Genomic DNA, 141,157 nt, shown 5'->3' with positions numbered 1-141,157 from the left:
ACTATCTGCTCAGCCCTCTTTTAGCACTGTGATAAGAAGTACCTTTGGAACAACGTCCTGCCTACTTGGCTCTGCTTTTGTAATTTTATTTTAGCTCTGCTGACAGCCAATGCAGAGCAACATGAAGGGTGAAGCTCCAGCCTGGGGACCAGCAGAACTGACCTCTCCTTCAGTTCTGGCCATGCTGAGCACAAGAAACCAGTTTCCCTGATGCTTGTGTTCCTTGCACCTCTGGCGTGATCAGCTGTGGACAACCTCTCCTCACCTCAGGTGAACTCAAAACCCGTTACCTTGTGTAAAATTGGTTAAACAACTTAGTCTCTTCTTACAGACATTAATGATAAATTACACTGGTGATTGGCAGCCTTTCAACAGTGCAAGAGTGCTGGCTGAGGGTCTGAAAATCTGGGTGCACTCCCAGCACTTATCTCTCTCTCTGACTCACTTGCACGTATTTTCCCCTCTTCTTGGTGCTTTCCCATGCAGGCTCTTACCTCCTGAATCTGCAGCTGTGCTCATGGCAGGTTTGTTTAATTCCCTGTGAGCAGGTGAGGTAAAAGCATGAGAGTGTCTGAGCAGAAAGCTTTGAGCTACAATGTCACTCAGGTCACTACCATACAGCCAGTGCTAACCAATGGGACTAAATCCCATGGGAATTACACAGCTGTAAATGCTGGAAATTGTGCTTCACACTTTGAATGCTGATTCTCTTGCAATACCCTGCAATGAACGCTACAGAAACAGCAAATAAAGAAATAAACATTATTCAGACTCTCCCCTCCAACACTTCTACACCAAGGAGTGTCTCACTTGCTCGTGGCCACAAGGCACCCACTGCCTCTGATCTCGGCAAGTGTGAGCAAGTGGCTCCACAATGACCCTGAGGCTGAATGTCCCCCTTGTAGCAGGAACATGCTTTGGCACTGACAAGAAGGGAGGCAAGCTGCATTCTCTGGTGGATTTACTTAGGTACTCAGTAACAAGGTTATTTAGTTAGGCTTCAATTCCATGGTATTTTATATGCACATAAGTTTCATCCATAGGCTTAAAACACAGTTTCAAAAATCCCCCCAGTTGATGAGGAAGGTCTGTTAGCACTTTCCAGTTCAGATACTTTAAAATGTAGTGTTAGAAGAGAGACTGAAATTTAAAGAGGTGGTGCTTGCTCAGTCTCTCCAAACAGGCATTTAACACAAAAAATTGACTTCTGGTTGAGTGTGATGCATAGCTGCTGTAGAAAATGTACAAGACTGATGTAGTGTAGTGACATAGCCAGTGTCCTGCATTAACTTACATGCAGCCCAACAGCAAAGCTGCTTCTTGAATGTCAGAAGTGTGTGAACGTTTGTCTGTTCACAAAACCTGGATTCACATAAAATTTGTAAGGATAAATTACATTGGTGATATCCCATTCCCTCACCCCTGTTCCTGTGGCGGTGGGAAATGGCATGAAGTCTCTGAAAACCAGAAATAAGAAAGTGTATTTCCTGGTCTTTTCGAGTCCCTTAACATCTTTAATGCTTCCCAGGAGTCCTGCACACATTTGGAATCTCCTGTATGACTAACAAAGTCTTCATGCAAAATCGAGCAGCAGTATTACCTTTACAGGGTACTCAACATACCTTCACACTGTAGACCTGGAGTGGAGCCTGTGGGGGACTCGGAGGGCAGAGGGAAGCTCGGGGTGACTCAGAAGCCAAGCTCTGCCTGCTCAGGTCGAATGTCAGGCTCTACCCACTCCCGTCTGCACAGTAACACGAAGCACCAAGCTTTTGAAGACAGAAATAAATCCTTTGGAGAGGAGGGGTTAGCCACAAGCATCACATCCACAGCTCGTTCCTTGCTCCTTAGTCTTTTATGTGCCCGCAACTGCCGCTGACCCCGCGAGCGGGGTCGGGTTCCAGCCCCAGCGCGGCCGCTGCGCCGGGCCGGGAGCGCGAGGGGCCGAACGGGGCTGTCCCAGCGCCGCGCACGGAGCGGCACAGCCGGAGCAAGCGCTGGCCGCGCCCGAGGAGGCGCCGGGCAGCGGTGTCTGAGGGCAGGGGGAGCTGCAGCGAGGGGGACGCAGGCGAGCCAGGAGTCCTGAAGTCAGATCTTGCAATGCTGAGCACTGAGGGGGTCAGTCTGTCCTGGGGATAACAGGGACTCCCGCCGATAGTCATGCTGTCTACTGGGAACAACGAAACATTTGCAGTCAAACCGCGGGTGGACCTTCTCAGAGCACACAGTTGTGCACTGGTGTCACTAGGAAAGGCCAAATGAGCTTCATCCCAAGCTCTGAACACTTCAGATGTGACCTGCAGCGTGGGGAAAGTGCCTACGCTGTGCTTGCTATCATGTCTGCTGGCCCAGGCTGATAGAGTGGCAGAGCTGCTCACCGTGGGGCTGCTCCTACATGGGACTGTGTGGCATCCTTCAGACACTCTGCCTTACTGGGGATGCCCTTACAGACCACTTAGGTGATGCTACATTGTGTGGTGCTTACATATCCCACACACCAATGTATGGGGCATTGTTAATTTTTCATTCATGAGGTTGATCACTTGCCTTAGGCTGCTGTGGTACCACAGGGCCTCACTGAAGGCTACAGTCCAAACCTGCTGGAAAGGTCTTGCTGTGCAGCAGGCCATCGGTGGAGATAGACAGCACATCTGACCTCCAGTCAAGTGTGCTGTACAAAGGTAAATGTGGGCTCTGCAGCAGCAGCTGCAGCACAACTCCCATGCACAGCATCACAGGGGACTGCATCCATCAATGCTTTTCAGCAAATGCTTTTCTCCCTGAGTAAGAGTGATCATTTCCATTTCTACAGTGAATGGTCTCCTTAGAAAAAAGCAGGAATAGTCTAAGATGCCAGCACTGCTTCAACAGAGAAATCACCTGTATTGTAATATGCCTTTGAGAAACAATTCAATAGATATCTGAGTTTTCTTTCTTTTCCCCTGCCAAAATAGTAAATATCTTATGGTTTTGTCCATAGGCAGTTAAAAATCTAGCTCTTACAAAGCAAAGTTTGGAACTGCCCACTCAGACTGCCATGAATGTATTCACCAGAGCTGTGGAAGATGATCAGATCTCTTCTCCACCTTGGCAGGGTCGAAACCCTTGTTGAAGGGGTGTAATCTACTGAACAGGCTATTCCAAATTGTGAATATTCTGGGTCCCTTTGAATCCACTCCATTTTGTGTAGATACTGTGTACTAAAGAGCCAGAAGAGAAAATTGAGAGCTGGCAGATGCCTGCAGGACACAGGCATTCATCAACACTGACCAAGTACAGATGAAGAAACACAATCAGAGATTTGTATACTATGGATTTACTGTGGGAGAGGCCACTGTCATGATCCCAGTTTGACTGAACATTGGAAATTCTTCTGTCTTTCCAGCTCTTTCCTTCTCTTGACTCTCCAGTTCTTTCACATCTTTTCTGAAGTCTGTAGCAGCCAAACGGGGAGGCATAACTCAAAGCAAAGACTTTTAGGAGTGATGATTAGAACCACAAGCTTGCTTTAGATTGTTTACTGTGGCAGCATTTCAGATCTCTTCAGGATTTTTTTAGTAGTGCATAATAGTGTGTAATGAACCAGCAAGACTCAGGAATGTGCTAATTCTCAAGATCTCCTGCAACTCTCTCAGCAGGACAAGTAAAGAAAAGTAGGAAATTTCTTTTGTGTCCTTTATGCACTAATTTGTTTGACTTGTTATACTTTCTATCACAGGAGCACCAAGAAAAAGAGGGATATTAAAGGCAGGTGGAATGAGTTTTTGTAACTCTAGAGAAATCATGGGAAATCACCAATCTTATTTGCCTCTCTGCTAATTTGCAGGAACTACTTTCCACAGATTTGATCTCTAGCTGGGTGAAAGCCAATGAGGCAACCTGCCACAGTTAGTCTGCAGTTTTCATAGCCTGCCTTCATTACAGCCACATCATTTACAGCCTTCCTACCTCCATTAGGATCACACTATTAGCAAGGAAGGAATGGCTCAGTTACTCATCAGCTTTGTGCTTCTAATTATTTTAGGTCAATGAGGTTTGTATGTATGGCCAAACTTCGTGAACGCAGATTTGGGCAGGGCTGTCCCCACGTGCCCTTCCAGCCTGCGCAGTGGATTTTAGGTGAGGCTCAGCATGCGCAGAACTGGCCCCACCGTTTCAGTCCTGAGGTTCATCTGCCACGGCCGAGCGAGCTTGGACAGTGCCAGGGAAGTCCTCAGGACCAGAACCTACAGCACCCGGCATTTCCCAGCAGGTCTCCCATCCAAGTACTAATCCGGGGCTGACCCTGCTGAGCTTCCGAGATCTGACGGGATCGGATGGCAGGGAGGCATTCAGGAAAGCGGCTTTACAGAGAACAGTGCCTGAGCAAGATCCACCTTTACTCTGCATCTTATACATCTAATTTTCCACCTGAAACATTTCCTGTCTGGCTCTAGAGACAAATAAGTAGCAGCAAGGGCCAGCTCTTCATCAGCTGTCATAAACACACTGGATGTGGCTCTGATCTGTTTGGAACATGAAGGACCCACATATACCTCACCATCCTCATTAGCAGAATGGCAACGACAATCTGAATACGCTTTTTAAAAAGAGTCCAGCATGGGAAGTGACACCCCCCTCCATGTGTGGGATTGGGAAGTGACACCCCCCTCCCTGTGTGGGATTGGGAAGTGACACCCCCCTCCCTGTGTGGGATTGGGAAGTGACACACCCCTCCATGTGTGGGATTGGGAAGTGACACCCCCCTCCATGTGTGGGATTGGGAGGAAGGAGCTGCTGCTGTGGGCACTGATAATGCACAGTGTGCCACCATAACAGCGTGAGTATTTGAGATGTTTACTGAACTGTGGAGAACAAGGCACCTTTGATGTAGAATCAGTCTCAGTGTTTACAAACACTCCCCTTGCTCTGGATCCCAGACAGGACTGCAAAAAGGTGTGCTTGCACTCAGGTGCTCACAGCTGCTGGGGTCTAACCTTGCAGCTGCTGCTCTGTGGAAGCCTATCTGACCTTTTAGAGATTTCTGAAAACTTCAGTGGAGCTGAGGGGCTCTTTGGTGCTCAGGGCATTCTCTGCAATGACGTCTCTGCTTACAGTGGCAGATCTCTCCTTGGAGGGGGCAAGTTGCAGAGTGCTATCCAGCTCAGCTCCCTGAAAGGTGCTGTTTTCTGGCAGAAGTGACAAATGCAGTGTCTCTGATTTCTTTTCTCCACTGCCCAGAACAGGAGCACAGGGTATGTTTTTGCCAGGAATATTTGGTGTCATCTGTGGCAGATGATTGTACTGACCCTTCACAGCTGAGGTGCAACAAAGAATCAGTTTATTAATGTCTGCACATGAGTATTTACACCCCTCTGTGGGGCAGTTACATTCGAATACATCGCGTTCTGTTCCAAGTCCATCCAGGGAGTGTGCAGTTGGTGACTGCTCTCAAAGCAGTTTCATTTTTGCCTCTGCAATGTGGTCTCTGCCTCCGACCGTGATGCAGATGCCTGGCAATCCCTTTACTGATTTAACCTCCCCTCCACATATCCCTCTTTTTTAATTGCAGGGTAAGAGCTGCATAGCAACACCCTAAATGAAACAATACAAACTAACGTTTTGTGAACTTTTATTCAAACTACCTGTTCTGCGAGTGAATAACTTTAACTGAACAACTAGCCTTAATCATTCACAGGCCTTTTAACCTTTATCTGAGGGTGACTGTATAATGAGGTAGAGTGAGGTATAAATGAGTTAGGGAGAGGGATCAAAATTGCTTTATTAATATATTATGTTTATGTTACCATAACATCAGAGGCAGTGAGTTTCATTGTGAATGTATATTCAGTCTCGTTTGTCTGTCCTGGCTTGGGTTGCTGCCTCTTCAGCCTCAATACAAATCACACCCAGCCTGCAGGGGGAACAGGAGAGAATAGCTATTTTGACCCTTTCACCTCCTTCTCATCCTTCAGACCTGCTACAACAGTCTTTGAGAATACTGAATTTCCTTTTGATGGTAAGGATGGCATAGTGTTGTTTTTAGTGGTTTTTTGTCTTGTCTATGCCATCTACACCATGCTTAGGGTTAGAAAAGGGCCTTCTAGGGAGTTTTTCTGGAGTCCTGCTCTGGGAGTTGATAATGCTGAGTGGCACCGAAGGTTGGAGAACATGGGCCAGTATTTGGACAGTTTCTCTTCTCCAATGATATGGAAATTCACCCCTGGAGAACTGCAGGAGCCTGACAAAATAATAAACTATGTGAAAGGAAGATGCTCTGGCAGTTCCAGAGATGTGCAGCTCACAGCAACCTGCTGGGCCCTGGCCACTGCCTACTGCACACTGCTTGGTGTGGTACAGCATCGTCAGGAGGAGGAGAAAAGGAGCAAATCCACAGGCACCATGTCCACCCAAACCACGGCTGAGCCAGAGGGAAAAAGAGATACATCAACCAGCACCATGTCCACCCAAACCATGGCTGAGCCAGAGGGAAAAAGAGATACATCAACCAGCACCATGTCCACCCAAACCACAGCTGAGCCAGAGAGGAAAAGAGATACATCAACCAGCACCATGTCCACCCAAACCATGGCTGAGCCAGAGGGAAAAAGAGATACATCAACCAGCACCATGTCCACCCAAACCATGGCTGAGCCAGAGGCAAAAAGAGATATGTGGTGGTGAAGTGTGTAAAGACACGGGGCACCAAATGTGGTTGTAGTTTCGTTGTGGCGGATGAAAAGGAGCACAGATTGCAGGTGTCACACACCAAAAAGAACATGAAGAAGGAAAAAGAAAGAAAATAGAAGACCACAAACACTCTCTAACTACAAGTTACACAATACATATTGTAAAATCCCACCCATGGTTAACTACCATAGGTTCAATCACAGTGTCCATAAACTTTATTACAGCTTCTAATTGGATGTTACTCACTGTCCAGATGTACCTTTAGTTCATGAGAAACTTATCTCCCCACATTCCATTCCCATGCTTGCTTCTCTCAAATCCTCCTTATCTCACTTTTTTTTAGTTAGCTTGCTAGTTTTCTCACAGGATTAATTAACTTGCACTGTTCCCATCTGGTACCAAGAGGTACCTCAGCCAAGCTTTAGGTCTAGAGAGCTGCCTACAACCCCAAAGCCCTCCTGATTCAAAAAACCTTTGTAATACTCACAGAGATACATCAACCAGCACCATGTCCACACAAACCATGGAGGAGCTGGAAGGACAACTGAAACTGACAGCAGTCACCCTACCCAGAAAAGGAGATCAAAGACCAAATCAGTTTGTATAGTGAATGATGAGGAAGAGGCAGGACCTTCACATCCAGCAGAAGAAATGGAGCCAGAAATAATTACCCGGTCCCTATCCCTGAGAGAGCTGCGTGAGCTCTGGAGGGAGTTCACACGACAGGCAAATGAGTCCATCTTGACCTGGCTGCTCTGAATCTGGGATGCTGCTGCCAATGATGCAGTTCTAGATGGGAGTGAGGCAAGGCAGCTGGGATCCCTGTCTCGAGATGTGGTCATTGATTGGGAAACTCTCAGCCTCTGGCGGCGACTGTTGTCAAGTGTGAGGGAGAGATATCTTTGTAAGGAGGACCTCCACGTACAGCAAGGACAGTGGAACACGATGGAACAAGGTATCCGGTACTTAAGGGAATTAGCCACACTGGAGATAATCTTTTCAGAGGATGAGAGATTCCCGAAAAGTCCAGATGGTGTCCAGTGCACATCCCAGATGTGGTTAAAATTTGCACGACTCGGGCCAGAAATGTATTCTCGCTACCTCGCAACGTTGCAGTGGAGAGAGGGAGAAGACAAGGTGGGTGCACTGGTCAGCAAACTCAGGATTTATGAAGACACTGTCACTGCTCCATTACGAGCCCACGTCTCAGCTGTAGAAACAAAACTGGCTGAACTGGAAGAGAAGATTAAGGAAGGACTCTTCCATATCTCCCCAGAACAAACGAGAGTCTCTGCCATCAGAAGCAGGCGTCTTCCAGCTAAGGAGAAAGGGTACACTCCACGCGGCAATCTGTGGTTTTACCTCCATGAGCATGGAGAAGATATGAGGAAGTGGGATGGGAAACCCACCCCTTCCTTAGCAGCTCGGGTACGTGAATTGCAAAGAGGCACAACTAACACAGGGAATTCTTCAAGGTTAAATGCTGCTCTGGTCTCTCGTGGGCAAGACTCCAGACAGTATAGGAATGATGATGTTATGCCCGATCCTCTTGAAGGAACCTCCCGGTCATATTCACAAGGAGAGCACAGTGAGTACCATGACCAGGACTAGGGGGGCCCTGCCTCTAGCCTGGTAGAGGAGAGGGACAGTTGGGTTTATTGGACTGTGTGGATTCGGTGGCCTGGCACATCAGACCCACAGAGATACAAGGCTTAAGCTGACACTGGCGCACAATGCACGTTGATGCCATCAGGATACGTCGGGGCAGAATCCATCTCTATTTCTGGGGTGACACCCCATTGTGACTGGTCCAGAAGCCCCATGTATCCTTGGCATAGACTACATGAGGAATGGGTATTTCAAAGACCCAAAGGGACTGCATTGGGCCTTTGGCATAGCTGCTGTGGAGACAGAGGAAATCAGACAGCTGAGCACCTTGCCTGGCCTCTCAGAGGACCCTTCTGCTGTGGGACTGCTGAAAGTTGAAGAACAATTGGTACCGCTGGCCACAGCCACAGTGCACCGTCGGCAATACCGCACTGACTGAGACTCTGTGACCCCCATACACAAGATGATTTGTGAGCAGGAGAGCCAAGGGATGGTCAGCAAGACTCACTCACCCTTTAATAGCCCCATATGGCCAGTACGAAAGTCCAGTGGAGAGTGGAGGCTGACGGTGGATTACCGTGGTCTCAATGAGGTCACACCCCCCTGAGTGCCGCTGTGCCGGACATGCTGGAGCTTCAGTATGAGCTGGAGTCCAAGGCAGCCAAGTGGTATGCCACCATCGACATTGCCAATGCCTTTTTCTCCATTCCGTTGGCAGCAGAGTGCAGGCCGCAGTTCGCTTTCACCTGGAAGGGGGTGCAGTACATCTGGAATCGACTGCCCCAGGGGTGGAAACACAGTCCCACCATTTGCCATGGACTGATCCAGACTGCACTGGAAAAGGGTGAGGCTCCAGAACATCTACAGTACATCGATGACATCATTGTATGGGGGAACACAGCAGGGGAAATTTTTGAGAAAGGGAAGAAGATAATCCAGATTCTCCTAAGAGCTGGTTTTGCCATTAAACAAAGTAAGGTCAAGGGACCTGCTCAGGAAATTCAGTTCCTAGGAGTGAAGTCGCAAGACGGGCAGATTAAACAGGAGATTACCCATGCAGTAGCCCTTGGGTCAGTCAGGACAGGAAGAATGTGCTCTACACTGCAGCCAGGGAAAATGGCCCATCCTGGAGCCTCTGGCAGAAAGTACCTGGGGAGACTTGAGGACGACCGCTGGGATGCTGGAGTCGGGGATACAAAGGATCTGAAGCCAGCTATGCCTCAACTGAGACAGAGATCCTGGCAGCTTATGAAGGAGTTCAAGCTGCCCCAGAAGTGATTGGCACTGAGGCACAGCTCATCCTGGCACCCCGACTACCAGTGCTGGTCTGGATGTTCAAAGGGAAAGCTCCTTCTACTCATCACGCCACTGATGCCACATGGAGTAAGTGGATCGCTCTGATCACGCAGCGAACCCGGATACGGAATCCTAATTGCCCTGGGATTTTGGAAATCATCACCAACTGGCCGGAAGGTGAGAGTTTCGGATTGTCCTCTGAAGAAGAAGAGGAGCAGGTGACACGAGCTGAGGAGGCCCCACCATATAACCAGCTACCAGAAGAGGAGAAGCGATATGCTCTCTTCACAGATGGCTCTTGCCGCATTGTAGGGACAAGCCGGAAATGGAAAGCAGCTGTATGGAGTCCTACACGTCGAGTTGCAGAAGCGACTGAAGGACAAGGTGGATCAAGTCAGGTCGCAGAGCTGAAAGCTGTTCAGCTGGCTTTGGATATCGCTGAACGAGAGAAGTGGCCAAGACTCTACCTTTATACTGACTCGTGGATGGTGGCCAATGCTCTGTGGGGATGGCTGGAGCGCTGGAGAAAGGCCGGCTGGCAGCGCAAAGGGAAACCCATCTGGGCGGCTGAGATGTGGCAGGACATCGCTGCCTGGGTAGAGAAGCTGAGTGTGAAGGTCCGTCACGTAGATGCTCATGTACCCAAGAGCCGGGCTAATGAGGAGCATCGTAACAACGAGCAGGTGGATCGAGCTGCCAGGATTAAAGTCTCTCAGGTAGATCTGGATTGGCAGCATAAAGGTGAATTGTTTCTAGCTCGATGGGCCCATGATGCCTCTGGTCATCAGGGCAGAGATGCGACATACAGATGGGCTCGGGACCGAGGGGTGGATCTAACCATGGACAGTGTCTCACAGGTTATCCATGACTGTGACACATGTGCTGCCATCAAGCAGGCCAAGCGGGTGAAGCCTCTATGGTATGGTGGATGGTGGTTGAAATACAGGTATGGGGAGGCCTGGCAAGTTGACTACATCACACTTCCCCAAACACGCCAAGGCAAGCGCTACGTGCTGACCATGGTAGAGGCAACCACTGGATGGCTGGAGACATACCCCGTATCTCACGCCACTGCCCGGAATACCATCCTGGGCCTTGAGAAACAAGTCCTGTGGAGACACGGCACCCCAGAGAGAATAGAGTCTGACAACGGCACCCACTTCAAGAACAGCCTCATAGACACCTGGGCCAGAGAGCACGGCATTGAGTGGGTGCATCATATCCCCTACCATGCTCCAACTGCCGGGAAAGTTGAGCGATGTAATGGACTGCTGAAAACCACCTTGAAGGCGTTGGGTGGGGGAACTTTCAAACACTGGGAGATGCATTTGGCAAAGGCCACCTGGTTGGTCAACACCCGAGGCTCCATCAGTCGAGCTGGCCCTGCCCAATCAGAACTCTTGAATACTGTAGATGGAGATAAAGTCCCTGTGGGCCATATGAGAGGCATGTTAGGAAAGACTGTTTGGGTTAGTCCCACCTCAAACAAAGGCAAACCCATCCAAGAGATTGTTTTTGATCAAGGACCTGGTTGCACTTGGTGGATAATGCAAAAAGATGAGGAAACACGTTGTGTACCACAAGGGGACCTAATTTTGAGTGAAAATAGTCTGTAATGTTTCATTGTATATATGTGTATATATAGATATATGTATATAGTTAAAAAGGGTATTAATTTGGGCATGACATACATGGTATAGAATAAGGGGTGGATAATGTCCTAGTTTAGCAAGCCAGGAGGAGTTTATCACTGTGTGGGTGTGACCAAAGCTGTGTATTCTAAACCCTGTATATCATTTCTCATGAACTGTTACCAATGGCCCATTGGCAGCAGCTGCCCAGGGCACACCTGACCCCTCAGGCTGGGAGCTGGCTGGGAAAGAAGCCTGGGAGATAAGAGCTGTGATTACTCCCCTCCAGGAAGTCGCTAGCACCTTCACACCCACCTGAAGGGTCATGTCTGCAAATGGGCCATCGAGGATTCCAAAATCCCCCCTGACTCCCAGAGTCAGATCTCCCATTGTGGAACTCCCCACCCTGGGGGACGGACTGGGGGCTCCCATCTGAAACAGAAGGTATATAATCTCAGGAGGGTTTGGGACTGGGAAACCACTTGTTGGATCCAGAGGAGAACCAAAACCTCGACAGGAGGAGACCACCACTCTCCACCAGACTGCAACATCATCTGCACTGAGGATTTTCCCTTCCTTTTACTTTGGACTCAGAGGAACCACGTGGGGGGGTCAGCACAGGGGCCAACAAACACTATTGTGTTTGTGCCCCGGGGTGCTGGGTTATACTTCTGGGGTTTGTGAGTTAAACCAAATTTCTCTTTGTGCCATTGCATTTATTGTAATATTGCTATTAAATTGTAACTCTGACTTATAATCTCTTTTGTGTAGGGTTCGTTTCTTCTACCGGTTTACCTTTAAACCAGCACATATATTTATTCCCGTGGTGTTCCAAAGTTGAGAACATTAGACTTGCAAGCAAAGTCTGAATGGCAATTCAAACACACTGGGCCAGAGAAAGACATACCCCCTCTTCTTCTTCAGGCTTTTTCACTGCTGGCCCCTGCAATCCTCCCCACTGACTGCAGAGCACCATAACATGTCTGTGAGTGTTATCTTTCTCCTCACATACCAGTGAGAGAGCCTGAGTCCTTCTCTGGAATGCAGGGGGAGAAAACATCAAAACTGCCTTTGAGAAAGTTGTTTCTTTTAAGCAGGAAAACTTTCTTAAGTGAATAATTCTGTCTCCATGTAGTGAAATCTTCCAGAAGAGTATTCTGTCCTCACATTCCACCCCGTCACTGGAAGGCTTTCCCACCAGGACCAGAAATATAGAATGTAGCAGTGTGAAAAGGCACATGGCAAAGCGTATAGGAAAGGGATAAACATGTAATGCTATGAGGTAAATGACCCAGTCCTTCTACTGTGATTTTAAACCATTCAGCCAGCAGAGCATCACCAGTGTGGTGCCTCAGTTGTTACATGGAGTTCTGCTGATGTCAAAATCTCTCTCAATGCAGCTGGTTCAGCAGTTACATGGAACCAGCACATGCCACCAGGCTAAAACAGCATGCATAGCATTGAGACAGAAGGCAGCATATCAGGATATGGATTGGGAGGGTTCTCAGGTGCAAATGCAACATGGGTGCTCCATATCTACTGCATGGAGGACAGAAATACAATAAAGGAATTCTTAAACTCAAGTATTTACACAATAATTCTACAGGGATGTACTCAGATCTGATAGTTCATGATGGGGTGACTGCCCATCCAGATTAGCGAGGCACAAACTTCTGTTGTACAACAGGGTATCAATTGGAGTGCAAGCCTGAAATCCAGAACACAAGTCCAGTGCTGCCCCTTTGGTAGAAGGCCTTTGTGGTGTGGAAAACAACTGAAACACAGTAACTTGAGAAGCTGATGCTTGCAGAGAATGCAGCAGAAGTACTCCTGACAGTATACTCATGGGCTGGGAACATCTATTGCCACCCCCTTGCTAGGGGTAGAGAGTTCAGTGCAGGTACCTGCCAGACAGCAAACCTATTGGACTCTCTTGTAATATCCACCAAGGTCTACGTAATCTCTTCCAGTACTGTTAAGTACAATTGGGCACATTCAATCAAGGCATTCTTGCAAGAGTTCAAAACTTTTTGTTGTTGTTTCACCCACTGTCAAACAGCTCTCGTCCTGGTCAGTTCTTGTAGGGAACCCTGTAATGCTGCCAGAGTGGAATGAAGGTTCCCCAGTGACCCAGGAAGATGTATAATTCATTAGGGCCCTGCATCCTCCCTGCATTAATTATCCAGTTTCAGTCTCGCATGGGGAGGTGAACTGTGTCCAAACAGTCACGAGCAACGGCCATTCCCCAAGCACAATATGATTTTGAACAGGCCAACTAGAGCCAGCAGAGACAGTCAAGATATCCTTAATCTCCCTGCAGTCCCTGGAGCTGCTATGGGCTGATGTGCACCCCACCTCCTTCTGGAATGCAGGACTGGCATATAACAATCCCCATAGCATTAGGACTTGAAACAAAGCCTGTAAGAGGGTAATGAACACTGGGAACACAAACAAAATGCTGCCTCTTAACACCAGAACAACCTGAGCCTGGGGAGTGGGAGTGTGGCTGCCCCTCCTCTGCTGGAAGCAGGGCAGGGCTGTGTTTCCTCACTGGTTCTGGCCTCTGCTCATGGCAAAACTTTTCAAATGTGGCAGCCCCACCCACTGCTTGCCAAAGCCATGCCATTATGCAGTCCCCAGGCTCCCACTGGTCTAAGAACTGTTTCAATTCCCTCAGAGTACCCATCTTGGAGATCTGCATCTCCCCACTTAGCAAAATTTGCTGCACCAGTGGTCAGGCCTGCCCTAGCCCAGCATCCACTGGGCTAGGCTTAAATTCTACTTTGGAGTCTCAAGACTCCATCAAAATACTTCTATTGCACCTCCCAGGACCCCCAGAGGGATCTGTGATAAGGCCCAAACCTGGAAGGCGAGACTGTACCTCACCCTGTTCCATCAGCTGCATACCAGCAATGTGGGAATCTGATCCACTGGAATCTGATAATCTATCTTGCCATTTGACTTCTTGTCACGTGAAAGGAAGGAGGGAGACAGAAATGCAAAGATTTCTAGTCTTAACTGTATTAATAAAAGTTATTAGCTGTAAGTGTCCTCGGAGTAACCAAAGCTTTATGAACCCAGCACTGCCTGCTGGACTCTGGACAGAACACAGACTGGAAAGATTTTTGACTCCCCTATGAGGACCACACTTAAGCCAGGGAGAAATTATTAGCAACGAGTTCTCCTAGACAATCCGATCCTTATGTCCCCAAAACTGTCTGTCGAACTGCTGGACAGCACACAGGTTGGAAGGGTTTTGACCTCTAATATGAAGCCACACATAAGCCAGAAAAGAACTTTCTCCACAACAACTCCCAAAATAACATTTATTAATACAAATATGTGACAGTTATTGTGGGTTCTGCTTTGCTGGTGAGAACGTTCAGCTGCAAAATTGTATTTAATTGATAATAAAAGACCCCCAAAGAAACCAGCACAAAACACATTCTACAGAGACAAACATACCAAACTCAAGTTACAATCATGACAGAAAGTAGCAACAAAGAACTACTAACTGAAAACACAGCCACTTAAAACACTTATCTAGACACTCTCTCAATAACATAGGACAATAAAATATCTTGCACGCCACTCTCTGTAACACAAAAGGAAATAGCAGAACTTCTTCTCATCAACACGCATGTTGTAAAAGAAACTGCACGTTGAAAGTAAAGCAAGTTACTGTAGTTGCAAAACAGCTGGTCTTAGAAAGTAAGAATAGCAAAAAACAATAACTAATATAAACTAGCAAAGTGTGAAGCAAGTTGCTGTAGTTAGTATTAAGGCAGCAAAACACAGTTAGTAAAGAAGATGCTTATAAAACAAGAATCAGAGTAGCTGTTAGCATAAGATGCAAGATAGAATGTATAAAGGAATAAGCTTTGCAAGAAAGTAAAGTTAAGAAAGTAAAGTATAGAAAAATAGAAAGCACATGGTCCTCTCACCCCTACATTGCTCCAGGAGGTAGGAGGAGATGGGACAAGCTGCAGCAGTTACCCTCAAAGAGACATGGCATTTCCCCCTCTCCTCTGGAGTTTAAACTCCACATACTTTTTACACCTTTTTTTTTTCATGTGGTTTTGTGAGGCTAAAAGTCATCTTTTGATGGAGTGATGCAGATACTTGAGGAGAGGTGGCTCCTAGAGTAGCTATAGAAAATATCACACAGTGGGGCCATGTCATTCCTCAAACAACACTCCACTCTATGCTAATCTTATCAATTTGAAAGCCTTTGTCCTCTGCTTGGAGCATCCCTGCAGGGGGCTGAGGCATCTCCCTCAACTCATCAAGGCTTATCAGCCCATCACCCCACACTCCTAAAACCTGAATTTCCTGGGCATGTCCCTTGACCTTATATATTTTTCTGGCAAAACTGGCTTTTAGGATCTGGATTATTTTCTCCTTTTTCTCAAAAACTTTCCTTGCTGTGTTGCTCCACACAATGATGTCATCTTTCCAGTGCAGTCTGAATCAGTGCATGGCAAACAGTGGGGCTGTGTTTCCATCCCTAGGGTGGTTGGTTTCAGGTGTACTGCACATCCCTCCAGGTGAAAGCAAATTGCCTGCATTCTGCTCCCAAAGGAATGTAATAAAATTGATTAACAATGTCAGTGGTGGCACCACTAGGCTGCCTTGGACTCCAGCTCATACTGAAGTTCCAGCAGGCCCGGCATGGCAACACCAGTGGTAGCGTGACTTTGTTCAGGCCACGATAGTCCACTGTCAGTCTCCACTCTCTACTGGACTTATGTACTAGCCATATGGGCTGTTAAAGGATACCAAGGATACATGGGGCCTCTGGACCAGTCACGATGGGGTGATTTTGCCATTTGTTCCCTGTCAGGCTCCCTTCAGCTTCCCGTACCATCAGCCATTGGGATCCCACTGTCTTCTCAGAAATAGAGATGGATTCTGACCCTACATATCTCAATGACATCAGGGTACATTGTGGGCTGGTGTCGACTAAAGCCTTAAACTCTTGTAGGTCTGATGTGCCATGGGATCCACACAGTTCAATAGATCTGAATGTCCCTTTCCTCCACCTGGCTGGAGGCTGGGACCCTCTAATTCTGGTCATGGTACTCATTGTTCACTTCTTGTAAATATGAACTGAAGGTCTGTTCAAGAGGATTGGAAATGACATCAACCCTTCTATTCTGTCTGGGGACTTGCCCACTGGAAACTGGAACATTTATCCTTGAAGAATTTCCTGTGGTGGTTTTTCATCCTCTCAACTCACATACCCATTCTGCTGGGGCAGAGACGGGTTTTCCATCCCACTTCCTCATGCTCTCTCTGTGGCCTTGCAGGTAAAACCACAGGTTACTTCATGGTGTGTTACCTCTCTGTCTTGGTTTGAGATAAGCAACTGCCAACCCCCCAAGCACAGAGAGAAAAGCCTCCCTCCTAACACCAGGGAAAGGGAGGAAAAGAGAGGGGAAAGAAAAAAAACACTTCAAACCACGTTTCTACTAAAACTATATATATTTTTCACAGAAAGAAAGAGACAATTAGAAGAGAGTACAAATATACACTCACACAAGTCTGCAACAACAAGTTCCCCACCTCAACTTCATAACGAACACACAAATTCTACTGTCTTAACTACACATTACTTAAGAAAAGACTTATTCCCCAGGGAGACAAACTCAAGCAGAAAGGAGAGACCCCGAACAACACATTTTACTTTCCTGAGATACCCTGTGAGCCAGTGGTGGGCCTGGTCCTCTCCATCCCCCCTGGGACACCATCGTGAGTCCTCCCAAGAGGAGGCTGAGAAGCGACTGCCTTAACCACTCCCACACTGGTTCCTGCTTCCCTGGAGATGATGTCATAATGTGGTATGGAATACAAAATTACTGGCTAGAAGAGGTCAGCTGTTAGCTCAGCCCAGCTCAAGTCAGCTGACAGCTTCGGCCTAGTCCACACTTCAGAGCCCAAATCTAGGCCCACCTGGGTGAACCCATAACACTCTCTCTCTCCCAAGGGGGCACTTGCTCCCAATAGCAGGCTCTGGTCCATACTGGTGGGGCATGGGACATTTCCTCTCTAGTTTGCACAAGCCTTTTGAGTCTGCCCACAGTCTTGGACAGTCTTTCCACAGCCAAGGCAAAGGTCAGTAGGAAGGTAAAAAGGTGATGTTATTGCCAGAGTTTGGTGGTCACCTGAAGCACCGTTTGTTCTCCTTTCATTGGCATCATTGGTAATGAGTTGTCAATGGTGCAGTCTGTACAAACTTCCTCCACATGGATTGTGTGCATTGGACATCATCCGGATTTACAGCAGACTGCTTGTCATTTGAATCCTTACAGAGTACCTCCAGCACGGCTAATTCTCTCAGGTACAGGACACCTTTCTCTATGGCATTCCATCTGTTTGGGTGCACTATTAGATCATCCTTGAGGGAAGACCTTTCCCTCATACTGGACTGGAGTTGTCTCCAGGGGCTGAGAGTTTCTGTCCTCTTCCCAATCCCCTTGTCAATGCCCACATTCCAGGACAGGGATCCCAGTTGCTTGGCTTCACTACCCTCTAGTTTCATATCATGGGCCACAATATCCCAGCACCAGAGCAGTCTTGGCACCAGAGGCTCGCTGGAGTGGGAACGGAAATCTTTTCACATATATCTCAGCTCACACAGAGATGGGGATCTGGTGGTTATCTCTGGCTCTGCTTCTTCCTCCTCTAGTGAGGGTCCTACTTCCTTTTCATCCATCACTATGCATATTGATTTGGCCTTGGATTTCTTCTTCTATGTAGGGACAACTGCCACTAGTTCCTCTGGTTGAGCTGCAGTTTGAGTGGTCATGGCACCTGTTGCTCAGTGGTTCTGACTCAATAATTACTGATCTAGTGTCTAACAGTACTGCACCCACATGAACAGACCAAGCAACAATATGACCAGCTGGCTCCTTACCTAATACACAAATGCATAGATTCAAAATTGTTTCCAACCCTTCATGCCCCATACTGGGCGTCAATTATGACTGTCATGGTTTAAGTCCACCCGGAGATTAAGCCCCACGAAACCACTCCCCTCACACGGTCTGGTGAGAGAGACAGACAAAAGGCAGAGATTTTGAGTTAAGAACAGTTTACTGGAAACTGTAATGAGATAAGAAAATGAACAGTAACACCAACAGGATTAATGACAAAAGCATAAAAAGGGTGATTTACACACAAAAACCTGCTCATTAACAGCCCCACCAATTGACTGTGAGGCTCCTGAGACAAAGAAGAAAATGCTCCCCAGGTGCTCCATGTGCACCTTGTTCTTTCTGACCACAAGCCACATTCCCTTCCTTCTCAGAATTGGCAGTCCCTCACTTCCAACTCCCACCCCAGCCATGATGTGGGTGGTACAGAATAACAACCTGAACATGCCCACATGGCTCTGGGCTCCACCCCCTCATGGTTACTGCAAGAAAATTCTGTCCTGGGTGAAACCACCACAAAAGGGTAGCAAGAAAGACCTGTGGAACTACAAACCAGCAAGCCTCACCTCTGTGCCTAGGAAGATAATGGAGCAGGTATTTATGGAAGCAATGCTAGGGCACATGCAAGACAAGGATTTGATCTGAGACAGCCAGCAGAGTTTCACCCAAGGCAAGTTGTGCCTGACCCATCTGGTGGCCTTCTATGATGCAGTTACTGCAACAGTTGACAAGGGAAGATGACTGATGTTACCTACCTAGACTTCTGTAAGGCCTGTGACATGGTCCCACATGGCACCCTTATCTCCAGGCTGGGGAGACATGGAGTTGAAGAGTGGACAATTTTGTGGTGTTGTGGTTTAGGAATGGTATTCTCCAATTCAGTACTTGTGCTGGTTTAAAGATAAACTGTCAGGAGAAAGGAACCTGACTCAAAAGAAATTACAAGTCAGAGCTACAATTTACTAAAAAGATTACAATAATAAAATGATACAGAGCAAAATACGTTTTAACCCAGAAAAACCAGAGGTATAACTCAGCACCTTGGGGCACAAACAGAATGGTGTTCCTTGGCCCCTGTGCTGAGTGCCACATGGTCCCCCCAGTACAAAGTAAAAGGAAAGGGAATCCTGTTGGTAAGGATGATGTCACAGTCTGGTTGAGAGTGGCGGTCACAGTCCTGTTGAGATTCTGGTCCTCCTCTCAATCCCTCGAGTGGTACCAGAAGTCCCAAAACTGAAGATTATCTATGCTCAGGTTCAGGTGGGAATGCCCAGTACCTTCCTGCGGGGCAGGGAGTTTCACAAGTGCTGATTTAACTCTGTGAGTCACGGGATACTTTTGGAATTGTTGATGGCCCATGAGCAGACATGATCCCTCAGGCTGGCTGTGAAGTTGCTGATGCCTCCCCGAAGGCAGTTTTCACACACTGGTGTGAAAACAAAGAAATACTCCCCTGTCTCCCAGGGTTCTGTTACAGCCCCGTTGTAGCCCGAGGTGTCAGGTGTGCCCTGGGCAGCTGCTGCAAATGATCCATTATTAGCAGTTCATGAGCTATGACATAGAGAGTGTAGAATACACAGTTTTGGTTACAATTTTCTACCTCCCACCAAAACCAGATTTCACTACTCTAGATTCATAAAGCACTCCAAGAGACACCCAGCAAAGCGAAAGAAAGAGAAAAACAATAAAATGTTTCTACTTCCCTAACTAAAATAAAATGCCAAGTAGCAGCAGCCGCAGCAAGGCCCAGCACAGCAGGACAGAGCAGTGTGTCCTGCCTGTACTGCAACCATGATGCCAACTGAAAGAACACTCCTACTCTACTGTATTTATATCTCAGGTTTGCATCATCTGGTATGAAATATTTCTTTGGTTACTTAAGTCAGGTGATACCTGTCTCTCCTAATCTATGTGGATTCTCTGAGCCTACTAAATTGAGGTCTAGCTAAAACTAAAGCCAAAACTACCACAATCTTAAAACATGAAAGCACAATTTTCAGTAAGAAATTGTGAGAAATTGTGAAAAATCAAGTGCTTGCTTCCCCCTCTAGTGGTTATGTTCAGAAGGAAGAAAGCTTCAGTAAATACAAGCTGGTCTCTGGAGGCTGGGGCTGTGTGCATGTCCTGTTAGCAGTGAATTCTAAGATCAAACACCCAAAATGTTGCCTTACATGTTTTTGCACATTGATCCTATTCAGATGGACAAGGAGTTGCAGTTATAGATGCCCATGTGCTCTTCCCCTTCTACTTGCACAGCTCCTTTCAGCCAGTCTTTTAAGAATGAAAGAAATCAAAGGTATCACAGAATCACAGAAAGGTATAGATAGGGCAAGACATTTTGTACTTTAAGTTGTTGCTTGGAACTAAGCTGGCTTCAAAGTTAGAAAAGGTTATTCAGCTGAATTTGATCCAGCTAAATTTGAAACTCTCCAAGGTTGGAAAGTAAGGATGAACCACTTCTCAGGAACCAGTGTCAGGGGTCTGTATGACAGCTTGGGAAAACACTTCAAGAAAACAAAGTCCTAGAAAATAAAACTGCTCCCAAGTCCTGCCAGAGAATGGGTGTGCAGCTTCCATTTTCTTGCACACTGTGATGGCTGCAGAGGAAGAGTTTCAGCATTTCAGCACTTAGGTTGTGCCAAACAGGCTCAAACTCAGAGGGTCTCCCAGCAATGCAGGGAGGTGAGTAAGATTTCTAAGTCTTTTAGTTCAGTCCCAGAATAGCCCTAATTACTGGCAGCTTAGCTCAGGTTTTCAGGCCCACACAGAGTTATGAGAACACTGATCCATGGCACTGATCCATGTCCTGGGCCAATGTGGCTGGGAGGGTCATAGCTCAGGAGCAGCACTAACATTGTAGGGAAATCAGATATGTGAACCTCAGACTATGGATGCTTCAAAGGCATTTCTTTGTGTTTGTAAATGCACTTAGTCATCCTTGCACACATGCACTTTGCTGGAAATGAGACACACTTGGAACAACCTGGCTTGCTTCCTCTGAGAGAAAACATCAGGAAGGTAATGATGACTCAGTGACCCTGCCATGGTGCTTTTAGCACTGTGCCCCAGGTCCTGTGTTTTGACATACCCCTTCAGCCCCTCATGGCAAGGAACCCTTTCATCTCTCTGCTCTCAGAGCCTTGTAAGCCTCCTTCTTGTTATCCCAGACCACCACCTAGTGGGTGCTGGAGATCCCACCATAGCCCAGGGAGAGGGCTATGCCAGGGCCTGGGGAGACCAGGCTGCTCTTCTGAGAGGCCCTTAAGTGATACCTGGATGAACAGAGCTGTGTGCCACCAGAGTCACTGGAACTCTGGAGTTTCACTCTGCTGGGCTGTTTGTTACATGCAAAGCAATTAACAGAAAGACCTTCCCCTTCATGTCAGTGGTGCCTTGCCTCATGCTGTTGTAGAGTCTGCGACTGAAATTGCATACAGTTCCTGGAAATGCTGAGTAAGCTTCCAAATATTCCCTTATTTTTATGAGCTAGATTCAGTTCTGCAGTGTGTTGAGCATGTGAGTACCTTCATTTATGAATCAATCCACTGACAGGACATATTGATCATTCCACCTTAGCAAGTATTTTATGGTGCAGATTTTCCCACTGAAGTAATTGTAAATCTTTGCAGATGAGTCAACTAGAAGGAACTGAATTGAATAACAGCCTAAAAATCTTCTGAAACTATACCAGACATCAGAGAAAAGACAGGGTGTAGGCTTGTAGTTGGTCGGTTCCTCAAGACTGTTCGGAGATGACCATTTTCCTTACAGATGGAGAAAGATTGATGGCTTTCCTTCCTTCCTTCAGTCCTCCTAAAGGGGGAAACAAATGTTTTATAAGAAATCCCTTGCTGAGAGAACCTCTGAAAACAGTAATGAAGGTGATAACCAATATCACTGTCACGTTGCTCAAGACCCTCACAATAGGTTGTGTGCAGCTAATAGTTTCCAGTTTCCAGCCTCTGCCTTCACACTGCACATTGCCTGAAATCAGGCAACAGATGTACCTTCTTTTTTGTTGCAATTTCCAGCAAGCTTTTGAAAATACGTGGCTTGGCCACTGCTCAGTAATCCATTGTCATTAATTCAGCAGTTTCTGTCTGAGGGCCACAGGAGGTGTTAGCTGCTACAAGAGGGATCAGGATTCTAACAAAATATTTTAAAGAGGATCTATAAGACCCATAGAAATGGTCTAGCAGCTGGGAAGGCCTGTGACATTGTTCAGTGTGACATAAACCCAGGGTGCTGTTGAAAAAGGAAGCCCTGTTCCTTCTAAGGTTGCTTGTCCTTGCCAGCTCTCTCATGCCATAAGGAATGTGTGTGTGTGTGGCTCGGATTCGCGAACGAAGATTTGGGCAGGGCTGTCCCCACGTGCCCTTCCAGCCTGCACAGTGGATTTCAGGTGAGGCTCAGCGTGCACAGAACTGGCCCCACCGTTTCAGTCCTGAGGTTCATCTGCCATGGCCGAGCGAGCTTGGACAGTGCCAGGGAAGTCCTCAGGACCAGAACCTACAGCACCCGGCATTGCCCAGGAGGTCTCCCATCCAAGTACTAATCTGGGGCTGACCCTGCTGAGCTTCCGAGATCTGACGGGATCGGATATAAGGAATGAATTCTCTGGGAAATAACCCTATCAGTGCAGAGACAAGTTAAAAAATCAGTTTCAGCTGGATCAATTCCAACAGAACCTCACTTATACAGAGTCCTGGATGTGTTTACCAATTAATAATGATTACTACACCATTGAAAATCATAGAGGTGTGGACAGAAGGGACCTCTGGAGGCCTCGGTACAACTTTCTGCTTGATCCAGGTCTGCCACCAGAAGCAGACAAGACTGACCTACATGGTGTGATGAGGTCCAGGTCACTGGTAGAGCAATAGAGCTGGAAATGAGATAGTGGTTGCCTGTGGTGCTGTCTTCATTCCAGAGTCTCTGGTTCTTTCCTTGCTGCTGAATAAGGCCAAGTGCAGGTCCTGCACTTTGGCCCCAACAACCCCCTGCAGCGCTCCAGGCTGGGCACAGAGTGGCTGGAGAGCAGCCAGGCAGAAAAGGACCTTGGAGTACTAATTGACAGGAAGCTCAACAGGAGCCAACAGTGTGCCCAGGTGGCCAAGAAGGCCAATGGGATCCTGTCCTGTATCAAAAATAGCGTGACCAGCTGGCCCAGGGCAGTGACCCTTCCCCTGGACTCTGCCTTGGGGAGGCCACACCTTGAGTGTTGTGTTCAGTTCTGGGCCCCTCAGTTCAGAAAGGATATTGAGGTGCTGGAGCGGGTCCAGAGAAGAGCAACGAGGCTGGAGAAGGGACTGGAGCACAAGTGCTGTGGGGAGAGGCTGAGGGAGCTGGGGGTGTTCAGCCTGGAGAAGAGGAGGCTCAGAGGTGACCTCAGCACTGTCTGGAACTGCCTGAAGGGAAGTTCTGGCCAGCTGGGGGTTGGTCTCTTCTCCCAGGCACTCAGCAATAGGACAAGGGGGGCTCAAGCTCTGCCAGGGGAAATTGAAGTTGGAGATCAGAAAAAAATTCTTTACAGAGAGAGTGCTCAGGCATTGGAATGGGCTGCCCAGAGAGGGGGTGGATTTCCCAACCCTGGAGGTTTTTCAGCTGAGCTTGGCCGTGGCACTGAGTGCCATGATCTGGTAAATGGAATAGAGTTGGACCAAGGGTTGGACTCGATGATCTTGGAGGTCTTTTCCAACCCAATCGATTCTATGATTCTGTGATTCTATGAATATAAAGGACAAAATGCCACTGTCATACTCTGGAAAAACACTCTCTGAATCCTTCAGGGTCTGAGCTCATCCAAATGACAAAGTCTCAGAAAGCCTTCAAACATGGTGGGTTGGTTTTGGTTGAGGATTTGTTTGGTTTGTGTTTGGTTTTGGGTGTGTTGTTTTGGGTGGTTTTGGGTGGATTTTTTTGTTTGTTTGGGGTTTATTGTTTGTTTATTTGGGTTTCTTGTAGGTTTTCCGGTGGGTTTTTTGAGAGAGCTCAGTCATGGAAAAATATTTAATTTGTCAAAGTCATAGTGACTTTTAGGCCATGTCCCTTTAGAAATGCTGACCTAACAATAGTACTAATCAGAAAGTATGGCATTTATAGTATCTTAATGGCATGCACCCAAAATAGATTCTAGTTATATCAGCAAGTTGACAAGTTCACAGGGTACAGATAACTCTTGTAATTAATTCCTAAAAGTCACAGGAACTGTAAAGTTGCTGTGGGTAGAGTTTACATTTTATTGAAATAATAAAGTGCTAGAATCACATTAACCCTGGTGTTATTACAGACATACTTGAAGGTAAATTAAATCAGAATCTGACTTTGCAAAACTGTTAGGATAAAACTGTTAATTTTCCTTTCTCATGCTAATGATTCTGAGAAGTATGGGCTCTAATTAGAACATGAATAGAGAACACTCTGTGACCTGCTGGTTCTTAAGGTCTAATGAGTGTAACTTTCTGAGGTACATTCTTTCTAAATCACTCCCCTTAAATAGGTCACATCACTGGCTTTGCTGGTACGATGCATTCATTAGAGAAGCACAAGACAGTAATTCCTATAATTAAAGTTGCCCAACATTTTCATGATAAAAGCATGTTCTTAATTTCTTATAGGTTTAATGGGCTCTAATACTCTGAAGTGAAATTTTCTGTAATGGATATCTGCATCAGAACAAGGACTTAAATTAAAAATGTAATTATTGTTTTTTAGATACTCACATAGTGGGTAATTACTCTCACACCTTTTCAGTATTAGTGTTTGGCTCAGTTTGTAGGACATGTCTGCTTTAGGGCAGGAACTTAATTCCATGAAGACTGAAGCTAAATCAGCCTCATTGTATATTCCTGAAAATTACAGTTCTTGTGTGAATAGAGACATGCTAATGCTTTTGGCTAAATTCTCTGCAAATTGTCTGCACCAAATATTCTTCAGGGAAGAGGCACAGACAAGGTCTAGACCTGTGCACACACTCAGGTTGCCACGTGGATTTCATGCAGCTGTCAGCACTAGTGCCCAGACCTGTGGACAGGCACAATATGAAAAAAATCTTACAAAGCTGTTCAAAGTCTCAGGTCACGATCAGAGGAAATGCCAAAATCAGCTTTAAGTCAGTTGGGATCAAAGAAAAGGTGTCGCAGCCTAATGACCAGAGTGCATTGCCTGGGGCTGATTTTGCTTTAGCGGTGTTGGGGCTCTCCCTTGCACTGTGACATCAGGCCACAGTGTGTGGAGCCCTGACCCCTGGCCTGCCTGCCAGCTCCCTTCTCCTTGCTTTCTGCCCTGCCCACTCTGATTCCAGTGCCTGCACTGCTGGGTGGGTGCTCTGAGGTGTCAGACTCCATATTCTCTTAGCTGTTCCCTGGATATTTTCTTGGCTGTTTTTAGTGGTCAAGAGTTGCATCCAATCTCTAAAAATCTGTATTAATCTCCAAGTGCAGCTGTGGCTTTACCCATTGTTATGGGTTCACCCAGGTGGGCCTAGATTTGGGCTCTGGAGTTTGGACTAGGCCGAAGCTGTCAGCTGACTTGAGCTGGGCTGAGCTAACAGCTGACCTCTTCTAGCCAGTAATTTTGTATTCCATACCACATTATGACATCATCTCCAGGGAAGGAGGAACCAGTGTGGGAGTGGTTAAGGCAGTCGCTTCTCAGCCTCCTCTTGGGAGGACTCACGATGCTGCCCCAGGGGGGATGGAGAGGACCAGGCCCACCACTGGCTCACAGGGTACCTCAGGAAAGTAAAATGTGCTGTTCTGGGTCTCTCCTTTCTGCTTGAGTTTGTCTCCCTGGGGAATAAGCTTCTCCTTAAGTAATGTGTAGTTAGGACAGTAGAATTTGTGTGTTTGTTAAGAAGTTGAGGTGGGGAACTTGTTGTTGCAGACTTGTGTGAGTGTATATTTGTACTCTCTTCTAATTGTCTCTTTCTTTCTGTGAAAAATATATGTAGATTTAGTATAAATGAAGTTTGAAGTGGTTTTTTTTCCTTTCCCCTCTCTTTTCCTCCCTTTCCCTGGTGTTAGGAGGGAGGCTTTTCTCTCTGTGCTTGGGGGGGTTGGCAGTTGCTTATCTCAAACCAAGACACCCATCAAGATGAAAATCTTGTTCCTGCATAAAAGAGCACTGCCCAAAATTTTACACAAAGGGTGTCCTGGGTTGAGCTGGCAAAACGTGAACTGTCCAAGACAGAGAAAAAGTGTTTCTCCCCCCGCCCCTCAACCAGCCAAGGGAAAAAGAAGAGGGAGAGAGGGAAAAAAACCCCTTCAAAACCAGGTTTATGCTGAAACTAACTACATGTCTTTATACAGAGAAGAGAAAACTAAGAGGAAAATACAATACAACACACACAAAACCACTGCAAAGGGCATTGAGGTTGTTAGGCTTTCACAGCTGCCTTGAGAACAGCATATTTGATAGACAGTGATGGTAGCCCAGTCCTCTCAAAGATTTTCCTCTTCAGGGAGCAAAAGGGATGGTGCTTGTGGGGGTCACCCTTTATTGGGGTAATGTAGATCAGCTCAGCAGTGGTCGAGGAGGCAGAGACAGTCGGGCTGCAGTGGGATCAGGAGGCTCACCATGTTACAAATATATTTGTAAATCTAACTGTGGAAGTCGTTATGCTAAGGTTTACGGGGTTCAACTGGGCCTGTGGTGGGGTAACTTGAAACAGTAGTGGGGGCCCAGAAACTATTGGGAATTTGCTAGGAACAGCTGTCCTAGTTCAGCAGGAGGGACCAGCTAACCCTGTGTGGGGGTGATCAAAGCTGTGTATTCTACCCCCTCTATTCATTCCCCAAGGACAATGGGCCATTAGCAGCAGCTGCCCAGGGAGCCATTATCACCTTCACACCCAGCCTGAGGGGGGCGGAGCTGCTAATGGGCCATCAACAGTTCAACACCCCCTGGCTCCCAGAGTTAATCACCCATTGTGTGAGTCCCCGCCCAGGGGGAGGGACTGGGTGCTCCCTGAGGGTACATAAGTGGTGGGTAAGAAGACCTCAGGAACTTCTCGTCGGATCCAGAGGAGCAGCAGGACCTTGATGGGAGGAGATCCCCGCTCTCGCCCAGACCACAGCCCTCGCCTGCACCAACAGGTTTTTCTTTTCCTTTTGCTCTGGACTTGGGGGAACCACAGGGGTCTCAGCACAAGGGCAAACAAACCCCCCTTGGGTTTGTGCCCCAGGACACTGGGTTATACTGCTGGGGTATTGTGAGTTGAAAGCAATTTCCCTTGTGTGTCAGTGTTGTTATTGTAATATTATTATTAAATTTTAGCTCTGACTTATAATCTCTCTCATGGTGAGTTCATTTCCCCTGCTGGTTCACCTTCAAACCAGCACAACAGCAGGACAATAATTAAAGGGATTAGTGAAGTAAATAGAACCTGAGGAAGAAAACAAACTGTTGCTTAAAGATAAGATTAGAATCAACATATGTAAGAGGTTTGGTGGTGGGTGCCTAATTAACCAGTATCCTGTGTTAGACGAGCGTGGTAGATTTTTAACCCTTGGAGACGGACATCAATTGTATACATATAACCTGTGTAACTGATTTATGGACGAGACCGTGTGTCTTTGTGCACGTACAACGCTGTAGAAAAGGTATAAAAGCTGTCTTCAAGAATGGCTCGTTGGAATCCTGGCTTAGGACAATAGTCCCCAGGTTTCCCGGGCCCAGCAAATAAAGCACCGCATAAACTGATACTCTGTCGGTTTGTGTTTCTGTGAACGGGCAACAACCAAAGACAAAAGACTTTTAGTAACAGCTTCACTTTTATCTACTCCTACATATAACATGCCAGTACACTGTTGGTCAGTAGTTCACCCCACATACATGGAAAGATTCTACTGGTTTCAAGGCATCACACTGTACAGGTGCCTCTCTGGTCCATAAGGATGCACTCACCAATCCCCTCAGAGCTTAAGAGATCCCCACACACACTGTCACCCCCACAGGTGCTCACTAAAGAGCTGACAGTTCAACCTCCCTCTTTAGCCTCCTTACACAGACTGTGTATCTGGCTTTGCATTCAAATACTTTGCATTTAGACTCTGCACCAAACTCAAAATATTTAATTAATATCAATAATTATTAATTTCCTTGAATAATTTTCTCTGCTGTGTTGTTGCAAAGGATGAAATGGACATCACACGACGATGAATATGGTCGAGTACCCGCCATCTATTCACTCACTCAAGCACCTCTTACATCCCAAAGCATCAGTCACACCCCCATTTCTTATGCAGATTGGCTAAATCAGTATGTTCACGTGACAAGATAACACTTCTTATTGGTTACACTGAAAATGCCCGTGCTATGATTTTGTTAAACCCCCAAAGCATTCAGGAGTCGTTTATTTTAATGCTGTTCTTTCCCATCACAAAGCACAGGTATCCTGCCTCAGCTTAGCTCTCCACAGCTTCAAAGAGTCCACACAGACACTGGATTGCTCACATGTCCATAACCTGTAAGAAATTCCTCTACACTGTGTCCCCTTTATTTTAAGTCTTGGATCCTTTCTGGAATTTAGATGGTCTAATCACTAGAGTTTCTCTAGATAAGCAGTAATTTTCCAAATCACTCAGCTCCAGAAAGGAGAGTCTCCTGCTCAGATGTACCTCAACCATGTCTATGTGTCCCCCAGGTATCTGTGGGTACCATGGCCAGAGCTTTACTCTCAGGGAAAACCAGGGATGACTTGCTCAGGACTATGTAGTTAATTGACTAGTAGCAAGTTTATTTAAGCCAGGGAAGAATGACAGGACTCATCCTGGGTGAAGAGCAATACTCTGAATAGTATTTTTCTTCTGCCTTGGCAGCTGAAGAGTAAGAGGTTAAAGAGAGTCTTCTGCTCTTTAAAGCACCCCCTTGAATGCAGACATGCCCTTCACTTGATCTCCCAGACCCCTTAATCTCCAGGACCCCTTAAAGATGATGGAATTTGTTCAGTAACATCAGCCAGCTTTCAGTCCCCTCCCACACAGCCAACTGGGCCCCATGGACTCATGTCCTGGGAGTTCTCAAGAGATTCATGAGTTGATCCTGTCTCTGAGCCCTGTCTCAGAGACCTGGGGGACTTCCTTGGTGTAGAGTGAGACCAAGATATCCCTTGCCAGCTTCAACTCTAGTTGAGCTTTGGCTTTCCCAATACCATTTCTGCACATTTAAGTATTTCTATAATCCAGTTGAGTAGTCTGGTCTTGCCTCCACCTCATGTCCCACCCCAGGCCAGCGCTGCGCAGGCACAGTCCCTGTGCAGATGTTGGAGCTCCGCTCCCTTCCTGCACGTGTGACATTCCTCAGCCCGTTGCTTTGCACAGTTGTGGGGTAAGGTGTGACTGACCCACCAGGGCAGGAGCGGGGCACGCACTGCCCGCCCCTCTCTCCCCGCCGGCGGTAATAAACAAACACCTGCTGCTAAACAGCAAAACTCTTGGAGCTCTTTATCGTCCGGGATTTACCGAGAATTTTGGCATCATTTCCACCTCAGGATATTCGAGGAGTCAATTTCAGGGCGGGGACAGGGAGGGGACAGGGAGGGGACAGAGGGGGGACAGGGAGGGAACAGAGCGGGGACAGGGAGGGGAGAGGGCGGGGACAGGGAGGGGAGAGGGCGGGGACAGGGAGGGGACAGAGGGGGGACAGGGAGGGGACAGGGAGGGGACACAAAGGGGACAGAAGGGACACAAAAAGGGCGGACAGAGCAGGGACAGGGCGGGGACAGAGCGGGGACAGGGAGGGGACACAAAGGGGACAGAAGGGACACAAAAGGGTCGGACAGAGCGGGGACAGGGCGGGCACAGAGGGGACACGAAAGGGCCGAACAGAGCGTGGACACAGAGGGGACAGAGCGGGGACAGAGAGGGGACACAAAGGGGACAGAAGGGACACAAAAGGGCCGGACAGGGCGGGGACAGAGCGGGGACAGGGAGGGGACAGAGCGGGGACAGGGAGGGGACACAAAGGGGACAGAAGGGACACAAAAGGGCCGGACAGGGAGGGGACAGGGCGAGGACAGAGCGGGGACAGGGAGGGGACACAAAAGGGCCGGACAGGGAGGGGACAGGGAGGGGACACAAAAGGGCCGGACAGGGAGGGGACAGGGAGGGGACAGGGCGGGGACAGGGAGGGGACAGGGCGGGGACAGGGAGGGGACAGGGCGGGGACAGGGCGGGGACAGGGAGGGGACAGAGCGGGGACAGGGCGGGGACAGGGCGGGGACAGGGAGGGGACACAAAAGGGCCGGACAGGGAGGGGACAGAGCGGGGACAGGGAGGGGACACAAAAGGGCCGGACAGGGAGGGGACAGAGCGGGGACAGGGAGGGGACAGAGCGGGGACAGGGCAGGGACAGGGAGGGGACAGAGCGGGGACAGGGAGGGGACAGAGCGGGGACAGGGCGGGGACAGAGCGGGGACAGGGCGGGGACACAAAAGGGCCGGACCTGACCCGGGGGGGGCGGGGCCCGCAGGAGGCCCCGCAGAGCGCCCGGGAGGGCCCCGCCCCCCGCGCATGCGCAGCGCCGCTCCGGAGCGCCCTTATGTCTGCGCGTGCGCGTGGCGCGCGGCCCGCGCTGTCGGCGCCGTCCGGCCGCGCGATGCATTGTGGGCGCGGCTGAGGAAGTAAAATGGCGGACCTGGCGAACGAAGGTAGGCGGGAGTTGTGGGCGCCGCTCCCGGCCCGCACCGGCCCCACCGGCCCCGCTCAGCTCCGTCGCCCGGGCCCGGCCCTGCAGGCCGCGCTCAGCGCCGCGCCTGGCCGCGGGCCCACGCTCGGGAGCGCTCCTGCTCCGCGGCCGCCTGGCCCGCCGCGGGATGAGCGGCCGGACAAAGGGAGCGCCCGGCCGGGCCGTCTCGCTGTCCGCGGGCCGGGCCGGGGCTGCCCCCGCAGGAACCTCCCACGGGGCTCCGGGGGGGCGGCCGGCGGCGGGTCGGGGCTCCCTGCGCGGGCCCGGGGGGGCTCCGAGCCGCTTTGTGCCCCGCCTTGTCCGGCTGCTTTTCGGAGTCATTGTTCACAACTTTCGCACCGCTCTACGTTTTTCCTTTGCTTATCCTCCTGTTAATGCTTTCTCCAGCCAGAGAATGATAGAAGTGCTTATTTAAAATGGGGTGAGCTATCATAATAGATGTACTGTTTTCTTGAGCTGAAAACATCAGAACTCCACTAGTTAAGTGGCTTCATTTTTTTTCTGAAGAGGATTGTGAGAACTTGCTCTGCACTACCGCAGGTTTGGGTGTTCTGCCCCAGGGTGTGTGCAGGGATGTTTTCAGTGGCGATGGGCATTGATCGTTTGCCTTTGGGGCTGACAAACGTCCCTCGGTGTTTCAGTTAAAGCCCGGCCGGGCTGTTTCTCTTCCCAGCCAATGGAAGAGGGAGGAGGAAATGCCTTGAGGGAGGTGAAGGAAAAGGTGTGAGGCCCCTTTTTCAAGATTGTTTCTTACATTTTAACTCTGTATTAGTGCCAGTTATGGTTCTGATATTAATGTTAAACATCAGGAAGGAAATATCTGTTGCAGGTGCAGCCTTTGAGGTTGAGGCCTGCAACAAGCTGAGAGTCCAACTGCACTCAAGTTCCTGGACAGATCCTGTGGGGCAGCAGTGGCTGTTGAATTCCAGACTCAGGATGAGCTGTCAGTGCCCAAGGAGCATGATAAGTGGTCTTAAGAATGGCAGTAGTTAAATCTGTAGTGACTGTTTATGAGAAAATTAATGACAGTATTTGTATACTGTCATTGTAATGACCTTATAATAAATTTGATGAGTTTTGTGTTCTTTTAGAGCCAGAGGCTTGGGAATGGCTCTTATGGCACACAAGCCCCTGCTTTACCTTCCCATTGTCCTGGGGAACTGGAGCTGGACAGTGAATTCCAGGTTTCCAGTGTTTAGTGCATCCTGTGCTGCTGACTGATGGATTCCTACCCCCCTCTGTGTTTCTGCTGGGTGTTGTCTGGAATGGCAGAGGGAATGTCATCCCATCCTCTTTCATCTGATCTTCTTTTCCCTTGTTTCCTTTTCAGACCCCTTTCTGCTCCCAGTGACTCCCCTCACCTTCTAATCTTTTTAGTTTATGTTTGCATCTTCTTCCTGAGTTCTCCTCCTCACCCTTTGCTGGTCTGTTCTGGCAATAGGAATGTGATACAATCTCTCCCAAGGTCAGGCAGGAGGAGCTTGCTTTGGAACTGGTGTCTGTGCTCTTTCTAACACCATTGGCTGTTGTTAGTTTTCTTTCTTCCACTTCCATTTTTGAGGCTTGTGTTCTTTGCAGAACAGTGGAAATAGATGCATTTGCTGGAATCTGCCTCTTTCTGCTGCAGCTCAGTGAGTTCTGTAGTCCTTCTGCTCTCCTTGTTTGCAGTCTGGTCTGGCAAGGCTCTTCTCAGGTGACTCTTTTCTCCTTTCTTAAACACTTCAGGATTTTTCCCCCATTCTTGTAGGGAAGTGCTTTCCTTGCTTCTGCCTGGGTGTGTTCATTTGAGTATTTGAAGGAACTATTTTGCTACTGATGGCAAAATATTGTGCTGAAATAGTCTCTGACCTTCTGCTTCATATTGGTCCTGTCATCTGAAGTATTTGATAACTAAATCAGAGGTGACCTCAGCACTGGCTGGAACTGCCTGAAGGGAAGTTCTGGCCAGGTGGGGGTTGGTCTCTTCTCCCAGGCACTCAGCAATAGGACAAGGGGGGCTCAAGCTCTGCCAGGGGAAATTGAAGTTGGAGATCAGAAGAAAATTCTTTGCAGAGAGAGTGCTCAGGGATTGGAATGGGCTGCCCAGAGAGGGGGTGGATTCCCCATCCCTGGAGGGTTTTCAGCTGAGCTTGGCCGTGGCACTGAGTGCCATGATCTGGTAAAGGGACTGGAGTTGGACCAAGGGTTGGACTTGATGAGCTCAGAGGTCTGTTCCAAGCCAAGTGAGAAGAGAAGAGCAACGAGGCTGGAGAAGGGACTGGAGCACAAGTGCTGTGGGGAGAGGCTGAGGGAGCTGGGGGTGTTTAGCCTGGAGAAGAGGAGGCTCAGAGGTGACCTCAGCACTGTCTGGAACTGCCTGAAGGGAAGTTCTGGCCAGCTGGGGGTTGGTCTCTTCTCCCAGGCACTCAGCAATAGGACAAGGGGGGCTCAAGCTCTGCCAGGGGAAATTGAAGTTGGAGATCAGAAAGAAATTCTTTGCAGACAGAGTGCTCAGGGATTGGAATGGGTGGATTCTCTGTCCCTGGAGGTGGCACTGAGTGAGAATCCACCACATCTTGATCCAACCCCACTGGGATCACCAGCCCAGGGCACGGAGTGCCAGAGTGATCCCAGTGGGGTTGGATCAGGGGTTGGATTGATGATCTCAGAGGTCTCTTCCAACCCAGCTGATTCTCTGATCCCTTCAGAACACTTTTCTGTCCTGTTTTCCCTGGCTGTTGGATGCACAAGCCACTGAAGCACCTTCAGAGGCCACTGACTGGGGCTCCTCTGCAGTGCTGAGTGGCAGATTTGGGTGTGGATGTTTCCAGAACTCTGCCTGTGACAGGCCTTGCTTGGCCACCCCCTGAGTGAAGGGAAGTTCTGGCCAGGTGGGGGTTGGTCTCTTCTCCCAGGCACTCAGCAATAGGACAAGGGGGGCTCAAGCTCTGCCAGGGGAAATTGAAGTTGGAGATCAGAAAGAAATTCTTTGCAGAGAGAGTGCTCAGGGATTGGAATGGGCTGCCCAGAGAGGGGGTGGATTCCCCATCCCTGGAGGGTTTGAACCTGAGCTTGGCCGTGGCACTGAGTGCCATGATCTGGTAAAGGGACTGGAGTTGGACCAAGGGTTGGACTTGATGATCTTGGAGGGCTTTTCCAACCCAATCCATTCTATGGATGTGGCACTGAGGGAGAATCCACCACCTCTTGATCCAACCCCACTGTGATCACCAGCCCAGGGCACTCTGTGATCACAGTGGGGTTGGATCAAGGGTTGGACTTGATGATCTCGGAGGTCTTTTCCAACCCAACCCAACCCATTCTGTGATTCTAAATGTTCACGTTCACAGACCAAGTGTGTTACAGCAAAGCTCTTTGTTCCTTAATTCCAACTGATGTGCACATCAGAGCTGTCTCACTGGTACCTCACTGGGGGGGTGAACCCAATTGTTCTTTGACACTAGACATGAGTACCTGGAAAGAGGTTTGAGCTGTTCTTGCAGACTGTGTGGCTCGTTTGAGCAGGAGCTGTTCTTGTCTGTTCCTGCATCTGAGACTCAGCATTTGGTTACTGCAGCAACCCTTTTTCTGCTCTTGAAAATTGCTGGGGTTTGTGCTGTGTCTCTTCTCATTTTACTAATGCAAAGCTTTTTTAACCTATTGCAATTACCATGACACCCTTTTGTTTCAATTGATTAATTGTTTTTTTCTGTTTCCATCAGTATATTAGTTATTTTTACCTTCTAAGTTCTGGTGTCTCTCTTAGACTGATGAGTGTCTTAAATCACTGTTGAGCTGTCAGTGCTGCCTCCAAGTAATCATTCTCCCAGTGTCTTTTGTAACTGTTATAGTTTGAGCTGCCAACTGCCTGGTACCCAGTCACAAAGTCCACTCCCAGAGCAGGAGAGTGAGGGAGAACAGCAGAAACGAGGCTTTAGACACAGGGAGGTTTTTGTATTTATACAGAGAAGAGGAGAGCTCAACACAGAGTATGAAATAGCACAGAGTGACAGGAAACAACAACAGGCTCACCCAGGTCACCCCAGCTAACAGGTGAAACTCCAAGCCAACCAAACCCCCTCCCCAAAGGAAACCTCCCAGCAAGAGGGAAAGAGGAATTGACAGGAATGTGCTCACGTCCCAGGCTAAACAGAGGCAGGAGGGAAAGAGGAATTAACAGGAATGTGCTCACGTCCCAGGGTGAACAGAGGCAGGAGGGAAAGAGGAATTAACAGGAATGTGCTCACGTCCCCGGGTAAACAGAGGCAGGAGGGAAAGAGGAATTAACAGGAATGTGCTCACGTCCCCGTGGGACCGGCAGCAGGGCCTGATATCAGCAGTCAGGGAGCGGGAACCTCCTGGTCAGAAGCAGGGACCGAAGAGAGCAGAGACTCCTCCCACCTTGCTTGTTACACTCCCTGACACTTCCTGATGATGTCAGATGATATGAAATACCTCTTTGGCTGCTTAAGTCAGATGATGCCTGTCCCCTCTAATCTGTGTCACAACCTTTGAGGCCTGCTAAAAACTGAGGCCTAAATGGGGACCTATGCTGACTAAAGCCAAAACTACTACAGAAACTTCAAACTATTTTAGTGGATGATCTTTCTGTGATAACTTTCCTCAAAGCTACAGGCATTTCCTTTAATATGCTCATGACCATTTCATTTTTTCATTCTCATTTGTAGTGGTTTTAGCTCGGCCATGGATCAAACCCATCACAGAATTGTTCCTTGAATTTTTTCCATTCACTTCTCTTTCCTTTTTCTCTGGTGAGTTGGTAAAACTGTTTCCCTACCTCTCTGTAGTGAAATGGTGCCCAGCTGTATCTTGACAGAAGGAGGTTGTTGAATTAGGAGGGATCCCCTACTGCAAAAAAAGGGGGGTTGAAAGATCCTGGTGCCACTTTCCATAGAAGTTTGTACTGTGAAGTTTGCCAGGAACAATCCAGGTCTTGGCATTGCCTGTGATGGTGAGAGGAGCTCAGCTGATAAGTGTGTGGAGCCAAGGAATGGGAGAGAGTGAATTCTCCCTAAACTGTGTGAAGTTTGATTAATGTCATTGCAAGGATTTAGTGACATTGTGATAAAGGCTTTGGGGATTGTCATTTTGAGGTTAATTATTGAAACCAGTATTTTGGAGTGTAGGCACAATTATTGTAGTGACCACTGTATAAAGTAGTTCCTGAGTGCTCTTAGAGACCTTTTCTAGAGTGTTTGGGTTGATGTTCTCTGGTGTTCCAGCTGGGTTGGGGATTCAAACTGACACTTGACACAGTGGCAGTGGAGTATCAAAGAGAAGGAGCAGCTTTGTGTCAGCCCTAGAGATTCAGGTGAACCTGAAAGCTTTTCTCATTAACTTGCCACTAACACACAACTGGTAGTTTTCTTGTCTCTAACTTGCTGCTGAAGCTGCACTTTGGACAGCAGAACCTCTTTGTATGGGAAATGAATTACTTTGTCTCTTCAGTGGCTGAAAGGTGATGCAAATTTAATGGGTGTTTTCAGATTTCCCTTTCAGGAGGTGCCTGCAACTTGCTTTGCTTTATGAAATTGTTAAATATGCAGTGCATGATCATAATGGGTTTACTTGTATGTGAAGGCTGGAGACCAAAGTGATGTGGGGGCCCTGGTCAATGGGAAGGTGAATATGAGCCAGCCAGGAGGGCCAGCCAGGGCCTGGCATTGCTGGCCAGGTGAGGGAGGGGACTGCCCTGTGCTGTTGTGGCAGAGCACATCTTGAGCCCTGGCAGCAGTTCTGGTCACCACAAGAGCAAAAGGACAGCAAGCTGTTAGAGAGCATCCAAAGGAGACCCCCAGGGTTGGTGAAGGGTCTGGAAGGGAAGCTGTGAGGAGTCACTTGTACCACTTGGTTTGTTGAGCCTGGAGAGGGTGAGTCTGAGGGGAGTCCTCACTGTGATCTTCATCTTCTTGAGGGGCTGCAGAAGGGCAGGCACCCATCTCTTCATCCTTGTGACCAGTGATAGGACTTGAGGAAATGGCTGGAGCTGAGTCAGGGGTGTTTGAGGCTCGATATCAGGAAAAGGTTTTCCACCCAGAGGGTGGCTGGGCACTGAACAGGCTCCTGGGGAAGTGGTCACAGCACCGACCCTGGCTGAGTTCAGGAAGCACTTGGACAATTCTCTGTCATGTGCAGTGATTGTTGGATGTCCTGCAGAGGGCCAGGAGTTGGACATGACCCTGAGGGCTTCCTTCCAACTCTGCATATTCCTTGGTTGCATGAAATGTGCAGAAGATGAGGGAACTGAAGCAGTTCCTTTCAGACTAATCAGTATCATTCTTTTGCCAGACTTGTATGATGCTTTTGGAGAAGGGAAGGTCTGTTGTTGCTTTGAGGGGAAAGGCAGCACTCACCACTTTCTCTGGTGTTTGTGAGGTCTACAAACAAGATCTTTTTTTCCCATGGTGACTTCAGATAGATCAGTGGGTGCAAAGTTAGACTGAATGACGTGTCCTAATTCACACCCAAACACCATAAAGAACTACTTAATAGAGCTGTCTAAATGCTTTAATTATTTTTGTTAATGCTTTTTTAGAGTTCTTTATAAATATTTTATCTGCATTGCAAAATTTTCTCAGGGTTTTCTTCTTCCTCTCATGTGAAAATAAGCTACTTTTTTCCATTTCAGACTCGAGACATTTACTTAATTTGAAGTTCCTGATCTAAAATTGTAAAATGACCTATTTTTGCAGAGGGTTGTTTTATTTCTCTTAATGCCACGGGGGCTTGGGAAATGAAATAACACACACTCTGCAAACACTGAATATTTGTGCTTTAAATGTGGTGTGGGAAGGTTTAGTTGAAGCTTGACTATTTAAGGCACTCTGCCTTCCCAGCCAGCTGTGGGAGTTGCCTGCTAAGACAAAAGAAGGGTTTGAAGATGAATGAGAACATCTGATGTTATACTTCATAAACAGCAACTTAGCAAAGTTTTGCCAATGAAGCAGAGCTGTATCTTTTCCCCTTGTCATTTGTGTTCACTGTGACATCACTTGTGAAGTGTCACCATGAATGATCCAGTCATGCTGCTTGTTCTTTCTAACCAACTGTGGTTGGTCTTTGCTTGTGGGGTCTTTTTGCAGATCAGCTCTTGGTGTGGTATCTTGGTCTTTGCTTTGTCTGTTTGTAGCTTTTGGAAGAGAATCTTGCTGTTATGAACACCTCTAGAATTTTATAATGTTGGAAATTGCCCATATATCTTAAGATGTTATACTTGCCATGGTTATTCTGGTCTTCATAATGTAAATAGAATAATTAAGGTAAAAAAATCCCAAGAACACATTTGTGGCCTGCACTGTTCCAATAAACATAATTAAACCTAACTTTGAATTTATATTTTCTTGACTCTCACCTGTTCAGGCTTATCAGGTGATAAATTACCACTCTTGAGTATTTCCAGTCAGTTAACACACTAATTGCTGTTCTCCTTTTTATCACTCATTTGTTGGTCACAACTTTGATACACTTTTTCTCTCAGGTGAGGTGTTATAATAAGTTAAAGCAGCAATTTTCAACTTGTATGTCCCTGGTGTTGAAGGTCCTTCTGAGATCCAGGCAAGGACTCACCTGCCACAAAGCTGCTGAGTCCTTTCCTTTTTTTCTGCTTCTCCTGTAGTTTTCCATGTAATTAGGCACTATTGCATTTCTAAATGTAACTTGGAGTAAATTTAAAGTATTTCAAGCATTGTAGTTCTTAGCCCTAGAAATAAATTCTCCTCTAAATGACCTGGCTACAGCAGGTCTGGTGAGGTGTTGAAAGTTGTTTTCATGGCATGAAGTCTGGGTTTCTTCTAAAATTTAAAGATTAATATGGATCACCAAGATGTTTGGTGGTCCTTTCAGGAGAGGCTGAAGGAACTGGACTTGTTCAGTGTAGAGAAAAGAAGGTTCAGAGAGGCACATTTGCAGCTTATCTTGGTCTGTGAGGAGGTTCTTAGGCAGACCAAGGCTCATCAGAGTGGTGTATGTTGGAAGGACCAAAAAAAGTGAGAGGTGGAACGAGATGTTTAGACTGGAAATAGGGGCAAGGTTGAGTTTTTGTGGGGGTAGTGGGGTCTTTTCACCATAAGGAGAGTCAAGCAGCAGAAGGGATTACTCTGGGAGGCTTCTCAGCCTCCTTCCTTGGATTTTAAGACCAGGCTGGATAACCTGATTAATTTGGCCTGACTTTATAACTAACTTGGAGCAGGAGGTTGGACTAAAGACCCCCAGTCTGAATTATCCTGTGCCCTTATGGCAGAGACACAGTGGTCTCAGTGGTGAAGATGACAACTGTCCTCTTGCCCTTTGTCACTGCTTTGCCATGGGATTTACTCTGTGAGCCTGAGAACTCTGCACAGAAACATACTCTCCTGCAGGGGTTTCTTTCCATAGAATCTTAAAGTGTTTGGGGTTGGAAGGGGCCTTTGAAGACTGTCTGGTTCCAACACCTCCCCCCACCACAATGTGCAGGGACACCTTCCCCTCAGTCAGGGTGCTCCAAGCCTTATCCAGTCTGGCCATGAATGTTGCCAGAGATGGCTCTATGAAGAAACCTGTGCCAGTGTCTCATCACCCTCACAGTCAAGAATTTCCTCCTAATATCTAGTATCTATTTGCCCTCTGGTCAGTTTGAAGTCATTCTCCCTTGTCCAAAGTCCCTCTCCAGTGTTTTTGGATCCCCTTGAGGCAGTGGAAGGGGATCTAACGTTTCCATGGAGCCTTCCCTTCCCCAGGCTGAACACACACACCTCTCCCATCCTGTCTCCAGAGCAAAGGGACTCCAGCCCTTGGAGCATCTCTGTGGCTTCCTCTGCATTTGTTCCAGCAGCTCCTGCATTTCTCTTTCTGATGTTGGTCCCCAAAGCTGGACACAGGATTCCAAGTGGGATCTCACATGAGTGGGTCAGAGGGTCAGAATGCCACCCTTACCTGCTGCCCCATGCTGTGGGATCAGCCCAGGACACAGGGGCCTTTTGGGCTTCTGGTGCATGTGGTCAGGTCATGTTGAGCTTCTTGTCTACCTGTATGCCCACATCCTTCTCCTCAGGGCTGTTCTCAATCCACTCTCCACTCAGCCTGTCCTTGTGCTTGGGATTGCCCTGACCTGGGTACAGGAGTTGCACTTGGCCTTGTAGGATTTCATAAAGTTTGCCTGACCTGCCTCTCCTGTCTTGGTCCCTCTGGATCCCCCATCCCTTCTGTCCAGTGCACTGGCTGCACCACCCAGCTCAGCCTGGCCTCCATCCCACTGTCCATGTCACTGCCAAAGATGTTAAATAGTGCTGGTCCCAGACTTGGTCTCCACTTAGACACTGAGCTCTTCACCCAAACTCTTGAGTGTGGCCATCCAGCTAGTTCCTTATCCAGGGAGTGATCCATCTGTCAGACTCAGGTCTTTCAAATTTAAAGACAAGGATCTCCTCCAGTACAGTCTCAAATGTTTTCCACAAGTCCATGTAGATGTTGTCTTTTTCCCTCATCCACCGACACCATCTCAGTCATAGAAGGCCCCCAGATTTGTCAGACATGGTTTGCTGTTAGTGAACCCACATTGGCTGTCACCAGTCACCCACTTGTTTTCTGTGTGCCTTAGCACAGTTTCCAGGAGGATCTGCTCCATCATCCTGCCAGGCACAGACTGGCCAGCCAGTTCCCCAGGTCTTCTTTTTTTCGTGTTTCCAAAATGGGGGTTATGTCTCCCCTTTTACAGTCAGTGGGAACTTTACCAGGTGGCCACAATGTCTCAGTGAATGAAGAGTGGCTTGGCCACTTCCTTTGCCAGTTCCCTCAGGCTCCATGGATCCATATCATCAGGTCCCATGGTCTTGTGCACTTTCAGGTACCTTAGATGGTCTCAACCTTGTTCTCCTGTAGCAGATGGTCCTTCATTCTGCCAGTCCCTGCCTTCACCTTCTGTAACTCAGGTGGTGTGTCTGGAGCACTTGGTGAAGACTGACTCAAAACCACCATTGACCGCCTCAGCCTTCTCCATGTCCCCAGTGACCAAGTCTCCCATTTCCTGCCAGAGAAGGTCCATATATTCCCTGGCCTTTCTCATACCACCAGTGCACCTGCAGAAGCTTCTCCTGTTCCCATTGACCCCTGGGATTTTTTCAGTAATGGGTCATTCCATGGTGCAGTGAAGGTCCAAGACCTTGTGGCTGATAGAGGTGCACCACCTGCTGTGGCTGCATTCATGTGAGTGGGTGTTTTGTGGGAAATGTGGTTGGTATGGGAGAGTTTGCTACAGTTCCCAATGCTCATGTTTCTAAGTTAAAGATCTCACATTAAACAGCATGTGTGAGTTGCAGGTGATACCTCTGCCTCAGCCACTGAGGTAATATTTTGTGTTTCTGTGTTTTTGTTTCAAGGGCTTTTGAAGGAAGCTGAGCAGGGTTAGTGGTACTTGTGTTTTTCTGTAGGGCATTTATTGGTAGTTAAGGACTTGACAGTAAAATATGTTAAAGAAATTTACCCTATGAAAGTCAGCTCTTGAGGTTTTTGTAGTTATTCATGCAGGTTGAAATATCTGTAATTTGGGAATAAATGGTAGGAAGGATTCTGTTCATTTTCAGATGGATTTGACAGCCTACTACCATTCAGGTTTGAACGAGTTCCAGATCTTCAGATTGGACAGGTACTGCTGCTGACATCAAGTACTGACAGTTTAGTTTCCTTCCTGCATGCTTGGACTTTCTCAGAGCACCTTTACTGAGACTGACTTGCTTAGAAAATTGACATTTTTAATTCAGATCCTTGTTTTGTCATGTTTCTGTCTCCTTGTCTGGAGAAGAATGAAATGTGTTCCTCATGTTTTAAGAACGATGTGCTCTGACTTTATCTCTTGGGTGACAATCTCATGTTCTCTTTTGTGTATTGTACCTGAAGTTTGAAGGTTGGGGGTTTTTTTCCTTCCCTTATCATGCTTTATTTTCTTTTTAAGTTGATGACAGTTTTGTGGACCTGGCAGATCCATCTTTTAGTGTCCCTCATCCTTCAGACACCTTGGTGGAACAGAAGTGCCCCTGAGGTTGGCCAGTACAATCAACAATGTGGTTCTTGTTTTGAAGCAGCACTTAAGGGGAAGAACTGAAGAACTCTCTGACATCTGCATTTCTGATCTACAAAAATAAAACCTGTGAGGGTGTTTCTTCAGTTCATAGGGAAATATGGTATGCATAGTTCCTTTTGTAGGAAAAACAAGTGCTAGAGAGCTCTATGTAAATGCATTTAAAAACATAACCAGGAATCAGAACCAAAACCTGAAGCAGGATATTTGAGTGGAAAATTTAGCATGAGAATTTTTTACCAGGTGAGGTAATGGATGATTGAGGGCAGTAATAATTTACTTTTAATGCCTTCAGTGGAAACGTTTCCCTGAAATTAAAATAAGGCTCAGAAAACTATGCAGTGTTTAGTGAAGGTGACCAGGTCAGACAATCTGGTGATCCATTCTCTGGGCTGAATTAGGGAAACGTTTCCAGCATTGTGATCTTGTTGCAGACTTCTGTGACACAGTGAAAAAAACGTTTCTTTGTGGAATAAGTGCCTGAGTAAACACTGGTGCAGTTGGTAGCTGAGTGCCTGCTGTTCCTGATGGGTTCCATCCTGTCGGGTTGGTCTCAGTTACCAAGAGTGATGCTGAGATTCCTGGAGCTTGAGGACAGAGCTCTGTGTCTCTTCTCTGCACAGCGACTCTGACGTTGTGCTGCTGTTCCTGTTTCCAGCTTCACTAACAGGCCTGGCCATAGTTTGCTTTACTGGGTATCTTTTCCAGTCTTGTTTGTCGTAGGTGGACACAATCTCAGATATTTGTTCTTTTCACTCTGTTTTGTTCTTTGTTTTTTCCATCTAATTTTTATTTTCTGTGAGCTTTCCTCATCCCTCTTTCCTGGCATCCCTCTTCTTTTTTTCTGGGTGCTCAGTTTTCAATCACCAGACTTCCATCTTGTATTTTGTGTTCTTTGCCTCAACATCCAGTCTTTTGCCAGCTGTCCCTTGTTTCCTCTGCCCTTTGCATTGTTGTTGGATCTTCTTTTCTTATCTGCTTTCTTCCCTCTCAGTACTTCTATCCGTTATTAAACACTGGATGAGTAGTTTCTTTGTTCTGTTCTCCTTGGTATCTGTGGGGTTTGGTACAGGAGTCTCTTGTGAGGTCTGCGTGACACAATCAGGTCCCACATTCTGGCAGATCTCCACATTGCCTGGTTTGGCAGAGGGCCTGCTGTAGCTGTAGCACTAATGAGGACTGAAATACAGCACACAGTGTAAAGAAATGAGTGTCACTTTGAAGTCGAGGGTTGGAAGCCTGGCCCGTGCCTGGGTGGAACCTCCCACAGGCAGGTTATGGTTATAGAGGCTGAGGGGATCCAAAGGGATCCCTGGTTTGTTTCAACACAGTCTGTTTTTTGGGACAAGTATTGCAGTTAAGGATCTGTTGATGACCTTCATTAGGTGGTAGATTGTTTTTCACTTTTGAAATGGATTGCCTGCATTACTTTTATTAAGCAGTTTTAAGTTTTGGTGGTATTTGATGGATAGAAGAACTTAGGAAATAAAGGGGAAAAAAGACTGGGCAAAAATGATGTGTAAGGATATTAATTTCTTGATTAATTTTACCTTTTGTAGAACAAGTTATGCCAGTCTTGCAAGATCAGCCTTACAGTGGTTTTCCACAGAAGAGCAGAAAGGTGTTTCTCCACCCTCACAAATAAATGCACAGTTCTTGTAACAATTTTCATAATTTTATGTGTATATCAGCAAAAGTTGCAGTGGACAATCTCACCCTCTTTTCCTTATATACTGATCCAATTGCTTTACTGATGCTGCAGCTGCTTTATGGAGGGTTTTGTAATACTGTCCTTTTTTTAAGTGCAAGGCAATTCCTCTTGATGGCTTTATGTTCCTTTTTTATGATAAGCCTTTCAAGTTCTGAAAGCTCTAAAAATTTTGATTAAATGTCTAGACTTGTTTGCAAGACTGGATAATTGCAAAAGTGGAACTTTTGCAAAGAAATGAGCCAAAATTCAGCTCTCTCTAAATCCCATTGGTTCACTGCAGTGTCACTCTGAGGACAGACTGAAATATTGTTCTCATCTCCAGCCCTAAAAACACGAGGGGCGATGACTGCAGAGTGTGTAAGGAACTTCCCTACAAATACCACTCATGCACAAGATGCACCAGTTTGTTAAACTCTCAGGAGAGCTCACACATGCTCTCCCCGTGTTCCTCTGTTATTCAGGACATTGAGACAGTTGTGAGATCATGAAGGACAATGGAAACATAAACTCATTCTAGAAATTAATTCTGTTCTTGCAAACGAAATGCCAACAGTGTTCTGCTAATATTTGATTCAGAGCTCTAAGTAGAAAGCAGATGTGCTCTTAAATTATGCAGAACAACTGGTCCCCCTGTAATAATATGCATGGAATATCTGGTTTAAATTTTAGACCTGCAGATGTTGATTTAGAACCTCTCTAAAGCTTTCAGTGACAATGAAATACAACTGTAATCAAGTGTCAGTCAGATGGCCTTGAAGGAAGGGATATGTGAAGGTGTCCAGCAAATTCCCTTTTCATGAATGTGTGATGATGGGGAAGCAAAAAGGATGTGCTCAGCCAGTGAGTTACTGCAACAAAGGGTCACTTCCTCCTGAGGTACCGACCTGTGGTACAAGGGCTAGTTGGAAGGACATCTGGAGGGGAAAGACAAAGAGCTTTCAGATACTGTCTCAGATAACACTTCATTTGAAAACACTTCTTTTGCCCTGTAAGTGTATATTGCTGGGAAGTGCTGGATACAATATGTGTAACTGCCATTTAACTGCTTTGAGGATGCATTGTTGGTAAAGGCATCACAGAACATAACATTTTCATATTAGTTACTAATGAATGTGGTTGGAGAAAAACCCAATGATTTCTCTTTTTACAGAAAAACCTGCCATTGCTCCACCTGTCTTTGTATTTCAGAAGGATAAAGCACAGAAGGTAAGGAGATGTTGATATGGTTTTTTATTTATTTTGTTCTTAGCCCTGACTCCTTCCGTGGCAATCAGCCCTTTGTCTATCTTGCTGTGAAGTTGAAGATGGATAGTAGGGCATTAACATAATTAATGAGCATAGGGCAGGAACGTATGGGAGGGCTTAAAGTGGGAGATGTGTGATGGTAGCACAATATAGGTGGCTCTTCAGACAGAAAATGGACCAGTCTGGGAGAAAAAGTGTCTGTGAAGGTGTATCTTGAGCGTGTATCAGAGGAATGCTGGCAGTTGAGTTGCATGAGAAGTCTGTAAAATTTCTGATAATCCTGTTAAGACTAAGCAAAGGAAACTGGTCTAGATTATAGTTTTTCACATGAATACATTTAAATGTCTCTCATATCTTTGGTTAGTAAGCTGTAAAGTGTGTAGTTATGTTGGGAAATGGGAATCCTGTTCCCTCATCTCAATTCACTACAGTATTTAATTCTGCCTGATTAGTAGTAAAAGCTATTAAGACTGGGGGGGTGGGGAAGATCATCAAGGTTCCCCTTGATTTAGTTGAAGGTGGTGTGAACCAAGAAAACTGTGTACACACGATACACTTTCTGTTGGATTACTGGGTTGTTACGTTTTCTGTGCAATCAGAAAATGCTTGAGTTGAAATACTGAACCATTTTTCAGTTGGTAGCTTTTCTTTAGTTTGGAACAAGTACCAGACTTGAGGTTCTCACAGGTTAGGTAGGTGTGTTCATCATCAGAGCTTGAAATCTTTTCTCAGTTTGGGAAGTATTTAAATCTAATTTCCTTATATTAACTAATCAAATTAAATTTACCTGAGAGTAAGTACTTTTGAGACATTCTTTCAATTAAATTTTTTACAGTGACTGTTTGCATGTACTTTGGAATGAAGGGAGTGTTAGTCTTTGCCCTCTCCATTTGGATCACTTTACTTTTAGGAAACAGCTCCAGTCACCTGCTGTTGCTTAGACTGTTGCTGAACTCCCTTCTGAGTTGCATCATGGTGAGTGTTCTCCCCAGGTGTCCTTTAAGCTGGCAGTGCTTCCATGGTTAGTCTGGAAGCAGGGATCATAGTGTGCAACCCAGGCAGAACAATGTGGTCCTTCCATGCCAAGATGACAGTTCTTGTGCTCTCAAGTTCCTTCAGGTTGTGCCTTTGCTGCTGCACAGCTCACACACCTCTGGTGGCCTGCGAGTCCGTGCCCTCAGTGCTGGGCTGTGCAAGCGTCTCCATCGGGCTGGGAGACAGAGCTGTTGCATTCTGAGATAGGTCTCAAGAAAATATTTGTAAAAAAATATTAATTAAAGGCTTAATGTATTTTTGGGCTGTCAGAGAAGATCCAGGGAGAGAAACAGATCTGTGATTGTCTTCCCAGCTGCTGAGAATGCTGAGGACTGTGGTGATGCTGAGCTGTGTTCAGGACAGCCCCTGCTCAGGCACATCCAGAAAGCCTGGCTGGGAGGTGGCAGGTCTGTGTGTCCAGGGCATTCCCAAGCATCTTGAAGGCACAGGGGTTAGAGATGAGTTAGAAATGGGTCTAAAAGCCAAGTGGTCTAAAAGTGGTGCTGTTGAGAGGGCGAGCCATGGTCACTCTGGACATGGAATAAGGTCTGGATTGGCTGGGGAATGAGGCTTGTTCCTTGAAACAGACAAGGCACTGTCTGACATCTCTCAGTTTGTAACTACTTTGAAAACTGGCAACTGACATAAAGCTTATGTTTAACTGTGTATTGTAGGGAGATGTAGGATTTTCTTAAAGGGGAAAGGAGAGTGATTAATAATTTTTATAGCTTCTATTGTGTGTATTTGACACTGGAGAGAAGGAGTGGTAGAAGCATCAGTGCTGTGGTTCTTGCGGTTGGAGTAAAGGCTCGTGCCAGTACAGTGCCAGTTTTTGTAGCACAGATGCAATAGTAGTATAGTCAGTGCTGTGAGCCAGAACTAACAGCCACTTCATCTGTGCTGTACATGTCAGAACCCAACATTCAGGCCACCTTTGATCAACTTGATCCAGGAAGGGTGCCTGAGGTTACACACTGGTTAAGACCTTTCACTGTATTTTCAGAAAGACACAATAGCGAAGTGTTCCCATTAACAGTTAACTCTGTTACTATTTCTGTAAAAGGTGCCTGGTTAAGGGCATTGCCTGCCACAAAAGATGATCCTTATTAAAGCTAACAGGGAAATTCTATGAACAGAGGGGTTTTTCATAGAGCAGTGGTTTGAGGAGAATGCAGAAGTAACTTCAATACAGCTGTCAAACAACACACTTCTTGAATATGTAATTTCTCTATGTAAGCTACAACTTTAGTAAAATGTCTGTCTAGTCAAGTAATTTTTTTTCTGTAAGCAGCAGTGTTCATGCAGGCTTTTCAGTGCTGACACAGCAGTCTGACAGTAAACCAAGGGTGAGGAAAAGCATTGCTTTGTGTGTTCATTTAACTGTCCATGATGGCTGCTCAGATATTTGCCTGGTGGTTTTCCACATGAACCAGGACATCCTGAGCAGAATTACTTTGTTGCAGAGTGTACAGACCCTCTCAGTATTACAGCTGGGTTGATATAATTCAGTGGTCTTATTGCCTTTACTGAAACTAAGTGTCTACGATTAAGTTAAACAACATTATTTTTCTAGAAATTGCCTCTTAAGTTTGTGCTTGTAAAGTATCAGGTATTTGGGTCACACCAATGCAGTGGAACGCTCCAGGCTTGGGGCAAAGTGACTGGAAAACTGTGGGACAGAGAAGAGCCTGGGGATGCTGGTTAGCACAGTTGAACATGAGCCCAGGTGGCTGAGAAGACCAAGGGCACCTGACTTGTACCAGCAATAGTGTGGCCAACAGGACCAGGGCAGTGGCTCTGCCCCTGTTCTGGGCACTGCTGAGGCCCCACCTCAAATCCTGGGGCCCGTTTTTGGCCCCTCCTGACAAGACATTGAAGGGCTGGAGCATGTCCAGAGAATGAAACGGAGCTGGGGAAGGGTCTGGAGCACCAAGAGTGTCTGGGAGTGCTCAGCCTGGAGAAGAGAAGGCTCAGGGGCGACCTTCTTGCTCCCAGAACTCGCTGACAGGAGAGTGGAGCCAAGGGAGAGCTGGGCTCTGCTCGCAGGGAACAAGGGTCAGGACAAGAGGAAATGATCTCAAGTTGTGTCAGGGTGGTTTAGGTTGATGTTAAGAAACATTTCTTCACTGAAAGGTTGTGCATCCCTGGCACAGACTGCCCAGGGCAGTGGTGGAGTCCCCATTTCTGGAGGAATTTAAAAGCCCTGTGGATGTGGCTTTTGGATACATGGTTAGTGGTGGCCTTGGCAGTGCTGGGTTGATGTTTGGACTTGATGATCTCAGAGATGTTTTCCAACCTGAATGAGTCTATGGTTCTGTGATCTGTTTCTCCATTAGAACTTGGAAAATATTTTCAGCATGTTGTAGGACAAAGTTCATACTAGTCTGAAAACTTAATTTTTTTACTTGCCTTCCAGCTAATATTTTATACACTTTAATAGACCATCAGAACCTGTGGTTTGTCGTGTTTATTTAGAGGGACAAAAAGTGCATGTTGTTCCTAATGCTGCCTCTAAATTTTATGTTCAGTAAGGAGGTTTGAGTTGCTTTCTTTTGTGGTTAAAGACAGGAAGAATCTATCTGTTCTAGTTTTCATTATAGATATCAATGGTGAATGTCAAATGGGCTCTTTTTATGTTTGAGTGAGTCTCCATTTTCATGATTTTTCATATCTCGTTAACTTGTTGAGAACAATTTTTACAATGTGTGAAATAGAGATAGTCCTGCAAATACCTGAATGGTAGCACTGCTGTCCATATTTCTGACAGGCAGAGTTTCTAGTGCTGACACGAGTTGGAAAATTGCATCACCTGAAGATGACTCAAACTGTTAAGATCTGAAAACAGCATTGTGCTGGTTTAAAGGTGAACCAGCAGGAGAAACAAACCCACCACAAGAGAGATTGTAGGTCAGAGTTACAATTTCATAACAATATTACAATAAATGCAATGGCACAAAGAGAAATTGGTTTTAACCCACAACCCCAGCAGTGCCACCCACCCCCTGGGGCACAAACACAGGGGGGTTTGGTGGCCCCTGTGCTGAGCCCCACGTGGTTCCTCCGAGTCCAAAGGCAAAGGAGGGGACAAACCTCTTGGTGCAGATGATGGCACAGTCTGGGGGAGAGTGGTGGCTCCTCCTGTCCAGGTTCTGCTCCTCCTCTGGATCCCACAAAGGGTCCCAGAAGTCCCAAACCCCCAAGATTCTCTCCCCTCAGGTGCAGGTGGGAGCCCCCAGTGCCTCCCCCAGGGCAGGGAGTTCCACCCTGGGGGATCTGACTCTGGCAGTCAGGGGGGATTTTGGAATCGTTGCTGGCCCATGGGCAGAGCTGAGCCCTCAGGTGGGTGTGGAGGTGCCAAGGAGTCCCTGCAGGGCAGTTCTCCCAGCTCCTCTGCCAGGCTTCTTTCCCAGCCAGCTCCCAGCCTGAGGGCTCAGCTGTGCCCTGGGCAGCTGCTGCCAATGGGCCATTGGGAACAGTTGCTGGGCAATGGCCCAGAGGGTTTAGAATGCCCAGCTTTGGTCACACCCACACAGGGATAAACTGGTCCCAGCTGCTGAACTGGGACAAGCATAAAGTCTGATCTTCGCTGTGTTAGGCATGGAGGATTTCTGTTATTCCATTGTCTATTCCAATAACTTATTCATGAGCCGTGCAGTGCTTTTCATAGCACTTTTTGAATTAAATATTTCAGTTGATGGATACAACTTATTCTGTGAGACACTTACTTGACTTGTGTTTCTGCTCTGAAACTAATTTTCGCTTCTGCCATAAAACTATTTCATGACAAGCTTCTGGCCATAGGTTACTTGAAGTTATTTTCTGAAGTTAACTTTTAACCTGCATTTCTGAGGTGAAAATATTCTGGATTTTTGGATTTACACATTTTTAAGCAGGTATAATAACTGAAACAAATTTAACACAGAGGTGATGTAAAGAAACACTTCATCCAAAAACGCTTTTGAAATATTGTCCTTTGTTCTGCAAGTGTGAACTGTGGTGATGATCTGGTCATTACTGATTCTCATCATGTTAGGATGATCATGACCTCCCTAGTCTCAAATACAAGAGGTAGATACTCAACTCTGATTTTAAGCTATTTTGCACTTGAAAACAAGTCATTGTCTCTGGTAAGGCTCGTTTGTGCCTTGTCATCTTCCCTCTGCCAGCCTGAATTGGTAGAATATAGAAAAGAATACTTTATATGAAAAAGAACAGCTTGTTGTATGACTAATATTGGTCAGTGTCCTGCTTTCTGTAGGTAAACTGATAGTGGTGAGCTTTTGAGGGTGACTTTGAGGGAAGATAAGTTACATGAAACATGTTCCATACTGAAGTGGTGCAAAGAGTTTAAGGGATAACTGGCATCTGGGTCCTAAAGGTAAAGGTTCTGGAGCAAGCAAGGGTTTCTGTCAGTAAGTTGTTGTAGCTGTCATCATGGCCTTAACTGGAGTTTTAAAAATAGGTGTGGAGTTGGAAGTGATTTAGGTGATTAGAAAGATGGCATTCACAGGTAGTCTGGAGAGCAAGATGATATGTCAAGTAGGAATTCGTTGAGGTCTTGGTTTAACATAGTGTTATTTGGAAATGCTTGGGGCGGTCCCGTGGTGTAATGGTGAGCACTCCGGACTCTGATCACAAGGTCGTGAGTTCAAGTCTCAGTGGAGACTGTACCAGGCAGTTCAATCCCTCCCTGCCATCCCATCCCGTCAGATCTGGGATGCTCAGCAGGGTCAGCCCTGGTCAGTACCAGGTGCTGTGACAGTCCCGAGGACTTCCCTGTCACTGTCCAAGCTCGCTTGGCCGTGGCAGGTGGACCTTGGGACTGAAACGGTGGGGCCAGTTCTGGGCACGCTGAGGCTCACCGAAAATCCACTGTGCAGGCTGGAAGGGCACGTGGGGAGAGCCCTTCCCAAATCTGCGTTCGTGAAGTTTGGCCATACATACATACATACATACATTTGGAAGTGCTTGATCTTGGTGGCTTGAGTAGGTGGATGACTAGAAAATGTAGTTCATGCTGTGGGCATGACTTGTTGGGGTTAGGATGGTGGCAGAGAACTGTGGATGAGGTAACTTGTGTATGGAGAAGCAAAGCATTCCCTTGACCAGGCTCTCTCAGCATCCTTAGCACAGCTACCCAGAGGCTTTGTTAGGGATACCTCTGTGAACTGTCTTGTAAGTCAGCTGTATACTTAAGGAGTTAAAATTGATTCCTGAGAGTTCATTAATTGTGAATACTTTGCTGCACTTAATGTAACGATCATGAATGTATTTGGAGAGACAATTGTAGAAGGTGAAACTTGGACACCTATAGAGAGGCTGATAACATCAGAGGCTGTTGAGCATACCATCAAGAGTCTTTGGCTCTAAGCAGGTAAAAAATGTGATAAGGTATACTGAGAGTAGTCTTTTTAGGCCATTGGACAGTGGTGTTAAGGTGGGGAAAGGAGTTGCAAATAGCACAGCTTAGAATTGGGAGAAAAGCTGATCCAAGAGTGCTTATGCCAGGCTTTATTGGAAAGGGGTATTTTTTGCTTGCCTGTATTTGGTGGTTGTTTAAATGCCTCCCTGATGGCCAATCCTGTCAGATCTCGGAAGCTGAGCAGGGTCAGGCCTGGTTGGTGCTTGGATGGGAGACCTCCTGGGAATACCTGGTTATACCATACCGGGGGCTGCAGGTTCCAGTCCTGAGGACTTCGCTGTCACCGTCCGGGCTCGCTCGGCCGTGCAGATGAACCTCAGGAGTTAAAGGGAGGGGCCAGTGTCACTCTGTGCCTCAATTAAAACATCCACCGAGCAGGCTCGAGGGACACACCCACGTGGGGAGAGCCCTGCCCAAATCTTCGTTTGCAAGGCCTGGCCATGAAGGTGATGATTTGGTGGTTGTACCATCACACTAAGTCTTCCTTCATGTCTCTCCTTATTTCCTGCAATGCAGAGGAAGCCAAATCTCCACATAGGCATCTATGTATTTCCTCTGTGTTATTTTTAGTTTTAATAAAATAGATTTTGTTTGATCTGGCTGAGCAAGGTGAGTTTGTGTGGGTGGCTTCCTAACATTTTTCATCTCCATGTTGATCTTTGCCTTAGTATTTAAGAGGCAGGAACAGATTTCTGCCAAGTTCTTCCTGGAACTGTACTTTAAAAGGAATGTTTCCGGTAGAGAAGAGGAGGCTCAAGGAAGGACCTACATCTCAGACAAAACATTACAGCGAGAAGGAAGAGAGTGAACTGTTTACCTGCTCCAAAGATCTTCAAGCAAGAACCTAGATCAGAATTCATGAAGTTAAGGAATTAGGAAACACTTTCAATAGTATGTATGACTGAAAACCGAAATAAAGTTTAGGAGTTTGGAGTTTCCCTTGGATGTGCCTGTCTGAGAACAGCTGTATAAACATCTGCCTGAAGCAGTTCTGGTTTGAAAAATCCTTAAGTCCTTTTTGGTTTAGTCTTCTATGACTTAAAACAACTAAATGCTTATTAAACACTATTCACAAAATTCTGAAACTTGCAGTTGTTTTTGTTTAATTTAATATATTTTTCTAATATAATTTTATCTATTGACCTGGCCATGAAATTCTCACCTTTGCCTTCAGATTTTTTTGCATAAAACTGGTGATTGGCAATAGTTGGGTTTTTTTTGTTTCCTTTGTTGGTCTTCAAGCACATATTCCAGTCTTGCTCAGGATAGAAATCAGATTTGTGTTTATTTCACTTTTATAATCAGTGGCAAGTATTTTACAGTTAGGAAAATCTGTTGGATGTTTACTTAGCCTACTTTAAGATATTCTAAACTGATATAAATTACTTGACAAATAATCTGTCATTTCCACTTTAAAGTGTCTGGCACAAACGCCTTCTTGCGTTAATAGCAATTTTCTGATGTGTAGCCAGAAGTCAGTGTAAATTTCTCTCTTTTTTTTTTCTTCTCATTTCTCCAGTTGCTTGGTGACTGTGTGTTGAGCTACTGGCACCCATGGGATCCTCTGACAGGCAGTTCAGCATGAGGGGTATCTTATCTCCTTTAGTTTTGTACAGGACTTCTTTTGAGACTGTAATAGCCAAAATTTAATGTGATCCTTCCAGCTCCTTCCTCTGTGGGTGTCACTGCACTGACATCTTATATGCCACTTATGATTTTGTAGTTATATGCCTGCTCCTTTTCACTCCAAATTCTGTGTGTTATTGCTGAAGAATAGTAAAGTATTTAGCTATTTTTATGTGCAAACTCTTCTGTACCCATTTTTCTAGGCATTATTTTGCCTCTCATGAGCACTGAATCTTTTGGTCATCTCCAGCCTCGTGCTGGCTGGCTGGAGTTTCCTGATCATTCCCTGCTGCCTCCAGACTTGTGGTAATGGTTGGCTCATCCTGAGATTCATTCTGGCTTACTTATAAGAAGCAAAACTTGTTTGTCAAATCCCTCGGATTCGTTCCCATTTCCTGGTACCCTTCTTGTTACAGCTTTCAGTGCTGTGGCTTTTAGAGTGCCCCCCTTCTCGAGTTCTTCATGGGCTGGGTGAGTTTATGGCAGGGTTGTCTCCAGGGCTGTCCCAGCTGGGCAGGGTGTGGCCTCTGTCAGTGCTTCAGGGGGCAGGGGGCAGTGCTTCTCAGCCTGCAGGGAGGTGAGTGGAGCACAGGTGGTTCTGCTGCAGGCTGGTTGATCCCCAGGCCCAAACGCTTGCTGAGTCTGGTGACAGAGTGATGGGGGTCTAAAGGTTGGAACTATTGCACATGTTTCTTGAAAACTATAAACCTGCCTGGCTCAGCAAGGTGAGAGTGAGCCTTGGGCCTGCAGGTGACCAGAGGGGGCTGGGCAGGATTGAGGAGCTGTGGGGGAAAGGGCTGTGTTGGAAGGTACATAGGGAAGATTTGGGGTAGCAGAGAGAGAACCAAAGGACACATGCAGGGGAAGCCATGAGAAATACCAGATCTTCAGAGCTGCTGTTTTATAATTGCTTTTATGGTTAGTGTGATGCAGGTAACTCATTACTTAATTCTTGTACTTTTTTTAATGACTGTCTCCCCTTGAAGGGGAAGAAGACAGTTTGAGTGGCCTTGATTTGAAGAGATCTGGCTATAGAAAGTACAGCACATTTTTTTTTACAGCCTGGCCATGGCCAGGGCCGTGCAGGGGGCCTGTGCCTCTGTGTCCACTGGGTATACAAAATTCAGCACTTTATGTGATTAGCTCTAAATATTATCTGTTACAGGACTCTTTGGATTTATGTCATGGAAATATGCATTCTGTTGTTTATGTCTTATGTTGTTTACTATAAGGATGTTTACTATTCTTCACCCCCCCTCTGTCCAGTTCTGCTCCTCCCCCCTTGCTGTGTTAGGAAGCATTTCTCATGTGCTCTGTGCAGCTTCCTCATTGAAGCAAGTCCTCCTACCTTGGTTGCACACACTCAGTTAGCTCTAGTTCTCTTTTTATCTTAACTGCCCACAGTTTGGGCAGGTCTCACTTGCAAACAGTTACATTTTGCAAACTCTCAGTAAACTTAAAAGCGAATAATAACACAGTGAAACTTTTAAGCCATATTTTGTCTTTGTTTCAGCCTGTGGAATGCCCTTGGCCTTCACAGTGAGGCTTAGTATATAAAAGGGATTGGGAGCAATGGGTATTAAGAATCAAGTGGAAGACTGAGGTATTTACCTCCTGTCCTTCTCTGTGACCAACATAGCTATGTTGTAAGTGCTGTGGCCAGCTCCAGATAGCCTTTTCCTGTTGTTCTGCCCAACCAAAGAGGTAAGGATAGTTTGCTAGAGTGCTGGACTTGATTAAATTTTTGGTGACAAACAAAATATTTCTTTAACTCTTGCCGTTCTTTGGGGCTTTAAGTTAATGTTTGGGTCTGTTAGTGACAGTCAGAAATTTTGGACAACAGGAAACCCCAGCATCCCCAGCCTTTACTTGACATAGTATTATCCCCAGTAAATGTATTTTGATTATTTTCAGCCTTAATTATGATACCAAAACTCTGGCCAGAAAGATGGTTCAGAGACGTCTTGTCTTTGAGTAGCAGGTATTTGTTTTTATCAGGTGGTGAGAATGTGGGGGGTAAACACGCTGCACTGGGCAGGGAGGTTTGTAACCCTTTTATGCCCAGTCTTAATTATCATCTTATTCAGTTTGTGGGGGGCTCCTTTTGGTTATGTGATGCTGGTTGGCTTCCACCTGTGCACTTTGGTTGCCTCCCTGACTTCATCCATAGTGGGTGTTTTTTTCAATGGTCTTCCTGGGGTTGAACTCCTCACCCTCCTCCTCACACGAGCTCCATTATGCTGTTCTTGTTGGGGGATCTCCCTTTCCCAGTTCTTGGCCAGCTCCTCAATGACTCTTAACTGCTTTGCTGCAAACTGATTGAACAACCTTAGTTAAGGTTTGGTTTGGGTCATTACTATGTGTTGTTCTTGGGCCAAAGGCCAGTACTCAGAGACAAAATATTCACTGTAAACCCAAACTTGACAGTTCATTTCCAAGCTGCCACGTTTTATAGGGAATAAAACCCCTCTAATCCAGTGAGGTTATAGAGAGGTGTGTTTGTTCTGGCCCAGAACACATGGGGGTCCTCCAAAAACATGCACACCTGGTTGAGTTAACAGTGGGTTTATATGCAAGTAAGTTGTACATATTTATTTTTCTTTCATGCATAAACGTTATTTTCTGAGAGAAGGCAGAGTTATTATAATGAGTCTCAAGAACTGATTGCCATTTTCTCTGCCTCATGTCACTCCTTCTTGCACCTGTGCTGTTCCTCCTGGTAATTCAGGGTAGTGTCTTTGGGGGTCTTTAGGGATAAAGTAGAGCATCTTCCTCTTGTGAACTTTTTACCTTTTGCTCAGAACTGGTTCAAACCAGTCTTGTTGGCAACTTTCTTTGGTCTAATTGGACTTATCTTGTTCTTTTGATGTTTTCTGATTTATCATGGGGTATCCTGCTGTTTTAATTGGCCTGGGCCCCTTGGTGTGACACCTTCAAGGACAGTGAGTGAGTTTTGCTACATGTTCCACAGTGAACTTCATATTATTAAGCAAATTCCATGATAAGTATAAAAGTATAAGTAAAATAAGAAAATAATAAGTATTATCATTAGTCCTGAGTAAATAAGCATAAACATAATAGGCATAAACAAAACAACTATAAGTAGAATAAGCATAAACAAAATAAGCATCATAAACCCTAAGTAAAATAAGCAAAGGCTCCCCCTTCCCCCCCATCAGCCAGCTACTGAATTTGAAGTCAGTGTATCACATAAATCTGAGTTTAATTACAATCCCAGACCGAGACTTTAGTGCCAACGGCCAATTATTAAATTAGAAAAGTCAACTTAACTGCATCAATTATAGTAATTTCTTGCAAGATAAAATTTTGTATTGCAGGCTTTTAGTAATTGTTTCTGTTAGGAGAACAGGCCAAATCTTGCTTCAAAAACTTGAGGCCTTTCAGATATGAATGCTGCTGTTTATTTTTAAGGCTTCAGTTCACTCTCTTGCATGGACTTGGCATTTTTAATCTCTCTTCATTCTACCAAGTGTTTTCTGTGAGCAAGCCAAGGTTGTGTGATTCTGAGTAGCATCTTTGCCTTACTGCTTGATTCTTCAGATACTTTACCATAAGACACTGGGAAGCTCAGCCCACAGGTCACAGCTGGGAGCACATCCTCGGTCTGCGTGTTATCCATGGACTGGAATTTGTAATTTCATCCTTAATCACAATACAGTTGTTTGAGCTCAAAGCCTGTAACATTTTTTTATTCTTCAGCTGTGTGCAGAATATGGTAATGCTTTAAATTTTGTTCTACAAGCAGGAATCTGCAGCATTAAATGATGTGAAGAAATGAAAAGTCTGTGTCAGTAGTTCAGAGAATACCCAACTGCTTTGGGCTGCAGTAGTTATCCTGTCATCCCCCTCGTTGAAATAGATACACAAACTTGTTAATTTATGAAAGAAAACATTCATGTTGCTTTTCAGATCATTCCCCATCACGTGAATGCGAAAGGATTGTGTGTCTTGTATGAATGTCAAAATAATTTCTGTAGGGAGTTCTGTAACCCACCTCACCTCCCTGAAACGTGAGCTGAAGAAGCAGTGAAGGGCCGTTATTTACAGCAATTGTCTGTTTAATTTGTATGTCTGAATCTGGGGGTACAAGCTCTCAGCTGTCCTTCAGTCTTCAAGAGGAGGAGGAGTTAAACCCCAGCCACCCTGTAGCTGGCAAAACGTTCTTTGCTGGGGTCACAGATGATTTTGGCTAACCTGGAATGAAGTGAATTTGCTCCAGCTGATGCTTTTTGTGGGGAGGGGAAGCTGATTCAGTCAGCAGGTTGTTACACAGTTCCTGTCTGTTTTAACTGGTGTCTAAGCAGCAAGAGCTCCTCCTGCCATACCGTGAAAACAGCGGAATTCAGAAATGAATTAGCAGATCCTCTCACTAGGACTTGTGCTCTCATGTTGGAGCCTTGCATTGAAGGGACGTTGTCTTTTCTGCTCACAGTCCCCTGCAGAGCAAAAAGCTTTGTCGGATTCAGGCGAGGACTCCCAGGGAGAGGTTGAGCCCCCCCACCATGGTCTGGGTCACACAGAACCAGCTGGTGAGCACGACTCTGAGCCCCCTGCTCCCACTGTGGCCGCAGTCAGTGCTACCCTGAGTCCCGCTTCTGAAGCCCAGCTTGCTCCTATTCAACAAGAACTGGCAGGGGTAAGTGTCAACCTACCAAGTACTTCTGCTGCTGAGGGGATTAGATGAAAAACGTCCCTTCCACTTGGTGGAATCGGTTACTGTTCACTGTAGGCAGTTTACTGTCTGTCTGCTTCTTTGATCTCAAGTGTTGGTCATCTCTAAGTCCTTGTTCCAGTTAGCAGAAATCAGATTTGCTTGGGTCTCTCTGGTAGGGTAACTGTAGAAGACATCTCAAGTATTTTAAAATTTAGTTTGTGAACTGTGTGTTTGCTCAGGATGAGAGCACTTCGAAATGAGTGAGAAAGTGTGTCTGTATCTGAGGGATCTGCTTTAAGCAGTTAGCAGAGAGCTGTTTGTTCCCTCTGAGCCAATGCTGCAGCTTGACCAAGTGAGCAGCTAACACTGTTTTCACTGGATATAAAAGGAACTTGTCATGCCAGCCTGTAAGGCACTTTTTAGGTCAAAAGCACCAAGAATCATATTAAAGCAGAATTTTGAATTTAACTATTTGGTGGGGGAGGAAGTCAGTACTAGTGGTAGGAAAAGGTGTCAGTGCTTGTAATTTAAGATTTTTCTACTGCTGGTGCAGAAAAATATTTTCTGAAAGATTAGATGACTGACTGCTGCCATACAGTCTTTCAGAGTGGTTTTAATCTTTCTGGTTGGTGGACCATATTTTCTTGGTGCAGGTGAGTATCACTGTGCATTGTGACACCACACCCTGGACATGTGCTGTTTGCTACATCCTTGCCTGTTAAGGCTGCTCCACCCAATACCTGCACCCTTTTCTTGCACTAGTTGGTTTGGGAGGTTTTTTATTCAAGAACAGGCCATTTCAAGTAAACCCAGTGCTGAATGGATTGTCATGGCAAGGTGCAAAGAGCTGTAGGTTAAGCACATTTTCATGTTCAGGCTGTTGCTTGGTGATCTGCTGCAGAAATCTTTTTTCCAGTTTCTTTTTTGAAGATTAATTTTGTCAAGGACTAATATTCTGAAATAGAACTGGTCAATACAGTCATAGACTTTTATCTCAGTTTTCTGTCGTTTGAAATTGCAGTGTTCCTAGAACTGTTAAGAGAACTGCATTAACCAGACCTTCAGGAAAACTGCAACAAGTGGTTGTTATCTTAGTCTTGTTCTTAGAGAGCAGAAAGTCTTACTTCAGTTAACTCAGTTCCAAAAGAAATTAAAAATCAAAACCTGCAGAAATTCATGACTACAGAACAGCCATTGCAGCATTCTTGACCTTGATTCCATTCAATTAAATTTAGGGAATTTCACAGTGCTCGGTAGTGTGAGAAAAATTCTCTATTTATTGAATTTTACAAGAATAACAAAGTCCGTGAAACAAAGGAAATTAACAAGCAGAAAGGTTTATTTACAAACACGTGTTTGGGTGCCATGGCCAAATCCAATCCCCAAAGCACACCTCCAAAATTAAATTTCCCTCTTTTAAAGGTTTCTAAATCCCACCCTGTCCAGGTAACAGAAAGGCCTTTCCCTGCCTCTGGTTATGTGGTGTTAAGAGGCAGGGTCTGGATTACAATGGCAGCCTCCATGGCTGCCACGTGGTGAGGGGTTTTACTTTATTTACTTTTATTTTGCAATACCTGATCTCCTACTGCACATCTCCCTGGTGCCTGCCCAGACGTGTTTCAGGAACATTACACCTTTGCCATACACCTATAGGTCAGTAAAAAAAGAAAAGCCCTTTAAAATGCATGCATTTCCCTTCTTTTTTGTCAGTAACCCTTGTTTATTTGCTTGAAAAACCCCGTTTATTTATTTTTCACAGTATGGCCTTCACATGCACTGGCAAGCACTCCTCAAATTATCCCAATCTCTTACAGTAAAACCATCTCTTATCTTGAAATATAGAGAGGACTGTTCATTTTCAGCGTACTTGCACTGGTTTGCTGGAGCAGAAGTTTTAGTTAAATCTTCCTGGGGCCTTGGGAAGGTGGATGAATTAAGACTGAAGAAGAGGCACTGCATTTTTCTTGTTTACTTGGTACTGTTTGTACAGTTATGAGAAATGTATCTTTTTCCTACATTTAGAAGATGGCAATAACCTATGAAACAAAGGAGATCCTAACAGGAAGGAAGGGTTTTATTTTGGGTGCACTCTGAGTGCCTCAGACTGCAGGGGGTCTGGAAGCACCTCGTGTTCAAACCTTGCACTGCTCGGAGTTTTACAGAGCCCGGCCTGTCTCATCAGATAATCCCTATTCATTAATACTCTGGTTTTGCTGAAAAAGGTGTCCTCTCTGAGGGGAGGAGGTGCCATCCTCTTCTTAATTGGCTGGTGAAGATTCCTTACACCGAGTAGAGGGTCTTCTTCGTTCAGAGCCTGCCACATGGAAAAAGAGGCTTTTGTCTCTTTCATTGTGTTTCAGATACTCTGTAGTTCCCCTCCCTGTTCTGTCGGGTCCAGACAGAACCTGGTACCTCACATTCTCCACGGTGTGCCTGTAAGTCCTCTGTGAAATCAAAACAATATAAAAGGAAACGCTAAATAAAGAAAAAAATCCTATTTAACTCACTAATCTTGCTTATAAGAAGACCGTGTTGTTTTATTTCACACACACACACATCTTTGCTAAGACTTGAACACAGTGTGGGCAGAGATACAGTCTGTCAAAGAGCTGATGGTCATGTCCTGCCTCTGGCTAACCCATGTCAGTGTTTTGTGGAATAAAACCCCTCTAATCCAGTGAGGTTACAAAGAGGTGTGTTTGTTCTGGCCCAGGACACATGGGGGAAGCTCCTCCAAAAACATGCACACCTGATTGAGTTAACAATGGGTTTATGTGCAAGTAAGTTGTACATATTTATTTTTCTTTCATGCATAAACATTATTTTCTTAGAGAAGGCAGAGTTATTATAATGAGTCTCAATAATTGGTTTCCATTTTCTCTGCCTCATGTCACTCCTTCTTGCACCTGTGCTGTTCCTCCTGGTAATTCAGGGTAGTGTCTTTGGGGGTCTTTAGGGATAAAGTAAAGCATCTTCCTCTTGTGAACTTTATACCTTTTGCTCAGAACTGGTTCAAACCAGTCTTGTTGGCAACTTTCTTTGGTCTAATTGGACTTACCTTGTTCTTTTGACATTTTTTCTGATTTATCAGGGGGTATCCTGCTGTTTTAATTGGCCTGAGCCTCTTGGTATTGCACCTTCAAGGATAGTAAGTAAGTTGCTACATATTACACAGTGAGCTAAGCCAATTCCATGATAAGTATAAAAGCATAAGTAAAATAAGAAAATAGTAAGTATTATCATTAGTCCTGGGTAAATAAGCACAAGTAAAATAGGCATAAACAAAACAACCATAAGTAGAATAAGCATAAACAAAATAAGCATCATAATCCCTAAGTAAAATAAACATAAGCTCCCCCTTCCCCTCCCCCCCATCATTAGCCTCCTGGACCATGTGGCTGTGCCAGCAGGACTCTGCCAGGTAAGAGGTTTTGAAACAGCTTTTAAGGAAGTCATGGCCATTCAATAAGGCTTGTGCATGTGCAGAGTGTCTGGACTGCAGATTTGCCATACCGTGCTCTGAAGTCCTTTATATATGACTTTTTGTATATTAAATACATTTTCAAAGCTAAACACTGTAAGTGTTCCTTGAATTACAGTGACTTTTTTTTGCTTTACCTGAATTCCCCCTTCCTGTCCCTGTTTCTGTTCATTTATTGAGTAAGCAAAAACTGACAAATTTGTTGAAATTTATGTTCTTCATCTTAGTGTGATGTAGCAACTGTGTGAGTCAGTAATGTTTGTATTCCAGTTCATTACTGTCACTTGCACTTTTCAAAAGTAGTTAGTAGCATTTATAAAGGTAATTTCCTTAATTAGAGATGTGTCAGAATTGTGGGAGCCTCTATTTAGAAATAATTGTAACTTCTCTGTAGCTGGATTTCCAAAAGCAGGGGGAGAAGGGAGTAAGTGAAAGGTGATTTCTGCTCTTAAATGAGAAAATTGTAGGTTGGATTTTTATGTTTCTGGTTTAAGTGTCTCTTCAGCATCTAATTCCAAAAAACTTGAGTAGAGAGAAGTTGTCACCTTGGTGGTCCCTTTCGTTTCCATTGGGTGGGGTCCTTGTGTAAAGCATCTGTTGCTGTGAAGTGGACTGAGTAGGCTGGGAAGTGGCCTAAAATGGAGAGGGGTATTAAGTGTGTAATAAAATGCTATTATTTTGGTCCATGTCTGGCCTTGCTGCCTGCTAAGTTATAGAAAAACACAAATGTAAAGAGAGTACTTTCAATTTAGATGATCAATAGAGCTTAGAGAAGTGAGAAAATAATCATATTAGGATGTGAAACCAGCAAGAGTATTATACAAAGTAACTGTAAAGTCCATTGTGCCTTTAGCAAGTTAACTGGATGTCCCCTACTATCAGGGCCTAGTTCCTCCTTGGCTTAGCTCCTCACTGCAAGATAGCTACAAATACCCTTGGAAACTGTAATGGTTTGCCCCATGGCTTCCTCAGTAACCATTGTATCTAAGGAAGTTACAAGTATTCCACACGTGTCTTCCATGTAGCAGGGAGGGGGTGTGGTTGTTGTTCCCGTTTTCCCTTCCTTGGTTGAAGAGTTGGTGGGAGGTTGTTGGAGTCTGGTCCCTCCGGTCCCTGGTGGTTCTCCTGTCCTGAGTGAGATTGTTTCATTCTTGTTCCCCTTCCTTGAGGTTTTTAATTGTGTTTGTTTTAATTCATTCAGTTTCTTTAGGTTGAGTTGGTGTCTTCCCTATTTTCCGGCTAATCAATCCCCTTTTCTCCCTTCCCCTCTCCCCTGGGGGGTGGGATCCTGTGTATTGTGTATGCAGTGTGGTTTGTAAATGTTAGTAAATATAATTTATTCTTTTTATTCAGTTCAGTTTCTTTAGAGTGCATTTCTTTCAGGTTTTTTTTCCTTTCCTTTGCTGGGAAGGTTCTGGGAGGGGGGAAGGGGAGCCAGTCCAGGGTTGGCAACATCCAGGCCAAACCTGCTACAGAAACACGATGGTAGAGTCATCCACAGGGGTGAGAAAGCTGATGGTAGGAGGGTTATGTGGGCAGGGGTCGTACAACCACTACCCAGCAGGCAAAGCTGTTGCCACTTATGCAATTAACAGGCAGTGCTTGGCTGCCTCCCAGACATCCCCTTATCCTGGCCCTACGTAGCACAATGGAGAGCCCATAAATAAGGACCCCGGGAGTGGGAGCTGAGTGACATCGCCCTCCCACCGAGCCCGCGCTGGCTCCGGGGGCACCGCTGAGCCCGGAGCTGTCCCGGTGCTGCCAGTGCTGGGCTGTCTGCTCGGGGGGGGGGCAACTGCTGCAGCATCTTTTTGTATCCTTTCATTCAGTATTTTATCTTTCTATTCTCTTTTGTATGAAGTATTTCATCCTTTTTATTCTCTTTTGATAGGTGGTATTGCAATAAAGGATGTTTGTAGTATTTTATAACGGATTCTCTTTATTCCGGACACATATCCAAAAACGAACTGATACAAGAGGCTGGAGTGCTGTCATTAACTGTAATTGGCTGTTTTCCAAATCTTCCTGGTTTGTGTTGCCTCTATTTCCTGATTTTTTCTAGTCTCCCCAGCTTCCTCTGATGCAGCACTGGTATGCAGTTTGGGCTGCAATGGTAACTTAGTTTGTTGTGTGGCTTCATACAAAAATGAAACTTGTACTGTACCTCTGTGTACTCACACTCACGTGGCATCTACGTGTTTGTCCAAAGGTGCATAGCTTTAATTTCCCCAAACTCTTGGACTAGAAAGTATGGAAATAATTTGGAGCAGATACTCTCTTTGCTTTGCCCTCAATAGGATGTTTTGGAGTTTGATGCCTCCTGCCCACTAAACATGGTGATGGCACATGAGTTGTGCTTGTGTTGATTAGTGAAATTATGATGGTGGGATGATCTGAGGCTTGTGCTATATAAGGTTTGGCTTTTTTTTTGTCTGTGTTAAACTCAAGCACTGAGAAGACAGCTGGTAACAGCTGAAGAAGTTTTTGATGTTCAGGTGAAACCCACTTGTTTATATTTAAGTTCTGCATATGGAGATCTGCAGTTCCATTCATGCAAATTTTTTGGCAACTATTTTCCTTTTGCTTTCAGGATTTTTGATAAAAGTTGAAACATGTTTCTGGTGTATGTGACAGCACTTTCCATGCAAAATAGAATTTTTTCTGAGTTCAGGTGCTGATTGCTGAAATATATATGACATGGTTTTCTACCTTAGTTTTCTAAAAGATAAGGCTAATGTGTGTTGGCAAGGGCAGTGGCTGATAAGACCATCTTCTAATACTTGATTGACTATGTAGGAAGAACTGTGGATGATCAAATGCAGTATAGGGATTGCATTCCAGAGCTGTCAGTAGCATCTCATTCTCTGTGCTAAAGGTTTGAGAAGGACTCAACTGGGATGCTTAGTGAGGTAACTGTACTCTTCTATTAATGTAAAACAAAGCAGAAAAGCCCTTAGTTGCATAGACATAGTACAGTGTATGTGGATTTTTATTAACATTTAGTGAAATACTGATAGTGCAGTACTGTCTGCATTCTAAATACATGCAGTGTTAAATAGGAAGTTTTGTACTTTCTGATATTCTTATACAGACTATTCCTCAGATGTCAGTCCTGAGCAGACTTACCCAGTCCTGTTGTGCCTGCCTGCTCTCGGTGCCCAAGGGGCTTGAGTCCAGGTGGGAAGGAGCTCTGAGGCTGCTGTAGGCTCTGCCTTTCCTCCTCACATCAGCCAAGCTCTGAAGTGAGACTGTGTGAAGCACAGATGTCTGTCTGCATTTCCTGGGGCAGGGGTGGGATGGAAGGGTAGTGTTGGACTAGGGAGAAGGTCCACTATGTCCAGGGCTCTCTGAAAGGAGTGTGTAGCCCAGTGTTGGTCTGTTCTTCCAGGTAACAAGTGACAGGACCAGAAGAAATGGCCTCAAGTTGCACCTCAGTTTGAAGGCTTAGATTGGATATTAGGAAATGCCTGTTCTCCAAAAGGGAACATGCAGGCCCATTGCAGTGGTGGAGTCATGGTCCCTGCAGGGGTTTGTAAGAGGTGTGAATGTGGCACTTGGGGACGTGGTTCACTGGGCATGGCAGTGCTGAGGGATCTGCTGGACTTGGTGATCTTAAAGGTCTTCGTTAACCTAAACATTCCTGTGATTCTAAGATGTTTTGTAATGAGATGAAGGTGCTAGTGCTGCCCTGGTCACCTTCCGTAGTGAAAAGAATCTATGATGGGATTACATTTTGCAGGAGTAAGGAGATTATATGAGCTGAACAGCTGGCAGAGCAAGTGGGAGGAAAGAGACCAGAAATCCTCAGAAAATATGTAAAATCTTTGCTCAGAGACTTTGAATGTTGTGATAGTTGGCAGCCTGTGACACTTTGTTTATTGTTCCTGGTGCTGTGAAAGATGTTAGGAGACTATCCATTGCTAATTCCAATGAAAATACTGTTGTACTGCTTTATAGAGTGTGCTTTCAAAGACATTCCTCCAGTGCTGTCATTTTTTTGAAGCAATTAATGTCACTTACTGTAATTAGGCAAGTGCTTTGGAATGAACTTCCAAATAATAGGTATGTTTATGTTGAGCTTGAAACTTCTATCATATTTTTTTAAATCAAACCAAATTTGAAAAGTGTCATTTTCAAATTTTCAGTATATAGAAAATGTAACTGTAATAATTGTTGCAGAGTCCCCTAAGGACATTAGTGCTTGGTTATGGATTTTCAAGAATCTTGTTTGTAAAAACAATATTTAGAATCAATTGTATTTAATACTATCTGAGTGAAACTCAATATGCCTACCTGTAAATCATAGAAATAATGCTTTGCCTTGACTGTATATCATTGACAGTAAATAAAAACCTTCCAAACTGATGATTAAATTATTTGGCTCAATCTGAAGAGACTGAAATGTTCAGTATGTGCTTTTTGTTTGACCCTTGTAATCTGATTTCAGAGATCAGCAGATGGATCAAGTCCAGAAGATGGAGATGGTAAGAGATTTTACTTTAAGATTAAAAGCCTCGAGTGTGGGATGTTGTGCATTTGCTCTCACTGCTTTTTTCTGCAGAGTCTGATCGAGAGGATGGAAACTACTGTCCACCTGTAAAACGTGAGAGAACTTCATCCCTAACTCAGTTCCCTCCTCAGTCAGGTAAATGTTGCTATGATATTATATATGAGGGGTGGGGTTCCTTCTTTGGCCTTTTCTTTTTCCAGTCATGTCACCAGTCTCATTGCTGCCTGCTGTGCTTTGGCTTAAGACCACAGCAACCACGTACTCTGTGTTTTTCTGTGGTCCATGTTAGCAAATTTGGTGAAGCCCAAAGAAATTGACAGATAGTTTTGAAAAATATTTTCTCTCTGTAAGTTTGTATGTGTTTGTATTTTCAGCTTTTAATCTTGTGCTGTTAAATTGAAGAATTAACCCGGAATCTTTTTGATTTGTTGTGATTAAGTTGCTTCTTAACAAATTTGTATTTCTTAGTTACTCTGCTGCCAGGGAAATCTTCCAAGTCTTGGCTTGTGCTTGTTCTAGTCCTTTCCTTTTTTCCCATCCCTTTTAAAATGAGGAAGTGCATCCCTGAAACACCTGCCAAACCCAAGAGAGAACAACCAAAGCCTGGATAAATTTGTGCAAAGGAACAGTCATGTTTGATATTTGTTCACCCACAGGAACACTCTCTAAGATTTGTGCCTTCTCCACAGCTAATATGAAGTTTTTCCTTTGGTTAAGGATTATTTTTGTTAACATATGTCAGTGTTTGAGGCAGATTTGGAGACTTTTCTGCTTTATTTCCACCATCTTAGTTGAAATAAAGGACATGAGAAAAACATCTCATCAAAAGGAGAGAACAGTAAAAAATATTCCTCTCACATGCAGCACATTTGGGAGATGTGACTAAAAGGTGGTTATTTTACTTTTAATTTGAAAGAAGTGACTATGAAATTGAAAATGTAGTTAATGATATTTCATGGGCACAGTATTATTTGTTGCACAGTGCTGGTCAGGTGAAGGACCCTTTTCTTTAAGATCCCAGTTTTTGGTGTGCAGCTCAGTGGGTCTGCAGGTGCCTTGTTGTGAATTGAGTGGCCCGTGTTGCTGCTGTCTGCTTGCCAACCACTCTTAGTAAAGGAATTGTCTGCTCAAAAATAACAAATAGGGGAGTTTGGGCTGTAGATTTGCTGTTAGAATAACAATGTGTGTTTAGCATGTTGGGAGCTTCCTTATTGGCTGGACCTTGTAGCCCAGTTTCCCTGTCATCGCTTCCATTCCACAACATCTTTATTTTATGAGATTAGAATCTCTATGCTAATGCTTAAGAAGTGGAGGAAAACAATTTATTAAGCTCTTTCATGGTTAAATACTGTATGTTGAAGGAGTCCAGCATGCTTTCTCAAGCATTTGCTTAGCTAATGTATTCTGACTGGGTATGGACATTGATTCCCTGACTCACTTGTTCTCTTCTGGTATGTGTTGTTGCCAAGAAGTGGCAACTTGGATTGGAATTGCAACTTCCATGAGGCCTCTTTGAATGTTATTGGCATTATTTGATTGCTTTGATTTCCTGAAAATCTTTTGCTTTCCCAGCTTCTTAATTTTTGTGGTTATGTTTCTCTCAGGAGTAGAGAAGTTTTACTTACATGAATCACGTGTCATGTTTGCACTTAAGGCAGACAATGAAATGAGAAAGTGGAATTAAAAGAAAGAAGCAAATATGAAAAAACCCCTGAGAGTTATAAAAGTCAAATGCTGTATATTTTAGTGCAACAGTGTTCAGAGATGAGATTCCTTCCTCTTTTCAACATACTTAAGCTTCTTCCACAGCCTTACAGAAGCTAAAAGAGCTGGTAGATACTGTTACACTTTTCCTCCTGCAAGATGATCTGTTGGTGACAAAAACTCCAACCTACTTTTGTTGCTTTTGTAGCTCTTAATGCAACTGTCTCCTCTCATGGTCCTCTATTTCATAAACTGGATTGTGGTTTTTGTGTAACAGTGAAAGTACATGAACTGCTGAACAGATCCTCAACCAAACTCCCTATTGCTTCTTCAGCTCCCAGCCAATGGTGGAAGAGAAACACTGACCTTTACCTGTTCCTTTCAAATGTTTTTCCCTTTTATTAACTGTTCTGCTGGTGAGGTGACATCTGCCAGTACTCTGATGTGCCCTCCTCTGTTTCTGTAGGAGTTTGGTCCTTGCAGGGCAGTTTAACCCGGAGTGACCTGGCTCCTGGTGCAGGCTGTGTATCCCTCAGAGCCCTGGTGTTTGGTCCTGCTCTTTGGCAGGCATTACCCACCTTTCTGTCCTCTCTGCAGGAGCCTTTTGAAATGTTACACCTATTTTGTAATGCTGTTATATATTCTAACATCACTTCTAATTCCTAGTTCAGATACAATTCAAATTGGGAATCCTGTATTTATCTTCCCTTCCAAAAAAATGAAGTTTGTTCTTTCTCTCTTTCAGAAGAAAATAGGGAGATTTAAGGACAATGACTTGTTTACTACTTTGGCTGGAATACTGTTTTAGTTGAGAAGAAATTAAAAAAATAGAACAAATTTTTATAAAAAATCTTTTCTATTTGAAGCCTTGATACATCTGGGAACAGGTTTATAATTAAAACCTACAGACATTACTTCCCTTTAATTTTTCTTTTTCCTTGACTGCAGTAACAAAAAACAATGTCTTTATGCCATCAAGTTTCTGTGAACCCTCTACAGGCAATTCTGACTCAGAACCAGGTGAGCTTCCTCATTTTTCTGCTTTTTGCTGAATCTGTTGTCAACTTGTCATGTTCCAAAGCACTCTGATAGTTCAGAAGTAAGACCCTGTCTGTGAGATTGGAAGTGGTGATGGCTCTGATCTTGGAGCTGTTATCTTGCTCACTTCACTGTTTGACTTCATCCCTGCTGGAGGGAATTAGTAAATAGCAAAATTGTTAAATGCTTTGGGAGTGATGGCAGAAGACTGTTAGCCTTGCAATAAAACTCAGGGGGAATCTTCATTTATCTGCTTTGGAACACTGTTCTTTTATACTGGAAAGCAAAACAAGCATAATCTGTGGTTATAATGGTGTTCAGCTGTGACCTGTGGGCTTTGTGTTGACAGAAGTGATGATTTTGTTAGTCCCAGTTCTGGTTCAGTTGTGTTGGTATTGCTGTATGCACCTCAGTGTCTCACACTTAACTGGCATGTGAATAACCAAGTACAGTGGGATTGGAAGGTGCTGGGTTGTCTTATTCTGAGCACAGACATTATGCTCCTAAAAGAAAAAAAGTATAATTATTCTTTGTAAGTTCTTAAGAATGCAGTTTTTAATACCTGTGGATTTCTGATTTTTTTTTTTGAGATTTTGATGTTTTATCTAAAAGGCCTAACTATAGTGAGTGCAAGCAAAGGAATTTCTTTTGCCTTCATACTATAAAAGCTAATGGAATTACAATAATTAAGTTTAACTTAATTTATCATAATTAGCAGTTGCTAGCACCTGTCATATTCAGTCATACTTCTGATTGTCCTTTCTTCTGTTTGATTCTCACCTGAAACCTCTGTTGTCTCTCTTAAGTCCTTCAAAGAAGGGGCTCCATTTCTCTTGTGAACATGGTCTTTTTCCTGTTCTCTTGAAAAAAAAAATCTGCATTTTTTGCTTGCAACAACCTGTGTTTGTCTGTAATGTGTATTTGCTGTGATGATCACTGGAAATTCAGATTTCTTTTGGAAGAAGCAAATTTGTTCTTTGAAAATCTCTGAAGACTTTGGATAAGTATAGAACTTGTGTGTTGTTACAGCAGGGAAAACATGAGGAATTTTGAGTGAACAGATGTTTGTAGTATGTTACAGCTTTGTCCTTGTAATTCTGTATTTTGCTTCCAGAGGAAAAGAGCAGTGGATTCCGGCTGAAGCCACCAATTCTTATCCACGGTCAGGCACCTAGTGCAGGTGAGTTTGCTGTTTTCTGCAAGAGTACACATCACTTTACTAAGTTGTTTTCTCAGCCTACTATTGTAACTGGAAGGTGGCAATACCTGTGTGTCTGCAGAAAACCCTTGCCTTCTCCAGAGTGGTTATGCCCATCTCCACTGTGTCTGTGTGTGGGCACACCCATGTTTTGCACTGGATTAGCTGTGCATGTCTAACCTGTGTCTCTGGCTATCTCTGCTTGGCATGCTTTTCTTCTGTGCCTGCAGCAGTCCTGAGGACTGTGTACTCAGTTCCTTTTGTAGGGAACTGGAACAAAAGTGGGGCTTCTGTTCCAGCCATTCTTGAGTCCTCAGTCTTGGGACCAGGCCAGGGCAGTCTGAGGGATCAGGCACTCCCTGGCTTTTGCTGTCTGCATGGATGGTGGGTCCTGGCTATGACTGAGCTTCCTGTTTCTGATGTACACCAGCCACTGTGGGAAAGACATTGCTATTACAGCTCCTTAGGAGTTTGAGGGGAAAAACCCCAGAACTATTTAGGTAATGGAAGTTATTCCTTATGGATATGACAACTATTTTGCTTGCAGAAAAAATTACAAATTTAAGGAAGGAACAAGATTTTTTGAACTGCCCTGTAAATGTTTGAACTTAGGATAGTTGCTGCATTCTGTTGTTGTCCTGCCCTTTGAATATGGGTAGCCTGAAAGGGAAATAGCCACTTTGAATGAGTTTTGTTACAGTATTATATTGGATCAAGAGTTCATCTTGACTTTGTTCAGTGAAGAAAACTGAACCTTCTGGGATTGCCATAACTTTTTAGAGTTGATGTTATGATGTTTGGGATTTTTTTTATTAGGTTGCTCAGGGTCAGTTGGCTTTTTGAGTCATAGCAGAATTACAGTGGTAGTGCTGTGCATCTTGCTATAGCAAAACAAAGAGGCTGGGTTAATTCAGAAAGCCATAAAGTCATTAAACAAAACATCTATTACACTACCAATACATTTGATTGTATGAAGAAAAAATATAAAATCTTTTACCAGTATCTGGAAATTACTTCATTAGTATGAGAAAAGAAGAGTTGGAATGTGTATTTGAATAATATGTCAGTGCATAAATAGGTTTAATGGTTGTCTGTTTATTTCTGTTACACTTTGGCTTTCATTTCTGAGTCAGTAGTAAACTCTCCTCTACTTTCCTGGGTAAAGCAGAGAATATATTTTAAAGTGTCCCTTAAACTAGGAAGTAACTTCTCTATTTGGGACTAACCCTATTTTGAGGCTGAGTGAAGGAGGGAAAAGAAGGGAGTGGAAGCTTTTCTGATGTCTGTTTTTTCATCGTATGTTCTGTTGGAAGCAGTTACAGGGAAGCTTAGATGAAGCTGAACTTTTCAACTGTTAAAGCTTTATAGTTCTTGAAACAACTTTGCCCTTGCAGGTGTCCCTAGCCAGAAACCGAAGGAACAGCAGCGAAGTGTGCTCCGTCCAGCAGTGTTACAGGCACCACAGCCAAAAGCTTTCTCACAGATGGGTAAATAATGCTTTTGCTTTCTAGAATACAGTGGAGAGAGAAAAAATTATTCAGTCTGCTTAGTGTAATGGTTTGGTTTTACTCAACATCCACCTAATTTTTCTAGATTTTTTTCTTTCAGGAGAGAAACATCTTAAATGTTAAGTATGTCTGTGTTACATAAGCAATAACATACTTCAACCTTCAGGTCTTTGTAAGAGGCATTGCCAGGCCTCTGACTTTGGTGTAGTCCATGCTTGGGTTTTGGAATAAAAAGACTCCTGAGGGTGTGGACTGGCAATCTCAAATGACAGCACTGACAGTGTTATAATAAGCTATCACTGATAACTGATCAGCAATAAAGTGCCTAAATTGCTGAGAGGTGCCTCTGGGCTTGGGGATCATTTTGGAGTTGGGACTTGAAGATAAAATTTTAATTCTGAATATAGAATTTTAATTCTTAAGTTTGATAATTCATGTGATGCTTATTGTATTGTTATGGAATTTGATATAGCTGATAGAAATAAACATGATTAAAGACTGGAAGTTAAAGAAAAAACCCTGAAGTGTCCATGTCTCCTAAATTTCATGTTTCCCCAGCATGGTGACTTTTGTTGTGTGGAAGTTGACTATAACTTCAGTTAATGCTGAGTCTGGCATAGAGCCATGCATTTCTTGATGTGCCTGCTGGCACAGATTGAACTCTACAGACAAGTTAATACTGGAGTACAGATTTTCAGTGGGAGTTCAGTATATCAGCAGGTAGATCAGTCCAAAGAGGAACCCTCTTCAGTACAGTATTAGACTGGAGCAGGATGGTTGCTTGAAGTTGTATGTGTTGAAGCCCTTGCAGCATTTGTATGATTAAAGGACTTGTTTTGCTGACTTGTTTTTCTGCATTTGGAATTTTGATTGTGCAGAGAATTGCTGAATGGTGGACCTTATGCATTTTGCAAAATATCGTAGGAACTCTCTAGTTTGCATTGCAATGTTTCGTGGATTTGAATCAGAAACCTGCATGCAATTTGCATTAGAAAACTTCAAGAGCAGTCTAAATATCTAGAGAATTTATGTAATTTTCTCTTTCCTTATTGCAGTTCTCAGCAGTGGCACTAATGGTGTAAATATCCTGCCAGATTCTGCAGCCACATCAGAATCACCAAGTGATGCAACACTGAAAAGTTCTGACTCTGAAGAGAAGGTGAGTTGGAGAAGGAGACTCAAGGTGACAGACTTGAATATTCTTTGAACAGTGTCAAAACCCAGTGTCAGCAAATGAATTTCCTGTGAGAAGTGAAGAGTGCAGGTAGTGAGTTTGAAAAACTTCAGCTACAGCAAAAGACATTAAGTGCATCAAAAATTGTTTGTTTGTCATCTTGAAAGAAAGTAATGAAATACTCCCTTCCAGTTCTGTGCAATGTGTCCAGTCCTTTTCTTCCCTGCAGGTTTTGACCTAACCATTGGCATCTGAAGGTCCTACCTGATAACATAGGGAGGGTGTTTGGGGATTTTGAGCATGGGTAGAGGTTTTTTAATAGCTTCATTAGGCATTTGGTTGCTTTTTGATGCCACATTGAGTGTACAGATAGAATTGTTTAGTGCAAGAGTATGGAACAACTTACTTGAAATCCAGTCTCAATCCTGGATATCCAAGCAGAAACACTTGCAGTGTGAATGGCTTTTTAAGGTTCAGTGTAAGACTACTTCTGTAACTGAGTAACAGTAAGTAAATTCCATGTATGGACCAGTATGAAAACTCTGTGGGACATGCTCACTACTCCTGTGTACATCATGAGGGAGAGCCTGTGTATGCTGTGAACATCCAAAAGTCCTCTTAACATTTTTAATCAGCTGTCCTGGCAGAAAGTTTCCTGGTAGAAGAAAGCTCTTAAATCTGGATGCTAAACATTTCTGAAGGCTCAGTATGAAATGGTAAAAAGCTTCATAACTGAATTGCAGTTTTACCAAGGAGTGTGGTGTGATATTATTCATTGTCGTGACATTTGTAGGCTTTATCTGCTTGAAGTTTTCTAGCACAGCTAGAAGTAATTTGAGTTCATGCAGTAGTTGTGTTAAATGCTGGAGTCTCTGCAGAATATTAGATTGTTTGATAAGAGTGAGAGATTACTTATGCAGTTTTTTCACATTGGTAATTTTATGTGTGGATCTGTGGCACAGATTTGATGTACCCCAGAGAGAAGGCTTCCTTATGAGGGCAAATATGTGGTATTTTTCAATATTACATGAGCATGGTCTGCCTTAGTTAGAGCAGATATGAGTCATGGTCTTATTTTACTGGCAGAAAAGATTTTTCTCTAGTGTCTCTGCCTTGTGCTTATACAAGGTAGAGTGGAAATAGTCTGGTGGTTGTCCTACTTTGAGCAACTCTGTGACAACCTGTACCTGTGTGTGGTCTCTGTCTTGAACATCCCTGGGAAACTACAGGAGCCTTAAGCAGCAAAGACCTTAGGTGGGTACAAGCTGCAGCCTTTGATCCAAGCTCCCTCAACTGGTAGGAGAGTCTGGTGGCTGAAATTCATCAGATGTGCAGAGAAGCTTGATAGACAGCTGGTCAAGCCCACCATGCAGGCCTCAGCCCTGTTGTTAGCCAGGGGCATGCCAGTCTGTATCCAGAAGTAGGAGAACCTGTTAAGGAGATTCTAGGCTAATGACTTTTCCTTTTGTTTACCCCACCTGGCATTCTGTGGTGGAGGGCTGCTCCCAGTGGTCAACACTGGCCCATTTCTGACTGCCAGCAGAAAAAGCATGTCTTTGAAATGCCAGAATTAGAATCTGAAGGCAAGTGGTATGGCTGGGTTATGCAAAGGTTGCATCCCTTAAAAGATAAAATGTGATTTGGGAAACTCTAGGGCCTAGTCTAGTCTAGAGTTGTCTTCCTACTGCCTTCTTTGCCTAATGTTATATGTGCAGGAAGTGCCATGGCTGGCAGCTGGAAGCAGCAACACCTGGCTTGAGAAACTAACAGGAGGAGATCTATGTGTAGTGAGAGTTGTGTAACCTCACTGGAATCATGGATGTTCACTTAGCACAGCTGGAGTACTGCCTTGGATACCTATGGGCTTAGGAAGTATAGCAGGAGAGACAGGGATGGGTTTCACTATGCTCTTAGAAGCTGCTTGAATGCAGAGACTTTGGTTTGGGCAAGGCACTGAGTTGGTCAAGGCTTTATAGGTTAAGATCACAGGCAAAGCCAACAAGAGGGAGATTAAAGTAACTTTAACTAGAATTGGACTAACCAAGTGGAGAAAGTAACTAAAGCCCTTGGAGAACTAGAAGCTTCACAATTACAGACCTTGGTTCTAAAGGAGAATTTAAAAGTACTTTGATACCTGGAAATGGAAACATGTCCTGGGAGAAATACTCCTGGCCATTTTAGGATTAAGTTAATGATAGTCTTTGCACATGCTGGGCAGGTTGACCAGGGAGGGACTCAGCTGAACCTGGTATTCACAGCAAAGAATTGATTAGAAATACAAAGGTTGAGAGTAGCTGTGATTGCAGCAGCTATGAGATGAAGTTTGAGATCCTGAGGGAATTGGGGAAGATAAGTAGCAGAACAAAGGTCCAAACTTGAGTAGAAAAGACTTCAGCTTGTTTGAGTTGGTTGGTAGAATACTGAAGGGCTGATGAGAGCTTGTTATCTTCATAGACAACTACCTCAGAGAATGAATAGTTTATCCCAGAGTGCATGAGATTGCACAAGTGTGGCAGGAGGGCAGCACAGATGAGCTTCTTAAATCCAGAAATGGAGTGCTCTCATAACTTGTGAAAGCAGTCAAGGTACCTGAGAAGTGTAAAAAAGGATGGCCTGGATGTGCAGGAGAACTGGGCAAGCCAAAGCTTAGCTGAAGTTGGAAATGACCAGGGATGAAAGGACTGCAAGCAAGGCTTCTACTGGTATTGACAGCAAAGGCAAGATGAAGGAAAATTGTAGGCCTGCTGCAAAATGTTGGAGGGAGTCAATGCCTTTGTCTGTCTACCAAACAATCTGCTATCAGGTCTACCCTTTTTATAGGGGAAGTTTAGGTGACTGAATTATTAAAGTAAATTTGCTTAAGAACCATTTTAGACAGTTCGACACATAGAGATCTGTGGGACCAGACAGGATCTATCCATGAGTGCTCAGGGAGAGTTGTGCTTTAACCCTGACTGGCAGCTAAGGGGCATGAAGCTGCTTGCCTGCTCCCTCCACCCAGAGGGATGGGGAGAAGATTCAGAAAAAAAAGTAGAACTAGTGGATTGAGATAAGAACAGTTTAATAATTGAAACAGTAAAGTATGATAATCATATTTATAATGAAAAGGGGAGAGAGATAGAAATAAAGCCCAAGTAAAACAAGTTATGCCCAGTACAGTTACTCCCTACCCTCTGACCTGTGCCCAGCCCATCCCTCATCAGCAATTGGTCCCTCCTGGTCAGCTCTCCCAGTTTATACACTGGGCAGGACATTCTGTGGCATAGAATATCCCTCTGACCAGTTCAGGTCACCTGTCCCAGCTGTGCTCTGCCCCCAGCTTCTTGTGCAGCTCCTCACTGGCAGAGCATGAAACTCTGAAAAGTCCTTGACTTGGGGGTGAGCACAACTGAGCAACATCCAGAACATCAGTATGTTAACATTATTCTCATTCTGAATCCAAAATACAGGGTTGTACCAGCCACTGGGAAGAAAATGAACTCAAAACAGGGTTGTTAGTGTGAGACCATGCCTGTCCTCAGAATATTGTGGTGCCTCTTATCATGGAAGAAGAAAATATGACACACACTGTCAAGAAGGGCAAGAAGTGGTTCCAAGAAAGTAGAGATTGCCCAGCCCTTTCCTCTGTCTTTGGTGAAGTAGTCCTAGGATATGAAGCACCTTAAAGGGATTGTGATCATCCAGTATGGATAAAGCTGAGACCTGATGGGTTTTTACCCTCTTAGGTGATTGGCTGTGTAGAGAGAAGTACTTGTTGATTTTGACTTTAGGCAATACCTTTTGATGGTCTGAAGTGTCATCATCATAGGCAAATTGGAGAGGGGTATATTGGTTGGGTGGAATTTGGGTGGGAAACTGGCTGAAGCAGAGAGCTTTGAGGGCAGCAAGCAGTGGTTGAAAGTCTGACAGGTGTCAGTCACCAGGGCACTCCTTAGGACTGTTCAGCATTTACATGAACAACCTGGCAAGGTGAAGTGAATCCTGTGAGGTTTGTGGGTGCCAGGACATTGGGGTAAGGGGAAATAGTATATTGGAAGACAGGAGCTGTTCAGCAGCATGTCAGCACACTGCAAAAATCAACCAAAAGAAACAAGCTGATTGTCAACAAATGCTAAATTCTGTACCTGGGATGAGAGAACCTGTGTGTCACAAGGACTGAAGAGAGACTGGCTAGAAAGCAGCTGTGCAGAGAAGTCTTGGAGGTCCTGGTATTGCATGAAGAATGTTGACACAAATTCTTTGGTACAGCATTTTAGCAGGTCTGTAGCTGATAGTATTACTTGTAAGTGACATTTTATTTTGGAGGAAGGGAAATAAAAAAGAAAACTTCACATTGGCCAGCCATGAAGACTAGTAAGGGGTTCCCTGCATAGGCATCTTGCCCCTGAGTGTCCTCTTGAGTGGAGCACATGGTGCCCACTGATACTCTTCCCATTGCAAGTATATAGTTTTCATCAGAATATGCTCAGACCTCCTACTCTTTTGGGTTTTCTGCATATGATGCTGTTCATGCTGATGGACAAGTACTTGCTGAGGGGCAGCTGCTGTGTGTGGGTCACTTGTGAGGCTTTGTGTGTGCATAATGGTGGGTATTCCCATGGATATCAAAACCTACAGGTTAGCAAATTGGGAGAAAAGGGGGAGGAGGTGATTTCCACAGTGGTTATAATGGCTTTCCACCACCACTCCAAGGGTTTGCAGGTGCAGGAACCTGAATACAATGAAATGAGAAGTATAGTGTGGGAATAATCAGGGAAAGTGTTGCCTCAGCTGCTGCAGTGAGAGGTAACAGAGCTGGTTGTGGAAAGCAGGTGGCAGAGGTGTGGAATAGAAACGAGGTCCTTAGCAGAACAAGAAGTTCAGGAACCTTCAGATGCTGTGTGCAGCAGCCACAAACAATAGGTTGAACAAGAACAAGCAGTGTGCACCCTTTTATTGATTAAGATGACTTACTGGGCTGCTTTACTAAGACTGTAGCCATTAAGTTAAGAAAAGTAGTAATTCCCTTTTCTTGCCACTGGTAGGGTGGCATCAGGAGTACCAGGCTTGTGTAGTTTGGGACTTACCAGTACATGAAAGGCACTTAAAAATCACCAAGGGGACTAGTGGCTGGAGCACAGGATGTGAAGTGAGTGAAAAAACTGAGCATGTTCTGCTTGGACTAGGGCAGGGGAACTGGATTGTTCCACTCAGCTGTCAAGTGGTGGGTTGTGGCAAGATAAAATGAAATTTGGAAGTGTCTACCAAACAAATGAGAAGCTACAGGTGTGGTGAAGGGGGATTCCAGATGGGTATCAGTACAGAACCATCATATTTAATGTGGTTGAACATGGAACAAGGCTAGCAAAATGTAAAGCTGCCATCTGTGGATTTTTTGAAACTTGACTGTAGGAGATCTCAAGGAGCCTAGTGTGAGTTTGAAGTTGATGCTGCTTTGAACACCATTTGGACCAAATAATTGCTAGAAATTTCTTTGCCTCGTAGCTCTGGAGATGTTACAGACTGACTGTAAATGAGTGTGTGACTCACCTTACCATAATGTGGTTTTATTTAAAGAAGCTCAGTTGCCTAGTCTACATTTTTCTGTTTCTTCAGGTGGGAGACTGTCTGAAAAAGAAGTCCAACAGTACTTCAGATGATGACAGCTCTGAGAAGGCTGAACTAAATGCACAGCAAGCTTTTGTATTTGGACAAAACTTGAGAGACAGAGTTAAGGTAAACACGTGTTTCTTCTCTTGACTAAGAGTTTATGAAGTACTTTGTCTACCAAATGGCAAGGTTAAAACCTCCATGTATGTAAAATAAAAAGTTGTGAACATAGTTGATTTGCCTGTTTAATAAACTAGTCTTAGAGACATTTTATTAAATGAATTCTGTTAAGTAGCATAAAAAGCTTTTTCATAAGTAAATGCATCTACTACAGTCATAAATAATATCTAAAGCTCAGTGCAATGTAGTGTTTTCTCTTGAGTCAGAATTAAGCTGAAATGCAGTCCTAAGATGCTCCCATGCAACCAAGAGTTCACAGAAAAGGTGAGAAAAGAAAAATAGGGCAGCCTGGGCTCAAACTTGTGCATGGAGTAACTGAGTTGGATTGTTAGTACCTCCTGTTAAAGGCAGCTTTGCACAGGTTTCCTAGCATAAAAAAGAAAGTGTGATATTGGGGCATAAGCTTATATTGTTTTATTGTAGAAAGCATTTCTGGATGGAACTTGGTCTTTAGATAGAATGAGTTGAAAAAATTGTTGTCAGTAATTAAAACTGTCAATGTATATTTCTTTTTCTAGCTAGGAGATGAAAGCAATGAAACTGCTGATGTGCAGGATGCTGGCCTTCCTACATCAGATACTCCTTCTGCAACTAACTATTTTCTGCAGTACATCAGTTCCAGGTGAGACTACAGGAAAACCTGTAGGAAAACTCCCCTGGCTCCTGAGTAAAAATTCTTTGTGATTCTGCTCTTTATTGGATGCAGGGTTTTGACTCAGTCAGTGGGAACCCAGATCTTCAGATCTGGGGCAATTCTCAGTCATCTGGTCAAGAGAGATGCTTTTGATACCATTTCCATGATCACATCCTCTCCAAAACCTCTTCAGAAAACTGCCAGGCATCAGATGAAAGAAGTCATCTCATGCTTAGAAAGAAACAATAATGGAATAAATTGGAGCTACCACTAGAATCTTACAGAGATCTGTAGTGTATTTGTGTTGGTGTCGTATGTGATGTTGATAAATGGAAGAATAGTTTAAAACAGTTATTTTTTCATCATAGTAAGCTTTTCAGAGCAGTGTAGAGGGCTTGTATGAATAAGCAGGAACCTAACTGGAAATTCTTTGAGAGAATTTCTGATCAGGCAAGAGGATCAGAAGAAATGTGATAGAGGCATAGGTAAAGTGAGGCAGCCAGGAGAAAACTGCTAATTCTGTCTGTGGTGATGAGCTCTTAGCTGACAGCCTTCACTTGAGGCTAAGGCAGTGATACAGCTCTGTGGAAATGCTGGCTTGGTAGTGGTCAAAAATAGCAAGTAATATACAGAAAGAGTAGAAAACAGAAAGATATCTTACCACACAGAGCTATGAATTCAGGTAGTAACTGGAAAAGCATGAAGGGAGGTCCTTCCAAGAGTGACGGAGTAGAGCAACATCTCTGCTCCTGGAGCAAGCTGAAATTCAGATTGCCTGAGGCCATGAAATAATTGTGGGAAGAGCACCAATACATGTTTGCTTTGTCCTTTTATTCTGTATTTTTAAGACCTGTTGTTCACCATGAAGGGGGCAGTAGGCAGTTTTGCAATCAATGAACTTTTGATGCTGAACTTCTCAGATGATGCACTGCAGAGGTAGGGAACACCTTTACTTCTGGATGCCAGGCCAGTGACTTTCCAAGAGACACAGATCTGTTTAATCAGATTTGGCAGACAATAACTACTAATGTGTGAGCTTCAAATACTAAAATATTTTTTCATTTTTTTCAACTCCTGTGACATCTACTGTCATATTTCATCTGAGTCTTCACTTTGGGAGGATTTATTCATGGTTGGGCAATTGCCAGAAACCTTGGTTTGGACTTATCCTAGAAAAATGTAATAGTGTCTGTAAGGGAAGTTGGCCCTGGTTTTCAGCTGAGAAGGCAAAACATTATGGTAATCAATTGATAAAAGGAAACTCCTCCCTTTGTGTAACACTGTCAGTCCTTTGAAAACTGTAAATGTACTGGATCACATGGCAGATAGTGGTAGGTCACATTGAGTTCCCTGTAAAAATTTGGAGCTCAGAACTGTGGTATTTAATTCCCATAGTAGGTAAAGCTGTCTTCCCCTGAGGATCTACTCTGTTCTATGACTCCTTATTCAGAAGTAGGAACTCTATATGTACAATTTAAAGGTTTGTTTGGTTTCACTTGAATCATGTAGTGACATACATGCCCCCTTTTTCCAAACTGTGTGAAATGCACATGGGCTTGATTTGAGTGGTCTGTATATTCACTTTGTGAGCATGTTGGTGTCTTAGAAAGGGATGCCTGATGGGAAGGCAGATGAACAGTGGCTTCTTAAGTCTTGGAGTCTGTAAAAGAGTAAAACTGTTGTCTTTCCTAAATGGGATTTAAAATCCGTTAATAAAAGTGACAATGGCAAGAGGATGCTTATTCTTGTAAGGAGGAAGTAAAGGCTGAGATTTGTTTGTGAAACTTCTTGAAGTGACTGTCCTGCAGCCAGTCTAATAAAAGGCATTACTTATCCTTGCTACCTTTGCTTCAGTTACTGTATTGGAAGTGCATTTGTTTCAGTTCTTTCCCTCTCTGAAAAAAATGACCTAAGAAGGGGTAGTAGTTCAAATTTGTGCATATAGAATACTGTTTTTAAAAAAGTATTTTATATGATTAAACAGTAAACACTCACTTAGCATTCAGCATTGTTTCATATGTAATTAGTTTCTAAAGGGAAAGATCTTAGCAGTGACAAAATCATTTGTCATCATTCTGAAAGAATTCTTGTTCTGTAAAACCAGTATGTGCTCTCATGTTACTGAGTTGAATTAGTTGTTACCTATGTTTGTGTCAACCACTGCTTTATTTTTTAAAGCCAGTGACAATCACTCACTTTGTGAGAAATTTTATTAGTAGAAGATAGATAACTTTCTACCTTATAAAACCTGTTTTATTTGTTGATTTTTTTTCAGTGTAGAGAACTCTGCAAACAGTGCAGATGCATCTAGCAACAAGTTTGTTTTTGGACAGAACATGAGTGAGCGAGTCCTAGTGAGTATCCACTGTGTATGGTGTGTTGTAATTTTGTGAGTAGTTTGGTATAGACTCTCTTAGGGATTTTGAGAGCCTTTAATTATACTTGTCACTTGATTTCAGTGGTTTCCCTTGTAGGTAACTTACTTGGAGTGCAGTGTGGGGAGTTCAATTTGAGCTATTGTCTGCTTAGTGCTCTCCAAGGACTTCCCTGCCAAGCTGTCTATGGAAGGAGATTCAGTGCCCTCTCTTGTGCATGTGGCTCTTGTGTCCAAGCACTTCATGGCACAGCTTGTTGCTTTAAATGGCTGTTTGAGTATAAGTATTGAGGGTGTTTTGTTTGTCCTTGAAATTGAGAGCCAGTCAGTTATGAGACTCATCCCAGGATTTCAAGTTTAGCAGTAAGACCACTGCCTCAGGACTGAGAAATTATTCAGGAAATGCTGTTTATTATGTACCAGCCTAAGGAATAATTTCTAGTCCCTCTCTGTTTCCTGTTGTTGTTTTTATTTCTATCCTGGAACTTAATGGAAACATTCAGTGCTCAGCATTCATACCTGTCTATCCAATGAGAGCAGGGAATTCAATCAGCTATGCCTGAGCTGAACTGTAACTGAAACAGGCTTGCTTTGTAAACATTGCTTCAGAATAAGGATTGAAATTTGATTTCAGTTCAAGGGAAAATAGTTTGAACTAGTTTTCAGATCATGTTCCTTTCAGTTCCTTGGGGGTGGTATAGGATGGCTTTTACTGTGAAATCATGTTGTCTGCAAGATTCTTCTTTTACCACATGGTTCATAAACACTGGGACTTCCCTCAGTAATTGATCACTAGTCCTGTTTGGCAATATTTAGTGTATGTTTTCTCTCTTTTGTTTATCTCCTCCTCTTTTTGTGATAGAGTCCACCAAAATCAAATGAAGGTAGTACAGAGAGTAATAAGGAGAATGCTACTACAGAGTCTGTGTCTGAATCATCTTCTCAGGAGGCCACACCAGAGAAAGGTGAAAAAATATTACTTTAGGAATGGTAGTTAATCCTTGTTAAAATTACTGTATTTTTCAATATGCTGTTACTTTTCAAAAATAGAGCATTTTTATGTTGCCTTTACTGTCTCCTGTAACCAAAGATACAGGCTGGTTGTGGGAGGTGTTGGGTTATAGATTCTCTAATATTAAGCACGTACTGTCTTTTTCATGGTCATTCTGTGGTATTGGGAGTATCTTCAGCAGAATGAAAGTAGAGGGAATTAACAGAACTGGTACTTGGACCTACAGAGTAGAAGAATTGTGGTAAACTTTTTTAACAAATCAGTTGTATTTCCAGTGACTGAAAGTCTGAGTCCAATGTGTATTGCATTGACGGGGCACACCATACATTGCCTGAACTCAAAACTGTGTGCTGGGTTCTAGACTTACGTGGCTTCAAATTGGCAAGATTTAATGGAAATTCTGGGAACTGTGGGTTTCCTTCAGCATGCTGCTTGCAAGCTCAAATACAGGTGGACAATGAGTTGTGCTGTCCCTGCACAGGCACAGATGTGTGGCTGGCAGCAGTACCAGCAGTGCTGGAGCACATACAGATACACAGGTGTCCATGCAAAGGTTTTGAAATATTTTGTGTAGGGACAAAACTTTTTGATAACTTAGCTCTTCTGTCCCTTGTGTCCTGTGCTTGTAAAACAAGTATTAAGAGACAAGCTTTAACTTCTGCTTAAAATTTCAATCCTTTTTCACATCTTCTGTTAAGGTCCGTCTTCTGTACTTTTCAAAATTTCTCAAAGTTCTGGTGTACTTGTGTGAGACCTTTATAAATCTTATAAAATTATATGCTAATCATTCTCAGACTCTCAAAATCTTGTTCAGCTAATAATATTTCAGAGTCACTGGCAGAGTCTGCAGCAGCCTATACTAAAGCAACAGCAAGGAAGTGTTTATTAGCGAAGGTAGAAGTGATTACTGGGGAGGAAGCTGAAAGTAACGTGTTACAGGTAAGAAACAGAGTGTGAAGGAGCTTTGAGTTCTCTGTATCTTTAATGTACTTTCTTGTGTTAAAATGCAAACTTTAGATATTTATTATCAGATCCTTACTTATTATCTTGTAATCCATTGTTTCTTAATTTTCTCTTTCTGAATAAACTTTAGTGTGTCAGCCATCCACATGAATCCTAAGCATGCTTTCCTGAATCAGTAACATGAAAGTTTGTCTTGCACCACACCACTATTTGAAGAAATTTTAAATGAATTAAATATTTTTAAATTTTTTAAATCATAGAATCAGTTGGGTTGGAAGAGACCTCTGAGATCATCAAGTCCAACCCTTGATCCAACCCCACTGTGATCACCAGATCATGGCATTAAGTGTCACGTCCAGTCTCACCTTAAAAACCTCCAGGTTTGGAGAATCCACCCCCACCATGGGCAGCCCATTCCAATGTCTGATTACTCTCTCTGGAAAGAACTTCTTCCTGATATCCAACCTAAACCTCCCCTGGCAGAGCTTAAGCCCATGCCCTCTTGTCCTACTGTTGGTTGCCTGAAAGAAGAGACCAATCCCCACCTGGCTACAACATCCTTTCAGGTAGTTGTAGAGAGTGCTGAGGTCACCTCTTGCCAAACTTCTGTTCTTTTTTCCTGTGAAATGGAATGCACTAGAATTCCAAATTGGACTTGGATGGGCAGAACTATGTGAATGTTGCAGAAATAGAGTATACAGAGCTAGGTGTTCTGGGGTGGAGAAAATGAGAAATGAAAGGAATGAATATCTTCTTCACCCAGTTCATGCACATCTGTGGGGAACTTGAGGGCTGACAGTTTGAAACCTCAGCAGTAACAGTGAAGATGGGCTAGAGAGGGGAATATAGAGTAGCCCTGTTTGTCAGGGAGAAAAATGGAGCTTGTATGTAAGAAGGAGCAATCCTACCATTTAAAAAACTACATCTTTTGGATTTTCTAAAAACCCTGCAGGGAGGTAGTAGAAGTACCTCATTTTTTCATGACTGTGTGGGTCAGGTTTTATGAATTGATCATAAGCTAACAAGTTTGTTCATCCTTTTTTCTTTAGTACAGGAAAAATTTTGCTTTGCTTTGCTTTCATTGTGCTGGGTCTTTCCAGCAACAAGTACCAATTTCAGTAGTGCAATTGCACTAAGGCTTTTAAAAGAATTGACTAATTTAAGGTAGTCTCTTACCACATTAAGTTCCCTCTGTGAAAGTTTATCCCTTATCTGAAAATTGTTCGTGTTATTTTAATCTTGAACCCAGGTATTCTTTAAAATTATATAGCTTCTGATAATAAAACCTTCTGAAACCAGACTGTATATTTTGAGGAATTCTGTGCAGAAGAGAGGATGACTGCTTTGGTTTCCACAGCTATAAACAATTAAAAATTGCAATATGAAATCTGAATATTTTTTAACCAGTTGTAGGTGGCTAAGAAATATATTATTACTTCAATCAACCACTGTGCTATAGAGACATTTTCTGTTACAGATTCAATGCAAGCTGTTTGTATTTGATAAAAGCTCTCAGTCTTGGGTGGAAAGAGGTCGAGGACTCCTGAGACTCAATGATATGGCCTCAACAGATGATGGAACATTACAGTCTCGACTGGGTAAGAGGAACCACAGGGGAAATGAGATACTGGATGACAGTCATGCTATTTTCATAGCATGCTTCCATCACACACAGCAACATCCATTTTAGGTCATGTCGTAGCTACAGCAACTCAAAAGCTTCAGTTAAATGAACATTGCCTCCAAAAAGACTATCTTTCCATATCCTTCTATTGTGGCAAATGTTCCAGTTAGTTTTTGCCCTATAAAAGCAAGATGCATTTAGTAACTAGAATGATTTGACTAGAAGTTTATGGTAACATCATTCAAATTTGGGCCCTTTGTGATGAGTTGCCTGTGGTGGTGGAAGTCTCTTTGAATAGTGCATAATTGCTCAGGCTGACTTGAATATGCTTTAACCTGAGATTTTATCATCTCAGATACAACCACTGAACTCTGATGTATTAATGTGCTGGTTTAAAGGTAAACTGGCAGGAGAAACAAACCCAGCACGAAAGAGATTGTAAGTCAGAGTTACAATTTAATTAAAATATTACAATAAATGCAATGACACAAAGAGAAATTGGGTTTAACCCACAAACCCAGCAGTGCCACCCACCCCCTGGGGCACAAACACAGGGGGGTTTGGTGGCCCCTGTGCTGAGCCCCACGTGGTTCCCCCGAGTCCAAAGGTTAAAGGAGGTGAAAAACCTCTTGGTGCAGATGATGGCACAGTCTGGGCGAGTGTGATGATTGCAGTCCTGTCCAGGTTCTGGTCCTCCTCTGGATCCGCTGTATATCCTCAGGTTTGGGTGGGAGCCCCCAGTGCCTCCCCCAGGGCAGGGAGTTCCACACTGGGGGATCTGACTCTGGGAGTCAGGGGGGATTTTGGAATCGTTGCTGGCCCCTGAGCAGAGCTGAGCCCTCAGGTGGGTGTGGAGGTGCCAAGGAGTCCCTGCAGGGCAGTTCTCCCAGCTCCTCTGCCAGGCTTCTTTCCCAGCCAGCTCCCAGCCTGAGGGCTCAGCTGTGCCCTGGGCAGCTGCTGCCAGTGGGCCATTGGGAACAGTTCCTGGGCAATGGCCCAGAGGGTTTAGAATGCCCAGCTTTGGTCACACCCACACTGGGATAAACTGGTCCTGGCTTGCTGAACTGGGACAATTAACATCTCAGACTCTGGACTAAGTATCTTCTATTTTGACTGATAATCATTAATAGCACCAGGCAGCCCCCAAGTCCCACACAACCACTTGCTCCCTCACCAGCAGGACTGGGGAGAGAATCAGAAGGGTAGAAATCCAAAAACTTGTGGGTTGATATAAAAGTTTAATAGGGAAAGCAAAAACTATGCATGCAAGCAGAGCAAAACATGAAATCATTCACTGCTTCCCATGGGCAGACAGGTGTTCAGCAAAGCAGGGCCCTGTCCCATGTAATGGTGACTTGGCAGGACAAGTGCCATCACTCCAAACATCCCCCTGCTTCCTCTTCTTTCCCCCACTTTATATATTGAGCATGTTGTCATATGATCTGGAATATCCATTTGGTTCAGTTCAGGTCACTGTCCTGACTGTGTCTCCTCCTAAACTCCCAAGCACCCCACCAGCCCCCTCCCCAGTGTGGCAGCAGGAAAAGCAGAAAAGGCCTTGGCTCTGTGCAAACTTTGTTCAGCAGTAACAAATACATCACTATGTTATCAACTCTTATATTGAGCACAAATCTGAAACACAGACCCACATCAGCCACTGGGAAAAAAGTTAACTCTATTCCAGCCAAAACCAGCATAAGTCTGCATTCTTTTAATTAACAAGTTTGACAAAAACCCAGAAGGGCTTTCCCTTGATATCTTTGTAAAGAGACTGAAACCTTTACACAATAAAAAGCTGCCTTGGTTGTTTTGAGCTTCCTGATGTGTCTTTTTCCACCTAAGTTGTCTTGTAACTTTGCTTTAGTGATGAGGACTCAGGGGAGTCTCAGGTTAATCTTAAATACCAAGCTCTGGGCTCAGATGCAGATTGATAAAGCCAGTGAGAAGAGCATCCGCATCACCGCCATGGATACAGAGGACCAAGGAGTTAAAGTCTTTCTTATATCAGTGAGTTCTGGTTTTTGTTTACATCTCAACCTTCCTACTGAAGTTGTTGTTTGCTAATTGAGGTAACATTCATGTTTTTTTGAGTAATAGTAGTTAGTATGAGGACTTGCCTGACGTGGTGAAGATAGAGTTTGTAGTATTTGAAGGGAGTTCCCTTTTAAATGTCCTTTAAATATTTAGTTTAATAGGCCTAATAATTGATGGTATTGAAGGCATAAAATGCCCATAACCCATGAGAGTAATAAATATACATTCTTGGTTGTCACAAAGGCTTCCTTCTGAAACAAAGTATAAGTTAAAAGGTCAACCTGCCTGACTCCATCCAGTTTGCTTTTTATATCATATGTTGAAATTTTATGTCAGTACATCATGAAACAAGTGACTTGATTATGATTGACTACTGTATGAAGTTGAATAATTGACAGACCTTAAAAAATCTGCAAGATTTTCATGGAAGATCTTAATACAGACTTTTGGGAGTTGTTAGAAAAGCTGCATGATTTCTGGTTGAACAAAATTATTTGAAGTCAGATACTACTGGATGTGTTAGTCAGGGCAAGCTGAAGCTGAGCAGAAGAATATCCTCTCACTACCAGAGTTCAGTATGTCTGACATCCTGCTGTGTGCACCACGGCCCGTTCCAGCTGATTGAAAAATCCTCTATGAGAAAAGTGAAAACAATATTGTGAAATGTGATATGACTGGTGTGTATTATATCTGCAGTGTTCTACTCTGTTCCAATTCCTTACACCTTCTTGTTTCTGAATATTAAAAAATGTAGGCAAGCTCTAAAGACACGGGGCAGTTGTTCGCTGCATTGCACCATCGGATCTTGGCCTTGCGGAGTAGAGTGGAACAAGAGCAAGAAGTCAAGAATGTAGCACCTGAGCCAGAGGTAACACAGTCAAATGAGGAAGACAGTGATGATGATGTCATTGCACCTTCAGGATCAGTTGGAAGTGGTAAGAAAGAAAGATATCAGTGTTTCTGTTTTCTGTGCATTTTTCTGTGTCAGTCTGTAAAGCAGACTGTGCTCTGTGTACATGATAGATGTGCTTCTGGCCTGGTAATTCTCACAGGTGTCTGTGGAGTAGAACTATTGCATGAATTGCCTTTTTAAATACACCTGCTTCTTGCTGCTTCTCCAAACTGGTGAAAGGCCCCTGTGCTGCATCTGACTTACCTGCCAGTTTAGCAGAAGTTTTCTGTGCTTTGTTTCATTTACAGGATTTCTAAGGGATGGTTGTGAGTTTCATTTTTGCCTTCACCATGGCCAAGGGTTGCACATAAAACTTGAGATGACTTGGGATCAGCAGGCAGGATCCAGACTGACCTTTTAAGCAGAGAGCTGTTTGGAAATCAGAAGTTTTACAAAAGGGCATGGAAAGAGTTTAATGATTTTTGTTGTACTTGAGGAGACCATACTTTAAGAAAAGCACTAGTCTTCAGTTCGAGGAAGGGTTCCTTTTCTACTCTTGACTTGGAAGTCATCTGTGCTTTGCTTTCCTGTGCCTTAGAACATCCAGCCTTTTGCCTGAGATCAATCCTCCATCCTGATTCACTGCAGGGGGAAAAAAGAGGAATGAATATGAACAAAAGCAGTGGGTGGATTGAAGAGGTTGGAAGCTGAGATTTTAGGCTCTGAGCTGCTACTGGGAAACCCAAACCAGATTAGTGAAGAACATAAAATTTTACAGGGGACAGACCTTAGTCTGGAGAAGGAAGATGTAAGGCAGGGGAGGGGGAATTCTACAGTTCTCATCTGTCATTGAACACCTGAATCTGAGACTTGTGTCAGCTGCTTGGGATGGGTCTCTTTTTGTAAGGCAAGAAACAAAAGATATTTCTTGTGACCAAGAACTGCTTTTATTGTTGCAGGTCCTAATGATGAAGGTGATGGGCAGAACGTTGGCAGCACATAGCAGATGTGAGCTGATCTGCTTGCAAGGCTGCTGTGAACACCGTCTTGCAGGTATCGCTGGATACCCCAGGCCAGTGGTTATTTCAGGCAGTGTTGAAGGCTCCAGGACTTAAGAACTGTGCATCCCTGTTCTGTTTGTTTGATTTTTTCGGTCTGGATCAGTAGATTCCACACAAAAAAAGCAGACTTGGAAACTACCTGAATGTGGTTTGGGATGTTGAAAGCTCATCATATTGATGAGCAAACAAACAAAACAAAACAAAAAACACAAAAAACCCAACCCCAAAACAAAACAGCAAAAACACCCCCCCAACCAAACCCAAACATTTCCCCTCTTCCTTGTAATTGAAATGGCACATTACAGCTTGTCACAGCTTTTCATTGGGACCTTTTGACTGTTTCTTCAGTAGTTCATGTCTTGCAGGCCTCTGAGATAGAACTTTTCAACACAGTTCCAACTCAAATTCTGCTTTTTTAACTCCTACCCCCCCTTATGCAGGAAAACCGTGTCCTCAGCAATTCCTATGCTCACCTCACTGGCTGCCCTTTTGGGTTCCTTCTCTTTTTGGACTGCAGATGGGGCAGGTTATGATTTTACCTTTTAATCCCAATGTAGGTTGTGGACGCCATTGTTCCCTGTCTAGTGGGTTTGTAAACAGAGAGAAATAAAACATTTTGGTTCACCAGAAAAGCTTTTTTAATATGGTAATAAGAAACTTTAAAGTGTGCAGGATAATTTGTGACCTCTTTTCTTTTCTTCCCATTTCATTATTATTATTTGGGGATTTAAATTGTGGTGATACTTTTTTATTTTAGTTTTTCAATAAGATGCTCTCGTGTGTTGAAAAAGTGAAACTGTTGTTTTGTACTGTTCTGTTACTATTTAAGGAAGAGCTAAGCCACTATAAATAATAGATGTTGCATACAATTTTTCTTAGAAAGTTATGTTTCTGTGGCTACAATAAAATGTAGGAGGTGGCATACAGGTTACACCTTCAGAAAAGTTGATGAGGAAATAGCTGTAACCCTTTGGAAGAATAAAGTAGGCTCATGTAATGAGCTCTACCAGCCAGTAAAGTAAATCTGTATAATAAAGCAGCTCTCATTTAATGGCTTGATTCAACAAGCCATTTGAGTCCTTGCCTGACTTAACTACATGTGAATAATCTTACTGAAGTCAATGCAACTTGTCATGCTTAAAGTTGAGAACATTTTTCAATATCTTGCTGAATTAGTGGCCTTAAATAGAAAATATAACTTCTAACCCTTCCTGTCCCTGTTCTGTTTCCTAAAGTCTTGCAGCGTGAAGAAAAAGGTAATACTGCCAGCCTTGAGTAGTTTGGGCTAAAGGTTATTGTATTCTGTTCCACCAAAATAAAAGCAAGAATGTGTTTTCCTGTGTGTAGTTCTGAAGTACTCCTACTGTAACCATAACTCAACTTTTTTTGGTGTTTTTTACTTGTTTGAGCCTTTTGTGTGAAAGTTGAGTTTTATTTCGTTATTAAAACATTCTGTATGTTCTTGTCCAGCAACGTTGGGATTTGGTAGTCACCAAGGACAATGACCAGGTCACTGTCACTATAAATTGCCCAAATTGTACTATTTCCTCTATAAATAGTTTTCTGATAAATAATTTCTCACTTGCATGCTTCTATAGGTTAAGGAGATCTAAAATGCATCACTTCTATGCTTCTTCCCCTTAATTTTCTTTTAATGTAGCATGGATTGAGAATGGAAACTCAGGTTATAGCACAAAATTAACTTTGAATATTCAAATAGGAAACCAGTCCTTATTGTCTCAATTTTAATGAAACACACTTTTCACTGTCAGTCAAAACCAAGTTTTTCCCTTTTATTTATTGTTAACTGTCATTGGAGACTGATGCTGTTGGGGCAGGGAGTGCTTTGCTTTTCCTGATAGCCAGTTGAAGGATCAGCTTGGATTACTTTTCTGGGAAGTGAAAAGTGCTAATAATAAGCTGTGCCCCTGCATCTGTCATTTCTCTGGATTGTCTGCTCATACCTTCTTGCATTTTGGTTTGGGTTTTTTTGGGTTTTTTTCTCCTTAGTGGGGTTTTAACAATGCACGGCCCTGTTGCTGCAACCCCTACTCATGCCATGCTCTAACAGGAGCACAGCACCTGTTAGTTCAGTGCCCACCACACAACTGTTTCTGCATCACAAGGTCTGGGGAACTTACCTTCCTTTGAGTAACTGATCTGCATTTTGCATCTGGGGTCTTTTTACGTTATTAAGATACTCAGATTTAAACTATTCTTTTCAAACACCCTGCACCATAAAGCTGCTTCTTGTCAGCAGGTTCATAAAGAAAATTAATAAGGTGTCTTGGTGAGCAGGGCCTACTTGTGGGGAAAACAGGTATTGTTTCCTGGTCCCAGACTCTTTGGGGTCTCTGCTGAGTCTCACTTTGAGGTGTTTTAGCTAAAATGCAATTGATGGTGCATGAAGATTCAGAAAGATGAAATAAGCATGCTTGCTTTGATGGGCTTTGGTGGTACACAATCACCTAGAGCATTCTAAAAAAATCAACTATTTACTGATGCAGATTTTGTTTTAGCTAGAAGCTTTCAGTAAATGTTTACAGTGAAGAGGGAAATGCTACTCTGCACCCCTGACAGAAATTGGCTGTGTGTTGAGTTCACTCCCTGTCCAGCAAAATGTAGTTAGGCCAGAGCAAAACCCTGACTTATCTCTCTCCTTTAAGCCTTTGTAAAACACTGACAGGCAAAAACAGATGCCTCTGTGTCTCAAAAGATCCCTGTAAGACTGTCATCAAAATGTACATGGAAACTACATTAAACCTGTGCCAGCAAGCAAGCAAACAAAACCCCCTGAGCCTTGCATTGTTTCCTGCCCTGGGCAGTGGCTGTCTGAGGGAGGGTGGTGCTGGCCATCTCAGCTGCCTTACAGCAACCTTCCCCTTGACCACACTCCTGCTCCATCTTTCCCCTTAGGTCTGTTGATAACTTACAGATAGTGTTGGCAATTCTTGTGTAGCCTGTTCTGGCTGCTGATCCACATGGGCATAGCCTTTCAGGTTTTCCAGGGGAAAAATTATACTGAGGAGTGTAATAAAGTTGAACATGTGATAATGAGTCAACAGCATCTCCTGGCAGCCAGGAGGGCCAACTGTGCCCTGGGGTGCATCAGGCACAGCATTGCCAGCCAGTCCAGGGAGGGGATTGTCCCTCTCTGCTCTGCACTGGGGCAGCCTCACTTAGACTGCTGGGTGTGGGTTTGGGCACCACAATGGAAGGAAGACATTAAGCTATTAGAGAGTGTCCTAAGGCAGGGCTATGAGGATGGTGAAGGGACTGGAGGAGAAGCCTGATGAGGAGTGACTGAGGTTACTTGGTTAGTTTAACCTGGAGGAGACTGAGAGGAGACCTCACTGGGGTCTTCAACATCCTCATGAGGGGAAACAGAAAGGCAGGTACTGATCTCGTTCATCACGTAAACAGTGACAGAACTTGAGGGAATGGCTGGAGCTCAGTCAGGGGAGGTTTAGGCTGAATATCAGGAAAAGGTTTTTCACCCAGAGGGTGGCTGGGCACTGAACAGGCTCCTTGGGGAAGTGGTCACAGCAACAATCCTGTCTTGAGTTCAAGAAGCATTTGGACAGCACTCTGTCCCATGCAGTGATTGTTGGGGTGTCCTGCACAGGACCAGGAGTTGGACTTGATCATCCCAATGGGTCCCTTCCAATTCAGCATATTCTGTGAAGCTGTGAAAATGTTGCTAGAGTGGTGGTGTCACTGAAGCCAGAAGTAAACCTCTTATCCATGAAATAAAAAATAAGATTACGCCCACGGGAAATACAAACATTAAGGTAAGAAAATATGTAATTACAGCATCTTTCTGTTGTTTACATCATGCACTGCTTCAGAGAAGACAGGGCAGAGAATAATGAGTCCTCAGCCATCCTCCCCTGGAACCAAGCTGGGAGGTGACCAGACTGTTAGAAGTCTGCAGGAATAAAAACCCCTCCAACTTCGGGAACAGGGAGATTCCAATCCCTTACAATCATTGAGGTATCAATTGATTTCATTGCTTGGGTATTCCTGCCATTAAGTGACTCTTCCTAACATGTCCCATTCTGCAGTTCAACTGGCCTCTTGCTTTCCCAGTGAGTGTAGAAAATGGTTTATTTCCTTTCTAGAAATGTTACATATTTGAAAATTTTACCATGTTTCCCCATAAACTTCTCTAGTTTAGGAATTCCAGTTATGATAATTGCCATAATTTGTCATACAAGATTTCATTAAACTGACTTTTCACTGTGTACTTTTTCTCCCCTTGTTATTTGGTCTTTCTGTGCACTGACTTGCTTATACTGAGCTCTGTCTAGTCCATTGTGTGGGTAACAGAGAAATTCAGACAGGATGTTATTTTAATTTTTCTGTTATTTTTTCACTCCTGTTAAATCAGCACAGAGCAACACAGATGCAAGAGAATTGCTAAACCAGACTGACAAAATCAATCTTGATTCTTCTCTGCTAGGTGATGGTACAGATCTCTTGTAAAGAAATGCTCACAGATAATTTCTGTAAATAAAAGTCTCATTCAAAGATAGTATTTAGAGCTCCCTTTTGAGTACCTTCTTTCGAGGACTCCTTTCCAGGACACTCCCTTTTGTAAAGATACAAAAGCTGAATTTGTCACTGAGAACACTGGTGATTCTGTTGCAGGGCTGGGCAGTGAATGCCTTACCTGAGGATATCTGTGGGGTATATTTTAAACGAGCCACTCATCGAATTTTGGCAGCTTTACTTCAGCATCTGATGAAACTCTGGTAAAGCCAAGTGGTGGTGATGTGTTCCCAAGACCAAGAGGTGTCTTTGAGCCTCTCTTGCAGGACTTCTGCTGCTGGTAACACATACCTGACCATCCATGTACTGACTGTACACGCAGGAAGAGCTGTTTCTGTTACCTGAAAAGCAGCTTGCTGTCTTGTCCATTTAGCAGACAAGGTAAATTCCTGTTTTGGAGAGTTCAGAGCACTTCAGCAGCAGACAGGGAATCTGTTGGGCAAGGCCGTATAAAAAGCTCCCCAGAGGGGAGGATGGGGAAGTCTTTCCAATGTCATTTAGTGTTGGGTGGTTCTACCATTTCTGAAAACGTTTTGGAGGTAGAAGGAACAGCAGTTAGTTGCAGTAGGATGGCAAGCCCCTCCTCTGTTTAAGGAAGCCAATATTCTGTATCAGCAAAGTGGTTTGTCTGCAGTTATTTGAAGCCAAGCCAAATGTTTTAAGAGCACCATAAGTGTAAGTTCTGCACGGTGTGACCCAGTGCAGTGCAGGGGACCCCTGGCTGTGCCCCTTGTCCTCTCCCTGCTGGGGACCTCTGGGCTGGCACGGCAGGGGCAGCAGCGTTGGCAGTGCTGGAACAAACTGCCCTTCCTGCCATTGAGTGGGGACAGCAGAATCCAACTCCGGCTCTTTTGAGCTACTCTGGAAGAGAAGAGGGGCCGTGGGGCACTCAGCATATTCGGAACTGCAGCAATCAAGCATTTAATGTGCTTTTTCCATACAAGGGAAAGGGAAGTAGGCAGGTGAGAGAAAGCTTGAGCAGCATCGATGCAGCTCTTGGAGCCACTCAGCTGCTGGAGCTTGACCTACTTCAAGGGTTGGGAAAACAAAGGGAAGCGCTTTGCTTGAAGGAATGGCACTGGGAAGGCACAGACTTGTGTTTTTATTAGCAAACTGTAAACAGCTGGAAAAATAAATGTATACAGTACCAGTACAGCTTGGGTGTGTCAGAGCATCTTTATTATTACAGAAGGAAAAAGGGGCCATACAAGCAGTATAGAGACAGCCAGAGGATTAAAATGGAATTGTTGGAAATTTATAAAAAATAATCCAATCGCTGTTTAGTTGAAGTTGTAGACTCTACACACAAAGAACCCCTCCAGACCAGCACACCAAAAAACCAACCACCCACACCCCCACCCCAGAAAAAACCAAGCACCAAAAAAACCAACCACCCAAACCCACACCCCAAAAAAAATCAACCACCAAAAAATCAACCACCCAAACCCACACCCCAAAAAAAATCAACCACCAAAAAAACCAACCACCCAAACCTGCACACCAAAAAAAACCAACCACCAAAAAAACCAACCACCCAAACCTGCACACCAAAAAAAATCAACCACCAAATAACCACCCAAACCCACACACCAAAAAACCAACCACCCAAACCCCCACACCAAAAAAAATCAACCACCAAAAAATCAACCACCCAAACCTGCACACCAAAAAAAATCAATGACCAAAAAAACCAACCACCCAAACCTGCACACCAAGAAAAATCAACCACCAAAAAAACCAACCACCCAAACCCACACACCAAAAAATCAACCACCAAAAAATCAACCACCCAAACCTGCACACCAAAAAAAATCAATGACCAAAAAACCAACCACCCAAACCCACACCAAAAATCCAACCACCCCATCCCGCCCATCCCGATCCCACCCAAGCGCAGGGGGAGGGCGGGGCTTCGGGGCTGCGGGAGCTCCGTCCTGTCGCGAGATCGCGGCCGGGCTCTGTCGCCATGGCGGGTTACTGGGACGGGCCCGAGGGCGAGCAGTGCCCGCAGCGCACTTGGCTCACCACGCGCGTGGGCGCGGCCGCGGGTGGGCACTGGGGGGACGGGGAACGCGGCGGGGGCGGCCGAACGTGGCCCGGGCCCGGGCAATGACGCGCGGTGCTGTGTTGCAGGCCTGGTCGGGGCGGCGTATCGCATCATCCTGCTGCGGCCCGGGTCGGCTCTGGGCGCACTGCAGATGGCGGCGGCGGACAGTGTCACCATGGGTAAGGGCAGGGACCCCGGGCAGTGTCACCATGGGTAAGGGCAGGGACCCCGGACAGTGTCACCATGGGTAAGGGCAGGGACCCCGGGCAGTGTCACCGTGGGTAAGGGCAGGGACCCCGGGCAGTGTCACCGTGGGTAAGGGCAGGGACCCCGGGCAGTGTCACCATGGGTAAGGGCAGGGACCCCGGGCAGTGTCACCATGGAGAGGGGCAGGGACCCTGGGCAATGTCACCGTGGGTAAGGGCAGTGACCCTGGGCAGTGTCACCATAGGTAAGGGCAGGGACCCCGGGCAGTGTCACCATAGGTAAGGGCAGGGACCCCGGGCAGTGTCACCGTGGGTAAGGGCAGGGACCCCGGACAGTGTCACCGTGGAGAGGGGCAGGGACCCCGGGCAGTGTCACCGTGGGTAAGGGCAGGGACCCTGGGCAGTGTCACCGTGGGTAAGGGCAGGGACCCCGGGCAGTGTCACCGTGGGGTAAGGGCAGGGACCCCGGGCAATGTCACCATGGAGAGGGGCAGGGACCCCGGGCAGTGTCACCGTGGGTAAGGGCTGGGACCCCGGGCAGTGTCACCGTAGAGAGGGGCAGGGACCCCGGGCAGTGTCACCATGGGTAAGGGCAGGTACCCCGGGCAGTGTCACCATGGAGAGGGGCAGGGACCCCGGGCAGTGTCACCGCAGAGAGGGGCAGGGACCCCGGGCAGTGTCACCGTAGAGAGGGGCAGGGACCCCGGGCAGTGTCACCATGGGTAAGGGCAGGGACCCTGGGCAGTGTCACCGTGGAGAGGGGCAGGGACCCCGGGCAGTGTCACTGTGGAGAGGGGCAGGGACCCCGGACAGTGTCACCGTGGGTAAGGGCAGGGACCCCAGCCAGTGTCACTGTGGGTAAGGGCAGGGACCCCGGGCAGTGTCACCATGGAGAGGGGCAGGGACCCCGGGTAGTGTCACCGTGGAGAGGGGCAGGGACCCCGGGCAGTGTCACCATGGGTAAGGGCAGGGACCCCGGGCAGTGTCAGTGTGGGTAAGGGCAGGGACCCCGGGCAGTGTCACCATGGAGAGGGGCAGGGACCCCGGGTAGTGTCACCGTGGAGAGGGGCAGGGACCCCGGGCAGTGTCACCATGGGTAAGGGCAGGGACCCCGGGCAGTGTCAGTGTGGGTAAGGGCAGGGACCCCGGGCAGTGTCACCGTGGAGAGGGGCAGGGACCCCAGGCAGTGTCACCGTAGAGAGGGGCAGGGACCCTGGGCAGTGTCACCGTAGAGAGGGGCAGGGACCCCGGGCAGTGTCACCGTGGAGAGGGGCAGGGACCCCGGGCAGTGTCACCGTGGAGAGGGGCAGGGACCCCGGGCAGTGTCACCATGGGTAAGGGCAGGGACCCCGGGCAGTGTCACCGCAGAGAGGGGCAGGGACCCCGGGCAGTGTCACCGTGGGTAAGGGCAGAGACCCCGGGCAGTGTCACCATAGAGAGGGGCAGGGACCCCGGGCAGTGTCACCGCAGAGAGGGGCAGGGACCCCGGGCAGTGTCACCGTGGGTAAGGGCAGGGACCCCGGGCAGTGTCACCGCAGAGAGGGGCAGGGACCCCGGGCAGTGTCACCGTGGGTAAGGGCAGGGACCCTGGGCAGTGTCACCGTGGGTAAGGGCAGGGACCCCGGGCAGTGTCACCGCAGAGAGGGGCAGGGACCCCGGGCAGTGTCACCGTGGGTAAGGGCAGGGACCCTGGGCAGTGTCACCGTGGGTAAGGGCAGGGACCCCGGGCAGTGTCACCCCTGCTCTCCGCGAGGCCGCCGAGGTTGCCTCCGCCCGGTCGGGCCGTGCCCTCTGTCTCGGTAGTTCCCTCCCCTGCCGACCCTGGGTCGTGCTTTGGTCAGGAGCCAGAGCACTGAAATGGAAAGACCTGTTCTTGACAGGTAACACATTTTTTACAATCTTGAGTAAAAGGTAAATTTTTTCTGTATTTGCAAACTCGTCAGTTTTTGGGAACCAATAGTGGAAGCAAACGTATTCTTCATGTTTGGGCATTGTATTTATTAACTGTATTTGCTTAAAAGTGATGCAATGCTTTTGGTGGCAAAAGGAGTAAATGTGTTTTTTGCCCTGCCATGCTCTATAGCCAGGGAGAAATCATGTAATCATCTTGAATTGTTTTTGGAAGAGAAAGTGAACAGTGAAGAGAGGAGCAGGGAGCTGAGGGGGCTGCTCCAGGTGCACATCTGCATGGCTAAAGCCCCCCCAGCCCCTTGGCAAACGCAGTTTTCTCTCACTAAACTCCTCTTGGTTTTCAGACTAACTCAGTGGCTTGTGCCACCTCTGCCTCTGCCAGGCACTGGTGCTCTGAGCTGAGTAACAGTCAGTCCAGATCTGCATTTTTCAGTGGTTCTACTCTAGACCAGAGCCTGGCACCTCCTGTAGTGCTGAGGTCACTGTAAAAGGACTGGATCATGTAACCAATTATAATTTCAATAAGTCTCTTAATCCTAAACCAGCATATTGGATCTTCTTACCACTTCTTCCTCCTGAGGAAGGGCATGTCCTGCCCCCTGTTCAGGGGCCACACCTCATGACCTGAAGCTCTGTGTTCTGCCTACAGACTCCTTGATCCAAGGCAGAGAGGGCAGGGAAGCTGAAATGCAGTCCTAGGTCTGGGGATTTTCTTTCTTCAGTGCTTTTTTAGTGGATTTTGGGATCAGCATAATTAATTTCCTCTTGCAAAACTGCAGAGATTTGTAACAGGAACTGGTGGGTTTACATAGAGATTGGAAATTTTTATCCTGGACATTTTTTTTATTCCCAAGAAAGATGAATTGGAATCTGCAGATGATACTTGGTAGGGGGTTTCACATTTTGTGACCAAGACTAAATATTACATATAAAGCCAGGGGGTTTTTGGCACAGCTCTTTGCCAAAGTTTGCAGCCATATCAATGTAGGGAAGAGGTGTGTAATCCAGTGGACAAGATGTTGCTACTTTGCAGTTTCTTACTTCAATTGAAAATCCTTAATTCAATTTCAAAATCAATTTGCAAAAAAATAATTTACAAACTCAATCAATTTTTTTACTGCCCAGAAATCACGGTGAGCCCCAGGCAGGCAGAGGAGGAAAGTGCCAGGACTAAAGGTCTGCAAGGAGAGCAGAGCCATTGGGGCTGCTCTCCCCAGTGCCCTGTGAAGTGTGTTCACAGGGGCTTGGGGGCTGAGTTTCAGTGCAGAGCCCAGGCAGGTCTGGGGAGGTGGCCACAGAGACACTGCTGCTCCCCTCTGGGACCCCCAGCTGGCAGGGGCTGCCCCGTTGCCTTGTCAGGAGGGGCTGTTACACCTGCAGGATGTGGTGCTGTTCAGCAGCAGCTGCCTCCTCTGCTGGCATGGAGGGCCCTGGGGAGCCACGTGGCACAGGGGGAGGAACCCAGGGTAGCTGGATGAGATAACGATGCTGCTGAGTGTCATTGTAGCAGCTGGGATAGAATGACCCTGGGAAATGGGAAGTAGAATTTGCTTCATTTTCCTCTGTAGCTACTCCGAGTATCAAAATCATGCTCAGAGTGAATTCTTTGGTCCTTGAGGGTTTTGTTTGTTTTTTTACTATTTTTTACAGCCACACTGGGAGCTGTGTTTGGCTTAAGTACCTGCCTCAGTGCCCAGGTCCGGGAGGAACCAGAGGATCCTTTGAACTATTTCATTGGTGGCTGTGCAGCAGGAGCTGTCTTGGGAGTGAGAGGTAACTGTGGACAGTGCCTGTAATGAAATGAGTCCTTGCTGCTTTTAGAAGTGTTTGTGTTGGGGAAAAATGTTAAATAATGTTGATGTCAGGCTTCTTTGGTAAAGATTCATCTCAGCCTCTGTTTCATGCCAGTTTCATTGTCATTCCGAAGTTCAGGTCTGCTAAAATAAACCTGGATACAGGAGGGAGGACACCGAATGGAACATAAAGTGATAGAATAAGAGCAGAGCTGAGCTAGTAGTGCCAGTTAGAGCTACCAGTTATACCTTAAAATTGCAGGATGTGAAAAATGTAATTGTGGAAATACTTGTTTTCTTGGCAACAAGTGTGATTTATTCTACATAGAAAGTACAATCTAATATCTACCTTGTGAATTCGTCGTGTGGTCTGAGGAACAAGGTGTGTCCTGCTGCTGTTGCTCGTATGGCCCTTTGTCAGGCTCGAGCAGCAGCTGCAGATGCTGACATAGCTCTGTTTTCTGTAGGCATTCAGATTTGAACCTGAAGGAGTGAGGGATTTATTTAAGTTGTAATTGTGGTGAAATAGAATTTATCTTTACTTGTCCTAGTTGATGAGCTGATGAGAGTTCAAGGCAGCAATTGTTACTTCTGTCAGTCGAATGAGCCACTTGAGATTGCCCATGTAAGGGCATGGGGCAGTTGATTGTCGAAATTGATTTTCAAATTGCAAGCTAAAAGCTTGAGAAAGTTCAGTCTTACAAACAGGATACTTTCTCAGTTTCTCTGGGAAGACCATGTTGCTGATGGTCAAGAGACTTATGCAAAATGGCAGAGTCTGTCGAGCTCTACTGCACAGCACTTGTGCCCTAACAGGTCTTCTCTGGTTTGATGTGTTTTCTCCAGCTCACAGTTACCTCACTGGCACCACGGCTTGTCTGGGGTTTGGAATCACTGCAGCTCTTACGAAGATCGGTAACAAGGAGGGCTGGAGGCTGACGGGGCCTCCCAAGCTGTAACTGTTGCCTTTCCTCTGTGTGAACTGGCTTCCTAAGGCCGCATTGGGACACTGGAATAAAGATTTGGTCAAAACAGCAGTTTCACAACATTGTAGTGTCTTGTGTCTGTTCCTGATGTTTGGGCTGAGTTGCAGAAAGTTGGAGCTGCTGGAGGGGAAGTGGCATCTGCTGCTCCTGCAGCTGTTTCTGTGCCTGAGTTGCCTCCATGTCGCGGCATTGTGTGCACAGGTGCGAGGGCTGCACTGTAGTTTCAGTGTGGTCCTCACAGTCTCAAATGGGTCCTGCAGGACTTTGTGACAGGGATTGGGATTGCACTACACTGAGCCTGTTAGTGAGGGTCTGGAGACAAAGCTTCTGAGGAGAGACTTGGCTCTGGGCTGAGGATGGGGAAGGTGGGGTGGGGAAGGAGGTGTGGGTTGCCCAAAACATGGTGTCTGGGAGCCTGGGGGCTTAGTCCGAAAACCATTTCAGGAAGTCTGTAGACAACACCTTCAGGGCTGGAATTGAGGAATATCTGAAGCTGAAAGGCACCCCAGGATGCCATCTGAGAACTGGAGCAGGTTGCTTACAGGTGTCTGGTTCAGTTTTCTGTGAGCGAACTGAAGTTTGTCCAGCAAACCCATCAAGAAGGTGGAGAGTGTGGAGGCACAGGATGCTCAAAGTGAGTTGAGAACAGAGTCATTCCACCTGAAGAAAAGGTTAAGGTCTTATCTAATTTTTTTCACAATAATGACTACAGGAAGGACCAGGCTCAGGTGTGCAGGGAAGAGAGGGAAATAACAAGCCCAAGTTGGAAATAGGAAAATTCTAACTAAGAAGAAGGAAAAAAATAACCTTGCAGGCAGGGTAGATAAATGCTGAAAAATGGACTTGGAAGAGGCTGTGAAAACATGTTTGGGGACACAATTCAACTGGACATGTGAAGTACTGGGGTACAGAGATAGGACATAAGGTGATTGGTGTGTGAGTTATGGAGACAGGGGATGTGGGCATGGGGATCACGGGTGTGAGATGGGAATGTGGAGGTCTGAGGGGAAGGGACAGGAGGCGAGGAGATTGGGGCACCAGAGGACAAGAGAGGAAGGCACAGTGATAATGCAGACACAGTCAGAGCCATGGCAGGCTGTGTTGCTCTGGTATGTCCTCTCTGTGGGCACGTGGGGTGCTGGGGTGATGCGGGGTGGTCCTGGGGGCACTTGGCTGGGCCAGAGGGCTGGTGTCCCCATGTTCCCATTAGGCTGGGACCCCCAGTTCTTTGTGTGTGGGTCTGGGTCTGGGCTGCAGCTCAGGAGCACAGTGGGTGATGGTAGAGGTGTCACCGTCCCACCATAGGGTGGGGGAACAGGGGGATTGTCTGTCTCCCACCCAAGGACTTTTGAGGGGGCCCTGTTTCACCCTGGGCTCAAGGTGAACAAGGTTTAGAGAGGGGTCTGATGGGCCGGGGACCTCCAGCAGGACCTGCCCAGAGTAGCCTGGGGTTTACAGAAGCTCCTGGCAGCTTCAGCTGGCCCTGCTGCTTGTCCTCAGGGAATGTGATGACCCCACCACCCCAGCCTGGGACCCTGGGGCCTTGGACCTCCCTCCGTCTGAGCCTCTCCCAGCTCCTGGCTGGGGCCACGTGTCCCATCCAGGCTATAATTAACTGGGCACATTCCTGGAGGGTCACAGGAGTTTGCTGGAGCAGCAGCAGGCGGTAAGGGGGGACAAGTGCAGGGCACAGTATGCCACACCACGCAGCAATGCCGGACACGGCACACGGCAAGGGCTGGGCTGGGCTGCAAAGTGCACGGCCTGAGCGAGGGCACGCGACACAGCACAAACAGCAACGAGTGGGCATGGGGGGCAAGAGCGTGGAGTGCACCACGCAGGATGTGGCATGCCAGGAGGGTCAGCACACCTTGACAATACGTGGTGTGGGGGAGCATGACACGCGGTGTCACAGACAACGCGCAGGGCAATGCATTGCTGCGTGCGACAGGCAACGGGACGTGCCAAAGGCAGCACACAGCAGGTGCTGCCACACAGCAAGCAGGTGTGACACGTACTTTGATGGGAGCTGTGCTGAGGGCCAGTGGCTTTGTTGCTCTTGGAGCATCAGTAATTTCAGCTGTGGGGCAATGGCTGAGGAAGGGCTTGGTTGTGTCTACTGTACGACTGAAGACCTGACTGGGGACAGGGGCTTGAGCTATGGGGCTGTGGGCCAGCAGCGTTGGCTGTGGGTCAGTAACTTCATGCTAAGGGTTCAGTGATGAGGCAGATGAGGGCATCAGGCTCAGCTATGGGGCAGTGAAATGGGCTATTGGTCTCAGCTATGGGTTCACCTGTGGGGCTGCAGTTTTGCAAAGGGTCATCAAATTCAGTGATGGGGCAGTAGCAGAGCCTGGTGCCCCTGGCTATGGGATAGAGGCTTTCTGGTGAATCCAGTGGCTTTTGCTGTGGGGCAGTGCCAGTAGCAGGATCCTGTGTCCCCAGTCAGGACTTCTGCCATGGGCCAGAGGCTCCAGCTATGAGGAAAGCACCCTGACCTCCTGCTCCATGTGTTCCCACAGGCAAGATGTGGGTTGCAGAGGGTCCAGCCCCAGCCCAGTGGAGCCTGCGGGATGGGGCCCATGCTGGGCAATTCCTGGCCATGGCTGACAACCTCCGCACCATGGGACACCTGGTGGATGTGGCCGTGGGCCCGGAGGGTGACAAGGTCCATGCTGTGGTCCTGGCCTCCATCAGCTCCTTCTTCCTCCACTTCCTGGAGGGCAGCACTAGAGAGCTTCGTCAGGACAATCCACCCCATGTTCCTCTGCCATCCGGGGCCACACTTCAGGGCTGGCGGGCTGTGCTTGCCTTTGCCTATGGGGGAACTGTGCCTCATGGCCAGGAGAAGGAGGTGCAGGAGGCTGCCCGGGCCCTGGGGGCCCCCCGGCTGGTGGCTGCCTGTACCCATCGACTGGAGATTGACCCCGAGGAGGAAGGCCCTGAGCCCCTGGAGGAGCAGTGGGAGACGCTAAGAGCCATGGAGCAGCTCCATGCGAATGGCCTGGGCTGTGACCTCCAGCTCCAGGCAGGGGACGAAGTCATCTCAGGTGAGCTGGGGGTGGACGTCCCCCGTGAGGGGCTGAAGAGGGTGACAGGGTGCTCTGGAATAGCCAAATTCCCTGATGGGAATGCTCGCAGGACTGCTCCCCTTGTCAGAGCTGGGGGTTTGGTGGGCACAGGGTGAGGACACCTGAGTTTGGGGGGCTGCATTGTGCACAGAGTCCACCTCTGCCCCACCTCATTCTTCCTCCTTCCCTTTAGTTCAACGCCTGGCCCTGAGCTGCTCCTGTGACTTCTTCCGGGCCCTCTTCACCTGCCCAATGCGGGAGGCCACTCATGACCCTGCTGCCCCACTGGCCACGGGGCTGTCCCCAGCTGAGCTCCGCCTCCTCCTTTCCTTTGCCTACACAGGAGCTGTAGCAGGGCCATGGCCCATGGTCCTGGAGGCGGCTGAGACCTCCCTGCGCTACCAAGCCTGGGGGCTCCTCAGTCTCTGCCTGGATGTTTTCACCCATGGCCTGACTCCAGAAACTGTCCCAGATGTACTGGCCTTTGCTGTGGCTTATGGGCTGGATGAGGTGGGCCACGTAGCAGAGAATTACATCTTGGCCACTTTTCCCAGCGTGGTGGCTACACCGGCCTTCCTGGATCTTCCTGCACACCTGCTCATTCGACTCCTTCGCTCTGATGATCTCAATGTCCTCCATGAACTGGAAGCTTTGGAAGCAGCATCTCGGTGGCTTATGGCCAATGGAGATGGCCAGGAGGATCTAGCCAAGGAGGTCTTGTCATCTGTACGCTTTGCTCTCATGTCTGGTGTAGAGCTGAAGAAAGTCCTACCCGTGACTGCAGGGGTAGCTGACCCAAAGGTGCTCCGCGAGCTTGTGGTAGCAAGTTTTGCCCCCGTGGCTCAGCTGCCATGCCGGGTACGTTCCTTGCAAGAGGTGCTGGTGGTTTGTGGTGGAGACAAAGTGACAGACAACCTGGCTGCCCGGAAGCCCAGCAGACACCTCTGGTTTGCAGACCACTACATCAGTGCTGTGGGGCTGGTGAAGCAGGTTGAGTGGCGGGCACTGGGACACTTTCCTGATGGCCCACGTTTCCGCCATGCTGTAACTGTGGTGGGCAACAATCTCTACATCCTGGGTGGAAAGCACTACTACGGGGTCCATGACACCCTGGCCAGTGTCTACAGGTGAGAGTCATAGAGTACTTAGAGCTGCCATAAGGCACCAGGACATCACGGGATTGGATTGGAGTAGGTGGTGGGGCTAGAGTTGCCCCATGGACCCAAGACATTGTGGCATTGCAGCTGGTCAAGTGGGCCCAAGGCATTCTGGGATGGGCTGAATGTAGGACTGAGATGTTCCCTCCTACTCTGGGGTGTTATATACTTTTTGGGAGTAAGGCTGGGAGGCTCCTATCTGAAGATGCCTCAGGTCATTATGGGTTTGGCATTGCCCAGTAGAAGGGGGTATTTCTATGTAAGGTTACCATGTGACCCCAAGGCATTCTGGGGCTGGCAGTTTGTAGGTGGGCTGTTGCCCTCAGCAATGCCAACATCAGCTCATGGTGTTGTAGGTAACAGGAAGTCTCTTGCCTCTTTGCCTCTCAAACCCAGGTACCAGCCTATGGATGACTCCTGGGAGCGTCTGGCCAGCATGACATGTGGACGGAGCTACTTTGCTGCTGTGGCACTTGGGAATTTCATCTATGCCCTGGGGGGCACCTCAGGGGAGCTCTTTTGCACAGATACTGTGGAGTGCTACGACCTGGCCAATGACACCTGGAGGTGAGGCCGCTCCACCAAATGCCTGCTTCCCACTGCCTTGGAGCCTCTTGCCTTGGCCATGGTGCCCATGGAGTGCTTCAGGTCATTGAGCCTCCAGCGGAGGATGAGCCTACAAGGGCCTTTGAGAGAGGTCTACTGGGTGTTCAGCTACCACGTCCCTTGGGGACTGAGTGTTGACTGGTGTTGCCTAGTGGGTGGCAAATGAGTTTTTGGTCAGTAGTGTCTACTGGTGTCTGTTGGCCTTCTGCCAATGACACAAATAGTTTGATTCATCTCATTGGCAGAATGTTCATGGGGTGCTCTGTTGGTTGTTGGCCAGTGTTGTTCATTGAGGGAGTCCACTGTGGGTTGACCAATGGTGTGGGGACTACAAAGCATTCAACAGTGATGCCCCTTGGGTATTTACTCTGTGTCAGTTGATGTTGCCCACTTGGGCTCATTGGGTATTGGAGAGCATTGTCTGGTGAGCCATGGAGCCATGGCTCACCAGAGAACCCCTGGGTGGTCATTCACTGTGGGACAGCCCTGCTTAACCTGCCCTTCACCCCTCCCTCTTTCCTTGCCCAGGAGGTGCCAGCCCCTGCTGATGGCTCTGTGTGGGCATGCGGCATGTGCCCTGGATGGCGCACTCTACGTGTCGGGTGGGTGTGATGAAGCATACCAGTGCCAGGCATCCTTGCTGCGCTATGTCCCCGGTGCACCTGTCACACTCCTGGCCCCCATGAATGGTCAGCGAGCTGGCCACATCATGGAGGAGGCAGGTGGGCACCTCTATGTGGCTGGGGGCCTGTGTCAGAGGGCTGGGCAGACTGGCTACAGGGACCAGCTGACCTTTGAGGTCTACAACCCCAAGCAGAATGTCTGGGTTGTCCTCAGTCCCCTGCCCCGTGCCCATGTAGTTGGAGGTGCAGCTGTGCTGGGAGGTGAACTGCTTGTATTGGGAGGGTACAGTCATGAGACCTACCGGGACACGCACTTGATCCATGCCTACCAGCCGGGTGCCCGGCGCTGGATCACCCGAGGCACCTTACCCCACGCCTATACAGACCTACAGGCCTGTGTCCTCACTGTACCCACTGCCTTGCGTGGCCCCAACTGCCTTAAGTATCCCTTAAGGTCACCTGAAACTCCCAGTAATACTTAGTGGGGCTTAAAAACTCTGCATCCCATTCTGGATTCCCAGCTAGCATCCATAGGTACCTTTTTGGGACAAAAGTGCCCAGATCCCTCCCCCAGAGTGGGTTCTTCCTGTGGTTTCCAGCAACCCTTCACCCCCAGCGTACATCACCTAGACTGTGGCAAACCCATGGAACACAAAGATTCCCCACACTGTAGCCCTGGGTCTTCAGGAATACTCAACTCCCTTCTCTGAGCCCTTCACTGGGAGCTGGGAATCCCACAGTTTCCCCCTGGGTGTGAGTTGAATAAAAGTGGCTCCTGAACTGTTTGTCTGGGTCTTGTTGTTACTGATGGGGAGCCCAGACATCCAGGTACTTCTTGCAAGGCACAGGAGAAGAGCAAGAGACCAATGACCTGAGTGTCCTGGATGGTGGTAGGGACCAGGAAGTGTGTGGAGGGCACTGGAGCTCTGGGTGCGTATGTTTGTTGGGCATGGGGGAGGGGGTGTGTGTCTCAGGATCAAAAGGCTTCTGGGGGGGCATGGGGGATCATGAGGGAACTGAGTTATGGAGGTGGCGGGGTTTGGGAGAGTTGATGGTGGAGTAGAGAGGGTACAGTAGGGGGTCTTGGGAGCTTTGGGGGCCCCAGATGGTTTGGGGAGGTCTTGGATTCCTGGAGTGACCTGGAGTGCTTGCTGTGTGAAGTGGGAGAATTCCAGGGAGGACTTGCAAGGAGATGCAGAGGTAATGTGGATTCTGGGAGATACTGGCATACCAGTGGTACCCCTGGGGAGGGAACTGGGTGGCCTCAGATGTGTAGGGGAAGGTGAGGAGGTTCTCATGGCTGCACAAAATAATATTGTAGGTATAGTCTAATGAGGGCTGAGCAGAAGGGCATAATCACTTCCCTTGGTCTGCTGGCTCTGCCCCTGTTCACCAAGCCCAGCTTCCATTTCATACCCTTTCCTGCCAGGTGGACTGCTGGACTTTTTTCACCTTTCTGTCCACTAAGACACACAGGTCTTTTTTCCACAGCTCTGCTCCCCAGCCAGTCTGTTCCCCACTGGCACTGTTGGGAACCTTGGTGGTACTTCAGACTGTGCTAGCACTGGAGCTGCTCACCTTGGTGTCATTCCAGGAAGCAGGAGGGTAGTGTGGTTGCAGGACAGCACCAACAGACAGACAAGTGTCTGCTTACATATGCAGTGTATGTATATCCATGGACACACTTGTACACCAGAGCTTGACCAGCAGCCACACTCACACAGATTGATGCTCATCCCAGCTGGCCAAGCACAGGCACCCATTCCTGCCTGTGAACCAAGTAGTTAATTTGGCAGAAGGACATGCTGACCCACAACAGCTGGACGATACGTTCGGGGCAGTTAGAACTGCAACAGCATTTCAGGCTGCAAAAGTGATTCATAGGATTGAGCTGCTGCACTTGTGCATCAGTGCTGGGCCAGCCATTTGACCCCCATCAGTGACGACCATTGTCTCCTTCTCACATCTCCCAGAATGTCTGAGTGACATCTGCACAAGTGGTCACACCGTTATGCCAGCTCCTGAGCACTTTGACCTAGTGTGATCCCTTACCAGTCACATCCATTGCTCTCCAAAGGCTCCTGCCCTACTCTCCCATTTGGGTCCTACTCCCATGGTAGGTCATGGACAGGCACCAACACCTACACTTTCCTTAACTTATTACCTGTCAGTGGGATGCTTTTTCCATGTGATTCAGTGCCACAAGGAAGAATCACACATCTGGGGCAAAAGTCAGGAATCTGGGTATAAATGTGCAGTTTTAGATGCCAAAATACAAGGATCTAAAGCTATTAGAGAGCAGTCAAAGGAGGCCACAGAGATGGGAAAGGTTCTGAAAGGGAAGGGTATGCATAGCAGTTGACAACACTTGGTTTGTTCAGCAAGAGGTGAACACTGGAGGACACTGAGAGGAGACTCATTGGAGTCTGCAACTTCCTCACAATAGGAGGCGGAGGGGAAGGCACTGAGCTCTGTTCTCTGTGGCCAATAACAGGACCCAAGGGAATGGCTGGAGCTGTGTCAGGGAGATTGGGATGGATCTCAGGAAAAGATTCTTCCCACAGAGGTGGTCAGGCACTGACCAGGCTCCCCAGGGCAGTGGGCACGGCCCCAAGGCTGCCAAAACTCCAGGAGCTTTTGGACAATGCTCTCAGGCTTAGGGTGGGATTGCTGGGATGGTCCTGTGCAGTGTCAGGAGTTGAATTTGCTCCATAGGGGTCCCTTCCAACTTGGGATATATGATTCCATTAACTTTTCCTCTCTGTCTTCACTATTCCAAGTACTGAAGACAAGTTTATCATTCACTCTGCCCTGCCAGAACTATGGCATGTCCAATGTATTGAAACCAGCAACCCTTTGAAATTCAGGCACAGAATATTTATTATGTGATTAAGAACATGGCACTGAGTGGAAAGCATAGCATATCTTTGCATGCATTATTTGAACAGGACTGATTGGGACACAGAGCACAACATAAGATCTGGTTTCCCTCACTCACCCTGAAACCAGGCAGTGGCAGCCCAAAACTATCACTGACCAGTTAATTACCCAAGTAATTATTTTAACTCTAGAAACCTCAGGCAGTTTGAGAATACAAGAGAAAGAGCTGGATGGCTTACCCTCTGGGCAAGCAGATCTTTCCCTTGTAAAGCAATTGCACATGAAGCAGAGCCACAACCCTCTATCTCTTCCTCTGAACATGCAGAAGCACTTACATGGTGTTGCCAGCATATTTCACTCTGACATCACCAATGGCCTTGACACCACTGTCCAGGCTGTAAGCAGACAGGGTCCTCAGGAAGCTGAGATCTGTGTCCTTCAGCTTCCTGGAGAAAGGCTTGACCAAGTTATGTGGAAGAGGATGGTGAACCCACAGCTCCTTTGTGGTGCAGAAGGAGGAACTTGCAGGAGGACTGTTCTGTATCCCCAGATCTTTAATTGTGCAGTAGATGACCATAGGGCACAACTCCACTTCCTTGATGGTACAGAATGTGGTATGTTGGAGGGGGCTTTTGAAGCTGCTGAGGTGTGTTGCAGGGCTTCCTGTTGACTCCCTCCGCCCCAGCAGTGGATACTGCACCTCTTGGGTCTGCAGCAACTGGTGCCAGGAGGGTTGTCCCACCAGACACATCCATGCCAGCCAGCCTGCTAGAGTTAGCAAAGTCAGGACCAGCAGAGCCAAGGATATCAGGTAGAGCACCCAGTGCAACAGGCAGCAGTGCCTCAGCACCCACTGCCCCCACTGAGGACCCTCCCCACCTGCCTGCAAACACAGCACAGGTGCAGCCCATTCTGGGACAGAGCATGGGCAGAGGGGAGGTGCAGGTGTGGAGGAATGTGTAGATTGGGTGAAACGTGTGGTGTCCAGGGGAGCTGATGGTATTGGCGTGTGAGTGGAAAGCATGGGAGTGGCTGACATTGAAGGAAGAGATGAAGATCTAACAACAGAAGAGCCCTCTAGCATGGTAGTCAAAGGCCCTCCTGGGGAGGTGGTGGGAAAAGTTTCAGGGGACCCCACGACAGTGGCATATGTAGTGCTGTTAGCAAGGGTGGTTTGGGGAAGGTCACTGGTGCTGGGAGGGCTGCTGCTCCGAGCAGTAGGCAGTGAGGTGGCAGAGACACGGGTGATGGGTCTGTGCAAGGTGCTGGTAGGAGCAGCAGTGAGAATGGTGGCAGTGCTGGTGGTCTGTATGGGTGTGATGGTGGGACTGGCTGATGCAGGAGTGGTGGTGCTGGGAGCTCTGGTGCTTGTGGGCATCACTAGTGAAGTGCTTGGGGCAAGGGTGGAGGTACAAGGGGTGCTCAAGGAAGGTGTGGTGGCAGGGAAGGCAGGTCTTGCGGTAGTGAGAGAAGGCCAGGTAATAGCATGGGGCATGGTAGTGTGTTCTTCAGGGATGGATGGATGTGGTGGGAGGATGGCCATGGTAGATTTTTCCATTGTTTCTTCCCCATACATATATTCATCCTCTCCATCCTCATCTGCTTCCCCCATGTTGCCACAGTTGGGCTTGAAGTCAATGACAGGTTTCTGCCAATGCTCAGCAGGGCTGTGGCACAGCACCTTCTTGGGGGCAAGCTCCACCCTTGTCTCCTCCAGGCCCCGCTCTGGCTGATAGACACTGCCATCATTATTCTTGATCCAGGTCCGCAGGTAGCGCAGGTCACAGTCGCAGTGCCAGGGATTCTCAGTGAGGAACACGTACATAAAGACGTGCCCTTCAGGGAAGAAGCTGGTGGGCAGGGTCTGCAGGCGGTTCCCTGAGAGCCAGAGGGTCTCCAACTTTTGCAGACCCTGCAGTAGTTCCTTGGGGAGTTCCTCCAGGAGGTTGTCCGAGAGGTCCAAGTCCTTGAGTGCCTTCAGCCCTGCAAAAGCCTCCTGGGGCAGCGTCCGCAGCTGGTTCCCTCTCAGGTCCAGGTCCTGCAGCTGTGGCACGGTACGGAAAGCTCCTGGGGCCAGTGTCACCAGGCTGTTGTGGGCCACGGCCAGGCGGGTTAGCTCAGGCAGGCCCTGCAGGGTGGGCAAGGTCCCCAGCGCATTGTGGGAGAGGATCAGCTCCTTCAAGGATGGCAGCAGGGCCTCGGTGTGCAGAGCCACCAGCCCATTGCTGGACAGGTCGAGGTCCTGCAGCTGGGTGAGAGACAGGAAGGCAGTGGTGGAGAGGGACACCAGGCGATTGGTGCTGAGCAGCAGGATGCCCGTGTCTGCAGGCAGGTCTGGGGGCACTGTGCTGAGAGCCTGCCCCGTGCAGTTCACCTCCAGGAGGTCCTTGATCTTGTTCATCTCTGAGGGGCAGGGCTGGGCTGGGGGCAGCAGGGCTGCGAGGGTGAGCAGGAGCAGGGCAGGGACTCTCATGGCCTGGAGTGGGAGAGGCAAGGGCTGTGTTAGCAGGCACGCATTGACACATCTCCTTTCTTCCTGTGCAAGCACCATTAGCAGCAGAACTGGCATCTCCTGACAGACCCTCTGTGACCCTCTGAGATCTGCAGCTTCTCCACAGGAGGGTGGAAAGTGGTTATGAATCCCACACCTACTGACAGTACTCATCCCATCATCTTGTTCTTAGAGCAGGCTCAGCAAGGAGATGTTTCTGCCCTTTTGCTCATATAATTCGCCCTCATAGAGGGGGAGAACTTGACTCATGGGTCTCCTCGCAGTGGTGCCTCCTCCACTGGGATAGCATTGCTGCCCTCATCACTTCAAAAGCCATGGCTCTGCAGTGTTCTTTTCCCAGTGCACCCACACCCAGTCCACCCCAGACAAACCCTGTGGTAAAAGAGGCTCCCTGAGTGTGCTGTTACCCGACACCAGCTGAGCCCTCTTCTAGATTTGGATTCGAAAGGTAGGAGCACAAATCATGCAAAAAGAGTTTCCCATGCACAGATGTGGCTTTCTTGAGTGCCCACACCTCTGTGGACACTATGACTCACCTGCAGATCTTCCAGTGTTTGCTCTCCTGCTGCTCTGCCTCCTCCTGCTCACAAGCCAGGCACTGCTCTGGGGCAGCACTAGAGTCAGACTGCCCAGCCCTCTATCACCATCCACAGCTGTGGGAAGGGAGCTGTGGTTTCCTGAGCAGCCAAACCCATCTCCTGTCCTTCCACACGGCCCTCACTTTGGCTGCACTGCCACACCACCGTCTCCTTGTAAAAGTCTCAACTTTATTTCAACAACTACATTAACTGCAGCCTTCGTGTGCATTGAGAGGAGGATCAGCAGGCATTGCCCCAGCTGCAAATGGCTGTGGCCCACTACACACTGCACATCCTGTTTGTCCTGCTACTCAAGTTGGTTTTCCCCTTACAACCTGCAGGAGCTTCTGCACATAAGAAAATAATTCCATTGTCTTCTGAGTAGAAACAGGCAGGAACGAAACCTACCCAATTGTATCAGCATTGGCCTTGGCTTCTGAGAAGGGGTTGAGGTGTTCATAAAATGCCCATGATGCTGGAGAAGCCCTTACATTGAGGTGCATGCCCATCTGGACCAGGATGCCTCAAGGCTCAGAGCCCCTCTTTCTGTTCCTGGCATCAAACTGGTAAGAGTGTGATGGACTGAGGTTCCCTTCCCCGAGGAACTGTAGTTTAAAGCCCTCTTTTCCAGCTTGGCAAGCCTAGGAGTGAAGATGCCCTTCCCTTCTCTGACAGGTGGCTTCCATCTGCCCCTAGTAGACCAGGTTTCTCAAAGCAAGTCCCATGGTCTAAGTAGCCCAACCTCTGGCTGTAGCACCAGTCCTGTAACCATTTGTTGATTCTTCAGATTCAACTGGCTCTCTCAAACCTCTTCCCTTTGACCAGGAAGACTGATGAAAAACCTACCTGCACTCCAGAGGCAGCAGGTACTGCTGCTCCCAGGGCTCTGTAATCCTTCTTGATGCTGCTCAGACTGCTCTTGACTGTCACTGGCACTGACAGGAAACAGCAGCAGGTAAATCATCAGTGGACTGTACTAAGCATGGTAGTGTCAGCCCCTGGTGAGCAGCACACTCTGGAGTGCAGCCATCAAATGGTCCCTCTATATGCCTTGGAAGAGAATCCCCTCCTACTATCCCCCTTTCTTAGTTGGGTTGATTGTTTTACAGGGAGATTATGCTTCTTTACTAGTTGTTCTCTGGGGAGCTGATGGGGCTGCCTTCCTCAGCTCCAGAGCCTCTCCTGGTGTGTTGGGTCTTTCCTCACTGGATTGCAGAATAGCTAAAGGTTCTGCAAGAGTGGATTTTCAGAGGAAGCCTTTTCTTCCTGCAGGTCCTTGCTGTTGCAAGTTTCCATTCTTCTGCATTGGCCCCTGCTTCCCTCTGTCTGTGTCCCCTTGGTCCCCTTCCCTTCAAAGTGTCACTGGGGGAGTGCCACATGAAAAGGGGGGCAGAAAAAGAATTTTCTGTCCAAACTCTGTTAATTTATTTTATTCTATTAAGGTATCAAAGCCTTTTTTAATGTCCCAAACCAGTCTGTTGGCATCTCTTAGCAGACCCTTAGCTTAACAGATTCACTGTGAAGACAAGACATTTGATATCTTTTATAAAGACTGCACCTAACAGTGACAGAGAAAACTCCTCAGCAAGCTGTCTGAGTTATTATGTTGTCAATCGAGGCTGCCAGCACCTGAAAGATGGACTAACTAACCATTCATGTAATAACACATTTATTACTACAGATCTGTGACAACTAAAAGGGTTCTGGTTATAGGTTAACTGCCTAATTTACACTTAAACTAACAAAGTGCATCCTCCAAAGAACAACAAAATACTCAAGACACACTAAAACCAAGTAACCCAGCAAAGTAACTTAAGTACACATATTAAAATGCCCACTTACACACACACACATATGTATATGACAATAATGACTGCTCAGCCCTGGAGCATCCCAGGCAACTGGGAGGAGAAAAGGCAACGCATCAGCACCTCTGCAGAGCTTGATGGAACTTCTCCCCATTTTTCTTATGTCCAATCTCTTTTTGTACCTTTTTCTTAGGCAGTTTTGGTGGCAATAGTCAATGAACTAATTCTTTTTGAGTGACAGGCAGGTGACATAGGCCTAAGGATCATCTTCCTGTGCTCCTCTCTGACAGGATTCACAAAGAAAAGCCATGTTATCTCCATAACACTCCTTTCTTTGTTTTAATCTCTTTATCAGTTTCTGGAAATTGTCTCCCCCAGGTGCTGGACTCCATCAGGAGTTTCTTTGTCCTTTTGTTATCCTGAGTCACCACCTTACAGCTCCATCTCGACACTACATCACTCAAACTCCACAATTTCTGAATTAGAGTTTTGCAATAGGATATGCTTTTATACTATGGGGATCATCCAGTATTGGCAAAGGTAACTGGTGGGCTAATTGTTTCATCAGCCAAACCTTAATATACAATTATTAGAGTGAGAAGCAAAAAGGATAATATTAATCACATAATAACAGGGTCAAGCATTCTGTTGAAAATCCAGTAGGTGTTGATGACCATCCAAAAAGGCTGTCCCACCACTGATGTTCTTTATCTTTCTTCTCTGATTCTATTACACAGTGTATTTCTTCTGTATCCTGATGGACAGTCATCACATCCATTTTCCTGGGCTTGTTTCAGCAATCTCTTTAGATCATCATGTTGTAACAGTTTCTTCACTAGCATGAGATTCATACCAATAGGGGTGGGCTGCAAACCTTGAATCAGAATATGATTAGATTCTAAAAATTGATAAGATATGACAGGAGCTGAGTAAATAGAATCACATCTGATAATATTAGCAAAAGCATGGACACAAACATTAGAGTGGTTACTTGTATCTACAACATTATCTACAAACACTGAATTACAAGTTCTCATGCAAGTGCATCCTTTACCAATGTACACAAGCACTTTTTTTAAGTTTTCATGAGGATTAATTTCAAAACGACAGACATTTTGTTCTGTGTCAATACAAATGTCTTGAGCTTTCATAGTATTACCTTCCCAAATAAATCCTTGTTGTTCTTACACAATACATGCATTGATATCAACAGTTTGCCATTTATTTTCGTGTTTCTGGGCCCATGCCCTGTGCTCAAGGGGATTGAGTATGAATGGTGGTTTTTCTTTTGGCAGGATTCACAGCAATGTGCCCATCCATGGCCATCCCATCCCATAATTTGTGTTCCCTAATTAGGAAATCAAGTGATGCTTCTATACCTTGTTCCCCCCCAAACAAGATGCAAGTACAGGTTGAGTAAAAGTGAAGTTATACCAGCAATCTGGTTCTAAAGTCTGGTGACAAGACTTTGGGCTGTTCTTTGGTTCCATAAAATCAACATGATATACTTTAATTTCAGTAGCTTTTTCATGAGTGGAACCATTAGTTGTCCTACACCCTATTTTTACTCCTGGCATTGCTTGGAGTACTAGTATTTCAGAAATGTCATGGTGGCTATGACTAACTTTAATTCTTTTCCTATCAATTTTTTCCCATCTCCATTCATTTGCAAGACATAATTTATTCTCATGTTCAACCACAACATCAAGGTTCAGGTTGGCCTTGTTTGTGTGTGGGATTCCCACACTTCCTGTGTAGGGACCACAGCCATTGTGTGTTTGGATTACAGGCTAAGGGAACTTGTGTCATCAGGGTCTAGAATGAAAGCATAAATACAATCTGCTGATTTGTCATCTTTAAAATTTCTATTTCCTGATTACAATGCACAGCATAAATGGCATTGCTGTCATGACCAATGTTACTGTTCCTTGTGGGCATTCAAGGTCTGTGTGAGCCAGTTGGTCTGTCCACATACAGTTCTGACGTCCCTATAAACAGAAATAGTAAAAGAAAAACATGCTCAGTTGTAAAGGCAACCAACTAGGTTGTCTCAGGTTTGGCCTAACTTCTTACCAACCCTGGACTGCCCTCTCCCTCCCCCCTGAGTCCTCGTAGCAAAGGAAAAAAAACTGAAAAAAACTGAAAAGAGAAGAACTCAAAAGAAACTGAACTGAATTAAAAAGAAATTATATTTTCCTGACATTTGCAAATACATATATACAATGTGTACACACCACGTAGGACCCCACCCCCAGGGGAAAGGGAAAAGGGAAAAAGGGAAAAAACCAAACAACTTGTTAACCAGAAAAGAGGAAGAAACAAAACCAAACCTAAATAAATGAAACAGACAAATGCAATTAAAGGAGAACAAGCATGAAATGATCTCACCCACGTCCCAGGCCAGGAACACCACAAGAACAGAACAGACCATCCAGGCTTCTCCCACACCCAGCTCCCCAGAAGAAGGAAAACTAAACTCCTCCTCTGTTACGTGGAAAACACCTGTGGAATACTTGTGATGTCTCCTTCCTTGGTTACACCTGGTTACTGAGGAAGCCATGGGTCAAAACCATTAATTTGTTTATTAAAAGGAGGGTAAGATCCACCGAGTACTAATTCAGTGTATTTTCCCAGAGCAATCTCTAGCTTCCCAGGCATAGAGATTTTCAGGGGTAATTAGTGCCATCAGTGCTATCCCAGTTTGAGGCATTTTTATAGAAACAGGTTGCCCAGCCTGAAACCCCTTAGAGTATATCCCATGTTCAGTTGGGGTCTTTGGGGCAATTGCATTAGCAGATGTACAAAAGGCTTTCACTTTTGGACAGCCATCTCCACAGCACTGGATAATTGCTGGTGCCATTCAGGTTCATGGGTCTTTGCAAATCATTTGATTAACCCATTAGTACATTCAACAATACCATTGGCTTGAGGGTAGTATGGAGTATGAAACACCCAGTGAATTCCTCCTCCTTCTCCCAATCTTGTACTGCTGCAGCTGTAAAGTGCACCCCGTTGTCACTCTGGGTTTCCTCAGGGAGGGGGGAACATGTTAAATCACTCCTTATGGCCCCTTGCTGTGTGTTCCCCAGCTGCTGACACAAATCCAGTTGCTAATGTGAAACCAGATAACTCCTACACCCACCAAGACATACTTTTGCCCACCTGATCATCCTAATGGACCAATGTAATCGATTTGCCAGGTGTTCCACAATGTTTTGTCATCCTTGATGTGCAGAGGGGGTGCCTTGCTTGGGTGGTCTCTGTTAAGTCCCAACTGGCACTGTGAACAGTTTAACAGGTATGAGCCATCCTTGGGCCTTCTCTGTGTGTCAGCCTGTCCGGTGTGCCCTTGCTTTATATGTCTCTTCTGGGTTGTTTTAAAGCCTGTAACTGCAAGAAAACTGCACTGATGAGTTGAAGAGAACTTCTGGGCTGTGGTAAACCCACCCACCTTCTGTATCCCCATTTCTGAAGAGCCAGTAGCACAGAGGGAAAGGCCAATATCAGAGGCCCCTGTCTGATGGCCTAGAGGGAGCATAAGGCTCAGCCAAGAGAGCTGCACTCCACCAGGAGCAGACCCTCCAGCTTCTGTGACAGCAGAGCCCCAGTGCAGGCTCCCACCAGCAGGGAGAAACAACTGCCAACATTTCCTCATTTCCCGGGGATTCCCAAGGCCATCGAGAGCTACATCTCTGTGGCACCACACAGTTCAACTGGGGCAGGTGTGCAGGGTCACTCATAACAAACACCAAACAACCCACCAGACCAGATATGTATTGAGGGAGCACAAAAGAAAGATCAGAGTGCATTGGCATGCAGAAAGGATAATGTGAGCTTGTCCAGCTCGAACCGAGCACCTGCACGGACACCACTGCCATGGCCTCTGCAGGACACTGCCCATGCCAGTGCCCACCCATCACTCAGCTCTCTCGTGTTTCCACTACATTTTTAAGAGATATTTTAAGGTCTGTGTCTAATGGAAACCTCCTAGGTAAGTCTGAGTGCTATCAGGAAGCACTCCAGAATTTATTCCATGTGGTCAGCTCATCAACAGTCAGGGATGGAGCGCCAGGCAGGATTTAGGAATTCACAAAGTCTGCATTCTCTTTGGTGACCAGTGATAGGACCTGAGGAAATAGCATGAGGTTGTGTCAGAGGAGGCTTAGGCTGGATATCAGGGAAAGTTGTTTCCCCAAAGGGTGGTCAGGCACTGGAACAGGATCCCCAGGGCAGTGGCCACATCCCCAAGGCTGTCAGAGAACAAGGAGCATTTGGACAATGCTCTCTGGGACAGGGTGGGATTTTTGGGGTGTCCTGTACAGGGCCAGGAGTTGGACTGGATGATCCAGATGGATCCCTTCCATCTAAGGATGTTCCATGGTTCTATGACTTTGTGGTTCAATGACTCTATGATGATTCTATAATTCTGTGCTTCCATGGTTCTATGACATCAGGTTACAATGCAGTGGGCCCAGAGCACTTACTGGCCCAGTAGACACTGGCTCAAACCTTTCATGTTGTAGCCAAGTGCCTTTTTGTTGCAGGATGTGCAAGTCAGACTTTAATCTGGTTTATGCAAGTGAGACTTTGCACAGGTTTGTTTTTCTCCAAAAGTCTACTGGTTTTGTAGCCTAATAGAAGGAAAAGCAACTTAAGTCAGAACCTTCTGCATTAGGAGAGTCCTTTGCAGACTTTTGAGACTATTTTCCTCCTGGCATTCAAACTATTTAAAAAAAGAGAATAATTTTGCTGCTTGTGTTTGGTTATCAAGCCTGAAGATTTCTTGAAAGGCACTGTTAGCATGTTGAGATGGTAAAAGCTCAAAGTTACATATGAAATTTGGCTTTTAGATCTGTAAAGATGATTGTCTGAATTGCCATGTAATTACATATTTACATCCATTCTTATGAACTAACTAATGTTTTTTTCTGCATTTGTGCTGTTTCCAGAATATCCCAATGGTAATGCCCTGAGCCTGGAGAACTCATCAGTGGTAGGAGAGTCCTGGCTGGAGCAGTTCCAGCTGCCAGTAGAGCAGAAGCTTTATGAGTATGAACCATTGGATTCCTTCTGAAGGGTGTCAGTGTGTGAATATTTTGTATAGACACTGTTTTACAGAGACATTCAGACTCTCTTAAAGCTGTTAATTTGCCCTGGTTGTGGAGCAGAGTTTAATGTACCTGTCCCAAAGCAGACTTACATTTTAGGCCTGCTGGGACATGGGGTACCAACTCCACAAACTATGATTTTTAAGATTAATGTGTTTGGTCTTGGGGTTGATTTTGCTGAGAACCAAGTTGCAGATCCTGTTTTCTCTATGAGAAGAGATTCCCTGTATATGAGTTTGCTTTTATTGAGTTTATGGTAATTACATGTACACATTGTAGTAAGTATATATTATTATAAATAAAGTTATAATTTGTTCTCATCTCAGAAGGGTCTGATTGTCAATGTTTGACTATTTCTGCATTTAGGGGAGGCAGGGGTGAGGTGGGGGTTAGTGACATGTGTTCATAAACCCCAGATCTGGGGCTATGTACTGGCTGTAGAGGAAGGAACAAGGTTTGCTCGCTGTAGACCCGTGAAAACAAGAAGTTTCATCCTAAATGATTCCTATTAGTTTCCTAAAGGGTCTAAAGGGTTATTGGAAACCATGGTACTAGTTTGGGCTGGGCTAAAGTTAAATTTCTTCATAGTAGCTTGTATGGGGGCTGTGCTTTGGCTTTGTGCTGAGAACAGGTTTGTTAACACAGACATGTTTTAGTTAAAAAAATCCTTATTCTTAGGGTCAAAATCTGAATTGCAATCTCAGTGACAAACAAAAAGTCTATTAAAAAAATTTAGAGCCCAGGCCACAATTTCAAGGTCCAAAGGATTATTTTTCAGATTCAACCCCAAGTTTTTCAGGCACAAACCCTATTTATATGATGCAATCCTCAAAAGCAGGGAGAAGAGCACACATTTTAAATCACCAAAACATACCTTTGGGACAACAAATAGCCAATTTAAACTCCAAACCCTGCTTTTAGACTACAAAACCTCATTTTTAAGTGCCCTTTATAATGCTTTTAAAGTTCAAAGACTCATTTAGAGAGCCCAAAGCACCATTTTTAAGATTTAAGGTCCAAAGCCTTAAGTGTACAGTCCAAGGGCTCATTTTTGGCCCCAAACCTTCCCTTTTAGTTTCCAAAGCCTCCCTGTCAGGGACCAAAGCCCCATCTCTAGGATTCAGTCTGCAGCCTGGCCAGCTCAAAGCCTGGCCCATTTCCTCATGCACTTATGAGTAAAGTAGGTCCTGAGCTACTATGAGAAAGGTGAGAGTGCTCATCCTTCCTTCTCCACGACAGTGTGGGTGTCCCCTGTGTCACACAGGGAAGCACCTCAGCCCAAACAGCCCAGTTGCAGATGGCTTTGCTCCAATAGCTTTTTGGGCAAGCTGATGTATTTCTACGTCCCAACTGGGATACTTGAGACAGGGAGCTTCATGTTTTAAGGGCTGCAGAATATCTGTCATGGCTGTTGCCATGGAGGATCAACCTCTTAGCATGAGGCAGACCAAGATGGACCTCCGGGAGGGGACAGAGCCCAAGCCTCAGCTTCACCCGCTGAGGTACAGACATCTGCAGTACTACAGGAGTGCCACCAGGACCCACCATTGCAGCGCTGTGGGGCAGTGCAGCCATCTCGGGTGTGTCTCCATCCAGGCTTGGGGACAGCAGTGACACACTTGCCCAGTGGCACACAGCCCAGAGGTGTTGGAGGGCTGAGAGCTGGCAGACACTGAGTCAAACCTGCTTTTCCTTTGCTTTCCAGAGCAAACGGCTGCTTGGTACACAGTGGCTGGCTACATCCAACCAGAGCTCTTGCTGCAGAAGGTGAGACAGCACCCATAACCTCCTCATCCACCCAGAGAACTGGGAAGTCCCCTTGGCTATGCAGCATGGCCTGCAGTTTCCTTTACTCTCCTCTGAAAGCAAGAAAACCACCTCAAAAGATCCCACTCCACTTTCAGGAAACCACCTCAGAAATTAGGAGCTGAGGTCCAAAATTGAACATGTCCAGGAATTTCTTCCACACAAAAGGAACCATGACAGAAAGCTGTTGCTGCCATTTGCCTCCCCTGGGCAGCCTAAAGCTTCATTTCTTGGGGCCAGAAAGGAACTAGTGGGTTCATCTCCTTTACAGGGTCTAAAGGGTCATTTGTTATTAATTTTTTTCATACCTAAAGACTCCATTTTAGGGCCAAAATCATAATTTCTCATCTTCCAACCTGTCTTATATTACCTTTACTACTTTTAGTACCTGATTTGGAAGGTCCAAAATTTCATTTTTAAGGTAAAGGCTCATTCTTGGGCCCAAATCCTCTTTTTAGCTTCTATAGACTCCCTCCCTGGGACCAAAACTTCCTTTTTAGGGCTTAGTTGGTAAACTGGCTGGTCAAAGCCATCTTGTAAGACTCCAAAGACCCATTTGTATGGGGCTAAAACTTAGTTTGTGCTATCAAAGCATCCTTTGAGGGTGGCCATTCTTCAGGTTTGGGCCCAAGAATGGCATCCTTTGGATGCTCTAAGGAAAGCTTTGGACCCTGCAGATGAAGTTTTGAACCCTCCAAATTGGACTTGCAGCCTTCAAAATGATGCTTTGAGCCCTTCAGATGTCTTGGGATTTGTGTCTAAACAAGGGGGTTTTGGGCTTAAACAAGGAGTTCTTGTGCCCCAACAATGAAATTGTACATCCTAACACAGGACTGTGGGTATTAAAATATATCAATACTAAAGATATGGCCTTAAAAATGCGATTTTACACCCTAGAAATCAGTTTATGCACCTTCCAAATGAGGCTTTGGACATGAAGAACACCAGGTTTTGAGCTGTCAGTGAGGAGTTTGCACCCTAAAATGAGGCTTTGAATTCTAACATGCTCTCCTGAGAGGTGGATTCCAAAGAATCCTGGTGCTTTTTAGAGAGATGAGAGCGCCAGGGTGAGAAAGCAGCTGAGTGGGGGCCTGGTCAGCCAGGCAAGGTCTGCCCAGCACTGTTGGTGAAGGTGTTCCTTTGATACTGCTAGTTCAGGGTCAGCCTGGAACTGACCTTGAGGGCAGAGAAAATTCATTGGAAATGTACCATAAGAACCCAGGTGATTTGCCCAGTACCTGGGAAGAATGAAGCAGAACCCCCCAGCACACCGTGTGCCAGCCAAAGCAGTGACCAGGCTCACAGACCTCAGCAGCCTTTAACTCCTCCAGGTGCTGCAGCCCCTGGAAGAGGCAGGAACTCTGCCGATGGATGGATGAATAGGCCTTTGCCAGGGGAGGTCCAGTGACTCCCAGTTGTGAGAGGTGCCCAGGCTGTGGCAGCCACAGGGTTCCATGGACACAAGGGGACATGCCCTCTTGCAGGCTCATGTCACAAAGGCACAGAAATGTGGCACCTGGACAGCAATTTGGACTTCACCTGCCCAATGCTTGGTATCCTGGACAGCAATTTGGACTTCACCTGCCCAATGCTTGGTATCCTGAGGGTCAGGCCAGCAAAAACTAATTGGACTGAGCTGGTCTTTGGGATAACTCACCTCCTTTCTTTCCTACTTGTGTGCCTGCATTTTTCCAAGAATTCTTTGTCCTTGACAGCAGCTACAAGCACCAACACAACCCTTTTGACAGCTGAAGCTGTTCTGTAGGTCATATTCGGGGTTTTTTAAGTGTTGTGCTACAATTATTTTCTTTCCCAACAGGTGATGGGATTAGTGCTGATCTGATCTTTCTGGAGGAGGATCTGACATACTTTGTCATCTGCATTTCCATCTGTTTGTGAGAGGAGCAACAGCCACAACAGGAAACAACTCCTGTGAGTATCAGCTTTACCAGCAGGCTTGAACCTTGTGAATACCCACAGACAAAGTGAGTGGTGCTTCATCTCTGAGTGTCAATGAGCTGACAACCGAGAGTGAAATCTGGTGGGTTTCCTGAGAGCAGCTGGACTGACTTAGGTGGTTTTGGTTAGACACAGGAAAATCCATTTGGTCACTCTGCCACTATGCACAAAACTTTGAAAGAGGACATTGCTCATAGAAAGAGCTGTCATGCATAGAGTTACTGTCTCTGCTTGATACTTGTTTTCTTACAATCAGGAAAAGGGAAGACTTGGCCTGATAGTCCAAGGCACTAGAGAGAAAGGAAGGTACCCTGAGGGTCAGAAATCAGAGTGTGGGTTTGATGATTTTTGGCAGACTAAGCAAGGAAACAGACTGTTTTCCAAAATTGTTTCCCTGCCACTAGATGTCAATGGGGAGTTAGGCTTCCCCCAGTGTTTTTGGATTGGCAGTTAGAGCTGTTGGTGCTCCTATAGAGAACTCAAGATTTGAATACACTTTCAAGCAACAATATTGTAACATCTCTTCAAATGTCATTTCCTTGCAGTCATTGTTGAAGGAATGACTCCACCACAAAGGATCCTCTTTCCCCCGGAGATTTGCATGGACTGGCAGCAAAGACAGAGACCTGGAGCAGGACTCCGAAACTTGGGCAGTACTTGCTACATCAACGTTGTCCTGCAATGCCTGACATACACCCCCCCTCTGACCAACTACCTTCTCTCTCGTGAGCATAGCCGGTTGTGTGAGTATTTTTAGAAACATCTCCTTGTAAATCTCTTGAGCACATCCCAAGGATTTCCAGAACCTGGCACTGCATTTAGGAGAACAGCAACCTTTCTTTGTCAGCCCCATGAGCTTGTGTTCTTTGAACATGAGCTAGAAGCTGCCTGTCTTATTGAGGTGTGTCCATCTTCAGGATAGCACCTCTTTCTTGCCCCGTGTCTCTGTCCCTGCAAGTTACACCCCCTTGGCTGATTGTGCTGAAAATTTGTGCCAGTTCAGTCTCCCTCTGAAGAACATTTTCTGTGCACTAAAATGTCCTGGGCTTGTTGGGACATTGGCACCTTGAGACAAGAGGAGTGAAGACTGCCCTTAGAACTTCAAGATCTCCATTAGGTTTCGCACCTCTAGGTATGATTTGCTAACCTGAGGAGCTTCCCTCCCTTCCTCCTCAGGTTTTCAGCAAGGATTCTGCATGATGTGCATCATGGAAGAACATGTTAGGAAGGTCCTTCAGTCCTCAGCCAGTGTCATCTGGCCTAGGGCTGTCATCAAGGACCTCAAATGTAAGTCATTTCAGGTGCTTCAACAGGTTCTATTTCCTTCTTGTAGGGGAGAACTACTAACTTCTTTCTTAGTCATAGGAGAAGAATTTGAGCCTAACACAGCCGGAGATGCCTTTGAGTTCTTATGCTGTGCTCTCAAGGCCATGCAGAAGGCCTGTCTGAGTGGAAGCAGAAAGTAAGCATAAGTAAAAAACTTCTTCAGTGTTCTCAAGCCTGTTGGACTCCTTGAAACCCTATGCCCAGGACTTTCCAAGCTAAACCCTTGGAGGAGACAACTCATTTTTGTTGCCATTTATTTCCAGCTTGGACATTTCTTCTCAAACAACTACCATTGTCCATCAAATATTTGGGGGCCTTCTGAAATCCAGAGGTACATTTCCACAACTGTTGCTCTCCTTGGTTTTGCCCTTCTGTCTAATGAACAGCATGGTCCTGAGACAGGCATAGTAGGTACCACGTCCATAAACTGTCACTTTCAATTAAGTTCACTTAGCATTTTGATTTTCCTTCTAGTCACATGCTTGAGGTGCCAAGCTGTTTCTGATTCCTACAAGGCCTTCCTGCATATCCTTTTGGATATCAAAGTAAGAGAGCTTACAGCTGTGCTTCAAGACATCCCAAGGCCCCTGTAGCTTTCCAGAACCAAACCATTTTTCTTAAAAATGGATCTCGTGGGCACAAGGGAGCTTTGTGGTGGGTGGGAAGGGGAATGGATCTCCTTTGGCAGACCCCATGGCAATAGTCTCCCCGTGCTGCTGGCTTGAAGCTGAACAAGTAGCATTATGCCCTCTGCACCCCGACATACTCTTCTCTTCCTTCCCTTTGCCCTTCTCCACACCTAACTGGTTCCCAGGCTGATGGGTTGGATCAGCTGTCACTATTGATGATCTTGCACACCATCAGTAGCTGAACTGAGTGGTGGAACAGAGAGAAAGCTCTTGATGGCCCCAGGAACCCCTGGGACACGAGAAATGTTCAGCACCACACCCTCTTTCTGCCTCCTTTTGGACGCTGCCTACAGGGTCGTGGTGGGTCTCCTCAGCATCAGCTACCTGGGTCTTCTTGTTGACTCTGCAAAAGTGTTTGCAAAGGGCATTTCCTGCAGCTGAGGGGCTCCTTTCTCACTCCTCCAGGAAACCTCATCCCTCACTGCAGCTCTGAAGGATTTTGTGACACCCAAGCAGATGGATGGAAAGAACTGCTTCAAGTGTAGCAAGTAAGATGATTTCTAATGACATGTTAACACTTCCAGTGTGGAGGACCTGCACGTCGTCAAGAAAAACCATCTTTTCATGGAGGTTTAATGTACAATAATGAGGTGCAGCTTTTTTCATTATGACCTTATGGCATGGAATAACTGCAAATTACTGTAAGGATATGAGACACACAAAAGCTTGTCCGGCCTTCTTGGGGAAAGACGGGGAGGTATTTCAGCACTTGACTCTGTGCTTGTTTTCAAGGTGTGAGAAGAAGGTGACCATCTCTAAGAGAGTTACAGTCCATCACGTGCCCAAGGTCTTCGCGTTGTGTCTGGAAAGGGCTGCTGATCACACTGGCAAGAAGATCAGCACGGTGTGTATCCAACTGCAGTGCAACTTGCTCCTCCTGGAGCAAGATATTCCCCAAAGCAGTACACTCTTTCAGAAGCTGCTCATGTTGCATTTTTTGTGTTCCCTTACGGTGAGAGGAGAGTTCCCATGGGAAGACCAGCCTGGACTCTGCTCTGACAGAGCTGCTTTGGCTGAGAACTATTTCCTGCCACCCAAAGCATTATGTGCTGAAGGCTATTTCATATGGTAGTTCAGGACAGTTTCTGAGCTGACTTGGTCTCTCTGTAGTTTGTGGAGTATCCCGAGTACTTGGATCTTCTGCCATACATGTCTGACACAGCTGGAGAACCCCTCCTCTACTCCTTATATGCCGTCGTGGTGCACAGTGGTGACACCTGTCTTGAAGGGCACTTCTTCTGCTACACAAAGGTAAAGAGCAACCTCCCTCCATGGGGAAAAGTATTTACTGGGGAAGATAAAATTTCACATTACTGTTACTGGCAGTCAGGGGTTTGGGGGACAAGGTCTCTTTCACAGCTGTATTATATTTTTTTGGTGTACTCTTGGTTTGGCAGTTTTCTGCCTGTGGTGTTGTGGGGGAATGCTGCAGTTCCTCTCCAGAGATGGATGCCTTCCTTTGCAGGCCAGCAACGGACTGTGGTACAAGATGGACGATGAGTCTGTGGATAACTGTGCACTCCATGCAGTGCTCGGGCAGCAAGCCTATTTGCTGTTCTATGCCAGGTAATAACCAGTGTCACATGTTCAAACATGCTTCCTTTTCCTGGATTTGCAGCTTGTCTTCTCATCCTCCTGAGTGTTTCTGTCGTAGGAGACAATTCCTCCTTGCATCCTTCAGTGCTGTTAATCCAGAACTACCTCACACCAGTCCTTCTTTTCCCTTCCTGTGCTTTAGGTTTGCTGCCCTGTGTAAACTGCTCTCTTTCTGCCCTCTGAAACTGGCTCACACAGAGAAAAGGACTTAAAGAGGCTTCTAGGAAAGATTGGAGGGACACATTATCAGTGAATGTAGTGATAGGAAAAGAAGTAAAAAATACCAAAGTGAAAGAGAGAACATTTAAGTCAGATATTATAAAGAAATTCTTCCCTGTCAGTGAGGCACTGAAGCAGAAGAAGCTGTGGTTGCTCCATCCCTGGAAGGATGGCTTAGGGCAATCTGGTCTAGTAGAAGATGTTTCTGATCATGGCAGGGAGTTTGAAATTAGGTGGTATATAAGGACCCTTCCAAAACAAATCTTTCTAGGACTCCGTGAAATGGAGGCCTTAAGGGTGTAGAGATGAGGACTTGCTCTGACAGGGGCAGACCAGGTGGGAAGACCCCAGCTGAATTTCCCATTGGTGACCTTGGTGAAGACTTCTCTCTGTTGTAGAAACTGCTCCAAGAAAATGGCTGAATCCCCAAGGAATCTGCAAGGAATGCCCTAAATAGAGATCACTCTTTTTTTCTTCAGATGCTCTGATTTGAAAATGAGAGAAATGGCATCTTCCTCACTGACACCATCCTATGCCCATTCCTTCCTGAGTCAGTGTGGGGCCAGCAGCAAGCAGACAGATTCTGCAGGACCACAGGGTCTCCCTGATACCACTCCACTGATGAGCTTCCAGAGGAAGAGTGCCAGGGAGAGCACCCAGAGCAGATCCCCACAGTGGGACAACAATCGCCACAGCTGGTTTGTCAAGAGCACCAACTACGACAACTCAACAGGGAGGAAAAGGAAGAGAACTAGTCCTCCAGGATGTGAGCACACACCCCAGGCTGGCCCAGCTTCAGGGGCCTCCAAAAGAATCTGCCAGCTGCCTTCTGCACCCTGCGCTGCTCAAGAGCAACCCCTGCAAAGACAGAGAGAGCAGGGCAGATCCCTACGGCAGGGCTACGGTCTCCGCAGGCGGTTCGTGGAGATCACAGACTCCCACCAGGCAGCAAAGAGGAGGAGGAAACACTCAGATGGAATCAACGGGCAGAAAAGCCAAAGCCAAAATTAAACGCCCTTGTTGGCCTTGTATGAATAACATACAGGGTATTTCCTTCTCCTTAGATTTTGGGGCAATTTGGTGGAAATACCCAGTGTGGGGCGTTTGTGTGCTGATATTTTGAAAGCTGTGTGCTTGCATGTGCCCATCTGGCAATCTCTTCTTTTTAAATATGGAGTTCAAGTCATTCGAAGGGACATGGGCTGGATGAGCCAACAGCAACTGGGACTGAAATAGGCTGGATGGCCAGGCAACTGCAATAGACTGAAATAGGCTGGATGGCCAGGCAACTGCAATAGGCTGAAATAGGTGGATGGCCAGGCCCCAAGGGTGCTCTCAGTGGCACCAAGTCTAGTGTGGAGCCAGGAACAACTGGTGTCTCCAAAGGTCAGCACTGGAATCAGCCCTGTTTAACATCTTCCTTGACTGATGTCTGCTGGGGCAGAGGGCATGCTCAGCAAATTGCCAGATGATGTCAAAGCGGGAGGAGTGCCCCTTAGCCCGGGGGATTGTGCTGCCATCCCGAGGGACCTGGGCAGGCTGGAGAGATGGGCTGACAGAGACCCCCTGCAGTTCAGCAAAGGGAAGTGTAAAGGGTGCTGTGCAGACGCTGAGCACCAGCAGAGGCTGTCCAGGAGCACATGGAGGCTCCATCCTTGGACATGTTCCACAGCCCGTGGTCATGGATGAGTGGCTGCAGGTGCTCCTGCTCAAGGTGTCATGGATGCTTAGAAGAGAATCCAGCCAGAAAGGTGGGCTCCCTAAGGCAACCATGGACAGCTCCAGCAGGAAGCTGGAATCTGTGGAGAGTGCAGGCTGGAACAGGCTCCTGGCATGAGCTGTGCCTCTAGTAGAGCAGCCATGAGTCACTGGACTCTAAAAAATCATCCAGTCATAGAATCACAGAATCATATGATCCTAGAATGAATGTTTCCTGTTGAAAAGAACCTTAAAGATCATTTAGTTGCAACTCTATTGCCATGGGCAGGGACACCTTCCACCAGCCCAGGTTGCTCCCAGCCCTGTCCACCCTGGCCTTGGACACTTCCAGGGATGGGGCAGCCACAGCTGCTCTGGGCAACCTGTGCCAGGGTCTTCCCACCCTTACAAGGAAGAAATCCTTCCCAAAATCTATTCTAAACCTAATTTCTGTCTGTTTGAAACCATTCCCCCTTGTCCTGACACTCTGTACCTCCTGTGCAACGCCCCTCTCCAGATCTCCTGGAGCCCCTTTCAGAGCTGGAAGGCACTGGAAAGTGTCATTGGAGTCTTCTCTTTTCCACGCTGAAAACCCCAAACTCTCTAAGCATGTGCATCTTTTCTGCCTTCTCTGGATTCAAACCAACAGGTCGGTGTTCTTTCAAGCCTAGAAGCAAAGATTTTGGAACTATAAATGAAGCTTGGGGCCATAGGAGAGGGATTTGAGTCTTGCAGATGAGAGTTTGGACATTCAAGATGTGGCCTGGACCATAAAAACAACTGGCTAAATCACAAAAATACCAGTTTAGAGTGCAAGATAAGGCTTTGGAGAGGGAAAACACTGCTTTGGAGAGGGAAAACACTGCTTTGGAGAGGGAAAACACTGCTTTGGAGAGGGAAAACACTGCTTTGGAGAGGGAAAACACTGCTTTGGAGAGGGAAAACACTGCTTTGGACTCCCTAAAGGAGGCATTGCACATTGAAATTAAGACTTTGTAGCCTAAAAATGAGATTTTGTAGCCTAAAAATAGCTGCTTTGAAAGACAAAAATAAAAATTTGGAAAGGAAATGTGAGGCCTTGGACCCTCTCAGTGTAACTTTTGAACTGCAGCAGAGGATTTCTCAGTGTCAAATGAAGGTTTGGATCCTCCAAACGAAATGGAGCCCTGAAAACAAGGTAGTGAGTAATAAAAGAGAGGTTGGGAGGCTGGGAATGAGGATTTTGGTCCAAACCAGATGCTTTAGTGTGATAGTTTTGATACAGCCTTTCCTTAGTAACCAGTTTTACTAAGGAAATGCCCATTTCCCAGCTATTCCACACTGGTTTTTTATGTAACAAGGGAGTATGAATAAGAAAGAGAGAGGAAGTTTCTTCTTATTCTTCCGGTGAGGTTTGGGAGTGGGTGGTCTCTGCCTTGGTCTCACTTAGCAGAGCCTGAGGCTGTTGCAGTGACTGCCATTATCTGCCACGTGGGAGATCAGAGAGTGCTGCCTTTCTCTCGAGGGAAGTTGGTGACTTTATATTTTGCTAGTTCCATGTTGTGCCAGGTTTTTTGGGGTTTTTGGTTGTACTTGTCTGTTCTGGGGGTTTTTTTGTCCTTCCTTTGTCCCTATTTCTCCCCCCTTTTCCCTTTTCCCCTCGGGAGCTCCCTATTGTCTGTACAAATGGTATATATATAACTGTAAATGTCTGAAAAAATATATATATTCTGATATAATTCAGTTTCAATCGGGCTTCTTTCAGGCACTCGGTGGTTTGGGGGTTTTCCCCCCTCACTTGGAAGAGGGGAGGGGAGAGGGGCATCTTGGGCTTGGCAAGGAAGACAAGCCAAACCAATACATTTAGGCATAAGAAAAGAATGGGTGAGATGCTACAAATGATCCTTCGGACTCTGAAAATTGTGTGAAGCTTCTGGTTTCACTCTGGCCCCCAAAATGAAGCTTTTGTTCTGATTAGTTGGTTTGGGGCACTCCAGTGGAATTTTTGAGGTGTAAAAGAGGGCTTTGGATCCCCCAAATGAGGGTTTGGGTCTTCAAAATGAAGGTTTGGGTCCTAAAAAATGGGCCTTTGGAAATGAAGAGGAGGGTTTGAACCCTGAAGTTTGGCTTTGTGCCCTCAAGTGAAACCGGGGCAAAAAATATATATAGAATAAAAATTTTAACTGTGTTCATTGTGGCTTTGCAAAAAGTAACTGTTTGCCAGCAGGCAAAGTAAAAGAGACATGGGCAGTTGAGATAAGGGGGAATTAAGGGCTTGCTTGAATAAAGACTGATAAGGGAGGTACTTTCAGCATGTTCTCAGCTGGAGGGCAGAAACCTGAGTGGTGAGGGATGGAGAGGGGTGGTGCTTGCCATGATATTCTATTATATAACATGTTTATTGTATTAAAAATAGAGAACAAGGAACAGAATGTAAACTTGATGAACAGAAACCCAAAGGGTGCCTGTAATAGATAATACTCGAAGCAAACTGCATAAAAACTGCCCAATTTCTGTACTCGGTGGACACAGTCTTAGAGCATTAGCCCTGCATGGCCCCAGCCATAATAAAAGTGTATTTTACACACTGAAAAAGGATTCCTTTGAATCACAAGGATGCTTCAATGCCACTTTGCACCCTACAAATGGCTCTTTAGAGGCTTAAAGGAAGGACTTGAACCTGCCAAATTGCAGACTAAATCCTAAAAAGGAGACTTTGGTCCCTGACAGGGAGGATTTGAAAGACAAAAAGAGGTCTTGGACCTGAAAATAACACTTTGATCTCTACAAATGAGGCTTTGGAACTTACAAATAAGACTTGAGACCTTCAAAATGACACTCTGGGTCCTTTGGGTAAGTCTTGACACCTTATGAGTGGCACTTAGAGCATATAAATGAGGGTTTGTGCCCAAACAAGGTACTTTTGGACACACAGCAGGCAGTTTTGACCCTACAAATGAAACCATGGGTCCCAGAAAAGACCATGGGTACCAGAAGTCAGTCTTGGACCCTCCAAATGAGACTTTTGGCACTGAAAGAGGGTCTTTTAAACCTGGAACTGGGTATTTGGACACTCCAAATGAGTCATTTGGCATGAAGAACTGAGGCTTTGAGCCCTCAGTGTATCTTGGGTTTGTATCCTGAAATGAGGCAGCATAAGGAGGCAGCTTTCAGGGCTGGAAGAAAAGCTTTTGTTTCTACAAATTAGTATTTGAGTCATAAAAGAGCCTTCAGGGTTCAGGGGTACTTTATAACTCTCAACTACCTGAAAGGAGTCAAGATCTAATCCCTCTACAACCCTTAAGTCAAAATCCAAACCCTCCAGTTCTAAGCCACCCATCAAGAAAGCAGCAAAGAAAGAGAAGCAGAGGGAGCAAGAGGAGAGAAAGTGAAAGAGGGAGGGGCAGATCATATGGCTACCACTGGAAAATTGTGAAAGACCAGCTCTGACATGCCCAGGGCTGTCTTTGGTTTTATCTGCTCTGGTCCTTGTGGCCAACCCTCCCAAGGCAAGGCCTCTGACCCACTGGTCATTGTGGGGTTTCAGGCCTGGGTGAGGGGCAGTGTTCTCACTGTCCTTGCCAACCTAAGCTGGGTTGGGGGCTCCATGAGGTGTGGGGTATTACAGTTTTCCTGGGGTGTTTGTGACTGACAGCCACTCCAGGACTTCCTCATATGGGCTCCAAGGCCCTGCCATGAAGGTTATGAAGCCACCCCATCCCTTTCCTCTCCACACACACAAACATTCATGCACTCCATACAAGGTGGTTCTGACCCAATAATTACTGATCTAGTGTCTGACAAGGAGGGATCCTGATCCTGCTGAGCCCAGAGATCCTGGGTGACCCTGGGGAGCCCTGGAGAAGGCAGTATTGCTGTCTCCTTGACTCTCTGACTCTCTTCTTGGAGACCTTCAGTTAAAGGTTCAAACAAAGGAAGGTGGTGGTGGAAGGAGTCCTTCAGAGAATATTTCTCACCCTACCAACACAAAGGTTTTGGGTGTTGAAGTGCCAGGACTGAGAACAAAGGAGTGGATGATGTCTCTAGAACCCCAGCACCTGGGAGGGGAAGAAGTTTTTTCCTGTGTGCTGGCTCACTTTGTTTGGGGCAGCTGCTGGGAAAAGCCATTGTTTGCTAAACTGGTGAAAGCTCCTTCTGGCTGTGCTCCTTGCCTTTCCTCCCCCTGCTATCTCTGGGCACCCTGAGTTTCAGAGAGAGAGAGGAGAGTCACAGCTGCTTCAGGGAACACTGCAGACCTTTTCCTGGGGACAGACTTTGACTGCAAGGAGATTTCTGGAAATTACCACCACTCCTCAACTCCCATATTTTCTTTCTTTTGAACAAAGGACAAGGAGAGAGAAAGAGTCTGCTCTTCCCCCACGGGAAAGGCTCCATCCTGTACCACATGAGTTGTTCACCCCCTTGTCTCTGCCTTGCTGGGAAAAGACTGAGAATTCACTTTGCAGCCAGCCCAGGTGTAACTGCCACTGCCTGTAAATATAATTGCAACAGGAGGAACCTACAGGGCTTTTTTGGGGGGGTTGTTTTTTTGGTGCTGTGGGAGTAGTTTGCTCTGGTCTGTTTGTAGTTATATCTATCTCTCTCTCTATATATATATAGTAGTTAAGAGCAGTTATCCTTCTTATATACATTTTCTAATTAAAGGAGTTTTTTTAAATTTACTAAGTGGTGACATGGTTATTGAGGAGGAATCCTCTCCTCTGGTCTTGGTAAACATTTTGGTTTCCCTTAAACTAAGACACCTTCCCTCTTTCTCCTTGTCTAGAAATGAGACAAGTCTCTGGGGAAGCAGCTGTCAGGCCGGGACCATGTTGGAGTATGTGGCCCACAGCACTCTTGGGGTGGGGTCTAAGCTGACAAATGGAATTGCTCTGTCAAAGCTGCCCCCTCAGATTCCATCATCCAAACTGCTGTAAAAAGCCACACCACTGCCTTCTCTAAGAAAATAATGTTTATGCATGAAGAAATAATAAATATGTATAACTTACTTGACTATAAACCAGTTGTTAACTCGACCAGGTGTGCATGTTTTTGGAGGAGCTTCCCCCCTGCACCCGGGCCTGGAATAAACGTACCTCTCTATAACCTGCTTGGATATAGGGGTTTCTTTCCGCAAAACAGCACAGGGTGGGAGGGAGCTTTGCAGCTGCTGACCATGTTATTAGTGTCTCATGGGATCAGGAGTCACCAGCCTGGTCTAGTTCTTGCACCAGGTCTCCCCTGTTCACCATCAGCATGTGCTGCAGCAACTCTGACTTTCCCAGTCTGCTGTGGGACAGGCAGGTGGAACTGCAGAGTCGCTTCAAAAAGAAGCATCGGAAGAGGAAGCATCGTAGCACAGACAGGAGCCCTTGTGCTGTGGCTGGGAAGGCCATGGATGAAGTCCCTAGTCCCAAAAGGAGGAGAATGGTCTGTCCAGAAAACTTCAAGGATAAAGACTCTCGCACCTGCGGGGGCGCCTGGCAAGTATCTGAATACCATCCTTGCTGTGTGCCAATGTGCCTCCCACTGACCCGCACATTCCCCGACCCAGCCCCACCTCCAGCCCTCGCTCCCTGATCCCTCATCCCCTGCGCAAGTCGCAGTGAAAGCCTCCGCTTCCCCGCCCGCCGCCTCACAGGGCCCGGCTCCGCTGTCGCGAGGGAGCATCGGCGGGATCTCCGCGGGGCCAAGCGCTGTGGCCGGCGCTGCGTGCACTGAGTCACTGAATGGATTAAATCCCGGTGTTTGTCAAACGGCTGCGCTCGGAGGGGTGCGAAAGGACGGGGATGGCGGGAGGGACCTGCTTGGCTCCGCTCCCACAGGGACACGGGACGTCGCCCGTGGCAACCAAGGCGCCCTCGCTGTGGGGCCGTGGCCGGAGGGACGGGAGGGACGAGAGCGGGGGCACCTGCGGGCAGTGCGGGCTGGGGGGCACCTGCGGACAGTGCGGGCCGGGGGGCACCTGCGGACAGTGCGGGCCGGGGGGCACCTGCGGGCAGTGCGGGCTGGGGGGCACCTGCGGACAGTGCGGGCCGGGGGGCACCTGCGGGCAGTGCGGGCCGGGGGGCACCTGCGGGCAGTGCGGGCCGGGGGGGGGCACCTGCGGGCAGTGCGGGCTGGGGGGCCCGATCGGGCTGGGGCAGGGCGGAGGAGTGGACGGAGGGCTCTGGGACATCCAGCTGGTCCAGGGCGAAGCGAGGCGAGACGAGGCGTCTGTGTGCTCTGTGACTCTGGGTGGCGGGCGGGCGCGATTGGGCCGAGCCGTTCCCAGGGGCAGGACCTGAGGCGGTGGCTCCGGGGCGGGCGGGGCCCGGGGGCGGTGGGACCGGCGCCCGCGGATGGCAGAGTGACCGCGGATGGCAGAGGGACCGCGGATGGCAAGAGTGACCGCGGATGACGGAGGGACCGCGGATGGCAAGAGTGACCGCGGATGACGGAGTGACCGCGGATGGCACGAGTGACCGCGGATGACGGAGTGACCGAGGATGACGGAGTGACCGTGGATGACGGAGTGACCGAGGATGACAGAGGGACCGCGGATGGCAAGAGTGACCGCGGATGACGGAGTGACTGAGGATGACGGAGTGACTGAGGATGACGGAGTGACTGAGGATGACGGAGTGACTGAGGATGACAGAGTGACTGAGGATGACGGAGTGACCGCGGATGACGGAGTGACTGAGGATGACAGAGTGACCGCGGATGACGGAGTGACTGAGGATGACGGAGTGACTGAGGATGACAGAGTGACTGAGGATGACAGAGTGACCGCGGCCTTGGCGGGCGCGGGGCCGGCGGAGGAAGCGCGGGAGGAACCGCCACCCGGTGCCCGCCGCTACCGGGACACACGGGCGAGCTGCGGGACTGCTCCTCCTGCGCACCCAGGGACTCCCCCGCGAGCTCCGGGCCCCGGTGCGCCGGTGCTGCCGCTATGGGAGCTGCCTGTCCTCCAACCCCTCTCCTGACGCCCCTCGGCCCTCAGTGTGGAAGGGCGGGGCTGACGCTCCCTGAGGTGCAAACGGGATGTGGTGCCGAGGGACGGGCAGGAACTTTCTGCGGACTCCGCGTGTTTGCCTGGCTGCACATACTCCTTCCTCGGAGGGCAGTGCCAATTCACACACCGCGGCGAAGGATTTCTACTTCTTTACTCCAGTTTGCCAAAGCAGGGAGGTGAGTGGTTCCCACAGAAGGCTGGGTAGCCGCTCAGTCAAGCATTATGTTATTGGAACATTTTACCAAAGGCATCAACACTTTTTATTACGAGCACTCCTACCCCTCTTTGCCAGGTGTATCTCTTTGTCCTCTGCTACACAGCCCACAGGTGCAGCTCTTTCCTCCACTGGAGCTGTGGTCCGTTTTGAGTAGACACTCAGTGGTGCTGCTCAGTCCTGCTGGCTTCCCTCTTGGTGGCTGTCAGCCAAACAGGTCATTCCTCTTGGGATTGGATTCCCTTTTCCTTAAAAGATTAGCCAAGCATACAGTGGTCACAGTGCAATTGCTTAATCATAGCTGTTTTGCTACAGCTACTGATTAAGAACTAGAAAAAATTGCAATGTTTGATTCAAATCTTGGGGAGCTCAGATCTTAAGGGGCTCAATATCATTTCCTCCAATTTGAGGTTGAGGTGTGTCCTTACAGCAGTGCTCGTCAGCCTCACTTTTCCTGATTATCAACACACGAACTACTACTGTTGATTGCTTAGTTTTTGACACAACTCAAAGTGATAATGCAGTTTTGTTGTCTGTTTCATTCTTTCTACCTTCTTGCTAGACTGTGCTCTTCATTGGGTGTGTAATTCCCAATTAATCTGCAAAAACTTAAACACTTCCTGAACTATTTCTGCTATGGAGTCCATTCTCTGAATATTTCTTCTGGTATACCAAATCTGGCTGTTATTTCTTTTAACAAAACCTGAATTCCTTCTCTGCTCTTGTTGGTGTGACAAGGGAAAGCCTCTGGCCAGCCAAAAAGGATATCTGCAGATACCAATAGATATTTATACTGATGCTATAGTAAAAGCAGCAATGCACCTACTCCCAGACAGATCTCTTGCATCCTTTGAAAGTTGGATTTCCATCACCTTCTCAGAGACCAATAGATGTTTTTCAGCCATTTCCCACCATCCTTCCTTATCGTCTCCTTTTGTATAATTTGGCAGAGCATGGACTGTGTAAAAGGCATATTTTGAGTCTGGATGAGTATTGACTTTCTTTCCTCAGCTCAATTACAGGGCCTGAGTGAAGACTCCTGATTGGGCTCTCTAGGCAGAGATGTTGTTTGTGAGGGGTTCACCTGGACTGCTTCTGTCAGTACAAAGCTCCATCTCTGCCTCAGGTAGTGGCTTATCTTGGAGATACGGCCTGCTAGAACAAACTTGTTCTACAGTTACCAAACAGTCAGGATACAGTTCTACTGTCCCAGAAACTGGGAGCAAACTGGTTAAGACTCACGATGCTTCTGTGGCTTCTGTGCAGCTGCTCTCACCACCCTGCGCCCACAAGGGCTGTGAGTCCCCTTGGGCTTCTCAGACTGTCTACAGGGCCAGGTGGGCACGTGGCACAGGCAGAGAGGTTGTTTCTGGCATTCAGACAGACTGTATTGCCCCCAGGAGCAGCCTGCAGGGGCAGGGAAGGCTATTCCTGGGGTTGGGAGCAGCATCCAGTACTCAGGACACTGGGCACAGGCGGCCTCATGTCACACCAGCCATGTGTAACCATTGGCACACTGGTGGTTGCTTGTGCCTCAGCTTCCCCATGGGGAATAGCTGTGCCATGGTGGAAGTGGGTGACAGTTCCCACATCCCGGGGTTGGGTGTACAAGCAGAGCTGGGCTGAGGAGATCTCCCCTGCCTCCAGGGCAGTGGCTCAGGCAGAGCCAGGTGGTGCTGGACTGAAACAAGGAAGAAAAAGGGATTTTTCTCCTCCATTTTTTTCTTCGTTATTTTGTTTAATTTATTAGTAAGTTTTGCATGAAAAAAGTTAAAGTGTAGAAGTACACGTGCAGTTCTTCAATGTATCTGCCAAACATAAGAACAGAACTGAAAGACGTAAAAAGAAACATCTACACTCACTCCCAAAGCTCTTCCTAAGTCTATGTAATCTAATCTGTCACTTACTATCTGCCATCTCTAATAAAGTCATAATGGAAGCAGGTCGGAAAGTTGCTGTTTGTGACATCCCTCTCTGGCAAAGAGGCCTGGATGTTTTCAGCCCCCTGGTCAATGGTGATGAAGCTGGAGAGGTTATCGCTTGTCTCCTCATGCCAGACACGCTCCAGGAAAGCTGTGGCCATGAGGGTTTCATCCAAGCCCGGGTTGTTGTGGTTGGGTTTGGTGAGGACTTGCTCCTGGCCTTGAGGACAGTCTGTGTGCTGCCTTTGTCCCATCCAGTCCAAGTGCAGTGTTATGGGCCGGATGGGAGGCAGGAGCTCCAGATCTCCAGGAGCAGAAAAGTCTCCTTTGTCCAAGTGGTTGTTCAGGAGACCTTCCCAGTCAGTGTGACCCTTCAGTGCAGTCAGCTCGCTCTGCCTTTCATGGGTCCCCGAGGCAGAGGTGGGAAGCCGAGAGGCCTCCGCCACTGGCGTGGGCTGCTTGCACTGCTGCCCCTCTTCCTTCTCCACGGGATTCCAGTTCTGGCTGTTTTCAAACTCTTCAAACTGTTTCAGCAGCTGCTGCAGCTCCACGCTTACCTCAAGGTTGTTATGGGAGCTACAGGCCAAAGTGGTCGGGCTGATGATCTGCCAGGCCTCCAGCTGGGCTCTTTTGGGGGAGGCTGGCTGGATCTGCACTGGAGGCATCCTCTGCCCTTTGAAGGTCCGGTTCTTGAGCCGGTTGGCATATCGGGGGTGGAGCTTCCAAAATGCGCCTCTCCCTGGCTCGCTCTTCTCCCGGGTCACCTTGATGAAGCACTTATTGATGCAGAGGTTGTGCCGGATGGAGCTCTAGATCCAAAAGAGAAGAACACCCAAGGCTGAATGCTTGTCTGCTGGCCTGAGAGGGACCTACTTATGTTGGGACACTGGTGCAAAAGCAGGTTTTCAGCAAGGCCCTTTGGGAAAAGAAAGCAGAAGTGGCAATGCCAAGACATCTCGAGCTACATGCCCTGCAGAATCCCTGGAATCCCTGCACGTCCCTAGAATGCAGCGAATAATCAGGGACACGCTTGTGCCAGCTGGGGGCAGCAGCCCTATTTGACCTGTCTTGGTCTTCCCTTTGCACGTCTCATCAGCTCATCCCAGTGATGGAGCTTCCTTGGCCTGTCCGAGGGGCTGGGAGACCAGCCCTCTGCCCTGCTTTGAAAGCAGCAGCACTTCAGCTCGGAACCTCCCCTACCAGTGATTTGTTCAACAGGCAGCATCTCCAGGCTTCTCCTGTGCCTGGTCCTCAGCACACAGAGACACTCGATGTGGTGACTTCTCCATGTGCACTCAGCCCTGAGGGACTCAGGACCCCACCAGCGCTCTGGAAAGGGAGGGACCGAGAGGCCTTTGCCATGGAGCCAAGAGGAGCCTCAAAGGCTGGGAGCCCAACGGGTACCTCCCTGCTCCCAAAATGGCCCCAGGCTCTCCCTAGAAGGGCTCCTTCCCTCTGCCACCTCTGTGGCTGTGGCATCTGTGCCCAGCCAAGCTCTCTCCCGTTCCAACCCTTCCCCACTGGCTGCTGGTGCCGCTCTCCTGCCAGTGGGATCCAGCATCCCTGTGGGACCTTGTCTTGCAGAGTGGAGGCTGCAGAAAGCCCTGCCCAGCCCTGTGGGGAGAGAGGCCAAGGCAAGAGGGCCCCAAATCTCCTACCTGCCAGGTGGGATCAGCAAGTCGGAAGTAGCAGAAATTGTCACTGATCCACTTGCAGATGGCTGAGAGGGTGATCTTGGGCTTTTTGCTGGCTTCCATCGCCATGCAGATGAGGGTGGCGTAGGAGTAGGGTGGCCTGACATGTGGGTTGGTCTTGTAGTTGATGTTTCCTGAGAGCTGAGGGGGCTCAGCCACAGCATGATGCATCGTTGTTGCTGTCATTGTGGCGGTCATCGAGGTGGTGGAGGAGGAGATGGGCGTGCAGGGCATGTTGATGTACTGGCACAGCTCCTCAGCAGTCAGGGGAACGCCTGGGGACTGAAAGTCCACCAGACTCACCAGATTTTCCCAGACAGTGCAGTGGTCCTCGGGGTCCTCAGATATAGGGGGCAAGCCAATGTGGACGCTGGTGAGGTTAGCCAGCCATGTGGGGTCTGGCTCGCCACCAGACCGGTCTTCATGGGTAGGGCTTGATTGTCCCTGAGCTCTCAGCATGGGGCTGGAGCACACCATGCCTTGGCACTTCACAGGGTGCACATGAAGGGGACGGAATGGATGGGGCAGATCCTGCAAGAACAAGAGGGAGAGGATTGAGGTTCCCCGAGGTGCAGTCACTCTCTGGCACCTCGGCAGGGCTGGGCCTGGGTGCTCCCGGTGCTGCTGGGCAAGACCCATTTCTGGGGTGCTGGGCACTGGAGCTGCAACACCTGCCGCAGGGGACTTTAGCAGCCCTTATCTTCGGGGGGATTACGCCCAACTGCCACGCCCCCTGTTTCACTCAAACCCCAGTGGGCTGGCGCTCTCCAGCATGCCTTCGGCTGAAGAAACCAACAAAACCCCCCTTAACCAACCAAAATCCGGCCCTGCCGTCCCACCGAGCGAGGTCGTTTCTGTCACCTGTCGCGAGCAGGATAAACTCGGTGCAACACCTCGACTAAAGACCTTAAAGTCTACGTCTGGTCCCGTCCGGTCCCGGCAACCTGCTTGCCTCGGTTTGATGCTATTTGTGCTTCTCCCTTCCCCTGGTACCCAAAACCAGGTCGGAGCCGGGGGGTGCAGGGACCCGCTCCAAACACACCGTCACTTCGAGCCAGAGGAAGCTTCAATCTTTGGGAAGTCCCGGCCGCGGGTGCGGCGGTGGCTCCCGTGCTGGGCTGCAAAGCCGGAATCCCGTGGTGGATTTTGGGCCAGGAGAGAGAGACCTCCCGGAGGGCAGCGGGGGCCGCCGCGGGGGTTCGACGGCGGGAACGATGCAGAACCCGCTGCGCGCGGGTGGCGCGGCGGTTGAGGGGAGCAGGCAGAGCTCGGCTCCCGCTCCCAGGAAACGGTTTTCCCCCTACCCCGGGGAACAGGGACTTTTCCGCCGAAACTAAGTCTGCGGGCAGCTCACTCGGGTGCCCGGTCCCCAGCGTCAGCACCCAGCCCCGAACAGCTCCCGCGCCCGCGGTAAGGGAGGGGGGACATCCCTTGAGTGCTCGCTCGCTGCAGGCCTCGGCAGCGGCGGGCGGGCCCGTCCCACCGCCCACCGCAGCCCCCGCCGCCCCCCGCCGTCGCCCTTACCCCGTGCCGGTATCGTGCCGCAGCTTGCGCCGCTCGCCGTCTTTGGAAAAGCAGTACGACAGAAAAGGAAAACCAATCCGTGGGAAAAAAGAAGGGGCACGAGCAGAGCCGAGGGCCCGGCGCTGTCGGGTCCCGCCGGCCCTGTGGTGTGTCCAGGTCGGGCACTGCCCGCCGAGTCCCCGAGAGTCGCGACCGCCTCGGCGCTGGTGGCGGGACGGGCTCCGAGAGGCTTCACGCGTGGCGCGGGGAGGCTCCGCCCCGTCAACATCCTCCGGCCCTGCCATTGGTCCGCGCTCTGCCGGGGGCGGAGTCTGGCGAGCGGGCTCGGTCCCCGGGGCGGGATGAGGCCCGGGAGTGGTACCCAGGGATGCTCCGGGACCCACCTTACCCCACAGCCGGGGCTACAGCCAGCCCCAGCAGTCCCGAAGCCTATGTTCTGCCCCCTAGGGGCACCCCCAGCCCTTTGGCTCCTCCCCGTGCCCACATCCCGCTTCTGGCCCCTGAGGTACCCACAGCCATGAGGGCAAAGCAGAAGAGGGGCTGGCAGAGCTTCGAATGAAAGGATGGGATCTGCCCTTGTTGAATTCACAAGGTCACAGCCTTAGGCTTCGAAAAGAAATCCCAACCCTGCCCCCCCTGCCCTGCCCTCCCAAAGGCTTTGACAGAGCCCACGGACAGACCCCCACTCCCTCCCCAACCACAGGGGCTAAGAGCAGCTGTGAAGGCCAAGGGAAGCTTGTTTGCTTTTCCTTGCAGAGCCAGGCCTGCCCTTGGTGGGAGCACGGGGCTTTGGGAGGTCTAAGGGAGGTTTAAACACACAGTGCTCCTCCTGCACCTGCCCTGCAGGGGAAGGGTCTTGGAGAGCAAAGGGCAGGTGAGCAACCAGAGCCACTCTTGAGAGTTGTTGCTATCTGATGTGGTGTGTCCTAGAAGGATTTTCCTGCCAGGATGTCTGGGGATTTGGGTGAAACAAGCTGAGGGGGTCAAACCCTGCAGTCATTGGAATGAGGGGCATGTGCCCGCACGCAGCCACCCTGGTCTGCAACTGTCCCCATGAGCTGGCTTGGCTGCTCCTGCAGCCTTAGGGACCCCCAGCTCAGAGCTCAGAGCAGGCAAAAAAACCTGCCAGTC

The 141,157-nt window shown here is 46.8% G+C and overlaps 5 protein-coding genes across 6 annotated transcripts; 3 read left to right on the top strand and 2 right to left on the bottom strand.

Moving 5' to 3' along the window:
- Positions 1 to 30,580: 30,580 nt before the first annotated feature.
- On the top strand, positions 30,581 to 93,103 carry RANBP3 (RAN binding protein 3). 2 transcript variants are annotated; one of them, XM_071577896.1, is made up of 18 exons: positions 30,581 to 30,788; positions 44,738 to 44,793; positions 57,369 to 57,572; positions 65,519 to 65,555; positions 65,633 to 65,716; positions 68,234 to 68,305; positions 69,438 to 69,503; positions 70,916 to 71,008; positions 72,085 to 72,188; positions 77,799 to 77,918; positions 78,491 to 78,594; positions 80,882 to 80,960; positions 81,843 to 81,945; positions 82,807 to 82,931; positions 84,433 to 84,553; positions 86,444 to 86,586; positions 87,368 to 87,548; positions 88,465 to 93,103. In XM_071577896.1, exons 1-18 carry the CDS (start codon positions 30,767 to 30,769, stop codon positions 88,506 to 88,508), a joined length of 1,758 nt encoding a protein of 585 aa, XP_071433997.1. In that variant the 5' UTR covers positions 30,581 to 30,766; the 3' UTR covers positions 88,509 to 93,103. The 2 variants fall into 2 exon arrangements, with proteins under 2 accessions (XP_071433997.1, XP_071433998.1); XM_071577897.1 differs by lacking the exon at positions 57,369 to 57,572 and having other exon boundaries at positions 30,586 to 30,788.
- A 1,914-nt stretch (positions 93,104 to 95,017) lies between these two features.
- Positions 95,018 to 100,109, top strand: NDUFA11 (NADH:ubiquinone oxidoreductase subunit A11). Its single transcript, XM_071578005.1, has 4 exons — positions 95,018 to 95,165; positions 95,251 to 95,343; positions 98,932 to 99,054; positions 99,921 to 100,109. Exons 1-4 carry the CDS (start codon positions 95,084 to 95,086, stop codon positions 100,031 to 100,033), a joined length of 411 nt encoding a protein of 136 aa, XP_071434106.1. The 5' UTR covers positions 95,018 to 95,083; the 3' UTR covers positions 100,034 to 100,109.
- A 2,446-nt stretch (positions 100,110 to 102,555) lies between these two features.
- On the top strand, positions 102,556 to 105,999 carry KLHL33 (kelch like family member 33). Its single transcript, XM_071578280.1, has 4 exons — positions 102,556 to 103,110; positions 103,325 to 104,258; positions 104,685 to 104,855; positions 105,423 to 105,999. The coding sequence occupies exons 1-4, from the start codon at positions 102,588 to 102,590 to the stop codon at positions 105,997 to 105,999; spliced, it is 2,205 nt and encodes a 734-aa protein (XP_071434381.1). The 5' UTR covers positions 102,556 to 102,587.
- Positions 106,000 to 108,423: 2,424 nt separating this feature from the next.
- On the bottom strand, positions 108,424 to 111,500 carry LOC139683218 (platelet glycoprotein Ib alpha chain-like). The gene is made up of 2 exons (XM_071578124.1): positions 111,446 to 111,500; positions 108,424 to 110,873 (listed from the first exon to the last, which is right to left on the bottom strand). The coding sequence occupies exon 2, from the start codon at positions 110,868 to 110,870 to the stop codon at positions 108,729 to 108,731; it is 2,142 nt and encodes a 713-aa protein (XP_071434225.1). The 5' UTR covers positions 110,871 to 110,873; positions 111,446 to 111,500; the 3' UTR covers positions 108,424 to 108,728.
- Positions 111,501 to 136,792: 25,292 nt separating this feature from the next.
- On the bottom strand, positions 136,793 to 138,979 carry LOC139683080 (forkhead box protein J1-A-like). The gene is made up of 2 exons (XM_071577832.1): positions 138,467 to 138,979; positions 136,793 to 137,617 (listed from the first exon to the last, which is right to left on the bottom strand). Exons 1-2 carry the CDS (start codon positions 138,977 to 138,979, stop codon positions 136,793 to 136,795), a joined length of 1,338 nt encoding a protein of 445 aa, XP_071433933.1.
- Positions 138,980 to 141,157: the final 2,178 nt, after the last annotated feature.

The sequence above is a fragment of the Pithys albifrons genome, chromosome 27, assembly GCF_047495875.1.
Source record: "Pithys albifrons albifrons isolate INPA30051 chromosome 27, PitAlb_v1, whole genome shotgun sequence".
NCBI lineage: Eukaryota > Metazoa > Chordata > Aves > Passeriformes > Thamnophilidae > Pithys > Pithys albifrons.
The sequence above is the reverse complement of the archived record's forward strand: the minus strand, read 5'-3'. Positions and strand labels throughout refer to the sequence as shown.

What these genes read in the sequence shown, in the direction of transcription:
- RANBP3 (XM_071577896.1), top strand. Translation starts at nt 30,767, where the DNA reads ATGGCGGACCTGGCGAACGAAG. An exon ending in GTTCTGACTCTGAAGAGAAG is followed by an intron (nt 72,189 to 77,798) that starts GTGAGTTGGAGA and finishes CTGTTTCTTCAG; the next exon opens with GTGGGAGACTGTCTGAAAAA. An exon ending in CTGAAAGTAACGTGTTACAG is followed by an intron (nt 82,932 to 84,432) that starts GTAAGAAACAGA and finishes TTTCTGTTACAG; the next exon opens with ATTCAATGCAAGCTGTTTGT.
- NDUFA11 (XM_071578005.1), top strand. Translation starts at nt 95,084, where the DNA reads ATGGCGGGTTACTGGGACGGGCCCGAGGGCGAGCAGTGCCCGCAGCGC. An exon ending in GCGCGTGGGCGCGGCCGCGG is followed by an intron (nt 95,166 to 95,250) that starts GTGGGCACTGGG and finishes GCTGTGTTGCAG; the next exon opens with GCCTGGTCGGGGCGGCGTAT. An exon ending in GGCGGACAGTGTCACCATGG is followed by an intron (nt 95,344 to 98,931) that starts GTAAGGGCAGGG and finishes TATTTTTTACAG; the next exon opens with CCACACTGGGAGCTGTGTTT.
- KLHL33 (XM_071578280.1), top strand. Translation starts at nt 102,588, where the DNA reads ATGTGGGTTGCAGAGGGTCCAGCCCCAGCCCAGTGGAGCCTGCGGGAT. An exon ending in ACCCTGGCCAGTGTCTACAG is followed by an intron (nt 104,259 to 104,684) that starts GTGAGAGTCATA and finishes TCTCAAACCCAG; the next exon opens with GTACCAGCCTATGGATGACT. An exon ending in CTGGCCAATGACACCTGGAG is followed by an intron (nt 104,856 to 105,422) that starts GTGAGGCCGCTC and finishes TTCCTTGCCCAG; the next exon opens with GAGGTGCCAGCCCCTGCTGA.
- LOC139683218 (XM_071578124.1), bottom strand. Translation starts at nt 110,870, where the DNA reads ATGAGAGTCCCTGCCCTGCTCCTGCTCACCCTCGCAGCCCTGCTGCCC.
- LOC139683080 (XM_071577832.1), bottom strand. Translation starts at nt 138,979, where the DNA reads ATGGTGTGCTCCAGCCCCATGCTGAGAGCTCAGGGACAATCAAGCCCT. An exon ending in TTGCTGATCCCACCTGGCAG is followed by an intron (nt 137,618 to 138,466) that starts GTAGGAGATTTG and finishes TTTTGGATCTAG; the next exon opens with AGCTCCATCCGGCACAACCT.